At 41.6% G+C, this 144,179-nt stretch overlaps 6 protein-coding genes across 13 annotated transcripts in view; 3 read left to right on the forward strand and 3 right to left on the reverse strand.

Moving 5' to 3' along the window:
• Positions 1-9,660: 9,660 nt before the first annotated feature.
• kcne4 (potassium voltage-gated channel, Isk-related family, member 4) lies at positions 9,661-11,714 on the reverse strand. The gene is made up of 2 exons (XM_085371127.1): positions 11,656-11,714; positions 9,661-11,092 (listed from the first exon to the last, which is right to left on the reverse strand). Exons 1-2 carry the CDS (start codon positions 11,676-11,678, stop codon positions 10,540-10,542), a joined length of 576 nt encoding a protein of 191 aa, XP_085227253.1. The 5' UTR covers positions 11,679-11,714; the 3' UTR covers positions 9,661-10,539.
• A 5,272-nt stretch (positions 11,715-16,986) lies between these two features.
• Positions 16,987-48,025, reverse strand: acsl3a (acyl-CoA synthetase long chain family member 3a). 2 transcript variants are annotated; one of them, XM_085370261.1, is made up of 15 exons: positions 47,520-48,025; positions 44,606-44,783; positions 36,265-36,374; positions 35,629-35,751; positions 32,684-32,693; positions 31,749-31,899; positions 30,360-30,483; positions 28,437-28,508; positions 23,132-23,271; positions 22,853-23,025; positions 20,694-20,768; positions 20,056-20,247; positions 19,494-19,608; positions 17,236-17,393; positions 16,987-17,144 (listed from the first exon to the last, which is right to left on the reverse strand). In XM_085370261.1, the coding sequence occupies exons 1-15, from the start codon at positions 47,892-47,894 to the stop codon at positions 16,987-16,989; spliced, it is 2,154 nt and encodes a 717-aa protein (XP_085226387.1). In that variant the 5' UTR covers positions 47,895-48,025. The 2 variants fall into 2 exon arrangements, with proteins under 2 accessions (XP_085226387.1, XP_085226386.1); XM_085370260.1 differs by lacking the exon at positions 32,684-32,693 and having other exon boundaries at positions 35,613-35,751.
• A 15,729-nt stretch (positions 48,026-63,754) lies between these two features.
• farsb (phenylalanyl-tRNA synthetase subunit beta) lies at positions 63,755-95,435 on the forward strand. Its single transcript, XM_085370013.1, has 18 exons — positions 63,755-63,831; positions 75,409-75,464; positions 75,628-75,782; positions 76,274-76,346; positions 76,469-76,584; positions 81,016-81,166; positions 81,251-81,359; positions 81,556-81,626; positions 81,714-81,775; positions 82,138-82,189; positions 82,291-82,352; positions 83,663-83,870; positions 83,987-84,067; positions 84,215-84,307; positions 84,816-84,933; positions 85,199-85,351; positions 93,984-94,131; positions 94,481-95,435. Exons 1-18 carry the CDS (start codon positions 63,774-63,776, stop codon positions 95,259-95,261), a joined length of 2,547 nt encoding a protein of 848 aa, XP_085226139.1. The 5' UTR covers positions 63,755-63,773; the 3' UTR covers positions 95,262-95,435.
• A 667-nt stretch (positions 95,436-96,102) lies between these two features.
• On the reverse strand, positions 96,103-110,068 carry sgpp2 (sphingosine-1-phosphate phosphatase 2). 2 transcript variants are annotated; one of them, XM_085371316.1, is made up of 5 exons: positions 109,856-110,068; positions 108,810-108,971; positions 103,352-103,531; positions 99,239-99,328; positions 96,103-96,648 (listed from the first exon to the last, which is right to left on the reverse strand). In XM_085371316.1, the coding sequence occupies exons 1-5, from the start codon at positions 110,066-110,068 to the stop codon at positions 96,103-96,105; spliced, it is 1,191 nt and encodes a 396-aa protein (XP_085227442.1). The 2 variants fall into 2 exon arrangements, with proteins under 2 accessions (XP_085227442.1, XP_085227443.1); XM_085371317.1 differs by having other exon boundaries at positions 108,810-108,960; positions 109,851-110,044.
• A 3,516-nt stretch (positions 110,069-113,584) lies between these two features.
• Positions 113,585-114,355, forward strand: rnf228 (ring finger protein 228). Its single transcript, XM_085371325.1, has one exon. It carries the CDS (start codon positions 113,585-113,587, stop codon positions 114,353-114,355), a length of 771 nt encoding a protein of 256 aa, XP_085227451.1.
• Positions 114,356-120,817: 6,462 nt separating this feature from the next.
• pax3b (paired box 3b) overlaps positions 120,818-144,179 on the forward strand; it is a 27,532-nt gene continuing 4,170 nt past the window's right edge. Inside the window, exons 1-8 of one of the 6 annotated variants that reach the window (XM_085371253.1) lie at positions 120,818-121,298; positions 121,769-122,004; positions 122,164-122,293; positions 122,683-122,826; positions 137,760-137,959; positions 138,641-138,806; positions 139,124-139,341; positions 142,904-143,183. In XM_085371253.1, coding sequence (XP_085227379.1) covers positions 121,214-121,298; positions 121,769-122,004; positions 122,164-122,293; positions 122,683-122,826; positions 137,760-137,959; positions 138,641-138,806; positions 139,124-139,341; positions 142,904-143,183 — 1,459 coding nt within the window. In that variant the 5' untranslated portion in view covers positions 120,818-121,213. Of the gene's footprint in view, positions 121,299-121,768; positions 122,005-122,163; positions 122,294-122,682; positions 122,827-137,759; positions 137,960-138,640; positions 138,807-139,123; positions 139,342-142,903; positions 143,505-144,179 lie in introns of those variants that run through there. The other 5 variants (XM_085371254.1, XM_085371255.1, XM_085371256.1 and 2 more) reach the window with 5 other exon arrangements.

Here is a 144,179-nt window from a genome sequence, read left to right on the forward strand (position 1 = left end):
CTAACATATAAAATAGGAAAAGATCGCCGTTTAATCCATTGTTTTCAACAAAGTAACTGTATTCTAACAGTTACTCATATTTTGTATTTTAAATACGTAACGCTGGTACATGTATTCCGTTACTCCCCAACACTGCTAACAGGTACCTTCATGGAGTGCTATTCACTTCACCTGTCAGTGCTCATAATGTTAAGCCTGATTGGTGTTTATTGATGGCCCAAGTCTACAATGGCATGGACACTGATTCTCTTCCAGCTTAATATACTGAATGAATATACAAACTCTGTATTATGAAAATAATTGTCATTAACAGGCTTGATTAGCTGTGTTTTCATTTATTTTGTACTTTACAGTCTCTTCTCATTCTTGACTAGTACCGGTGTCCCTCCAGACCAGGAAGACAGATGCAAATTAGCCTTTTGGCTTAGGTTTCCATAGTAACACTTATTAGATAAAAGGTTGACTCCAGACTAATGTTTGTCAAAAGGAAAACATGACTATCCACAGTCTGAGAGAAAGAAACACATTTAACATGCAAAATCACACAACACTCACACTTATTAGCTTTCTCTTTTGAGTGAGCTGACAGGTGTGTGAGTACTTTCAGTGGATAAGAGCCCGTTTACAAGAACTAAAAGAGAAGGAAGTTAGCACACAAACAATTATTTTTACTGTGCTGCTGGAAACACTACAGAAGAACACCTCTCAGTATGACCTGAGAGCTCACTGGTTTAGTGACTGTGAGAAAGATAGTATTATTACGGTCTGCCCAGGAGAATAACTTCAAAACACAAGGCAATATGCTGAGAAGCTTTCTAAGATTAGGCACTAATGGTCTCTGAGATAAAGATCAAAAGGTCAGAATCAATACAAGAACTCCAAAGAAAGTTGTGGTTCATCAGAAGAATCTGAGTACATTTCCATCCTCGTGTTATTAGTCTGCAAGAGGCTGTGAGAACAGTTCATACAGTGTGGATTAGAGTGGCATACTGAAATGCCACGTAAGGAGACAGAGCTCCGACGCCTGACATCCTCGTGAGGTGAAAAAAGGAAGGTCAGCAGCTTTAGATTATGCACCTGTAGACTATAAGTACACAAAAATATCAGTCCATCATTAAGCTGTGAGTACTCTGTTAGACATCTAAAGCAAAGTTAACTCTCAGAGTGATTTTCTGACTAACTCTCAGCATGGCTCAAGTAATTGCTTTGGATTTGTGTTATAATTTTCTCCATCTTATTGACCTAGAAAAGATTGGGCATGCACACAGCAAAAGATCCATGAAGATTGTTCTGGTTAATCCCTCAAAAGCGGCAGATAATAGAAAAAATTACAAAAATTACATAAGTATGAAACAGTTTAGATTTTAGGATGTGAGAATTTCTTTATCGCCAGAAAAACATTAGTGGGCAGAACAATAAGTTTTAAATTCAGCACTAATCTATATAACTTTACAAAGTTGCTTTATATGAATATGTTGCAAATTAGCTTCCTATTCATATTCATAAGAGAGCATCAGTAACATAAAGAGTATTGTAATTGGGACTCTGATGGATGCCAGCTCAATATTTTACTCCAGCATCCACATGATCAAATATTCCAAAGGGAATATTTGATCATGTGGTACACTCTGTTCTCACTTTAAACATTTAAGAAAGGTGTTTGTTCTCTGTGGGTTCAAGGTTGTGGGCACTTTTCACACTATATACAATAATTTGATCCTTTGTTAATATACTACCATTGACTATAGCAGCTTTAAACCTTCAGTATTTTTACAAGATTTGCTTTCCACTAGATAAAAAAGACCACTAGCATGATAAAGAGTTTCATATTTCTGATGACCTGACAAATCCATCCATCCATCCATTTTCTTCCGCTTTATCTGGGGAGGGTCGCGGGGGCAGCAGCCTGAGCAGAGAAGCCCAGACCTCCCTCTCCCCAGCCACCTCCTCTAGCTTATCCGGGAGAACACCAAGGTGTTCCCAGGCCAGCCGAAAGATATAATCTCTCCAGGGTGTCCTGGGTCTGCCCTGGGGCCTCCTCCCGGTGGGACATGCCCAGAACACCTCACCCAGGAGGCGCCAAGGAGGAATCCCTGTCAGATGCCCGAACCACCTCAGCTGGCTCCTTTCGATGCGGAGGAGCAGCGGCTCTACTCTGACCCCTCCCGGATGGCTGAACTTCTCACCCTATCTCTAAGGGAGAGGCCAGCCACCCTTCGGAGGAAGTTCATTTCCGCCATTTGTATCCGCGATCTCGTTCTTTCGGTCACTACCCACAGCTCATGGCCATAGGTGAGGGTAGGGATGTAGATCGACTGGTGGCGCCAAGGAGGAATCCCTGTCAGATGCCCGAACCACCTCAGCTGGCTCCTTTCGATGCGGAGGAGCAGCGGCTCTACTCTGACCCCTCCCGGATGGCTGAACTTCTCACCCTATCTCTAAGGGAGAGGCCAGCCACCCTTCGGAGGAAGTTCATTTCCGCCATTTGTATCCGCGATCTCGTTCTTTCGGTCACTACCCACAGCTCGTGGCCATAGGTGAGGGTAGGGATGTAGATCGACCGGTAAATTGAGAGCTTCGCTTTCAATTTACCAATTTACCTTCACCTAGACGAACCTGTGCAGCGTCCGCATCACTGCGGCCGCAGCACCAATCCGTCTGTCGATCTCCGGCTCCCTTCTCCCATCACTCATGAACAAGACCCCGAGATACTTGAACTTCTCCACTTGGGGCAGGAACTCATCCCCGACCCGGAGTGGGCACTCCACCGTTTTCCGGCTGAGAACCATGGCCTCAGATTTGGAGGTGCTGATCCTCATTCCCGCTGCTTCAAACTTGGTTGCAAACCATTCCAGTGCGAGCTGGAGGCCATCACCTGATGAAGCCAACAGAACCACATCATCCGCGAAAAGCAGAGATGAGATTCTGAGGCCACCGAAGTGAAAGCCCTCCGCCACTTGGCTGCGCCTAGAAATCCTGTCCATAAAAATTATGAACAGAATTGGTGACAAAGGGCAGCCCTGGCGGAGCCCATCACCCACCGGTAACGAGTCCGACTTATTGCCGGCAATGAGAACCAAGCTCTTGCAACGGTTGTATAGGGATCGAATGGCCCGTAGCAATGGGCCAGATACCCCATACTCCTGTAGCACCTCCCACAGGACACCCCGAGGAACACGGTCGAATGCCTTCTCCAAGTCCACAAAACACATATAGACTGGTTGGGCAAACTCCCATGCGCCCTCAAGTATCCTTGAGAGGATAAAAAGCTGGTCCAGTGTTCCGCGACCAGGATGAAAACCGTATTGTTCCTCCTGTATCTGAGGTTCGACCAACGGACAAACTCTCCTTTCCAGCACCCTGGCATAGACTTTCCCAGGGAGGCTGAGGAGTGTGATCCCCCTGTAGTTGGAACACACCCTCCGGTCCCTCTTCTTAAAGATGTGGACCACCACCCCGGTCTGCCAGTCCAGGGAAACTGCCCCTGATCTCCACGCAACATTGTAGAGGCGTGTCAACAAGGACAGCCCTACAACATCCAGAGCCTTCAGGAACTCGGGGTGGACCTCATCCACACCAGGGGCTCTGCCACAGCTGTTTAACTGCCTCAGTGACCTCGCCCCCGGAAATTGGCGGGTCATCCCCCTCATCCCCAGACTCTGTTTCCTCCTCGGAAGACGTGTCAGTGGGATTAAGGAAGTCCTCGAAGTATTCCTTCCACCGCCCAACAATTTTCTTAGTCGAAGTCAGCAGCGTTCCGCGAGCACTATACACAGTGCGGGTAGAGCACCGCTTTCCCCTCCTGAGACGCCTGATGGTTTGCCAGAATCTCTTTGAGGCAGTCCAAAAGTCTTTTTCCATGGCCTCTCCAAACTCCTCCCACATCCGAGTTTTTTCTTTAGCCACTGCCCGAACCGCATTCCGCTTGGCCTGTCGGTACCTGTCAGCTGCCTCCGAAGTCCCACAGGCTAACCAAGCCCGATAGGACTCCTTCTTCAGCCTGATGGCTCCCTTCACCTCTGGTGTCCACCATTTGGTTCGGGGATAACCACCACGACAGGCACCAACCACCTTGCGGCTACAGCTCAGTGCAGCAGCTTCAGCAATGGAGATGCTGAACATGGTCCATTCGGACTCAATGTCCCCAGTCTCCCTCGGAATGCTGTTGAAGCTCTGCCGGAGGTGTGCGTTGAAGATCTCACTGACTGGGGCCTCTAGGCCTTCCCAGCACACCCGCACTACATGTTTAGGTGCACCAGGTCTGTCCAGCGTCCTCCCCTGCCACCTGATCCAACTCCCAGTAGGACGACAGACTCTCCAGGTGGAGCACCTTCCAGCACCCCACCCAGGTACTCTAAGAAGGCTGGGTACTCTGAACTGCCACTCGGCCCATAAGCGCAGATGACAGTCAGGACCCGTTTTCCTGACCCTAAGGCGCAGGGAGCAAACCCTCTCATCCACCGGGAAGAACCCCAACGTACAGGCAGCAAGCCGAGGGGATATTAGAATACCCACCCCAGTTCGCCGCCTCTCACCAGGGGCAACTCCAGACTGAGACAGAGTCCAGCCCCTCTCCAGGAGACTGGTTCCAGAGCCCAAGCCATGCGTAGAGGTGAGCCCGACTATATCTAGCCGGTACCTCTCAACCTCACGCACTAACTCAGGCTCCTTCCCCACCAGAGAGGTGACATTGCATGTCCCAATTGCCAGTCTTGGTAGCCGGTGATCAGTCTGCCAGGGCCTCCGCTTCTGGCTGCCCTCAATGCACCCGAACCCTACGGTGCCTCCTGCGGGTGGTGGACCTGCGGGAGGATGGGCCCATGTCCCCTTTTAGGGCTGTGCCCGGCCGGGCCCCATGTACTAAGGCCCAGCCACCAGACGCTCGCCCTCGGGCACCCTCCCCAGGCTTGGCTCCAGAGCGTGGCCCCGGTAACCCTATCCCGGGCTGGGTAAACTGTTCCCTCGATGTTTTCCTCATAAGGGTCTTCTGAATCGCTCTTTGTCTGGTCCCTCACTCAGGGCCAATTTGCCATGGGAGACCCTACCAGGGGGCAAAAAGCCCCCGGACAACATAGCCCCTGGGATCCCTGGAACACACAAACCCCTCCACCACGATAAGGTAGCAATTCACGGAGAGGGACCTGACAAATGCAAGTTCTAAATAATTCCATTGACTAGTTTTTACCTTGCTGTTGTCTAACTTTGAGCTGTTTCCGTGACTATTTTTAGAGGTGTTTTGCTAAAAAAAAACAGCTCCTGGTGGAAATTGGGTTGATAAAGGTGCATTTACACAGGACTCACTGCTGGGTTAGACGTGTTATTTGAGGGAGCTGCAGAGCAAAGTGCGAAACTGAGTGTCTTTAAAATTTCCACCAGGATGTGTTGTGTCTCTGCCTCGTTTCTACATTATCTCAAGACCTTCAGCAGATGGATAACAGATCTAACCTGCACTTGCACTCACTGCAGACCCACAGCAGGTTACAAACATGCAACTGATGTCTGTACTTTGATGAAATCTGTTTACAAGAAAGGTTTTTCATCATGTGGTCTTGATACAAAATGTAACAAGTTTTTTTCAATTCAGACACATGCTATCAGCCATTCCTCCACTGTGCTGTTCCTGTCTGCTGCTGCTGACTGGATGGCATTTCTCTGGGCAGTCGACACATTGCACACTGATCAGCGCACTGCATGAAATCACCTTAATGGTGCTACGAGTAACCCCAGCCCACTCTCTCTGTGGACCTAAGAAGAGTTGCGGGGGGGGGGGGGGGGGGGGGGGGGCTTATGCAGCTAATAACTACCTATGGCTTAGTTAGTATACATTGTCTCTTGATGCACGAAAAATTAGCTGCTACCTGTAAGGCGATGTAAAACATTTATTCAGACATACAGCACAATTCAAATACTTCTGCTAATCCAGCCACTTACAACACTAATGCCAATTATATTTATAGGAAATCTGAAAGAGAGAACAAAAGGAAGAGGACAAGGATGGAAAAGGGGAGAGACTATGTTGGTGGTTGGTAGTGATGGTGGTGTGCGTTTGTGTGTGTCTGTTTGTATGTGTATATGTGTGTGTGTAAAAGAGGCCTAAGGCAGGACGCAAGCTTCACCATCGACTCCCACAGGGGGACACTAATGACACACATCCTGCTTCACAGTGCAGGAGAAGCTCCATGCATCACATCTGCTTCTTATTCTTGCCCTTGTTACACTCCCTTGTTCTCTTGCTTTCCTGCCCCACTATGTCTCTCACACACTCACACAGACGGTCTTAGATTGTGAAATAGGACAAAGGCAATTTGCAGATATTTTTCCCAGAGACACAGCAGTGCACCCTCTTTGACTTCCTGGTTGATAATAAATGAACGGTCGAATGTGTGGCTGTGGGTTGGCTGTACATCAATAATTCATGTGGGTGTTTATGTCGGAAATGCGATTTTGAACGCTTCAACAAGTCTGCATCCGTGTCAGAGTGTCTGGAGGTAAGGAAGACACACAGAAACAGAGATGTGCACAAAGGCTCCTCAATCATACTTTTGCTCTTCTTCTCATAGCATTATTTAAATGTGTTGCGTTCTGAAAAGATGACCTTCGTACGCTTACAATGATAGTAACGCGTATTAGCAACTCCTCCACTAGGAATGTCTATAGTAATATAATAATACAGTTTCTTTTCTTTTTTTGGTAATTGATCACCAGAAAAGAGCCCTTTAATGTTAATGCATGGAATGGGCACTGGGGCCTGACTACAACAGCCTAAAGAGTCATATCTCAGAGACTCTGAGATATGACTCTGAGGATCTGAGCCATCCACTATTTGACCTGGATGGCTTCATTTGGATACTGAGAAGGCTTAAATTTAGATTTTACAGTGTGTGGACACAGCTGTAACCATTTGTTTACTGCCAGGCCTCAATGGCGCAAATTGGACTAACCCAAACTGGACCTGTTGGTGTTGGTAGTTTTTAATAGAATTCTTTTTTTCATAGTTGTCTGCAAGCCCTTGCTATAACTACAAGCTCAGAGGTAGCACAATTTAAGAAAGTATGATGCAGACTGGAAATGGAGAATTCTTGGCTGCTAATTCAAAGGTTGAAGGTAGGCTACATGCCTCAATTTTATGGTGGCCCTGAGAGACCAAACGCAACTTAACAAAACACCAGCAAATGCTGCACAAATACACACAAAAATGGAAGAAGTGAGACAATAACATGATGGAACAGCTGTGGAAGTGGCAGAAAACAAAACATGCAAAGGATTGAGCCACACTTTTACAGAGGAAGATTAGTCAGTGTTGTGAGGGGAAAAAAAGATGGAAGGTAATGTGTGCTGTATTCACATTATTCATATAATACTGTAGATACGTTTGCTGTTAGTCGTTTACTGCAGCTCTCAATCACTTCCTTTGTATTTTGTTAGCTTTCATGGTGCTTTTTCTACTTCTGCTGTGTTTTGTGTGCTTTTGTAGTGTTTTTCTATTTGCTGGTGTTTTCTTAAGTTGCAATGCATTTGGGCTCCCAAGGCCACTCTTCCATTTCAATTCTGTGTGGCACTTTTTAGTTTCAGTATGATTCAGAGAGTAACTAGGTCCGTGTCACTGAGGCTTTATTCCCTTGAAATTACATCATTATTATGATTGTCACTTCAAAATAGTGGACAACTTAATGTCAACTGTTTAGTGGTCACATGTCACGTCTGCAAAACCTCAATGTTCTGTGCTAATTACCCCCGACACCAGACTTTCCCATACCTATGTCTTCATGTCACCATTCCAATGCACCAAAGGTTCCACTTTCCAGGTGAGTTACCCTAAAGTCAAGTCATTTAAATAATAAGCCTGCCTAGACTTTTGAAGCCATATGACAGCACAAGTGAATTTAGGTGTGCTATGGGTCAGAGTCTTACTTTAAGTACAGTTAAATTGTGAATAAAAGATAGAAAGAGTACACTGTACACAGCCAAGCTAGCTGCTGAGGTAAGCCACAGTGGTGCTTTGAGATAAATGCTAAAATATCATGCTAATATGAGACTAACAACTGAGCTGAGCCAAGTTAGCATACTGAGCTAAGTCAGCATGCTAACTTGGACATAGTGAAAATGCAAAAAAACTAAAAACCCCAAAAACAAAAAAACCCTGATGTTTGTTATTGTATGTTTAGCATAAAGTAAATAATACAGGTAGCTATAAGCATATCTACATCCTCAAGCAAGCATAAATTTCTCATGAGAATCAAGCTGTTCAATGTTGAGGAGACATTGAAAGTGTTAATCATCCATATGGGCTTTATTTGTGCTGATGCTATGGCTAAATACCAATTACTGTGCTAGACAAAAATAATTTAAAACAAAGAAAACAAAAGAAAGCCACACTACCAAAGCATAAATCTGAAACAATTCCTGACCTCTGAGGCTGAGACTGGATACTCTGTGAGTGCTTCACTGGTTGGGATTTTATAAAAGAAGGTCAAAGCAAAAGCTCAAGGCTCTGTGCCAGTAGTCTAAATATCATGTTTAGGTCCCAAGCATAAGCATTCACTAAACAGTGTTGGTGGTGCTGAATACTTATGAAGTCAAGTGTTTCAGTTTTTATGTTGGTAATAAACTTGGATCACACTGACATTTGCATTGGGTCTGCTTTGATTCACATGAGAACTTTCAGGGGAGTGGGTACTTCTCTTGATAAGAACTAAATGTCTAATCTCCCGGGATGAGGCTGAAGACCATAAAAACTCATAAATCCATAAAACCAAATATTTAGTGTAGCTGACTTCCTGCCTTTCAGTTCACTGAAATGTATTTACAATGGTGTTAAATTGAGCATGCCAGATAAACAAAGAAGACAAACCCAGACCCTTGCCAGACACCTTGTGGGCCTATCAGGGCTGATACAGTGTCAATACATATACGTCATAAAGTCTTTACTTGTATTCCCCGTGGCCTTTGTTGGTGCTAATGTTGGTGTGATGAGTTGTCATTGCAGCTGTGAGCCTGCAGCGCTGCTGATAGCCCATGTTTGTGTGCGTGTGTTATGCTGGTGGACAGGGTTGATGATGCGGTGGAGGAAAAAAAGACACACACACACTCACATAAGAGCAAACTAAAAACTTGACATCTTTTCCCCTTCAGAGGAAAACCTTGGTGAATCATTGCTGCTGTCTGCTAGTGCTCCGTGTCAAATCACCACACGATAATGGAGGCTGATGGGTCTACAGATGCTGTCTGCGATCCCTCAGGTGGTCTGCTATGACCTTAAACCCCCACAACAATAAAAAAATATTAACAATAAATAAGGAAACAAATGGATTAAGGCTTGTTAGTTAGCTGACGGTAAAGGTTTGGGCATGGTCTGTGTTTAAACTAAGAAGCAGAATTGTGTTTACTGTGATAACCCCTGCTGTGTTTTTTTCAGAACTGTGGAGGTTTAACTAAGGATATGTGCAAAGGAGATGAGCTTCAGAGGCAACAATACACTTATTATCAGCCCTATTTTGCATTATTCTAATATTAATCAAGGCTTTCTAAAAATAGTGAGTATTTCTCCTCATTTCATCTCCATCATCCTTATTTGTTAGGAGCAACAACTACAACACTGCCCTCCATTGGTGAATCATTACAGTGCAAGAAAAAAAGACCTGAAGCTTGTGTTGGGTTCAAAAGCATTTATTCTTTCTGTACCACTACAAAGATTCAATTTTAAATTAAGCCTTACAGTGTGACAAATGCAAACCATATGTACAGTGCAGTGGTGTCATCAAGTAAACCTAACTCAAAGATTGTGTACAAAGCTACAATTACATCAGAGCTTTCACTATTTTTCAAGTGGGTTCCAGGTATACTTAAAAAACAAAACAACCCCCCCCCCCCCCCCAAACTTAGGGTTGGGTGGGCCAGAAAGAAGCCAGGTTCAGTTTCAGACAAAATATTTTCCCCACAAGAAAAGTCATCTGTCTTCCACTCATCCCCCTGCAGCAGGGTGAGTCATCAGCCCAAACCAGTGCAGTGGAGCTCAGTGTGGCGTCAGAAGAGAGGGTGGGGAGCTCCAGCAGGGAGGCGTCACCACAAAGTGAAGAAAAAAAAATCATGAATATACAGTAAAATCATAGAATATATGAGCAAATACTCTGATTTACTTGTATTGAGGATATCTGAGTTTGACATGAACAGAATTCACCACTTGGAAGTTCTTCCAACATATAACATGTAAAATGACATCTGAATCTCAGCTTGTAGTTTTAAATAAAAGCAGATATACATTTAAATATGTGGCCTAATGTGGTGTCTGTGTGTGGGTTCATGCTGCCGCTGGGCACTCACTCATAGCCGTGACACCCTCTAAGTGGTCTGAGAGCAAAATCTAAAACATTTCACACTCAGACTTCTTTGACAGTTCCCAGTCCCTTACTCATATCATGAATAATGGTGGCTTGGGTAGTTGATGTTGGGCTGTTTAAGGCTCCTCTGATAGTAAGACGTCAGAGGACATCCTGATCTTCTCTCATGGTGATGTTTCTTCTCTTTTGGAATGGGGGAGGTTCAGCCTGAATCATCCCCGCTGTTCTCGGTTCCTGGCTTCGCGCTCTCCTCCGGTCCCTCCGCCGTGCCGCTGTCGGACTCCTCTTCTATGGTGAGGCGCGTGTCCGCGGAGGAGCACAGGGAACTGATGCTGCTCTGCTCCGTGCACAGCACGCACGCCAGCGCGCTTTCATAATGAAGATTCCCAAAGTGGCCGCCGTGGTTGTTGTAGAAAGGCAGGGACACCTGCATCGAGCGCAGTCCCGAGGCCGCAGCGGGGCAGCTCAGGCTGTGCTTCTTTGGCAGTGCACCCCACTCCCGCTGTTCCTCCTCGTGCACCAGGCGCGTGAATATGTTCACCCTTCTTTTCTCCCTCCTCTTGGAGCGGAAGTAGCCTAGCATTATAGCACAGAGGAAGACTCCGTAGAAAGACATGACTATCAGTATGTAGAGGTACGCGTTCCCGTCGCTTTTGTCTTCTCCGGTGCTCTGCGCGTGCAGGACGAGGCGTTTTGGTGAAGCTGTGGAGTTTTCCGAGTGCTCCATTTTTAAGTGCAACTTTTGTATAGGGGACCTAAAAAAAAAAAAGATTTCCATCCATAAATATAAGACTTTCTGTACACTTGACGCACGCCATACGCGCGTGTTTTACGCACAAGACAAAGTTTCTAAAGAGTGCCCCCCCCCCCCCCCCCCCATAAATAGTTTTTAAAATTTTACAATTAAAATATCTTTCACGAGTTTATCTCCATCTTTAACATATGTAACTGTTAAAAAAAATTCTATCCTTTTCTCTCTTTTATTTTTTTTAACTCCAGTGTCCTGGGGCAAGAGGCGAGGTACCGATACAGGTCGCCAGTCTGAACCGGGGCCAACACTGAGAGACTGATAATCAATCACAGCTATAGGCGATTTAGAAAACGCTAATTGCTACCCTCTTCTATTCATGCACTGATTGCTTAAAAATATAGTTTTAAGGGTTTTTTGTTTGTTTGCTTTCAACATTTTGCTCATTTACTATATTTTAATTAAGGTTTTTGTGCATTTCCCTAAAGTTGAGCAAAAGTTACCAGCAGTCAAAAACAGATTTAGTCTCAAACTAAACATTAAGAAAAGTGTCAGGATTTGTAAACTCACCAAACTGAAGAGCGGTGTCTCATGTGGACCTTTTTACCACTTGTGTCTTCTTGCAGCTCTTCTGGAGTTTGGCAGAACTACTAAAAGTTAGAAGTTATTTATACCCTTTCCCTGGAGCGTCATCGTGAGTCACATGACGGGGACTGATTGTAAGATGAGCCCTCTGTATATGGAACCCTTGAGGGAGAATCTTGTGTTTAAAAAAAATGAAGTAAAGTACATCTCTGAATATTCTTCACACCTCTGGAGGATTCTTATGAAACTACCACATGCTCATGAGTACTTTAGATCTTATGAAGAATTACATCACATCTCCAGAGTCCAGGAGAAAGTGGCCCCTGGGAGGGCGTAATGGAAAAATACTTATAGACTGCAACTGTTTAGAAGCAGCTGATGAAAAGTGAATTAATCCTGGAGTCACTGCTCACACTCTCTGCTGTCAAAGTCTATTAGAGTCTATATCTTATCGGACCACTCTATTTTTCCATCAATCTTCTGGACCATTCCGAGGCAAAAACTGTTTTCCATTTCCTTGCAAATGAGCCTGAGGTCTATGGATAAAATTTTAAAGATGTGTTTGAATAATGTAGGGACTTCATTTCCAACACATCTGTGCTGACAAATATTCTGAGAACTCTAGTCTGACGGTGGTCTTTTGAATCTCCAGCAGAAGTATCAGTGTAACAATAAAATAATCAAAAAATCCATCCCAAATAAAAGTGTATCAGTGCTGTTAGCATGACAGTCTTACAATCAGAAGTATTTTAGTGTCCTAGCTGTTAAAGGAGCCACTAACTGATTTCAATCTAGTGGTTCACCTCATGGAACTCATGGAAGTTCTGCTGCAGACTTTGTTCTGTTCTTCTGTTGTTGTTCTAGCATAATTTCCACCTGTTGGACCTGGTTTAAAATGAGATAATCAGAGAGGCTGAGAAGGAAAACCATTTTAGCCGATGATAGAGGGTTGAAATGTAAATGCACTTCAGAAGACCAACACATTTTCTGTCTGTTGTTTTAGATATCAAATGTTCTCTTCAAAATCCAGGAGTAACCTTAAACATATATGTAAATAAATAAAAAGTTAATACTCAAGTGCAGTAACAGTTTTTATGTAGCAGAAGAAGACTATAAGTATAAAATATCAGTGTATTAGCAAAGCACTATTTTTACACCTTCAGCAGTTATTGCAGTATGCAGCAATAGAACTGTTAGTTTGGAGTTTTGTATCTGATCATTTTGATAGTGTAACTCTAATACTGACTGGCTCTTTGGTCTCTTCTTTGGTCTCCACCAGCCACTTAAAGGAAATAGCTCTACTTTATGTATCATGTATGAAAGAGAGCCAAGAGCATTAGGTTATTATGAGTTGTTATAAGGCAGAGAAGCGCTGCAGATTCATGTGAGATTCCCAAGATATTTAAAAGCTGGGGTTGAAAATTAAAGGTTTTGATAAAATGCCAAAAATTGCAGTTTTTCAAGTGGCCACTTGAGGCCAGCTCTAAAAGCACGTTAATCTGCACAGAACGTGATGTTCAAATGGGCAACTTTATACGAGAAATAACCATGATTATGGCATGGAGCAAAGACTAGTTTTGAGTTCTACAGATATTTTAGCCATTTCATAACAACTGCTGGTAAAACACAGAACAATGGTACAGTTGAAAAACACCTTAGTCCTTCAACACAGCCTGAACTAACTTCAGCTTTCTGTAATTTATTTGAGTAATCAGCAGGAATAGTGTCAAGGCTTCTTGACAGACATCTTGATCCCAAGAGGATCCCACACTGGTTCAGTGATGCTGAGGTCCGGGCTCTGAGGAGGGCTGTACCGGCTGATAGTGTTCCACTCTGGGCTTTGGTATGCTTTTATTGCATTGGCAGTTTGGGATCATTCCCATGCTGAAGCCGTTGCCAGTCACTGAGTCACTCTTCCACTGACATCATTTCTAAAAAGATTTCAGCGCAGATTTATCACACTAAAGAGGCAGGTGCTCTCAGGCCCATTGTCAGATACTTGATGGATTTTTTCTATTGATAACATAACTTTCAGATACTTTTAACATCTTTTTTTAGACCTGTCACTTCATTTGTCCTCACTTTAACGGTTTTCTCAAACTTTTTCAGGACACACTGCACACCATGTAGCAATGTGTCAGATTTTTTTTTAGCTAACAGCTCTGGAAATTACCTTATTGGTGCAAGGTACAAGGACTGAACTGAAAATGATTGAAAAGCAGCCAATGTCCAACGAAAAAAGTTGAAAGGCCCTCAGAAAGCTGGAGAACTTTTGCTCAAGACCTTTTTTTTTTTTTTTAATAAATTCTAAGCACATCTGGCAAAACATGAAGAAATGGAGGGAGACTCTTTCGCACAGTAGAGTTCATTCTGCTTAACTCCCTTTCTGTAAAATTCTATTAAAATTACTATGTTCAAAGTAACAAAAATAAATAGGGCTCAGATAAAAGGCCTGACCCTCCAGAAAGCAAAGCTAACATAGATGTTAAAGATCATGAAGGTCCCCTTGCAGTTTTATCTTCCATGTGATGTGACTGACCTGCTGACTGTTTGTGTCATTTAATTTCAAGGGCGCCTTCATTTGTTTTAAAAACGTGGCATCCAAAGGAGATTTCACCAGACACAGCCAAGGATCAGTTTGCAAACACTCCAAAGTGACTCCTCAAAAATCCAATGACTGCTGAGCATTAATGGTTGAATTGAATTTAGTTCCAATTAACCATTAGCATTATTGAATCAGTGGAGGCTGATTTCACTCTGTAGCTGACGTTCAGGCAAAAATAAATGTCATCATTTCTCTGTTGTCTGGTGACACAGGCATCACCCCCACACCCAGTAAGGCTAATGTGCTCATTACAAAAGAATGATAGTGCTTAATACTTTCAATTTAATTAGTCAGACTTGGTGACCATAGCGGAAATAAAACGCACTTACAAGGAGACCAAAATAAATCTTTATTTACTTCATTGGAGAAGGCAAATTATGAATAAATAATTTTCATCACTAGGCTGGGCGATGTGTTACAGTGTTCAAACAGGCAAGCCAGTGAATCACAAATATTCATGTAGGTGGGCGTACAGCACATGTGCCCTTTTCACCAAATGCAATCATGGAAGACTTTGTTATATAATAATAAAAGAAGGAATAATAAAAATGACATATTCTTACACTTGCAACCTCGGTATAGAAAGACAACAACAGACAACAAAGCCCTACATAAAAGGTTTGGTCTAGTTCTCTAACGTGATTTTGGAATAAAGGTGGGAAGACACATGATGCCTCAACTAGTTCCCGTTCTAGCACACACTTTAAATTGCACCTGACAGGTTGATTATTTGGCAGGCTACTCAAGGTCCAGTGGCCCTGAGCTGCAAAATACACACAAAAACAAACACTTCACTTTAGGGAAAAGGTAGGCACAGTCTTTTAAGATTTTGAATGCTGGGTCCAAAGTCTCTCGCTAAATGTTGGTACTGTTCTTGTGTAAAATATAAACTGAGGGAATGAAAGAGGAGCCCTGAGGAGCCTAAGGGAATACTTTAACAAAGATATTCAAATGATGTACACGATATAGGCAAAGTAGAGGACCACATACACACCATGAAGCTCACAGTTTTTGTTCTGATGTTAATGCCACAGAAGGCTTAGGTTCCTGTCCTGCCTAAATGCTTCCACTCTGTAGTAATACCACTTACAGCTGATTCTGGAATATCTCGGCTGAACTCTTCAGAATGGCCCATTTTCCCACAGATGCTTGTAAAAGCAGACTGCGTGGCTAGGTGCTTGATTTTATCCAACTGTGCCAATGGGACAGAAAACATGTGAATTAAAACATGTAGAGGTGTTGCCCAAAATTATACAAGGCAACTATTCTAAGAGTAGAATAGAAAATAACCTAAAACAGCCCTACACTATCACTTCTGTTTCCATAAAGGGAAATATTGTGTTTGCACAACAGAGCCATCGCATCATCAGATTAGCTCACGTGTATCTGGCGCATTCATCCAGTTGTGTCATTCACCAAGGCAGGTTCTCACTGCAGCAAAGGAGTGCAGCGAGTTACAAACCTGGTTTTTGATCATATAACTTCAGTTTAAACACAGCCGACACATTTGCTTCAGTGATGGAAATGTGTGAATAAGGAGGAACATCCGATCAGCCAAGATTGACAAAAAAGGCAAAAGGCTGTGAGGGTTGTGTACGTGAAGCTACACACTTGGCCATTCAAAAGACAACACGTATGACACAACTTTAAAGAGAATGACTGCAAGGTAGACAAAGTCAGACTTCCATAAATGTGCTTGTTCTCCAGCCCACACACACACACACACACACACACTGATAAAGTTTTATTTAGATCCTCTCTGTAATCAACTGCCTTACTGGAGCAGATGCAATCTATTTTCATATTGCATTATGATTTATCAATACTACAATGATTACACAGTCATTTCATCTGTAATACAAGGAGTACCCACTGAAAAGTGTACTGTATCACTGTAGTGAATGTCTAAACATGCACTTTTGTTTCTTTTTCTTCAGTGTTTTAAAAGACCTATTAGTCACAATTTGGTAATTTTCTGAAACTAAAATCATTGTCGAAACATAAAAATCATCAGATCACATAACAGGATTTATCTTTGATTACCAACCTGTTTCATTGCACTCAAATGACTTTGTGCTTTTAGTTTCATAGTGTGCTGATGGGAGAGACGCCCCACGAGCGTGGGAGTCACAGTCTGACTGTGGGAGGGAGGCAAAATAAACCACTGACAGAACACTAAACAAGTTAAAGACAAGAAAAGAAAATTAACCATCTCCTGACCTGCAGGAAATTAGAAATTTGAAGTTAAAGTTTTAGAAGAAGATCAAAATGAACTGATTTTGACACATAATTCGAGAGAGGTGAGTAAAAGGCACCGAGGCTACAAGCGACCTGAGCTTCTGCTGTGGCAACTCAGACAAGAGTTCAACAGACAACACCAGCTTACGCATGCTCTGTTTCATAACTCACATCTGGAACAATAAAGTCCTCTGGAATAGGGTCACACACCTGGATGGAAAAAAAGGGCACAAGGGATGTTTTCTTACAAAGACCTTCTCAGCCCGTCTTTTGCAACAAATTCAAGTAAAATCTGCTTCCTCTGTAAAACTGGTTTATCTGTGTTTCTGTGAGGTCCTTGAAACCACAAGATTTAGCACAGATTTATGTTGCTGTGGCTCTTTCACTGCAGACTAAAGGATGGGAGTTGGGGGTGTGGGAGTGTTTCAGAGTTAAGTATTGTTCTGGTCTCAGGTCTGTGCTGGTCCTGGCTGTCATTTTCCACCGTACATTCTCTCTATGTCATCCTGGTAATGTGTTTTCAGCTCCTTGCGTTTGAGCTTGAACGCATCAGTCACTAATCCTGTCTCAGGTGTCCACGGTTCTGGGCTCAGCCGGATCTTGCGGGGGATCTCAAAGCGTTCTAGCTGGGCTACAAAGGAAGAAGAAACATGAACTTGGTAAAACCTAGCTTGTGTCTGTAGCTCTGAGATGAAGCTTAACCCCTTCTCTGACTTTCTCACCTGCCAGTGCGGCCTCAGTAATGACCCTGAGGACGAGCTCCTCCACGGCTTTGCTGTTGCACAGCTCCTCCCATGACCCTCGGATACCGTACTGGTCAACCAGAGCCAACAGGTGCTTCTGATTGGGCACCACAAAGCCAATCACGTACGTCTCGTCACTGCAGAGCAGGAAGACGAGTCAAAGAGAAAGAAAAACAGAACAATTATTAGCTTAAACTGGTCTTCAGGATGTGGACGCTGGGCCGAATAAGGTAATGGAGCACCAGAGTGAGCAATCTTTGCAATCTTTTCGTCAGTGAGTGGCATATTTAGCCTTGTAAGGAGATGGAAAAACTACATGCTTGAGAGAGTGTGAACAGATTGCATGCTTCAAATCGCTTGACAAACAGCTGCACTGTGACCCAGAACTGAATAAATATTTCAGGCTGCAGAAACAGATCCAGGTTCTGAATCAGAAAAACAAAATGTTTTCGTGAATCTGTGGAAACACACAGAGCAGGAGGGCCTGCCACTTTTAGGGTACAAAATGAAGGTTTTTATTCCTACCGAATAATGAAAAACAGATTTGTTGTTATCTGAGCTTAATTCACTCTGCCTGTTTGTTATCTCGTGCAGGGCAGATACATGGAGCTTAATCAGAAAAATATTGCACCGCAGATCACCAGACAACCAAAACTTTAATAAATGGTCCATTCATCTTCTTCTGCTTGTCATTTGCTAGTTATTCGTCCATCACATAGCTAACACAGATATTCATGCTCACCCTTATACCTTACAACCAATTTAGAGCCTTTAGGCCACAGATGTGGGCCTGTGGGTGTCCTGTGGACTGCAGCTTCAGCAGAATGGATTTTTTTTTTGGTACATCTGCTGTTAATGAATAAGACTGAGACATGGTAACAACTTTGGCTATTTTTTGTGTTCCCTCAAGCCATTCCTGAGCAAATTGCATCCTGCTGGGTGGGACTGCTGTCATTGGGGAGTGCCTTTGGCATGAAGGGTTTGCTTTGACAGCCTCAGTTTGTTAAGGTGGGTCGATATGTCAAAGTAACATTCATACAGATGAGGACACAATTATTACCCACCAATTAAATTTAAAGTTTTTGTCAGAATTTAGTGTTGTTGTTGTTTTTTAAACAGAGCAAAACATTTTTAATGTAACATTTCTTAGCATACCAGTTTTCTTTATAACATGTCAATTATTTCTGTTTGCACACAATAACAGACTCATTTAAGAAAAAACAAAAATGACCAATTATTATTAAATTAGTATCAATAAAGTTGTTATTATTATTATTAGTGCCCTGAACCCTTTTTTGAACCACAGAACAAACTAGTGCTGTGCAATGATGTGCTTAAACTTTTAATGCTAAAAGAAAAAACTTCTGCAGAAAGACAGACTGAAATATGCTAAGGAAACCTGCATACTAGAAGCACGTCCTTTGGTCAGATGAAGTGAAAGTAAAGCTCTTTGGCCACAGAGATGCTGCTTATATTTAGAGAAAGAAGGGAGAGGCGTACGAATCTGGAGGGGCTTGAGAGATTCTCCAAAGAAGAATGGGCTGGGATTGTTCAGGACACGAGTTTGACTTACTGAAAACTACAACAAAAGACTGCAGGCTATTATATAGCATAAAGAACACATAATTAACTATTAGCATCAATAATTTTGACCTTGGTAGTTTTTGTAAAATAATTTTGCTTGTAAGCACACAAAATAAAACCAGGATGTTTGGAAAGGCTGCGTAAGAAATTCCTTGTTCTTCTAACTGGAACTTGGGAAATACTCTTTTAAAAAAAGAAACTTTCATAGAGGAACTAATAATTCTGTCCTCATCTGTATCTGTGCCAGAGGGTCCTGAGAGTGGTTGTTCTTGATGATGTGAGTCGGGCTGTGAGCTGGAAAGCTGCGGCTGACTGAGGGTGTTTATAGCAGCAACTGGAGTTAATGAAAAGATGCTGTTGTTGTTAGTGTGTGTAGCTGGGAGTTGCAAAGCTTCAGCCAAGCAGTGTGTAAACAGCAACCGTGCGAGTTAATAAAAAGTTAATGCTGAAAAGCATGAAAATGTCATTAGGTCTGCCGTGGTATGTTCACAATTATAGATTATGGAAAGAAGCTAATGCGAGAGGTCTATTTTATAATTAAAAGTCAAACCAATACGACGATCTAAAAGAACAGGATCCACAGAGATAATAAAGGTTTCAGTGGATCTGTAAACTACTCTTATGAATATTTCACTGCCCCACTCCTCACACACCTGTTGGCATAGGCACAGATGTTATCGATCAGAGGGCAGTTCTTCAGCATGGCCTCCACCTTTCCCAGGGAAACGTACTCTCCTGCCTGCAGCTTCACCAAGTCTTTCTTACGATCTGGAAACACAGCAAAGGGAGCAGCCTGTAAAAAGTGTGTATGTCCATGCATATATGTGGATATATCTTAAAAAGAAAGGAGGAAGTGAGATAGAAGGATGCATTTTCTACTCAGCTGTGTGCATCTGAACAAAATGAACATCTTGCATCTGAACATCTTGATAAAAGAGGAAAGTAGGGGGCTGGGGCTGGCTCACTGAAGTAAACAGAAACGTGAAATCATACTAGGATGCGAAGTAAAATGTGATTTGTTAAAAGCTTTTCTGACACACTAAAAAATGGCAAGTGGAGATGAAAGGTTGTCTGGAACAAGACCAAGCATGAGAGTCACAACATGGGCAACAGCATGAGAATGTGAGCTTCAGACTTAGTGACGATAAAAACCAGGATAAGACCTTCTCGTTCTACACACTCCACCCACACACACACCTCCTCATGCCTCCTCACCAATGATCTTGAGACAGCCGTCTTCCTGAAACTCTCCAATGTCGCCTGTACTGAACCAACGCTGGCCGTTCTCGTCTACAAAGAAGTCCTCTTGGTTTTTCGCATCCTTCTTGTAGTATCCCATCGTTACGTTGGGCCCACCAATGAGAATCTCTCCCCTGGGATAAGGCTTGTCAGTGCTACGGTACCCACCTAAAAGCATCAGCAGATTAGAAATGAAAAAACATTTATTGGACTGAATCTGCTACATCATAACACTGCTGAGAAACAAAAACCCCCCAAAAATCAGATGGTATGTTTACTTAAAATTCTATTTTTACTCTGCAAGGAATAAACTCAACTCGATAAGTATCAAAACTTCAACAGAGTGCAATGAAAGTGAGTTATGATTCCTTACGTAAAAAGTGGAGAGACCAGTGCTGTCCTTACAAGGTTACAGAGCAATGCTCAAAGTCCCACCAGGCAGGGAAATGTGAAAGAAAGTGTTGGATCAAGTGCGTATGTGTGTAAAAGATGACCCATAAAGAAACAAAACATGCAGACTGATGTTTTTTTGAATATGAATGCAAATGACTGTGTTTATACCATCATAAAATGTGTGTGTATATGTGCGTAGTGCCTCTCCCAGTCTCACTCACCCTCCACCCAGTCTTTAAGCTTGATCTCACAGCACACCAGTGGTCCTCCCACTCTCCCAGTGCTGTAATCCCACACTAGAACAGACAACACACATAGACACACGCACATATCAGGGAGCACACTAGCATCTAGGCACAACATTTATTGCCATAGCAACACGACCTGACTTGCTCCCTCGCCATGGAAACCCCATCCCTAAGGAGTGTTCGCAACTCAGTGTTTTCCTGACTCAGATGACCACAGTGGATTTGATGGGTCTGTTGGTCTGGTCTGCCTGGGAAAGGCTGATAGGGTTTCTTACATTTCGCAAATGCTTTGGCAGTGGAACAGATAGATTAATTCATATCTGATTATTGGGACAGACATTGGCACCGTAGTTATGTGAAACATTCTTGGTCTTCATGTTTATGAGGGAATGGAGACTATCACTCTTTCTTCTGTTTTCTTTTACAAAACTCATAAAATTTCATATTCATTTCTTTTTCTCTTTCCTTTTTTTTTAAAAAACTTGATAGGGTCTCAGTGTAGCGTGACTTATTGCTAATGTTGATTTTTCCACACCACTCTGCTGAAAACAGATAATATACTCCCTTTTTTTGTTTACTGCAACCCACGCACTGTATATCTACTAATTATTTTCCTCTTATCCATTTTCCCATCCTGGCTATAAGGCCTCTGTCCCTCTTTGTGTTCTCCCCCTGTTTTTATCTCTGCTTTCATGCTGTCGAAGTTGACGGGAATTTCATGGGGAAAAACCACAAAATAGGAGGGTGCCAGGATTTGATTGGAAAAATATGGGAAAATTGAGAAAAAACTGGTAGTAAGTATATTTTTATGTTACGTGCCTGGGCTCTATAGATGTAAATTAGCAGCTTTACTAAAGCCCAGCATGTTTACATCTTATATATTCACATTGATATCCAGTAATATGGAATGTCCCTGTTAAATAAACAAATAAACACAACAAGCTAGCAATTTTGCCTGAAAAAATGTGATTTGTGAAATTCTAAGGATGCCTAAAATATTGGCAATATCCCATTTTTATTCTTACATATCATGATAAAATCAGCGATAAAGTGTAATACTGTACATAAACAGTGTCTGTCCCTCTGTTTGTCTGTCTTCCACTGCACACAGACTAAGCATAACGTAACAGTGGTTTGGAGTGTCGCTTCCAGCTGTTTATGAAGCGGGGGTCCTGTCTGTGACTTTATTAAATGCCCTGCAGATTTACAGGGTAACCTGCAGTAGCGCTGCCCATTTCGGTATCCATAAAGCACAATAGTAAAATGTGACCTTAAAATTATTTCTCCCTCTATGTTCACTAAAGGAGGTCTGTAGCTTTAGCTATGCTGAGATTTTTAGGTACACCTAGCAGTAGCTACTACAGTCTACTACCATTGTAGTGAGGCATTTCCCTTGTTTAGTCTAGCCTCGTTTATAAAAATAGGGTCAGCAGAATAATAGGCACAACTGTGAGTGTGTCACAATGATACCAATACACTTGGTGATCATACAGCTGAATCAAAGCATGTGTAAAACAGTTAAAAAAAACAGGACTGTACTGGACTGAATTAGTTAAACTGGTTGAAGCTAATAAACTCACAAGTGAGTGTATTTTTTTCATTTGCACAAGACAGATGGGAACTGTGATCTGACTGATTGTTGCCAAATAGGATACAGGAATTTTACACTGAATGTGTTCAGCTCACATTAAAAATACTGATGACCGGCAGTGCTAACACTCAGACTCTGAGTAGCTACACCTGTGGTATGAATATTAAAGTCCTTGGTTATTTTCAGAAAACTTGACCTCTGACCTTGACATGGGTTGAGGTCACAGAGATTTGAACTCATCTGAGATTTTTAACAGATGCACCTTTGGTATAAGCTAGAAAAATTACATCCGCTCACTCTCGATTGATCAATTTTCATATTCATCAACTTGGGTGTCCATCCCATCCGCTCACTAGGTGGGGTGATGACAATACATCATCAGCCTTTTAGGGCTGAGGGGTAAAAATTAATGACATAAAATGTTTTCGTTTTTCTAATTTGTGAGTGGTTTGAAATTTTACACATTTCAAACTAAAATAATTTCACACATTACAAATCTTACAGTAGGCATGCCTACTGTAAGATTTCCATTCATGCTCACACTCGCTAATGGTTCCAGCTCCACAGGTCTCCGTCAGGCCGTATCCTTGACCCACTGGGCAGCAGAAACACACATTCATGAAACGCTGCGTGGCTGCTGAGAGTGGCGCTCCACCTGAAAGCAACACCCGTGTCCGTCCTCCTAGCAGAGAGCGGACTTTCCTGAACACCAGTCTGGATGAACAAAGGAGGAAATACATGAAGAAATTATGACTTTTAAATATTCCTTGAGAGTCCAAGCTGCAAATGCAACAGTAATTGGTGATATAAGTCTCCATACCTGTCACACAGTGGTGTGCTGTATCCTTTGGCGAGCTGCTCCAGTTTGTAGTTGTATGCCAGAATGAAGAGTGTTCGCTGAACACAGTTCATCTCCTCGACCTTTGTCATCACGTTCTTATAGATACGGTCCATGATCTCCTGAAGTCAGGAGGCGGGACAGGGTGAAAAGAAAAAGAGCATTATTATGTAAAAGGTAACAATAAGAGCAACAGTTAAGACTGATACAGATACAGAGAAAAGACTAAAATGATGGTTAAGAAATGTAATTTTTATAGTTAATCTATAAGTGAACTTACAGCTGTGGTGATTATTAAAGGTGATTATACTGGAGTCAGAGCAATGAAGAGTAGTATGTATCTGAACTCTGGCACGAAGCAGAACTTGAGCAATGCTGGATTTTAGAGACCAGTGCAAGTTTATATGGTGCAAAAAGATCGCAATATAAATATCTAAGCCAATATTTTTTTTTTCTTAGAAACATTTGGTAAATAAATCAATGAGAGTTTATTAAAGTTTTTTTGAAAGCACGGAAAAGAATCCAGCCATTGTAAGTTGGAGCACACTCTGCTGGACAGACTATGCGATGACACCGGTTCTAATGTTACCCTAAGCATGTTTTTTCAGCATCAATGTGCAGAAATGTTTGACATCTAAACCAACATATACACTGATAGCAATATCCCTGTCACAGGACGACAATAGGAGTTAACCTTCATGTTGGGTGGGCTTAGACATATGGTCCCTGCTTTGGAGGTTTTTAAAAAAGACTAAACACTAATGTGTTCAAAACCCCCAAATCTCATATTTAAGAAACTTTATAAAACAAAAGAAAAGATCAACACAAGCACACATGCACGTGTGCTCTTCAATTCTGGTTTCATAACTATAAGGCTCCCCAATGGATATCTAATGTGTTTCTAATTTCTATGTGACCTACAAAACTAAAAAAACAAACAAAACAAAAGCAAACCAGAAGAAGGAATCTCTCTTTGGAATAAACAAAACCATGTGGTAAACCCACTACTAACTGTGGCCCTAAACATTAGATTGTTTTTTTTATATTTATTTTTTGACATTTAGCCTTTGTTGGATAGGAAGGTAGGGGGACGACACACAGGATTGGAGCAGACTCAAACCCAGGCCCCTGCAGTGGCAGCAGCTCAACCAGGTGAGCTAAAGCAGCTCCTTCTGAGCTCCTTTGTTTAAAGTATAACAATATGCCAGATAAGCGACAAAGCAAAACATTTAGGACTTCCTTGGAACAGCTTTCACTGATACATTACAGGAGAATTATCACCAGAATGAGCATCTGTATTCATCTCTATTCTGATTAACACTAAGTTTCAGCTGAAGTACTTTCTGAGCACCAAACAACAGACAGACTTAGAAATGAGCTGGTGAACATTAAGCAGCAGAGGATGCAGATATTTTTCCACAGGAGTCCAAGAACAGACTAAAAAAAAGGAAGTATCACATTTCAATCTGCCTGGTGGCCAGAAACTTGGAGGTCCTAGTGAATGCACATGTTTCTCTGTTAATACTGGGTAACTAAGCCACTGTCAGTCATATCAGCTCAAACTATCTTCTTTCCAATGCCCAAAATGCCTTAGCCCAACATTCACAACAAATATCTTCTTTGCTAAAAATGGGCTGAAGTGGTACTAGGAACATGACGGTACAAGGAAGAGCAATGTCAATCATGGGAAGTGGTATCAATTTGTATTACCAAAGGGACTGTGGTGCAGAGAACAGAAACCCACAGATCAAGAGCACTTCATCATCTACATCAGTGTCGACAAAAGGCTGGACATGGTGAAATGGGGAAAGGGCACAAACAAACCCCCCTCCCACCAAAAAACAATAAAAACCAGCTGGTCCTGTTGGGTTTGTGCATGTGTGTGTACGTGTGTGCATGAAGCAGTGAGAGAGGAAGTCGACACAGGATCCATGCAGCCGCCTGCTGTCATATCACAGCAAACAATTTGTATGTGTGTGCGTGTCGTGGGGATAACCACATGGGGCTTTCTCACGTTCTGTTTACAGCTGTGAATGGTTCCAGAAACTGGGGCCCTCTGGCCTTTACACTACGACCACTGGGAGATGGGGGTGGGGGGGGGGGGTGTCTCCATGTGAGTGAGAGGGAGAGAAGAGTGCATCCTGTATTGAATACAACTAGCTTGTTAGATGACATTCATTTTCAGGCGTCTTCAGTTTTGGCAATGGTCACAGTCAAACAACAAGATATGGGAAAACAAAATCCTGAATGGAGGAAAAGTACCGAGACTATCACTTTATCAATGTGTCTGCAGTCTGTTGACTTTTGAACAACTGGTAGGTTAGCAAATGTAACTTTTCATCCTAATAATACAGTTAAAACAATTTACATGTAAATACAGTGTGAACTTGGGCATCAAACTGGTAAAGTTTTTAAAAAAAGGATAAGAACTTTGAGGCCACAATGTACACAGATTTGCTCATTATGGAATGTCATATTAATTTGGAGCTTTTAATGCTTTCTTTTTTCTCTGTTCTTTTTCCAGACATCTTTAATGAGGCAAAGAAAAGAAAAAAGGAATTGGCTGCATAAGTTTGAATTTCTCTTGGTTTTTCTCAAATTCTCTACACGGAATCAAAAGATTGCATAGATTGCTGTCCATGTATGATTGTAACAGGCAGTTTCTCTTTGCCAGCATAAAATTAATTTATTTCACAACACTCTTTCACTCACGCATTTCCGTCTGGGATTAATAAAGTTCTGATTCTGATTAGATGCCTTCTGGAGAGACGTTTTATGGTGAGACAAGATAAAGACTTGGCTATGTGGCCACAATGATAAGAGATATGTGGAGGGGTAAAGGGTTTTCAGTGAGAAGCTCAACTTCTGAAAAACAACCCCACACCATAATCGCCCTTCCACCAAACTTGTACACTTTACCGTTCTCCTGGCAACCACCAAAACCAGACTCGTTCATTGGATTGAGAGACCGAGAGGCGTAATTCGTCACTCCAGACAACAGTGGTGGCGTGCTTTACACCACTGCATCCAACGCTTTGCATTGTAATTGGTGATATAAGACTTGCAGGCAGCAGCTCAGACATTAAAACCCATTCCATGAAGCTCTCTACACACCGTTCTTGAGGTAATTAGGAAACCACATGAAGTTTGAAGGTTTGTTGCTAACATCGCTCTGTGATTTTACTTGGCCTACCACTTCATGGCTGAGTGATTCTTGATACCAGTTGCTTCCACTTTGTTATTAACCCACTGCACAAAGTGATGTTGGAGTGACATCTTTTATAAGTCATTTTTGGACCTCCAATTTTGGCCCACTGAAGGGGCTGTTTTGTAACACCAGGCATTCACAATGAAACAGGATACTTGATACTTAATGCAAATGCTCTTTTAAACTTATAAAACACACTGTTTCATAAGTTTAAGAGCAAAAGGAATTTAAACATTTTCTAAATACTCTAACCATTACTATTTTACATAGATTTCAACATATTTAATATTTCAACACATTTCAATAAATGACAGTTTTAACCTGGTTACAAACAAATGAGTTGATTAACTAAAATACTATCTATATTGGGACCGACAGACCCAATATAGACATGATCACACATCCACCAATCAGTGTTTAGCGGGAACACCTACAGCTGACTGTGGAACATTTAGTAGCAAGAAAATGTCACAACTGGACTTGTTACACAGGTGGTATCCTATCACTGTACCACGCTGGACTTGACTGAGCTCCTGAGAGCGAGCTGTTCTTTCACAAATGTTTGTAGAAGCAGTCTGCATGTAGAAGTGCTTGATTTTATTTACCTGTGACTAGAATATCTGAATTCAATGATTTGGATGTGTGAGTGAAGACATTTGGCAACATGTTGTACAAGTTTCCATCCTAGAAAAAGAGCAATGAAGAAATAATTAAAAGCCCCCAAATTACCACGACCTTTATGCCCATGTTGAGTGGATGTAAACCTCTGACCACAACTGTATGTGTCCACTTCTATTGACTACTTGAAGAAATAACATTTATCATACTATGGCTGTAGATATAGCTGTTATAGCTTTCTGAATTGAAGCATGGATTGGACTTTAAAGTATTCCAAAAATACTACAGCCTCCAAAACACAATTTCAGTATATGAATTTTGTAGAATGTCCCGGGAAGAGACACGTATCCTTTTGGAGTTGTGTCAGGATGAGCATCAAGCATAAAACTCTTCCAAATCAAGCATGTGGCGCTACCCGCTGTGACAACTTGTGAATAAGGACGTGGTTGTAGAATGGGGGAAAATTAAGATACTGCAAGCTGGAAAATGCAAACTAAAAGACACTTTAACAGTAAAATATAATATAATTAAGACTTCTTTTGGACCTGTAGACACCCTGTTTCTCCAACACGACTGAACAGAGTGCTAAATTTTGTTGAGTATTTGTATGAATATCTCTCTGCAGCAAAGCACAATAAAACTACAACCAGAAGAACCTTCAAAAGCGTGAACACTTGGATTCGTTTGAAGTCATGTTTCAGGCCACAGTCTGAATTTTAGTCCATCATATACTATCATTTTTTCCCCCTTTTAATAATAATCACTTCATACACATCATACATCTACCAAGTAGCTACTAAATGTGGTTTTTGGTTTAGAGCAAATGGGGGTGGGGGGTAGGTTTTTGGACTCTTTCACTTAAAACAGCCATCTGCAGCATTTCTACCAAACCAAAAGTTGAGTGTTGTAAAAGAAAAGTGAAAAGACTGAAACAAACAACTTGTAGCTACAAATGACCTAATTTCACATTAAAGTTTTTTGCATTAACTGTGTAAAATGTTAAAAATGTCCACGTGATTAGAGCAGCTTAAATTCTGACATATTCTGACTACCTTGGGGTGTTCTTTAATAAACAAACTGTAAAAAAAATTTAAGCAAAGCCCATCTCGGAGTCCTTACTGCTGAAATGGATTAATTAGTAAAATTTACTTCAAAGACAAGCTGCACTAGGTAACCACAAATATTCAACTTAGACCCCTGGGAATCAAACATTGTCTGGTGATTAAATGCAGCATTGACCATTGGTAGGATGTATTTACGTCAGACCAAGATCCAGCAGATCCAAGACTGCTGGACTCTATCACTGCTATTCCATGAGTAAACCTTGTGCACAGGCCTCAAACGCAAGCCAGCAGCATTGTTTGACATACAGACTCAAGTCGAGTGAGTCAGTGAGTGATACTGTTATTGTTAATGGTAATGGTTCTCTAACACTATGCTGGACAGTGCATTAAGCCATACCGGGACCGCTGCCATCAGAGTGGGCTGGAGCATACTGGTGTCTCCTTTGCTTCCTTTCTTGATCTTTGTTGACTTAGGGTGGGAGAAAGAAACATCAATTGATAATTTAAATTATTACATTTGTAATTAGCTGTTACCTCATTTTTGGGGTTTGTTTTGCACATATTCGGACTGAAATGATGTCTAAAAATCTACTAGATCCAGCTATATACTGTCATGAAAAAGTAAAAGTATCCCCTCTGTCCACTTTAAGGTTGTTTTTGTATCAGTACATAACAGAAAAATAATCTGATGCTTAGCGGGATCTAAAATTATTTAAATACAACCTCAGATGAATATGTTATATTGGTTCATTATTTATTTAACAAAAAGTATGCCCCTGCTGTTTCCACAGGAATTCAGAGGGTAAATAGCAAGCATGTCCTGCAAATCAAACACATGCTTAGAACTGATCATCTGCAAGTGTGAGCACCTCTATAAAACCAGAAGTTTTGGTAGTTTGCTGGTCTCGAGTATCCACATGAGTGTTGACAGATGCAGTGGAGGAAAGACATCAGAAATGATCTTAGAAGAGTAATTGTTGGTGCTCATCAGTCTGAGAAGGGTTATCAGGTCATCTCCAAACTATTTGAAGTCCATCATTCTGCAGCGAGAAAGATTATTCACAAGTGGAAAACATTCAAGACAGCTGTCCATCTTCCCAGGAGTGGACGTCCCAGCAAATTCACCCCAAGGTCAGACAGAGCAATCCTCAGAGAAACTGCAAAAAACCCAAGAGCTAAATCTCAGACTCTACAGGCCTTTAACCCTTAAACTTCAGGTCAGTATAATTAGAAAGAGAAGTATTTTTTATTTGGAAGGGTTGTCAGGAGAAAGCCTCGCAACTAAACTTCCGCAACAATGTCCTTTGGACAGATGAGACCAAAGTGGAGATGTCTGGCCATACACAGCACAATCACCTTATATTAACTTTATACCAACTGTATAAGGCTTCATGATTTGGGCTTGTTTTTAAGCCACATGACCTGGGCACTCCTTGGATACCAAAGTATTCTACAGCCCTGTGTGAGGCCATCTGTTCTACAATTAAAGCGTGGCTGAAATTGGATCATGCAAAAGGATAATGATCCTAATTTCAGCAGCAAATCTACAAAAAATGGCTGAAAAGAGAAAGAAATCAAGGTGCTGCATTGGTCCAGTCAAAGTCCAGACCTCAGCCTGACTGAAATGCTATGGCTAAGAGACCGGCGCATAAAGGTATCACAAACCTCAATGAACTGAAGCACGACTGTAAAGAAGAGTGGGCCGAAATTCCTCCACAATGATGTGAGAGACTGATAAAGTCATACAGGATGTTACTGTTTCTAAACGAGGTTCTACAAGCTGCTGAATCATGATGTATCCTTAGTTTTTCACACAGTGCTTCTACATGTTGGCTTAGTTTTTTTTGTTGAATGAATAATGAGACAGTGTAATATGTCGTGTGTTCTTATTCATCTGATGTGGTGTTTAAATAGTTTCAGAACATGGTAAAGAGGCAGGGATAGCTCAGTAGGTAAAGTGGTCGCCCCATGATCGGAAGGTCGGCGGTTCGAATCCACTTAACGGCTACCCTGAGGTACCCCTGAGCAAGGTACCGTCCCTACACACTGTTCCCCGGGCGCCTGCTTAGTGGGCTGCCCACTGCTTCACTGAGTGAATGGGTCAAATGCAGAGAAAAACAAGTAATTTCCCCATGGGGATCAATAAAGTATCCATTATTATTATCATTATTATTATTATTAAAGATGTCCTGATATATAAAATCATAGAACAAACAAAGGGTGTACTTTCTTTTTCACCACAATATATTGAATATAAGATACATGAAAGTCAACCCTAAAACCAGAATGCACTTCAGATGATACAGATGAGAGGTTTTACCTGGTCAGCAAGAGTCTGAGGCGATGAATAGCCAATCCTACAGCCATGAGACACACATACGAGCTCTGCACTGAGCTCCAGTACATGGGCAAGAGGCAGGTAGCCGATGTAGGTGTCTTCTTCACTAAAAACACACGCAGACTTCAAAACCCCCGATTTGATGTGGGCTATTAAATGTTTGAGACTACCGCGGACATGAAGGTCTTAGGGTCATCCCATCTCCAGTCAGACAATTTCTAGAAGGCTTCCTGCTTCACCTTTCCCAATTTGCGTAAAAACTTTACCTTTATATATAAAACACTTTTTAAGATATATATGCATATATTTTTTATTTTTTGTATTGTTCAAACATTGCCACAGATTTCAATGTGCAAGGCAAACTGCATGAAAGTGGGTCAATGGTGTTTGGAAAAAATAATTATTTGAAAAGGTATTTGCTAAAAAAAACTGAAATTAACAGCAATCATTACAGTCTGTATATTCAATTCGAATTTGGTTGGTTGATTTGAGACAGAATGACCCTTTAGTGAAATTAATCAGTCGTTTATTTCATCAAGCTGAATCAGTACTAAGACAAACTATTGCAAGTTATACATTAGTCATATTTTCAAGATATATACTGTTTATGAGCTACATTTCCTTTGAGTTCACCTACTGAAAACATATTCATCTCAACTCAAGTAACAACCAAATTTTGGGGAAATTTCCATTTTAGTGAACATGTTGTACATTCAAGCCATGAATGAGGGGGAGATTTACATAGCCGTGTTACTTAATCCACAAAGGAAAGCCAACATTTTCATAAGATCGACTGAGACTGTCACAACTAAACCCCTTTAACCTCCATCCATCTCACCCTGACTCCTTTTCTCCCACATTGTTCCTCTACTCATACTAAACTCCCTCCCTTTTCTGTTTCCTCTCACTCCCATCTTAATCCCCGGAGACGGGTCAGTTTCTCTTTTAATATAAGCAATTGAGCTGCATGATGATACCAGCTGAACAAGCATATTTCCCATAATGTTAGTTAAAATATTCCTTTGAAACATGCAGAAGAGAGAAATTTGAACATTGACCTCAGCTTAGTTTTGATTACAGTGTTTTGATTACAGTTTTGATTATATTTCTTCTGCTTCCAGTAATCCAGTGCATCACACTCTTCTGTTAATGAACAAACCTAAATGGCATGTTCTAATCTGTATGTTTGCTGGCTGGTGATTCTGCTTGGACGTGTAGCAGAGGAGATAAGCTGCTTTGGAAAGTGAATTTCCCTGCAAAACTGCCTCCATATTTTACAAACAGATGAGTCAAAAATCATTACATTTAAAACCCAAAACTATTAGACCATATCCCGGGGTGTGGTATAATAAGCACGTTTGAGGTCTTTACCACAGGTTGGGAATCCTCTCGGCCATTCCTGTAATCCCAGCGATGATGTTGCTGTGGGAGATCATAACGCCCTTTGGAATGCCTGTGGATCCGCTGGTGTACATGATGACTGCAATGTCCGAGGGCAGCGGGGTCTTGCGCTCACGTGTTGCTGGAATGTCAACAGAGAAAGGTGGTGGCAGAACTGGATTAATGGTTTATAGCACAAAAATGAACCAATTTTTAAACAATCCCCAGAAACACGGTTCATTTGTTGTGTGTGTGCTGGCTAAAAAAAAGTCTTTTTGTATGTAGGAAAAACCCCATGACTTAAGGGTCAAACACACAGAAATGTTAAATGGTTATCTCAGAAATTAAATAACCTAATTTCAACTAATCAGGTAACACATCTGGCACAATGCAGAGTTTAAATAAGTGCGTTCGCCAAAAACACCATTTGCACGTGTTGATCTTTTCTCTTTCTCATGTCGTTTGCTGCTGTCTGTCCTTTCTTATCTATTCTCTTCTCCCTCCTTACACTCTTCCTTATGCTCGGTTGTTCCTCTTTAATCATGGTTGCCCCTTTTTTTTTAAACTATTTGAGCTGTGCCCATTTGATGACAAGTATGTTAACAGTATGGTGTGTGCAGACTTTAAAAACTGTGTGTAGGTCCAAATCTTCTTTCAGGCCAACATATTTGCGTGAGAATGATTCTCTAGCTGTCACGTGGCGTGCACAAGGCTGAGGGTGAATGTAGGCATAAATTTTAGATTTTCGAGTATCGGTCCTCAAAAAAACGTCGCTGAGTAACAGATGTTACACATCAGCTAGTCAAGTATTTATGATCATCTTGATGATTTGACACCAGATGCGATTAGCACTGGCTAAGACAAACACTGTACGGTTATATATTATAGTGACCTGTCAATCACAGTGCTGACCTGCCCAAAGAAACCAGGCTTCTTCTTTTTTTTTAATCATTTTTTGAATACAGAAACATCATTCTGTATTCAATATGATTTAAAACTAGTGATTGAATCTGTGAAATGATTAGGAAATGATTTGATGAGGACATAAAGGAATTAAGAAGTAGGATAATTTTCCATAAACTATAGAACTTCCTGGTTTCCAACTTTTACCAAGAACTGTACAACTGCATGTGTTTTACTGGCTACTGCAAAGAGTTGGTATATTCCTTGACATTGCACTGTAGCAAAAGTTGTGCATGACTTTTTTTATGCATTCAGCACAGTCAGGCTGAATGCGGCCTAACACAGCTTCCCTTTCCACCCATGATTTCAGTTGCAGTCTGTTTTCATCACTGCCTCCCAGCAGGTAAGGTTAACAATCAAAACATGTGATCAAGTACAAGAAAAGCTGCTGTGAATGTTTCTTTACATCAAAGAACACAGCAGATAAAGGCAGTGAAAAGGACATTCGCATGTCTAGACAGCAGAGCACAATATGATGAATCTCTTGCCTTCTGATCCCTCTCTTGGACTCCTACGGTCTGAATAAATAAGTAAAGAGCAAGTCAGTTTCCAGCGGGAACAGAACCAGTTGGGAAACAAGAGATTGGTTTTTGTTTTTCGCTTTCTGCCAAGAACAAAAACAGATCTAAGAGGCTCAAGCTCAGCAGGCACTGACAAACCAAAGGATGAAGTAAAGTGCATCATAGTCACAAGGGCAGACATCGCTTCTCTCCCTCCAGAGACGTGGATATGAGGCGTGTGCACTCCGAAAGCTGATGTCATGTGAAGTTAATAGCGCCATGTGTAAACATGACCCTCGCCTATATCCCAGCGCTCTATCCTCCCTTCCTACTTCCTTCTCCCTTTATCTGCACATGACTCTACCAGCTAGACATGTTTTGGGTCAGTCAGTTCAAGGGGCCTCAATAAAAAGTGAAGATGGGTGATGGCCTCTTCCTTATCTGTGCGCTAACTGAGCATGCACGGTATCAACCTTAATCTGACACAGATGTTAGCACTTCCTTCTTCACATGACCTAATGGGCCAGATACCAATCTGCCCCCACTCCATGCCCCCAAGAAACAAGCCCTGACTATTTCATTTACTTGAGAGGAAGAGATGGCTACGTCAAAAAGCCTGGCAGATTAAAACACATGTGCTGTGAACGGTAGTGTTTTAGGACCTCTTAGTTGGAAAGGTGCTTCTCTTCAAGGCGCTCTGCTGTTTGTTTGTTTTTTTGTCTTTTATAAGTTATAACAGCACTGCCTGATAATAGATTTGTTTAATTTGCTTTTATTCACTTTAAGCTTGTAACAAGTGTGTTGTAGGTTTCTTCTGCTGCCCCCAAGTGGCCAACTGTCATTTTATTAGTTGATGATGTTGATGAATACACTTTTAAAAGAAAAATAATTCAATGTGTATATATAACTGAATAAACGAAATAGACATTCGGTTTTGAAAATCTGTATCCATGGGAAAACAGAAGCACTGCAAACTGCTGTCTGTGTCCCAAGTGGCACAGGGAGGAATGTAAAGTTTGGTTTCCACCAGAAATGCTGCCAGATCCATTAACAGAGCGCTGCTTAGTCACAGAAACCACACTAGCAAAGTTAGGACAGCTGTGTGGTGTAGGTGTAGCTCTCTTTTGACTTGAGCTTGACTGTAACCTCAGAGGAAAACAAAAATGAAGCGGCAGTTCTGCAGTTCTTCTAGTCAGGCTGCATCCAAAAGAGAGTCAGTCCCTGTATGCCCGCGTGTTAAAAAACTAACTGTAATAAAAAGTATGTTTAGAGCCTGATACTGAAGTGTAAGGATAGTTTCCTCTTCAAAACAGCCACATGAGTGGTGGATGCTTGGACTGTCAGGTGTGGACAGTGGCAGCTACACCTGACTGATCTCTGCTAGGCCTCATGAACACTGATTGAAGTCACTGAACTGGACCCTTCAGCTGTGTTTGTGCTGCTGGAGCCTTTTGGAGCTTTTACAGTGGAATTATCTGACAAATAATATGGTGTGTTGTGTGCTGCTGACCATTCAGCTTAACAGTGAGATCAGGGCAGTGGCTAAATCAAGCTTTTTCCAATTGAGGCAGCTGGCCAAAACAAAGCCGACTGTTTCCAGGCTGATTCTGAAACCATTGTAGCCTCACTCCACTGTCTGCCCTAACATTTTAGGATTCATTTTAAATGTCTTTTCTTCCCTTTTAAAGGCCTCATTGGTCTTGCCCTTCCGCAACTCTCTGAGCTCCTGCATTCTTTTGCACCCACCCGTTTTCATCTGATGAACTGCTCTTGAGTGTGCTTAAAACTGTTGTGGCTCCCAGAATGTGGAATGATCTGCCTTTGCACATTAGGCCGGCCTCTGTCTGATTTTTAAAGCTCTTCTTTCAATCTCTTCTTCTCTTCAGTGACACCTTATGAAACTTTATGACTTGTATTTTATTTGATTTAGTGTATGACTGTTGTTCTTCTCATATTTTGCGTCTTTTATTTATTTCAGTTAAAAAATATTCACACCGTACTTCTAAAGGCTTTTAAGAGGGTTTTTTTGTCAAACTATAGTTAAGGCCACAATTTCAGATCAAAATGCCTCCTTAGAGCTCCAAAATCCTTCACTGGAAAATGGCATTTTGCCATAGTGAAGTAACGTGGAAAATATTAAACACTACATAGATCTGTTTACACTGTTAATGTCCTGCAAGAAAGTGCTTTATCTCAAGTGGAGTGTGGTGACTAATTGTCACTGTGACTCACCATGATACACAAAACTGTAGAGAAAACCTTTTTCTTAATGGGCAAGCAGCTAAATACTTTTTTAATGTTTTAAAACGGAGCAATCCTAATTCTGTGAGTCATGAACTCTTGAAAGCAAACTTCACATAAATCAATGAACAGACACACAGACAAAACCTACCATTCTCGTGCCTGGCTCCCAGCTTCTGAACCGCAGCCATGTTGTGGATGCTGATGCCACGTGGATAGCCGGGCCACGCAGTCGGTGCATTGTCCACTACAATGATGTGTTGCAGCCTTGGAACGTCTGTTAGGATGGCCTGACACACACACACAGACACACACACGCATGCACACACGCACACACACACAACAAACATGCCATCTTGATATATGTTGTTTCTATATTGACAAAAGATAAAGAGTCGGTTTTTCTGTGAACAAGTGAACAAAGGAACATTCTGTTTATGCCGCCTCAATAAAAATGGAAAGATGAAATGCAGGAGCACTGCTTGTCTTGGCACTGAACCTGGCCAAAACATGCCAAAGTATTCGGCACGTGTCTTCTAACATTTACAACTCTGTTATGGGACGCTGCAACTTCTCTGTTCTGTCAGCGCTGAACATTGTGTTCTTTGGCTCGTTGGCTCTTTGGCTCCGACGTTTCCTCAGAAGATCAGATATATGAGATATTTGTCCACACAATGATGTTTGTCACTGTAATGTTCGCTGCTTTATACGGCTTTGTCTAGTAGTTTCTTATACTTTGTGATGAAAAATAAATTTCCTGTGAAAAAAGATTTGCAGAGAGAATTTACTCTGTGTATTCTAACCTTGAGTCTGGTCTCCAGAAGCTCCCTGCTGGTGATGATGTGGGTCACCTGAGTCTCATTCAGCCCGTGGGCAATGGCGGGACCTCCCAATGTGGAGTAAATGGTGACCACTGCAACCCACAGGGACACAGAAAAAGCGCATTAGAGTATAATAGACTAAAACATTAATGGCCCCACAGGCAAATTTGCTTTCCACATCGTAGTCCAGCAAAATATATACATGCATACACAGGACCCACATCCAAATGTACTCATCTGCCACTATGAAGCGTGAGGCAAAGGTGGACTTAATGTGATGTGCAAGAGGCAGGATGGGCTGTTTATCTAAACTGCGTTAATTCAAGACAAGCCTGTCTGTGTGTGAACACAGTGACCGCGCAGACATGTGAAGATGGACCATGTACGTGCTGACTGTCTACAATCCTCAGTGTCCCTGATTTAGGCCCCTCTCACTCAGATGAGCTCTTCAGGCACCTCCAGAGGCTGCTGCTAAAGCTTCCGAGCCAAACGGCTCTCGTTGCATGATAAGTACTCTTTGGGGGATATAAACAAGTACTGATGTTAGAGAGGGTTTACTGTTTTGACTAAGTGCATATGTCTAATGAAGCACTGTGTGGTTGCATGAATGCATGCACTCAGCAAACCAGGGTTAGCGTTTCAAGCCGTCCTTTAAAACCAGATATTGACTCTTGCCTCATGGCTCATATGTTATGGATATGATCTACTTTGGTTACACAACATTGTGCCTCTTTGGGAAGACTTGATCTGAAGACTGGTCAAACTCTGAACACCCAAATGATGCACCTATATGTGCTTGTTTAACATCTTTATAAAACTGCATTTTGGAACCAGAGGTGTTTGTATGGGGTCGACTATGTTGACTCTGTACAGACGTTCTTCACGTTCTTTGTGCTATCTGCATGTGCATGAAGGGTCATGTCATTTTTAAACAGGAAACGGCCCGATTTAGTGCCACAAATTTAGAAGCTTTTGATTTTCTAAAATATCACTGGATGTTTCAGCATTATGATTTGCCTTGAAGGGAATAAAAAGGATCAAAGGGACTCAAAACATGACAAAAATATCCCCAGATCATAAGCACAACTGAGTATGTAGTTTAAATTCCCAAACGCAGATCATAAAGTTTTTAAGTGAATTATGTTTATGTGCTTTTACAAAACTTCTCAGCAGAAGAAAGTTAAAATAAAGGTTTTCTCTTCTCTACTTGGGGCAAAAAAACATGGTTTCCCTAGAGAAGTATAATCAAAAGGGGTTAAAAATCACAACATTAAAAAACACTTATTTAAATTTGGACAATTTCCCTTCAATCTTCTTATGCATGTTTGATTGGCTGTGTGTGTTATATGTTCACACCATACCAAATGTTCACCATATGTATGGTCTCTTTCTTCCTTTGCATTTTTTCCACTCTGTCAATTTTTAGAGCAAATTTAAGACCATAAACATTTACCTGTACCCAACGAGGAATACTGTGCATTTTTAGAAAACAGGACCACAGGCCCATTAAAAGATATTTTAATCCTCCACAACTAAAATACAGACAATAAAACCTCACTTCACTATCCATATGATTCCTACAATTGTTTTTCTTTTACTTAGCTAAATATATAAACCGCTGCATGCATAAGCAGATGTTCCAAATTCATTGGTATCCTATGCTTTCATTATTAGTCACTTCAATTATATCACTTCAATTTCCCCTTCTCTTTCCCCTCACCCCCATCTCGTGACAGCAGATGGCTGCCTCTCCCTGAGCTTGGACCTCTTAGAGGTTTCTTGCTATCACCTAGTGCTTGCTCATGACTATTGGCAAGTTCTTTAATGTTATAGTCTTTTCCTTATGTTATTAAGGTGAATTCTGTTGTGATTTAATTCTAAATAAATTTAATTGCTTGACTCAAAGTTATTGTGGGACTTGCTCGCATTGTGTCACTAATGGTTATTTCACCTGTTGACACCACATGTTGCAGAATTTGTTCTCTGTTTGCTTCTAGTCTCTTCCTGCACGGACCCCCCCCCCCCTCCCCCCCCTCCCCCCTTCAAGTTGTTAAATAAAAACAATAACAGTACTGATTTTGCTTCATGTCCAGCTTGCGATTATTATTCAGCCTGGTGTCTCACTGAGGTACTTAACGGGTACTAACATAACTGTGATTGACTTAATCGTTTGCCTCGAATTTTCTTCATTCTTATGATTTAAAAAAAGCTTTTGCTGCATGTCCTTGTTGTGAATGATTCCCTGAAACTTAATACATTTTATAAAAACTGCAATTATTTCTTCTTCACATTAGACAGGATGCACATTTACACAGAAAAACTGAAAAAAACATAATATAATTAGCGCTCAGCTGAAGAATGTGTTTGTTTTAAAAGATGAGAGCAGGAGACAAAAAAAACAGAGGAAGGAAAGAAGGAGAAAAAAGTAACAAGAGGAAACAACAGTAGATACACTGACAGCAACAGAAGCAGGCTAGCACAGAATAACATAGTCTGCAACCCTGCGTCCCGGCTCTGACACAGACACAGGGGTTTATGGGACAGGGATTTGTGACATCAAAATCTTGCGTCATGGAGCTCCAACACTTCCTGCGCTGCTGCTGTGTGCGGGTGACCGTGTGTGTGAGAGGGAGAGCCATGACACCTCCAGCCGTGAGATCTAAACATTCAATGTGGCCCAAGCTTAACACATACACACACTGTCACACACTAGATGTTAGTACAGGAAGCTTAGCAAACATCCAGATTCCACTAAGTAGCAACAAAGTGGAGTCTGGACTCGTTTTTTTTTAGTTTGATACAACAAATGACATCTTGAAAGAGAAGCCTATCCTTGACTCTGCGAGGGGGAGCTCTGCTGTGCAGCTGATGCTTGTGATACACCTTTTATGTAACTTATATACGGTAGAGTAGACAGCTCACAAAAGTTGGCCTTCTGAGCCAATGTACAGTGAATATGAAGTACAATGAAAACATACACACACACTAAGTATGTGAGTTCACTGGGGGCCTTTGGCTGACTCCTTGATGCCTCTGTCAACATCAGATGCTCACGTAGACTCTCTCACCCCTCTTCTGACGCCATTGGCCCTCACTTGTCTTCTTCTCCTTCCTCCCCTCTGTTTCTTCCTCTGCTGCTCTTTCCAACCTTTAAGGCCTCTGTGTGCTGTCCACTGCCCCTGGCTTTTCCACTCTCCCACTGTTTGTGTTTGCATCAGAGGAAGATGAAATATAAAGATGCTTTCTTGGCTTGGATGGCTGTGTCTTTTATGAGAATGACAGTTTAATGGAGCTTAAATTAAAGTGAATAGCCCGAACAAAAGGGTCCTTTATGGGTAATCAAAAAGATTTAACGAACTGCCGTTGAAGCTTGTGATGAATAAAAGGTGCTGCAGTCTTTGCTATGGAACATATTAAAGAGTAAATCATGCTGAAGCCCACAGCTGCTTTGCTCTCTCTGATTATTAACGTTTTTATTCAGAGCGAGAGAAGATCTTTGCTTTGCTTTTCTTTCTTCCAAGTAATCCTCGCTGGCTTTTATTGTCGTGATTCTTGACGTCCCCAGAAACACACATTAAGAAGATAAATCAGCTTTGCCTAACACTGAATGATTCATTCAGTGGAAGAAATGAAAAACTACACCGAACGAACCACTTTCCATTACACAAGACACGTTTTTGCTAAGTGTATGAGTGCCGTACAAGTACAAACACCATTAGTGTATAATTATTTTTTTCAAAAATGTACTCTTGTCAGCGTTTGAGCATCTTTTCCTAACAAGAACTCGGGAAAAACGGATGGGGAAAAGAGAAAGCACCAAAGGAGGAGAAATGGGACACTTATATAACGCCGAAGCAGAAGGGACAAATTGACCTTCTTCTGTCTCAGCTGGGCCCTCCATGTTACAAGTTGTCCACTAACATGAAACCACTAACATGCAAACACACACAAACACATTTTCAAACACACACACACATGCACACACACAAAAATGGCTATAAATCTGCCACATCCAGACTTATTTAGAGCTACTCAGAGGGAAAGACCAAAAGGAAGAGAATACAGAGAATACAAACCATATAGCCAAAACTGAAAGCACATGATAATGTACAAATTATCTGTATGTCCGTGAAAAAAGCAGATCCATTTGTCAGCCTGTTTTACTGTAGGCACTCTTACTTTTCAAAAGATACTCTTCATTAGGACTTTTTACTGTAACACCTGTGAATACATCAAACACCTTTTACTTGGGGAATGACAAAGTTACACGGCAGGTACCTGTGGCTTACAAGTGTAGAGTGGGTCAGATACTAAATGAAAGGTTTAAGGGTTCGATTCCTGGCTCATCCAGTCTATGGGCCAAAATTTGATAATGATAATGATGATAACAAAGCATCTAAAGGCATAAAATAAAAGTGCTGCATGTGTGAATGAAGCTTGTAGTAGAAAAGCAATATAACTACAAGTCAATTTATAAGTATAGTTGGAATTGTTGTGGGAACAAGGTTGGTATATTATCTAAAATAAAACATTTTAGTTCCCTAATAAAATTATCCAGGATGTGTTACAATTTGTGTCTGAGTGCCTCTGGTGCATGTTTATTGATGCTGGGATGTCTATTATGAGCCAATCAGTCCCTCATGTGAATGTGGTCCAGCAGTTTCCCACGTCACGAGTCTGTTTATTGCTTTCATACCATTCTATTGAGCCTACTTTATTTATTGCTTCTTTCTTTTGTTCCTGGATTTAAAAAAAAAAAACAGTAGGAGTAATGGAAAAAAATCCATACAGCAGAGCACTGCTATATTTTGTTTGGCAATATTGTATCCATACAGGGACACCGAATATCAATATTTAAAAAAAAAAAAAAAGTTCAACTACTCTAAAAAAAATACTACGATTGAGAGAGCTCATCCCCTTCACCACACTCCTGAGATAACATTATCTAAGAAAACTTGAAACATCAACACTGGAAACACTGGAAACAAATCTTCCCCCTAAGAGCTCAGTCACACAAGTAAAATAGGACAGCAACCGCCTTTCATCTCCAAAAAAACAAACTGGTGGCTGCTTTTTTTCCCCACATTCTGTGACTAATTATGGCTTGTGATGGTTAAATGGTTGCCCAGAGTTGAGGCTGTTGCACACTCATGGCCGCTTATGATCACAATGTGATTGCACCCGAGCACAACTCAAGTGCTGGTTGTTATGTTTCTGTAGAATACAAATGTTTCAGAGTGCAAATGTAAATATTAAATGCAAATTTCTGTCTATGTAGAGAGCAACGGGTATGTGATTTTTGATCCTTTATTGCAGTTAATTGTTGTATTATCAGAAATAAATAGGATATATAGTGGGGCAAAAAAGTATTTAGTCAGCCACCGATTGTGCAAGTTCCCCCACCTAAAATGATGACAGAGGTCAGTAATTTGCACCAGAGGTACACTTCAACTGTGAGACACAGAATGTGAAAAAAAAAAAATCCATGAATCCACATGGTAGGATTTGTAAAGAATTTATTCGTAAATCAGGGTGGAAAATAAGTATTTGGTCAATAACAAAAATACAACTCAATACTTTGTAACATAACCTTTGTTGGCAATAACAGAGGTCAAACGTTTACTATAGGTCTTTACCAGGTTTGCACACACAGTAGCTGGTATTTTGGCCCATTCCTCCATGCAGATCTTCTCGAGAGCAGTGATGTTTTGGGGATGTCGCCGAGCAACACGGACTTTCAACTCCCGCCACAGATTTTCTATGGGGTTGAGGTCTGGAGACTGGCTAGGCCACTCCAGGACTTTCAAATGCTTCTTACGGAGCCACTCCTTTGTTGCCCGGGCGGTGTGTTTTGGATCATTGTCATGTTGGAAGACCCAGCCTCGTTTCATCTTCAAAGTTCTCACTGATGGAAGGAGGTTTTGGCTCAAAATCTCACGATACATGGCCCCATTCATTCTGTCCTTAACACGGATCAGTCGTCCTGTCCCCTTGGCAGAAAAACAGCCCCATAGCATGATGTTTCCACCCCCATGCTTCACAGTAGGTATGGTGTTCTTGGGATGCAACTCAGTATTCGTCTTCCTCCAAACACGACGAGTTGAGTTTATACCAAAAAGTTCTACTTTGGTTTCATCTGACCACATGACATTCTCCCAATCCTCTGCTGTATCATCCATGTGCTCTCTGGCAAACTTCAGACGGGCCTGGACATGCACTGGCTTCAGCAGCGGAACACGTCTGGCACTGCGGGATTTGATTCCCTGCCGTTGTAGTGTGTTACTGATGGTGACCTTTGTTACTTTGGTCCCAGCTCTCTGCAGGTCATTCACCAGGTCCCCCCGTGTGGTTCTGGGATCTTTGCTCACCGTTCTCATGATCATTTTGACCCCACGGGATGAGATCTTGCGTGGAGCCCCAGATCGAGGGAGATTATCAGTGGTCTTGTATGTCTTCCATTTTCTGATGATTGCTCCCACAGTTGATTTTTTCACACCAAGCTGCTTGCCTATTGTAGATTCACTCTTCCCAGTCTGGTGCAGGTCTACAATACTTTTCCTGGTGTCCTTCGAAAGCTCTTTGGTCTTGACCATGGCGGAGTTTGGAGTCTGACTGTTTGAGGCTGTGGACAGGTGTCTTTTATACAGATGATGAGTTCAAGCAGGTGCCATTCATACAGGTAACGAGTGGGGGACAGAAAAGCTTCTTACAGAAGACGTTACAGGTCTGTGGGAGCCAGAGATTTTCCTTGTTTGAGGTGACCAAATACTTATTTTCCACCCTAATTCACGAATAAATTCTTTACAAATCCTACCATGTGAATTCATGGATTTTTTTTCACATTCTGTCTCTCACAGTTGAAGTATACTTCTGGTGCAAATTACTGACCTCTGTCATCATTTTAAGTGGGGGAACTTGCACAATCGGTAGCTGACTAAATACTTTTTTGCCCCACTGTAATTGTCATAAATTGACCCCATACAATTGCAGACAGATATGTGAGTAATATCAGACCGTTATCAGATGGGTTCCATTTTATGGGAACATGTATTGCAGTTTTAGTGACAGTGTTGGTATGCTTGAATATCTTATTTTTCAGCAAAAAAACAACTGAAGTGAGAAAACATGATTAATCACAATATATATTACTGAAATACTCAGCATATCGAGAGTTAAGTATTGTGATAATATTGTATCATTCGGTGTCTGGTGATTCTCACCTATAACCTCTTCCCTGTGTTTTTATGTACCTGACTGGGTTTGTAATTTTAAGCTGATGCCTCCTGTGTCCCACATCTGGGCTCGCCTACTTCTGAAGTAACACTGAACTGAGGAGGCCTTAACTTCAGCTCTGGACATACTGCTATAAGGGTGGATTGTAGGCTGAATGTCAGTTAGCATTTGTCACAAGTAACACCAAGAAAAACTAACAGTACCTGACAGCAGCTCGGGCTGCACTGGCAACAGGACCCAAAATAACACACACAGACACACACTCCTCTCCATTACACATCTGTATACAGTGGTCCCTCGCTACATCGTGGTTCACTTTTCGCAGCCTCGCTGTTTTGCTGATTTTTTTTTGTGCAATTTTGCATGTTTTTTTTGTTTTTGTTTTTTTACAGCGCATTGTGTTCTGCGTCCTGATCGACTGTAGACCATTTTCATTCAGTCTCGTGCCGTGTCTCCTGTACAGTACAGAATGCATCCAGCTTGTCAAATTTAAATCTTCGCTAGCAGAAGAAAACAAAAACAACAGTGTTGACATCAAAGGATTATAAGGCGCATTAAGTGAAACCAAACAGTCGGATAAGTCAAACTTTACTCAACTCATTCTTCTTGCTTCCTCTACTTCCGTACCATTGATTCATTAATGTTGTATTCTCTCGCAGCTGCTCTATTCCCAGGGTCTGGGCCTGAAAACAGAGTGTGATCTTTGGTTTCATTCTATAATACTGGATATATTTTTCTTTGAGAGAACTTTGAGAGTGTTTAAACAAGAGAGAAACGTGTGGAAAATGTCGATGCCTGTCTGAGAAAAGTATATAAAGTGTGTAGTGAGGGATTTTACAGCCTTACAACATCTATAATAATTGTAAAAAATAAAGTTCGCTACTTCGTGGATTTCACCTATTGCGGGTTATTTTTTAGAACGTAACACCCGTGATAAAGGAGGGACCACTGTAGTGTAAAGGAGGGCAAATGGAAAGTCCATATGAAACAAAAAGATGCATAGTAGTATAGAGAGATCGATGTTTCTGTCCTTGTGTTAGCATTATGTATGCAATGTTCGCTGCATGTCCTCAGAGAAACCTGGACTTACATGGGAAGTTGTATGTGAAACAAGCCTGGGCAGCTATTATCCACTCTGCTCGTGTCTCACAGAAGATAGCGATGTTGGTTTTAGGCCGCTGCCCCAACGCCGCCAGACCGCTGCCCAGATGGGAGGCTGCCGTGAGGGTGTCCTTGTAGGAGAGCCAGCGGTACTCGCCCAGAATTACCTGCAGGGGTGTTGGAAAGAGGGGAGGCCGGAGAAAGACGCATAAATATCTTGCTGTCAAGTAAGAGAAAACTGTTTCCAGTCTCAATGAAGACAAAGTATAAGTGTTAATGGGTTTTATTCATTCATTTTGTCAAATATACAGGGTTTTATTAAAGGAACAGAGCAAGGAAAAAGATGAATGGTAAGAAACTGAAAGATGGAATGATGCAAATCTATTATCTCCTTAAAAAAGCCACTGAACTGTTGCAAAGCCCTGCTCCTGTGTCCCATCCCACAGTCACATGCTTGGCCTGTTCCTTATTAAGAAGTCACAGGAAAGGGAGCAACTGTCCACTGTTGCCAAACAGAAGTACTTCCTCTTGCTGTCATTCTCATGCTGCTGCATGTCACGGTCATCAGCTGCACGAGAGAAAGATAAGCATAGGCTTCTGGATATTCTCTTCACCACTCATTATGTTCAGAGAGCTGCCTGCACATGTATTAGTGAGCTTATACCGGCTCCTAATGGTTAAGAAATGTCAGTGCACATAAACACGCAGAAGGACACAGAGCCACAGTGACTACACGGTGCTGTTTTCCACTGGTTGGGAACAATAGCTAGCTAAACAGCCTAATTATGCACTATTGCAGCAATAAGTGTTTCAACAGTGGAGATTCAATGGATTACAGGGATCAGGCCACTGGGTTTAATGAGGTAATTCACAAGTAACATAAACACCTAACTGTGCAGGCACACTGAAGAAGAAAACATAGCCAAAAATCTTGAAAGCAGAAGTCTTCTTCCTTTCTTTCTGCTCCAATTTACACTAATTCTGGATTAATAACAAATACTTTTTTTTACTGTTTTGATTTTGCTACTTCGTATTCATACTCTACCCTCTGTCCTAACATTTGCAAGGTTGAAGGAAATAAGTGCAGCACGGTGGCACGGTCGTTAGCACCGTTGCCGCACAGCAAGAAGGCCCTGAGTTCAATTCCACCATCAGGCCGGGGTCTTTCTGTGTGGACTTTGCATGTTCTCCCCGTGTTTGCGTGGGTTCCCTCCGGGTACTCCGGCTTCCTCCCACCGTCCAAAGACATGCAGCTTGTGGGGATAGGTTAATTGGATAATCCAAATTGCCACTAGGTGTGAATGAATGTGAGTGCGAATGGTTGTCTGTCCCTGTGTGTTAGCCCTGTGACAGACTGGCGACCTGTCCAGGGCGTACCCTGCCTCTCGCCCTATGACAGCTGGGATAGGCTCCAGCGCCCCCCGCGACCCTGAAAAGGATAAGCGGAAGCGAATGGATGGATGGAAGGAAATAAGTGGTCTACTAGACAAGCTGTCAGCTGAAAGAGTAGCAGCATCTGGAAGTGGATTTTGAACATTTTAAACATTAACAAGAGGTTTGTCTAGACAGCAGGCCAAGAGAAGTCACAGAGGAACATTTTGAAGACATTTGGAATTTTACAAACTTTATTTTTTAGAATATGAAAAATGTCTAGCCTCCTTTTTTCTTCATTAGTTTCTGAAAGCTGTAAGCTTGACAGCTTGCCTATTGATTGACATCTCAGAATCCTTCTGCTCTTTGCCCACTGGCTTCCTTACACTGACTGACACCCTGTCCAACATGGCTATGCAATCTCTTGCTTATTATCCAATGGATATGATGTTTTCATATCACACCATAGAAATCCACACATTGAGTAATAACTCTCTAAAACTATTGTCTTACAAATACACGACTGAGCCACAGTGTTGCACAGCATTGCACTTGAATAACAGGATCCTTCAATAATAAACAGTAATCTGCAGATGAAAATAGTTCACAGCAAAAGCTCTTTTTAGTCTAGAGTGAGTAACTTTTATTAAAAGCTACACTGCGTAGCTGGTTTTCAGGTATTCATCCTAAATACATAAAAGATGTTTTTTTTTAATGTGAGGTTGGGGGCTGAGAGCTGGGCCTGTTAGATTTAAAGAAAAGGTGCCATGTATTTCAATGCTATGCTTTAACAGGCACGTTGCTAACATAACTCACACTAGATAAAGAAATGAGGCAAAGCTTGTTTAAACAAGCTTTAAATGAGGTTTGCACGCTGGGTGTTAATGCAGTTCACAGATCCATACCACAGTCATTATGAAAATATGAATTATAACTGAACCACTGTCGATGCAATTTTCCTACATGGAGCTACACACAAGGGTGTTTATGGGTTGCAATTTAGTATCTTCTATGTTATCCCACATGGGAAAGAAATTAATAAAAATGGTAAATATTCATCCGTTGGATATATATAAAACTTGTGTTTTATATATACGGTACCTTTCATAAGATATTTCCTGACAAATCCTGAAATTGTACCCATTTTACTTATTTCAAAATCAATATTTTTATTCTTGAACTCTAGAGCAGCTTTGTATGATTCAACGAATGCAATCCTTCCTTTTTCCACCATTCTCCCGGCTCTAGATGCAACTTCCAACCCCACAACTTGCAACTGCATAGTGAGTCTTTCAGTTTCCGTGCCACTTCTAATATCACTCTCTGTGCACCTTCTTATGCTATTTCTATTACCCCATTTGTAAGCAGACATACTTCTTAAATTTAAATGCTGTTTGCAGCTGCATACTTAAGGGACAGATAAAAGTGTGTAGTCCTTTAAGTACCTGTAATAGAATGTTGGATAGCCCCTTTTTAGCTACACTGCTACTACAACACAACATTTACTTCCTCACTTCCATATCATTTTTTACCTTCTTGAACACCTTCCCGTTGCTTTGTCGCTCATCTTCCTCGCTAATCACCTCTCTTGTCCCAAGGCAGTCTCTGTGGGGAAACCTCATGGCTGCGTACTCGAACATCTTATCCAGTGTGTCCACTCCCGGATGTAGAGATGTGACCAGCTTCTTCATGGAGCTCACTGCTCGGTATGGTCCCTCTGGTTGTCCCAGGACCGAACGAGCTTTGGCTCTCTTGGCTCTCTCCTCCTCTGAGCCGTAGAAATTCCCGTCAGGTCTGGACACCCAGCTAAGGAGGTAGGAAGGCAGAAAGGTGATGACGGTGTAGATCCACACCATGAGGTGGAAGAGGAGCAGCAGCATGGGGTTCAGGTCCTCTTTCAGCTTCATCTTGGCAAAGCTGTGACAAGCAGAGAGAAGAGAGCGGGGAAGAAGTGCCTGCTCGTGCTGGTTCAGTTGCTCCCTTGTTTCTTCTGTTGCCTTCTCAATTCTCCCTTTCTGCTAATGCAATGCCCACAGCTCTGCAATACTCCTAAAAAATATCCACAACATGGCATTAGAGGAAATTTTTAAACTAGTTTCAAAATTATGCTTGTGTCTACAACACTCCTGTGGTTTTCCAAGAGATTCATTCTGAAACTGAAACAAAGCACTGTCTCACATGTTCTCGCTGATAGTAAAGCAGAAGCTTGTTATTATGTTATTGGCAAGAGATGGTGTTACACACCGACTCTCTTACTCAAATGTTCCTTCCCCACCCTGCAACTCCTGTGTCCGGTGCACTCACGCCAAAGAAGAGAGCACATCAGTCAATGTCAGTCACTGTTAGTGTCGAAAACAGCAAAACAACACAGACAGATGAAGGGGTGAGGAAGGAGACCAGAGAGGAAATATAAGGAGAAACAAATCAAAAAGGATGGGGACACGTAGGAAGAAGTGAAAAAAGTAAAAAGGTCAGCTATAACAGACATAAACTACACTAACTGTGAGGTTTCTGAAAGTCTACATGTGGGCTGTGTGACAGGATTCAAGCAACTCGACAGAAGGAGATAGCCAAGTCAGGAGCAGATAAGAACAGGGAACAAGCTATAGCTCAAGAATCCACCCGTTAAACTCCATGATGTAAAATTTAGAGAGAATGTGATGAGGTTTGCGTAGAGGGACTACCTCACATCTACTTCACTGGGTAAAAGGTGGCTGTATTGTGTGTGCGTATCTTTGAAATTTCACCTCATCCCTAGTTTCTTCAGACACACACACAGAACAGGTATGCACTTGGTGACGGAGACTGTAACCTACAGAAGATGAGTTTGGGAGCTATCCAGAGTCCTGAACAGAGATTAGCGTTAAGGTTATCTTACAGACTTCCTGGTAAGTGTAGTTCCCTATAACCCATGAAGGCAATTAGGCAACATTATCATGTCAATATAAAAGCGCCTTACCAATAGGTACCAGTTAGTGTAAAGTGCCAATATCTAATTTTCAAGATAGATACAGAACCTGGTCAATGAACTAAAAAATAATAGGCTCAGCATGAATGTTTATTTCACACCATGAAGGAAAAAGCAAAACATTAAGTGAATTTTGAGTTGAGATTATTTTGCAATTTAAAAAGCCTACGTTGACTGAAATCTTACACTATCCCATCAATGGGATTTTTTAAATTATCTGAAAGCATGTAGTTGTAGAAGAAATGAGGACGTGTTTTCATTCATCTGAGTTTAAGACCAGATTTTTTTTTCATGTCCTGATACACAAAACCTCAGAATTTAAAGAGAGCTTACTTTAATGTTTACCATGACTCTATATACAGAAAACTAAATGTAAATTTGCCATCCAAGAGGCACAGCATTAGGACTGCACTGACTGATTTTAGTACAGAATGTTGAGGATGAGTCACGTTAAACAGTTTCTTTTGTCAAGAGAAACAATGATTTCAAATTTGGGGTGAGAAAACAGGACTGGTAAATAAAACTAGTTCCCAGTATAACCAAACATTTAAAATGTCTTCACCTCTATTAACTCATTCACTGCCATTGACGTCTATAGACGTCAATTACGTTTTTCAATGGGAGGGGCTAGAATACAACCTCGGGCAGCTTGTCAGTGAATATCAGACTGCTTGAAATGTATTTTTCACAAAAAGCTCGTTTTCTCCCTTTTTTTGGTCAAAACAGGCATTTTTGGTGGAACCCACCTCTCTTCTACAGCTGATTACTAAAGAATGGAAAATGGTAGAAACAAGCTTTTTTTTTGGATGAAAGAAGAGAGTCTGTTCTTCATATTGGTAGGTTCAGCGTTTATATGATCATAACACACAGTTTTCTGTGGCTCTTCAAAAATGAGTAAAAATGCTCAAAAACCCTGGCAGTGAATGAGTTAATAATTACAGTGATTCAAGTAAATTAAATGTCATGCCAAGCTGTAGAAGAATGTCTCATTGACTCTGAGACACCACAGACACCAGATCACGATTACTGTGGATTACTAGGATACCCACACCCAACAGCCGAATAATATGACGATCTGGCTGTTAGGTGTGGTGACTGAGCTGGAAAAATGCTTATCTTAAAACTGTCATCACTACTGGCAACCACTTAACCACTTGTTGATACAATATGAGCATGATGTTATATTTACCAAGGCATTAAACTAGTGATGGAGACTATAAACCTATCAGTAAAGTACAACAGTTTAAGTGAGCTATTTTCATAGACTGCAACCATAGACTATGCGATCAGAGAATCAGCCCCCTCTTTGGTTTTAGGCTAGTTAACTCTTTTTGATAAGCTGTTTTCGCTACTCAGCTCTGTGCTATATTATGTATTATTTGTTATTCTCTTAGTTTCTGGGTTAATAAGGTTCTTAAGGTGTTATTTATGGGCACTACTATGACAAATAACCATAATGTATATTGATGTTTCTATTCAGGCCATCGGCCGTCTTTGCAGCTGTGCAGCTAAAATAACACCGTCTGTCAAAACAGCTTGTGTGTGTATGTGCGCACATTCACACTCTACAACAGTCCGTTTTAGCAGCAGTAATTTATTATTCATAGGAGGAAGAGGCTCATCTTGCCGCTTCACATTGTTCCCCCACCTCTCAAACAAAATTGCCCGCTGAAAAACACACACACTGTGCCCACCTTCCTCCTGTACACACTCATCCCACGAGTGTCCCTTTGAGACTCATAAATAAATCAAAGATTTTACCAGCACTGCTCTCCCAGACCACCATCTGTTCCCTGTGGGACATGGACTCCTTTCTCTGCAGCTCTGTGGTTCTTCCTGGTGTCTCGTTACCCAGCAAGGACGCCCTGCTTCATCACAGGATGCTAAAGCTTACCAAAACTGTTCCCTGGTGGAACACAAGTTTTACCCCATCACTCTTCAGTGTTCGTTTGTTGGCCCCACTGTCCCATTTGTCATTTTTCTTTTGCTCAAAGTGGAGCTCAAGGAAATAAAGACAATGGATGAGCGGCACTGTGCTAAACAATCTATTAAACAAGAGGAAAAAGATTCAGGAAGGCATGGTGCTGGCAGACTACAACTTCTTCCACTGCTGCTCAGTGTCAATGAGGAACAGATGGCTTAGATCTCCTGTAAAATATCAAATAATTTCCACTATCTTCTGCTAGTTGTTAACTCATTCACTGCCATCCATTTTCAAATCAGGTAACTCCCCACTGCCAGGGTTTTTGAGCATTTTTACTCATTTTTGAAGAGCCACAGAAAACTGTGTGTTATGATCATATAAACGCTGAACCTACCAAAATGAAGAACAGACTCTCTTCTTTCATCCAAAAAAAAGCTTGTTTCTACCATTTTCCATTCTTTAGTAATCAGCTGTAGAAGAGAGGTGGGTTCCACCAAAAATGCCTGTTTTGACCAAAAAAAGGGAGAAAACGAGCTTTTTGTGAAAAATACATTTCAAGCAGAAAAGTGCCTTTGACACTAATATTTCTTGCTTTGTGACACCTCTAACATATAAAATAGTTTTTCACTTCTATAAAACAGAAATAACACTGAGAAAGGTTATGTTTTATCAAAACAATTTATTTACAAATATATGAAAAAATAAAATTCACTGACAAGCTGCCCGAGGTTGTATTCTAGCCCCTCCCATTGAAAAACGTAATTGACGTCTATAGACGTCAATGGCAGTCAACGTAAGTTTTTCAATTGACGTCTATAGACGTCAATGGCAGTGAATGAGTTAAAAATGACTCCTGACTTCCATTAAGCAATAAAGTTAAAATCTGTTTTTCTTCTGAACTCAGTGACTCTGTCCTTCACTTTGACACATTTCATACCATGGCATAGGTTAAAGGCCCAGTGATTTGTGTTTTAATTTAGTTTAGTTCTAATGATACAGTGCTTTTATTGTAGTGGATTTTTTAAAAATTGAGAACATTTAACAGAGAGATTTAAAAAAAAATTGAGAAAGTTTAGCAGGATAGACCCAGACATACTGAATTTTACTCCAGAAAACACAATGTCCCCCCGTCATGTCTTTAGAGATCCCTTACTGCTAAACAAACAGTGACATCTTTTAAACTTCATAGCTCTAGTTAGTATCAGAGTTCAGCTGCTTTGGCTTTGGTCAGGACTTTGAGGTCAGTTGGCATCTTTCCGTCACTAAAATAGGAGCAATAAATATTTGTTGGGAAGCTTTTCTTGTTGGCTTATCTCTTCCCTTCTGACAGAAACTCCATTCCGGGTTTCTCTGAGGCGTGGGCTTTTATCATCAGAGTTCATCCTTTAACCTATAACAAAATTAAAATATTCTCAAGCATGATCAACGGTTAATTACGGTACCGGCCGGAGTACCGGGAGCAGTTTGGAAGAACAAAAAGACGCGGAGACTGTTCTAAATTGTCATTCCAAACTAACTCAAAGTTTATTCTTTGTGCAGCAGTTTTTTATAGGCAGACAACAAGTTTCAGTTCAGACCCTGCCCACTGGGTGGGGTGGTGTCCTGACAGTTGGAATCCTTTGTTCAGCAAGGGCAATAAAAATGCACTCACAAGACCTATAAATTTTACACAGAAGTCTTCTACATCCTGAGTTCTGACACAAAAACCAGATGGTCTTCACATAAACATCTTCTGCAAGGGAGTGATAGGTAAAAGAGTGATTTGTTGGTGTTTTCCCTCCAACCTTAGTATCTAGTTTCACGGCAAAAGGAGATGAGGTTGAAACAAAGGGCATTGCAAACAATACTCAGCAAATGCTACCATGGTATCAAAATATCACAACACCTTCTCTCTCTCTCACACACAGTGTCAGTAGAGGAAAGAAATTGTGAGAGTGTGACCATGAAAGTTTGCATACTATGCCCTAGAAAGCATGTTTCATAGCTGTTGTTTGTTCTCACATTTCTGCTTTTTTTTCTACTGTCTGAAACACGTATGTGTGAAAATTATAAAAAAAATAAAAAAATTAATCGTGAAAGGGTAATACTATTTTACAGCACTGTCCTTCCTGGTTTTTTTTTTTGTTGTTTTTTTTTTTTGGGGGGGGGGGGGGGTGATGGGGGGAGGGGTTAAAAAAGTCTCTGTTTGTTTATACAGATTTTCCTTGCTTCTTTGTGGACATCTGCGTAGCGCTCATAAGATTCCCCTGTGCCTGATCATTTTCACCTCTGTTTAAACAGTATTGCTTCTCTCCTTATCAGTTCTCCATTTGCTCTTTACTTGTTCCTCTTTTGCTCTCTGTTTTTTAGAATCCTGCTGTGGTTTTGAAGCCCTTTGGACTTTGTCTATCTCAGCTATTAAAGGTTCATCTTTTGCGATTTAACGTCCCTCTGCATCCTGCATTTGCAGACCCTCACGAACCTTTACAGAGGAGTAATACTCCCATTTTGAATTCTAAAAAACACACAATGTCCAGCATTGTTGCATCTTGAACAATATTTAAAACTTAACAGTGGTTGTGTGTGTTACCAGGTACCATTAGTTAGTTTGCGCAAGGGCAGAGAAGGGACCTGATAACTTCACTACCTTTCCAAAAAAACCAGTGAGTTCCACTTGACGCCTTCAGAATCAGTTAATTTTTTATACGATAGCTTTAGCGTATTAAATGAAGCCATTAAAAACATTAGACGATACAAATTTTATTTTGACACAGAAGGATGAGGATGAGCCTTGTATCAAAATGTAGCTAAGAAATTGACCTTTGAAATGCTGAAACTTGTTTAGGTCCAGCCACTTGCCCACCTGCATGTTTCGCACTGCCCAAATGTGTCGAGGCAACTGTTGCTGTGATTTGGCGGTACATAAATAAAATGTAATTCAATTTTTCAGCCCTCAAAATTGAACGTAAGATATCTTCATGGACACATACAGGCTAAAAAATGTTGGAAAAAATAAGGCAGTTTAAAAAGTACCAAGTTGCACCCCAAACCTATGTGCTTATAGGCTTCATAACTCATATTATGAAGGTCAGATTTCACTTGGCTACATTAAATATACTCAAGTTAGCATAAATAAAAGATTGATGGTCCTGGTTCTACATCACTAACTGCCCTAAATAGCCATTTGCTGACCATAAGACAGCATCCTGACCTACTGATGGTTTAGAAGAGGCTTTTCACAACCACATGCAGCCTGATTTACACACCAGCTGCACTATGTCTTTGCAAAGAAAAAGAAGGATCAAGAGTCTAAACTGCAAAACTGCAACCAATAACAAGGCTGGCTCTAATCGCCTGCATTCAAGAATGGGTATACATAACATGTAGACTAATGGTTACTGAATAGTTAGCTTTATGCAACAGCAAGAGATTTGCAGGCAGTCTCCACTCACTGAGTTAATCACTGGATTAATTGAGTAATATAGTGGTACGGTCTACGTAGTGGTGGGGTGAGCCGGCATGTGTGTGCGCCTGTGTGTGCGCCTGTGTGTGTGAGGGAATCTTTGCTTCCTCAGGAGATGGCGTGAATGGGGTCTTTTGTGTGCACACGTCACAGTGCTTACACCCACTCAGCTAAGCAGGCGGTCTCGAAACCTTGCAGAAACTTTAACAAGGACATTGTGGCGAAACAATGCACCGAACGGAAACAATCGGGGTCAGGGTTAGCAAATATAATCCTTGAGCCGTTTGCTGTGTGGGTCAATCGACTCTGAAATGGGGCACCTCAAGGCTAGAGGGTCACACTCTGTGTGTGTGTGTTCCTGTCTAGCTATCTTTGTGAGGACCGAAATCTGCATTCTACTATACTTGTGAGAACCAACAGTCACTTGTGAGGACACACTCACAAGTTTGAAGGCCTTTTTGAGGCTCAAAATGTGGTTTTAGTGTCAGGGTTACAATTAGGTTATGGTTAGGTTTAGGGTAAGGGTTAGGGTTAGGCATTCATTTTTAATGGTAAAGGGGCTAGGGAAACCATCATGTCAATGAAGGTCCACACTAAGCTAGCTGAACGGGGTTGTGTGTGTGTGTGTGTGTGTGTGTGTGTGTGTGTGTGTGTGTGTGTGTGTGTGTGTGTGTGTAAAAAGAAATAGGATATGAGGTTCGTTCGTATGTTTGTGTTTGGTTTGAGGGCCCAGATTTAAAATAATGACACAATCAAAACCAATGAAGTGTGATTTCAACAAGAGTGAAAGCACAAAACACAATTGCTTGGATTATGCGGATCAGACTGCAGCTTTACTCTGCTTCTGTGGTGACACAAACTACTGGCATGCATGCCAATCAACAACTTATTTCTTTCTCCGATATGAGCTTAGAGGGTGTTCACAGTTAAGCAGAAAAATCACAGTAAATTTAAATAAAAATCCTTGTTTCCCCTCCATACCCAGCTTCAGATGTGTTTTATAACAGCACAGTGAAGTAGACTAGTGTCTTGGCTTGCAGGAAGGAGTGCGTGTGTGTGTGTGTGTGTGTGTGTGTGTGTGTGTGTGTGTGTGTGTGTGTGTGTGTGGGTTTGCTGATCACATCGGACCATCCTCTGCAAGACAACAGCGTCTCTGTCTCTAGGTACAGGAGCACTCTAAAGGACCTGCATCATTTGATAACTGCCACCACAGGCAAGTTCCCGTCAGCTGTGTAAATAGAAACTAAAAGCAGCCAGCAGGTTAGGATTGTACGTGTTAGAGCAAGGATTGCGGTGAGGTTGACACACTTTCCGCTCTGGGCCTTTGAGTACAACAAATGTTCTTTTAAAATGTGCTCCACTTGTCTGCTTTTCGTAATTGGGTAAATGTGAATACCAAAGGAGAGATGGAAAAGGGACATTTATAAAAGTTTCCACATCAAAAAAAATTAAGACTGTAATAAGCTGACCTATATTAGCTCATGAAGAAATGTTACAAAATTATTTTAAGGGGCATAAATCATTCCTTGTTAAGGCTTAAGAGTGAGGCCAAAGACATGTAACATGTTGTGTAATTTCAATGACTTTATCAGTTCAGTGGGCTCAGCAGTGAGCCACAGATGTTCCAGCTGCAACATTCAACACAAACCAGTTACCGTCAGTTACACTTCCGGTTTCAAATTCTAAAGTAAAACACTTTACAACATGGGAGGTAATGCCCACATTTCATTTAAGAAGAAAAATAAAATAAAAAACAATAAAAACAATAATTATGGGCATTATTTATCTTTACCTGCAACGAAACAAGTCAGAAAGCTAATAGCAAAACTGCTATTTAAAATACTTAGTACATAAAATCCCCCCAGTCACTGGCTCTTTTATTTGGCAGGCCTCTAAGTTAGCTCCCAAATATTTAGAACATGTGACATTCAACATCATTTAATAAACCTCTTAGACCTGTTTTTGTTTTTAGACGCATAAAGTTTCTTACTTTCAGAGTAGATCTTCATTTTTTAGTGTAGCTTGACGGTGCCACAGCATCCTGTGTGCTCGTCACAAAACGACGAGGAAACTTACCGGTAAATGTTTCTGTTAGTTTATCGCTGGCACGTCTTCAGCGTGTCTGTGCTCAGGCTCTGTCTGTGACGGCTCCGTTCATATGTTCATCCATCGGCTCTCACTCTGCCTGCTGATGCTGTGCGCTGCCCGGTCCGGAAGTGACACGCGCGCTGTGTTGTTGTACGAGGACGACTTGGATGGCGGGTTGGGAGGGAGAGGGTGGGCATTCTTTGAGTTATGATTGGACTCGCGGAGGTGGCGCGTGCTAGGGGCCGGCCGACATGGAAGGAAGGCTCGACATGACCGCATGGGTTACTGACGGTCACAAAAGAGCAAGACGTCACGAGCACGACACCCGCACACAAACCAGTGCGCGAAGCCCGAATTCACCTTTATAGACAAATTTAAGATGGGATGCTTGTCGCCATGACAACGCGCGGTGTCGAGCTCCTCGGTGGTGGGAGATTCCTGCCTGGGTGTTTGTTTAATGTATATAATCATTAGCTCATGCAAAATAGTGTTCGTATAAACGTAGTTATTTTTATGTGTAAAACCACACAGACAGCGGTTTAAAATCAACCTCTGGGTAACACTTCAGACCTTACTGTTTCTTCACACTCATCCCTTTACTGTAACCTTACTGTTTAACAGTACACACTGTTAAACAGTAAGGTTTTAACCTGGCATCATCAGAACAATTTGAAGTTTTTTAATGTTTCAGTTAAAGTGTGCTTTAAATCTCTGCATCTTCTTTTTTATCACAACAATGAAAGTCTTATTGAGCCTATTAATGACAAACCTCCCTCTGTGTGAGCGCACTGTAACATCATGGCATCAACAACAACACTGGACTTAAAACCTGTTTTCATTCTATCCTGTACTGTCGTCAATAGATAAGTTAGAAAAAGATAGACTATTCCAGAAAATAATATATTTTTTAAAGCTTTTACTATTATTAAAGGGTCTAAACTTGCCTGTGATATGACACACAATGCTAATCTGACATTTCATTGTACTGTATACTACGATATTTCATATAATGAGTTGTGAAGTTCAAGTGTTTTTAACAACCTGTTTTTTATTTTTGTAGAATTCATCAACATCTGTGGAGGGATGTATTTGAATATCTCCAGTGACACTTTTGCTAACCTGGAAGCTAAGAGAGGGCTTAATCCTGACCAAGCGACAGATCTCAGTGCTTTGCATAGATGTTACATCCTCCGTGCAACAATTCCACTAAGAGAGCAACGATCATTCTCTACGATCAGACAAAAACCTGTCTCTTTCTGCTGCTGTGGTTGAAGCATAGCAAGATAACAGGGAACAGATAAAACAATAAATACTTTAACTTCAGGTATGAATCCGAAAACTGAAAATCAACTCTATTACCTATTTGCTTTTTGTCCAGGTGTATGGCAGTGCGATTGTTATGTCTGTACTGAATAATGCGATTTTAATCACATAAAGTAAAATTGACTGACTTTATGTGATTAGGACACTGAAAAAGAGACTGAAACAACATTGTACATGTTTCTCATCATATCTACTTTGCAACAAGTTATTCTTTACTTACTTTGAACAATGTTCGTCCCAAAATCGAATCAGGTTTGATGACTAAAGAGTCGACGCTTAAACGCTTTAGAGTGGACATTTCTATATGGAGAACTGTAATCTTTCATTCTGAATCATTCTTAGACTTGAAAATAGGTCATCCAACTTAGATTGCTTTTGAAAGTATCATTGGAATGTGTACTCTGTTGATTTGATTAGAAACAGACTGAATATGTTTGCAAGCAGCAAATATATGATCATGTGTTTGCTTCAGTTCTCTCCGGGTACTCCACAGCTTCCTCCCAGGTCCAAAGACATGCAATTATTGAGGTTAGGTTCATTGGTCCTGGACCTGTCCAGGGTATACCCTGCCTGCTCCCTGTGGTAGCTGGGATAGACTCCAGAATCCCACCCCCACCCCACCCTGTGTGATGGGAGTGCATCACTACTAGTCAAATGTTTCTTCACACTCATCCCTTTACGGTGGTGTTTTCAGTCAGCCCTAAAAGGGTTCTCTGTCCTTTTTGACATTTCAATTCATTATTTTGAGCTAGTTCACATACTGCTACTCTTTTTCAATACATTTTTCTTCCCTGAAATTATTTAATCTGACTTTCGCCTTGGGCTCCAACAAACAGTTTTCTCCTCAGTATTACAAATAGTAGTGCATTTTGTTTTCTATGAGAGAACTTGACTCTTATTTGCTATCTGTCCTGTCAGTGGTGCTTTTTTAAATGTTTCATATATGTTAAGACAGAAAATGAAGAAAAATACTATTTACTATGAAAATAGCATTCATTTTTAATTACATTATCTTCTTTAAAGTATAATATTACTTTCCCTCCTTAAGACAACTCATAATATTTATGACAAATGTGAAAGAAAATATGAACAACAGACATCAAATTAATATAGCGCAAGTAAGTTATATTTATAATTCAGGCTAAAAATGAATGAAATTGATCTCTGTTAAAATGCCAGATATTTGTGATTTTACTTTTAAAAGTTTTCCCATCTTTAATGTGACCAATTGAATTGGATTTTTCAATTCAATTCTATTCATGTGGAACCGAATCACAACAGCAGCCACCTGAGGGTGCTATATATCAAAAGTTTAAGTGCAGGATAAAACCTCCAGGAGAACCAGGTTCAGGGAGATGCAGCCATCTGCCATTGTAGAATAAACCTGCATAAACTGCATAAGTTTATGAACTTATGCAGTTAAGTTCATAAACGTTCATATAAGTTCATATAAGTTGCATAATCACTTTACATCACCAGAAGAGCACCATACCCTTGGTGAAGTATGGTGGAGGCAATATCATGGAACTAGGTCTTTAGTCAAGGTGAAATGAATAATGAACAGTTCCAAATACCAGTCAACTTTGGACGAAAACCCAGAACATGTTTTTTTTTATTTTTTTTATTTTCTAGTCTTACCATTTTCAGAAGTGGTTTGGCTTCTTTTTCCTCAAAATCCTCCAAGTCCCAAAGCCTTCAAAAGAAAAAATAGAGGTTTTCTCTTGGCATTTACACTTCATCACAAACAGAGTTTCAGGTGTGAGGTGGATGATCTGTAGGTGTCACAGTAACTTACTGCTCTTTGAGTGTCTGTTTGCTCTTCTCCACCAAAAAATCCCCCAGATCTTCAGCAGTGATGTGTGATAGGATTTTGTTTTCCTTTTAAAGTCTAAGGAACTCCATCATCATTGCAATCTAAAAATAAAAGGAGACATTTAAACCACCACCACTCTCAGGTCCTCAGAAATGATCTCATATCAGTCACTCATGTCAGTTTTGGTTTAGATGGGTGTGGGTCTCACATAAGCCCTGTAGCTCGGAAGATGCCAGCAGATCTTCAAAGCTGTCTTGTAAATGAGTTACTGGAAGCTTTTCAACACAGTGTAATCTGGTGACATCTGGTGGCCAAAAATATGAAGAGCAGCTTAAATCTACAAAATAAAATGAACCTCTTCATTACGACTGCCCACTCTACAGTGGGGTTCACAAATTTGTCTGAAATTGGGCCACAATAGATGAAAAATACACACACACACACACACACACACACACACACACACGCACACACACACACGCACACATATATATTTCTCTCTGTGTGTGTGTGTGGGTGTATGCAAGGAACAAAAATAAAGGAGATAAGGGGGATCATGAAAATCATTAAAAGTGAGGTTTTATTAACAAGACATCTAACTCAAGGGGCTAAGACAGATCAAGCTCTTCTAAAAAATTGTGCAATTTAATTGCCTGGGGCTTATTTATTATCTTCAGAGATTTACACAACAGGGAGAGTTCATTTAAGAGCAGACCATGAATCTTATCTTGCGGTAATGAACCGTTTTTTAACACAAGCTTCAAAATGCTTCAGAGAGCTTCATTTTGCCCTCATTAAATTTAGTGTTTATTTGCTGGTTTGTTGACGGTAGGGCTGGGTATCGTCTCTGATTTCAATAATTGATTTGATTCCGATTCACAAGGTCCCGAAATTTTTCCTGAGAAAGTCAGAAATATAATAATTCTAAACTGTTTATTGTAAAGTGGGCGATAAACAAACAAGAGAGACTTGCGACAGAAAAGCCGATCAGCTGAACACTGATCAGTTTCATGATTGAAGTAGCAATTGGGGGAGAGAATAGGGGAAGAAGAAGAAGAGGCAGCTGCGCAGACACAGAATAACTCCAGCTTTGCGTTTTTTATTTTCATTCTAGCTGAAGTACAGGACTAATCGCGTTCCTTTTAACCTCAATACGGATACCTCAATACCATTTTCTTCTGTTTATCTGTGACAAGATTGCTTTCAGAGCCGGGGTCCGTTCTTCGTACCCCGCTAAGTAAGTTAGCTGGATTTGATTGTTGACGATTTCGCATGATCTTGGATCGTTCGGTTCTCCGAAGCTCATCCGGGACTTGCTGCCATAGCAACAGATCCGTAAGCGTAAACCTGCTCGGGAGCAGGTTTACTTCATGTAAACAGGATTAGATCGCGGCCACTCAGGTATGTCCGCTTCATTTATACGAAAGCAACAGCGATATTCCACCACTGTTTTACCATAAATAAATATTATCAATGTAACTAAAGTTAATGCAGTACTTGATCCTTTTATTGATTTCATACAGATACATACAGGTCATTTCCTAAAAAAATGGAAATGTACTATTAACATTCTATTTCATGTATTTGATTATTTCAGATGTAATTCATATTTCAGAGTAGTAATTGTAAATTACTTCGTGTAATCTTGATGAGAGACCACGGCTATAAAAGCGAAGGTGGATTTGGGAAGCCTGTCGCAGCCATGTCCTGTCCGTATAAGCGAGCCACCCATTGCGGAAGGTGCAAGATTGATAAGGAGAGTTCTCAGAATTCAGCGTATATTGCGGGATAGACAGGATCCTTTAGCTCAGCGCGACAGTGTGCTCATAGAGAGATATCGATATTCCCGTGAGGGTATTATTTACTTAACCAACTTGTTGACGAGGGGGTGCAGGACCACCACCTGTCTTTTTTTGCTCTGCCCTTTTCTTGGTTGCTGTTATAAACAAACAAACAGATTATTTCAGGGTCTCTTTGCAAGAGACTAAAAGCAATATAAGTGATAAATCTTACCATTCTGTAGAATATTCTTATATTTCACTTTTACTTGTTCCCATGTTCTAGTGGGCCCTGTCGTGGCTCTAATGTGAAAGAGGATATAATGTAATATAATATAATAAATCTACCCTACTGCCTACTGGTGTTGGCCAGAGGGGCCGATGGCGCGATATGGCAGCCTGGCTTCTGTCAGTCTGCCGCAGGGCAGCTGTGGCTACAACCGTAGCTGCCTCCACCAGTGTGTGAATGTGAGAGTGAATGAATAGTGGTATTGTAAAGCGCTTTGGGTGCCTTGAAAAGCGCTATATAAATCCAATCCATTATTATTATTATTATTATTATTATTATTATTATATAATATTATATAATAATAATAATAATAATAATAATAATAATAATAATAATAATAATTATTATTATTATTATTATTATTATTATTATTATTAAATTACTTACGAGTTTAATTTGTCAGCAACTTTCTGCCAGCCCTCTCGCCTTGCTTTTGCAGCCTTTGCAGTGTTCCCTTGCGTTTTAATTAAACTCTGAAACTCCTGAAATCCCTCAATCAAGAGTTCTTGCTCTGCTGCCGAAGAATACCGAGCGCGCTCCTTCGACATTTTCGCCGACCAATCAAAGGGTTGCCGATCAATGTTTCTACTATCGATGCGTAGCCCCTGTTAAGCCACCCAGTGATCTCACATTACTTCATCCAGCTATACTAATCGTCAACAACAGGTGTGTTCGGAGAACCGGAATAGCGAGCTCAAAGTTAGCGCGATGATTTGATCTTGGATGTGTCATTTGATCTTGGATGTAGTAAGCGAGGTACGAAGAACGGACCCCGTAGCACAAGGAAGGGGGAGGGTGCAGCCAACCTCCTCGGCTTTAATTGGTCCAGGCCAGAGTCGACCATGACCAATTGGCCAATCCACTACCTTTCATTGTTTATACCGCTACAAAAAACAAACAAACAAACAAAACAACAACAACAACCACAACAAAGCAAACATCTGCCCATCTGCCAACGGAAAATCACCATCGGCCCACACATCTGTTTGACCGTCCCCAGTTAATTCACAACGCCAGATAATCCAGAACACTGGCGCCACAGAACACCTGTCGCACCTCCATCAGCGGGCACTCCCGCATCAGGTGTACCAGCAGCCCACATTTCTAGCGGTACTCCTGCCCCAGTTTCTCGGGTACAGTACCGGTCACTTCCAAGTCCTGGGGAGGCAGAATGGAGGGAAACGGGTTAGTCGACTGCAACGGCGGTGTCCGCTCCACCAGAGCGGTGCCAGGGGGCTTCCTTCTTGAGTCCCCTTTAAAGTAATGATAGCCTACTTGAAAATAGGTTAGGTGCTGCATTGCTTCAGCCCAAGCCTGTTCGGTCAGCACACGCAGTCTGTGTAATATTTAAATAAAGGTTTTGACCTTCAGCTTAAAGGAGCTTCGGGTTTTGTTTGTTTGTTTGTTTGTTTTAATATCTTGCACACTGTAGTACACTGTACAGTGTAATTACTGTACTTTTATTTTCTGAAAAGCTACTCTAAAGCTTCAAAACCTTTTTGGACAGAACTGAAGTATAAAAGTACGCGTTCCAAGGTTTATGTCGGGGCCCATGGGGTCAGGGGTCAGGCGTAAATTCAATTTCCTCAGTGTCTTTGGCAAATAAATTTAACTTACTAATATGTATTTTGAAGATGTTCAGCTACTTTCCAACCTTGAACCTTCTTTTCGGTGTGAACTTCAGCTTTCAGGTGAATGATTCGGTGTATTTCAGTTAAATTTAACAAGTTTCCCAAATATTTTAGCAATTACAGTATTTCAGCTAAAAAATATTCGCGTATCAGCTTTCGCACTGCATTTTCTTCAGGGAACGCATTCTCTAGTTATGATGATGATGATGATGATTTCTCCAGCACGCAACAATGTGTTACCGATTGTTTGAAGTAAAATTAAATAGCTAAAAAGCTGTAAATAAATAGCTTAACCTTTTTGTAGGTCTGTGTCCCGGAGCTCACATGCTGCATTGCAAAAATTGAACAAATATATATCTAAACGTTTTCCTTATATTAAGAATGAACATAACGGCTTATGTTAAGTTCTAAATAAAGTTTTGTGAGAGTAAAAAAGAAAAGAATAATCACTCAGGCACCTCTGCAGACAACTACAACCGGCTAGTGAGGGTCCTTTTCCTCCACATAGCTGGTGACGATTAGCAGCGAACATGCCGACTGTCGGAGTTAAACAGGATCTTCTATTCAAAGCTTTGGGTAGAAGTTACAGTAAGTCATATTTACTGTATTTTCCGGTAACCTTTAATCTGCTCGTCTGTTTTCTCTTTTTTTTTTATTTTTGCTTCTAAACGACAGAGTTAGGTCAGTACGTTGTGAACTCGCTGTCTGATTGTTAGCAATGTAGCAGCTGCTCATGAACTGTAGAGCTAATTTTAACTGCCTTCATTTCTAATTATTAAAGAAAGTACCACTTATTTGATGGCGAGTTTATTTTGGTTTATTTGTTAACTTATGTATTTTTTGCGATAAGGAAATAGTACTAGTTCATTTCTATCTGCCTGTTGACTGACAGCGTGATTGCATCATTTCCTCCGCTTCCTCCTGTCATTTAAGCCTCTGGGTTTGTTCAGAATCACTATCCTGTCAGCTTGTTCGTTGCCAAAAGTGTCCACCAACAGATTAAGTCTGCAGTTTTTATTATTTTTATGTTTTGTTGCTATTTTTACTGCATAAAGTCTTTAACATCAGTTTTTATCATCTTTTTTTATAAATATAAAATGGTCATCACGTTCGTTTGTACAATGCACTTGTTGGAGGACAACATCAAAAATGACCATTTCATATATTTGCAGTGCTGCTTGATTTTCTTGTATTGTTAATGGAGTCTGGGACATGTAATCGATTAGATAAACATTGTCATGAATTCCCTCTTACTTTCGCTGTTTTGCTTCCACCACGATAAAATCACACTTCCTGCACAGCTCTCTCACCTCGGTAAAGTGAGCCGTCATTTGTGAGCCGCGGTCAAGCCAGCCGCCTACTATCCGCCGCATAAATTTCCTTGCGCTTTTACACCAGTCTTTACGGTAGCGCCTTTTCGCTTTATATCCTGATTGAAAGCCTAGACTCGCACACACGTGCGCGCGCGCGAACAGTCACACGCGCGCGCGCACACACAAATTACAATGTAACAGCCCAATACAGCCATCGTGACAGTCTGGTTGCATATTCAAAAATTCATTAAAAATCATTCTTAAAAGTTGATGCCAAGCTTTCAATACAATCCTCTTCTCGGACACCTACTTTACCTCTGGGCCAGGTTTTACCCAGATTTACTGTAATATTACTCAGAAATCACAGTAAACTCATATTCAGTGCAATACAGTCAATACACTACAATTATGTTTATTTCAAAAATTCATTAAAAGTCCTCCTGAGTAGTTGATGTCCAACTTTCAACACATCGCTCCTCTGGGACACCTACTGTACCCGTGTGCCAAGTTTCAGCCAGATTTACTGTAGAATTTCTCAGAAATTAAAGTGTACTTGTATCTAATGCAGTCAGCCAATACAATATAATTATGTCAATTTTCAGAAATTCATGAAAGATCATCCTGAGTAGTTGAGGTCCAACTTTCAACACATCCCTCCTCTGGGACACCTACTGTACCTGTGTGCCAAGTTTCATCCAGATTTACTGTAGAATTCCTCAGAAATTAAAGGAAACTTATATTCAATTCAATACAGTCAATACAATATAATTATGTCAATTTTCAAAAATTCATTAAAAATCATCCTGAGTAGTTGATGTCCAACTTTCAACAGATTACTTCTCTGGGACACCTACTGTACCTGTGTGCCAAGTTTCATCCAGATTTACTGTAGAATTCCTCAGTAATTAGAGGAAACTTATAATCAATTCAATACAGTCAATACAATAGAATTATGTCAATTTTCAAAAATTCATTAAAAATCATCCTCAGTAGTTGATGTCCAACTTTCAACACATCCCTCCTCTGGGACACCTACTGTACCTGTGTGCCAAGTTTCCTCCAGATTTACTGTAGAATTCCTCAGAAATTAAAGGAAACTTATATTCAATTCAATACAGTCAATACAATATAATTATGTCAATTTTCAAAAATTCATTAAAAATCATCCTGAGTAGTTGATGTCCAACTTTCAACAGATTACTTCTCTGGGACACCTACTGTACCTGTGTGCCAAGTTTCATCCAGATTTACTGTAGAATTCCTCAGAAATTAAAGGAAACTTATATTCAATTCAATACAGTCAATACAATATAATTATGTCAATTTTCAAAAATTCATTAAAAATCATCCTGAGTAGTTGATGTCCAACTTTCAACACATCCCTCCTCTGGGACACCTACTGTACCTGTGTGCCAAGTTTCATCCAGATTTACTGTAGAATTCCTCAGTAATTAGAGGAAACTTATAATCAATTCAATACAGTCAATACAATAGAATTATGTCAATTTTCAAAAATTCATTAAAAATCATCCTGAGTAGTTGATGTCCAACTTTCAACACATCCCTCCTCTGGGACACCTACTGTACCTGTGTGCCAAGTTTCATCCAGATTTACTGTAGAATTCCTCAGAAATTAAAGGAAACTTATAATCAATTCAATACAGTCAATACAATAGAATTATGTCAATTTTCAAAAATTCATTAAAAATCATCCTGAGTAGTTGATGTCCAACTTTCAACACATCCCCCCTCTGGGACACCTACTGTACCTGTGTGCCAGGTTTCATCCAGATTTACTGTAGAATTCCTCAGTAATTAAAGGGTACTTGTATTCAATGCAATACAGCCAATACACTACAATTATGTCAATTTTCAAAAATTCATTAAAAATCATCCTGAGTAGTTGATGTCCAACTTTCAACACATCCCCCCTCTGGGACACCTACTGTACCTGTGTGCCAAGTTTCATCCAGATTTACTGTAGAATTCCTCAGAAATTAGAGGAAACTTATAATCAATTCAATACAGTCAATACAATAGAATTATGTCAATTTTCAAAAATTCATTAAAAATCATCCATAATAGTTGAGGTCCAACTTTCAACACTTTCTTACTCTGGGCGTCCTACCGTACCTCTGGGCCAAGTTACATCTCAATTCACTGTAATCTTTATCAAAAATTGAAAGAACAATTATATGTCAATGCTGGATGTGTGTCCTTTCAAAGTGACACTAAATAACAGAACTCAGGCACATCAGGGAATAATCCAAAAGGCGGATTTATTAAACAAAAACAACATACAAAATATCTCTAACCCATACTACATAACCTAAAAAGAAACAAAGGGACACTTAGAAGCACAAGAATACAATACTGAAAGGGCAAGAGACACAGCCCAAACATAATCCACAGCTAAAATGCCCAAAGAACAAGTCATCCCACATAGCAGACGGGTCTTGCCTGGGTCTGGTGTCAAGCCGGCACTGCTGGCTGACTTCTGGCATGGTAAGATGGCACTGTTTATGTGATGGCATGCCACATTTGGCCTGATTGGGTGAATGTGACATGTTGTATAGAGCACTTTGAGTAATATGGGTGAGTAAAAAAGTGCTGTATAAGAATCAGTCCATTCACTGTCTGAACAGAGTTTCGTCATGTTACTTTTGCACTATTATGTTCCAGCACATGTTGTTATTACATGGCTTACATGGCTAAGGTACACATTAGGCTGACATCTGGGGCCAGAGCTGAAACTGTTCTGGGCCAGCACAGGGCCAGCAGTGTGTCTGCAACTGGCCTTGTGCTGGCTCATGTGTGGGCCACCTCTGGTAAACCAGATCTGGGCCACCATGGGGCTGTCATTCTTTGCGGTACGCAGGCCATGTGTAAGCACATTGTGTGGGACAGATCCAGGCCATACCAATTTTGCTATGTGGGAGGAATTGTGTAAAAATAGAAACATCATAAAAATGAAAATACCATACCATACCACCTTTATTTATAAAGCACTTTAACATAAAACCAGAGTTCACAAAGTGCTGTACATGCTAAAAGCATAAGTAAAGAAAATTAAAATGAGATAAGATAAAATAAATAACTAAAAAGTAAAATAAATTGAAACATGTCAAAACAAATTGAGTCAACCCCTCTAATCAATGCCAAAGGCTTCAGCGAATAAATATGTTTTAAGAAGACTTTTAAATTCAGAGAGAGAAGAGGCCTGCCTAACATTCAAGGGTAGATCATTCCACAACTTTGGAGCAACTACAGCAAAAGCACGATCACCTTTAGATTTATACTTAGTTTTTGGTACCTTAAGGAGCTGCTGATTGGCGGACCTAAGGGAACGGGGAGGTGTATATGGTTGTAGTAGCTCCGAGAGGTAGGGGGGGGGGGCAGGCCATTAAGAGATTTAAAAGCAAATAAGAGAATTTTAAAAACAATCCTAAAATATACAGGTAGCCAGTGGAGTGAAATTAAAATTGGGGTAATGTGCTCAAACTTTTTTGTTCCAGTTAAGAGACGTGCTGCAGCATTTTGCACAACCTGCAGGCGCCTAATGGACGCATCACTAACCCCAAAATAAAGTGCGTTACAATAATCCAGCCTAGAAGTAACAAAGGCATGGATTACTGTCTCAAAATGCTGTTTCGATAAGATAGGCTTTATTTTGGCTAATTCCCTCAAATGAAAAAAGCTAGATCTTACAACAGCTCTGACCTGGCTTTCAAGTTTAAGATTTGCCTCTATTTTAACTCCCAGATTAGTGATGACTGGTTTAACATACTGTGCCAGTGAACCAAGATCTATAATAGTGGCCTCAGAAGCGCCACCAAAAACCATCACTTCTGTTTTCTGTTCATTAAAATGTAAAAAGTTCAAAGCCATCCAGGCCCTTATATCATCAAGGCATCTGAGCAGCGGGTCTACTGAGAAGCCATTTATCTTTTTAAGTGGGAAATAAATCTGGGAGTCATCGGCGTAGCAGTGGAAAGAAATCCCATGTTTCCTGAAAATAGACCCAAGGGGTAGGAGATATAGAGAGAAAAGAAGCGGGCCTAAAACTGAACCCTGTGGGACCCCACATTGAAGAGAAGCAACAGAGGATACAAACTCCCCGAGTTTCACAGAGAAAGTTCGCTCTGCCAAATAGGATCTGAGCCACTGCAGTGCGGTACTCCGCATACCCACCAACTGCTCTAAACGGGAAATTAAAATATTATGATCCACTGTATCAAAAGCAGCAGTTAAATCTAACAGCACAATAATAACACAGTCACCTGAGTCATTTGCCAAAAACACATCATTAAAAACTCTTAAAAGGGCAGATTCGGTACTATGTAAAGCTTTAAAACCAGATTGGAAAACTTCTCAAATACCGTGTTCTTCTAGGAAGGACATTAATTGCTTGTAAACTACCTTTTCAAGAATCTTTGAGATAAAAGGCAGTTTGGAAATAGGTCTGTAATTCGCAATAATATCAGGATCAAGAGCAGGTTTCTTGAGTAGAGGCTGAATCACCGCATGTTTGAGATTGACAGGTACAACACCAGAGGACAAACTACTATTTACAATGGATTGTACAGCTGATGCTATAGTGAGAAAAACCTCTTTGAAAAATCGAGGAGGGAGAGCATCATAAGGGGAGCCTGAGGGCTTCATGTGAGCAATGAACTCCTGCAGGCAGAGCAAGGAAACTGGCTCGAACCTGTCAAAGACAGCAGAACTAGGGACAGGGGTAGAAGGGTCGAGAACGGACTGGGAAGTCTGCGCTTTGACAGATAGCACTTTATCAATAAAAAAGTGTAGGAAGTTTTCACAAATTTCCTGAGAAGACTCGACACCAGCAGTCTGTGGAGCGTGAAGGACCATGTCAATAGTCTTGAATAAGACATGAGGCTTACGACAATTTGCCTGAATAATAGCAGCAAAATGTTTCCTCTTAGCATCTTTTACAGTTTTCTGGTAAGAATTCCAGTAGTCTTGTAACATTTGATATGACACCTGAAGTTGATCCTTCTTCCATTTACGTTCAGCTCTCCTACACTTTCTTCTGGCAGCCCGGGTGTCTTCATTCAGCCAGGGTTCAGATTTGGCTTTTACTTGCCAAAGCTTAAAGGGGGCCACTGAATCTAAAGCAGTTTGGCAGACAGAGTAAAACCACGTACTCAGCTCTTCTGTATCATTGCATATGAAATCAGGAAGGCCGCCGTTCTGATTAAAAGCAATAGAGAACTGTCCAGCAGAGGAAGGGTTAAAAATACGACAGCTCCTAGCAGCAACAGGAGGAAGATTAACTTTGGTACAAGGAAGGAAAACCTCAAACAAGACAGACCTATGGTCTGACCATACAACATCACAAACCTCTAAGTTAGAGACAGGTAAATTGTGAGTTAAAACAAGATCCAACCTGTGCCCATATTTTTGTGTAGGCACAAACACAGGTTGCACAAGATCAAAAGAGTCAATAAGATTTAAAAAGTCCTTTGCCATTGGCTTGTCAGGGCAGCACACATGAATATTGAAGTCCCCAATAATAAGGACATGATCATATTTTGGCATAATTTCAGCCAACAGATCAGAAAAGTCATTTAAGAAGTTCTTATTGTATTTTGGGGGTCTGTAAACCACAGCACAGAGCACTGTGTGAGAGCGACCTAGCTCAAACATGCTCAGTTCAAAGCTACTAGGTGAGGTTGATAATGGCAGTGGTTTACATTTATACTGCTTCTTAAAAACAACCGCTAGTCCTCCTCCTCTGCCTGATATTCGAGGAGAGTTTAAAAAGCAGCAGCCATCAGGTAAGAGATCTGTGAAAGCGCTGGACTCACCGGCCCTCAACCATGTCTCAGTTATACAGAGGAAATCCAGTCCTTGGGTCATAAATAAATCCCTTAAAATAAAAGTTTTATTACTCAGCGATCTAGTGTTCACCAATCCAAACCTGGTGGAGGTCAGCGTGTTCGTGGCTGACAGCGAGACCCGACGCAGCGGCCGTAGGTTCTGTAGGTTCGCACCGCGCCGACGAAGATGAGGGGAAATCTTTCGTGGCTGGGACATCTGATCCGAGCCAACAACGGGCACCAGCCAGGCATCGATGGGCTCCAGAGAGCACGGAGAAAAGGCATGACAAGGTACAGATCCACGTTCGTTCCACGGAGCCGGGGAAGAGCGTGCCAAGTACGCCTTAAGTTTCACGAGTAGACCGCTACGTTTGCCCCGGCGTCTGAAACGCTTTCGCCGTGAGGCTGGGGCCAGGGTCCGACAAAGGTTAGCTGGTATCCCAGACAGGAATGGAGGTAACGCCTTATGTCCATTATAAGTTGCATTGGTAAGATCACTGGCAACTCGGAGGTCCAACAGTTTTTGGCGATTGTACATTAAAAGAGAGTTGACTCTAGCAATAAAAAACAACATAAGCAAACACAACAGAGGAAGAGCCAGACGGCGAGCCACACACACTGGCGCCATCTTGACAGGCCTGAACAATACCTTCAGCAGAGAAAATGAACATAAAGTAAAATGTACTGAAAAGAACATCAGTATGGCCATCATTATTTGCTTGGAAAGTCTAAAGTTCCATGGCTTTGAACAGCCAGAGAACGCAATGCCCAGCTTAGAATGACTAAAAGTAACTTCTTTTAACATTCTGTCATTCTGCTTCTATATCAAAAATCCACTAAAAATAGTCATTTGAAAAAAAATATTCGCCACTTTTCATCAGTTTGGGTTCCTCTGTTTATAGCAATTTTTAGAAAAGAACCCAATACCTTTGTCACTATACAGTTGTACAGTGAGATACAGAGCATCTCCTACTCATTGCAAACATGCTGGGAGGGTGGCTCTATCCGCCTTAGTGCAGCTGCTGTACCATACTGTGATGCAGTAAGTTAGTAGGCTCTCAATGGGCGAGTGGTGGAAGGGTGAGCTGTAGTACACAAAGAGCATTCTGGCGTAGCTCTGCCGCTGTTCTAGGTGACTCAGCACCAAGTGGAGGGTGATGGCATCTTCTGTGAATCTGTTTGCATGGTATGCAAACTGGTGGGGGTCGAATTCTGGGGGGAGGTAATCCTTGGTGTGCTGAAGGACTAGTCTCTCAAAGCATTTCATGATTACCGGTGTGAGGGCCACAGGGCAATAATAGTTCAGGCTGGTGATGGGAGACTTCTTTGGTACTGGGATGATTGTGGCTGATTTTAGACAGGATGGGATGGCTGCTTCATCCAGTGAGAGGTTGAAGATTCTGGTGGAGATGAGGGTGAGCTGGTGGGCACATGGTCTTAGCACTTTACCACGTATTCCGTCTGGACCGGCCGCCTTCCTGGGGTTCACTGCTAGGAACACACATCTGACATCGTGCTCCGTTACAGTGAATGGAGCGGTGCAGGAACCAGGTGAGGATGAGGATGGGAGCAGGGCTGAGGCAGATGAATGCTGCTGTTGTGGTGTTTCAAAGCAGGCGAAGAAGCTGTTTATTTCCTCTGCTAGCTGCACACTCAGGTTTTCTGTTTTCACAGTTCTGCCTCTGTGGTTTATGATGTCTATTATTCCATGCCATGTGTTGTTGCTGGACAGGTGGGACCCCTTTTCAGGTCAGCTCGAGCAGACCTGTACAGAGCTCTGTCAACAGACCTACAGGGAGTGCAGAATTATTAGGCAAGTTGTATTTTTGAGGAATAATTTTATTATTGAACAACAACCATGTTCTCAATGAACCCAAAAAACTCATTAATATCAAAGCTGAATGTTTTTGGAAGTAGTTTTTAGTTTGTTTTTAGTTTTAGCTATTTTAGGGGGATATCTGTGTGTGCAGGTGACTATTACTGTGCATAATTATTAGGCAACTTAACAAAAAACAAATATATACCCATTTCAATTATTTATTTTTACCAGTGAAACCAATATAACATCTCCACATTCACAAATATACATTTCTGACATTCAAAAACAAAACAAAAACAAATCAGCGACCAATATAGCCACCTTTCTTTGCAAGGACACTCAAAAGCCTGCCATCCATGGATTCTGTCGGTGTTTTGATCTGTTCACCATCAACATTGCGTGCAGCAGCAACCACAGCCTCCCAGACACTGTTCAGAGGTGTGTACTGTTTTCCCTCCTTGTAAATCTCACATTGGATGATGGACCACAGGTTCTCAATGGGGTTCAGATCAGGTGAACAAGGAGGCCATGTCATTAGTTTTTCTTCTTTTATACCCTTTCTTGCCAGCCACGCTGTGGAGTACTTGGACGCGTGTGATGGAGCATTGTCCTGCATGAAAATCATGTTTTTCTTGAAGGATGCAGACCTCTTCCTGTACCACTGCTTGAAGAAGGTGTCTTCCAGAAACTGGCAGTAGGACTGGGAGTTGAGCTTGACTCCATCCTCAACCCAAAAAGGCCCCACAAGCTCATCTTTGATGATACCAGCCCAAACCAGTACTCCACCTCCACCTTGCTGGCATCTGAGTCAGACTGGAGCTCTCTGCCCTTTACCAATCCAGCCACGGGCCCATCCATCTGGCCCATCAAGACTCACTCTCATTTCATCAGTCCATAAAACCTTAGAAAAAACAGTCTTGAGATATTTCTTGGCCCAGTCTTGACGTTTCAGCTTGTGTGTCTTGTTCAGTGGTGGTCGTCTTTCAGCCTTTCTTGCACTGAACATAAGTTCCCTGCAATTTCTGAAGAATATTACAGTAAATCTGGCTGAAACTTGGCACACGGGTACAGTAGGTGTCCCAGAGGGGGGATGTGTTGAAAATTGGACATCAACTACTCAGGATGATTTTTAATGAATTTTTGAAAATTGACATAATTCTACTGTATTGGCCGACTGCATTGGATACAAGTACCCTTTAATTTCTGAGGAATTCTACAGTAAATCTGGATGAAACTTGGCACACAGGTACAGTAGGTGTCCCAGAGGGGGGATGTGTTGAAAGTTGGACATCAACTACTCAGGATGATTTTTAATGAATTTTTGAAAATTGACATAATTCTATTGTACTGACTGTATTAGATTGAATAAATGTTTCCATTAATTTCAGAGGAATTCTACAGTAAATCTGGCTGAAACTTGGCACACAGGTACAGTAGGTGTCCCAGAGGGGGGATGTGTTGAAAGTTGGACATCAACTACTCAGGATGATTTTTAATGAATTTTTGAAAATTGACATAATTGTAGTGTATTGGCTGTATTGCATTGAATACAAGTACACTTTAATTTCTGAGGAATTCTACAGTAAATCTGGCTGAAACCTGGCACACAGGTACAGTAAGGTGTCCCAGAGGGGGGATGTGTTGAAAGTTGGACCTCAACTACTCATGATGATTTTTAATGAATTTCTGACATTTCCATAATTGTATTGACTGTATCGGGCTGTTTCATTGTAATTTGTGCTCGCGCATGCGCATGCGACTGTTCGCGCGCGCGCACGTGTGCGCGGGTATAGGCTTTCAATCGGCACATAAAGCGAAAAGGCGCTACCGTAAAGACTGGTGTAAAAGCGCAAGGAAATTTATGCGGCGGATAGGAGGCGGCTGGCTTGACCGCGGCTCACAAATGACGGCTCACTTTACCGCGGTGCTCTACCCTCAGTGTACTTCATGACCAGTATCTCAAATCTGTTTTCTGCATTATTCGCTTTATTTGTTTATTATTCGCTTATTACGCACAAGTCATGTACAGTGCTGTCGGCCGCTGTTTTTTGTTTCCAAAAATGACCTCCGACAAGAAAGCATAATTTCTGCTGTTTAATACCGAAGAAATTAAAACTTTTTAAAATTATGCCAAATTGAAAAATGCTTGGCTGTGTCTCAAATAAAACCTCTAACTTTGCTGTGCTTCACTTCAGCAGCATCGGGTAATGTTCATATGTTGATTCATGGTTTTCTTCAGTTTTTGATCTACTGCAGAATATTTTTAAGGCAGTTATCTGCTATAAAAAGCCAGGCCAGGAAAATCTTCGCTGTGTTTAATCAGTGACAATACCCACCTCTAGTGAGTAGCCTAGGCCTGACAGAAGTGGACGTAGCTGTGGATAATGAGAAAAGATATAAAGAACGTTTGATTACTTTTTCGTTAAGGCCTGAGCCATCTGAAATTCATAGCTAGTGCTCTGACACGGAGCCATCAACCTCTCAGGTTATGTCTAACATTGGTCCGGAGACAGAATCAGATAATGAGCCTCATACGATCGACTCCGAGCCAGAGCCCACTGAAAGTAAAAGGGGGAAAGTGTATACAAAGTATTTCAAAGAGAGTGGCTTGACCAGTTTCCGTGGCTAAGATACTGTAAAGCTGACAACATGATGCACTGCATTTACTGTCGTGAGTGTGGAAAGACCATGGCCGGCAATACTGCATTTGTGACTGGTGCTAATACATTTCAAATTGAAATGCTGAAAAAGCACAGTGTATCCAGAAAAAACATTATATGCCGCGATAAATGCACTGCTCAAGTATCCCCTCTCCCCGCTGCCTTTCAGCGGCAGGCAGCAGCAAACAGGTCATCAGAGGAGGCTGAGAGGATGATTAAGTTTTAACATTATCTACGTTATTGGAATTTTACCTAAATTACTTGATTTAGTCAGTAACAAGGAATTAAAAAATGGGTTTCAGTTGGCCAAAAGTGGCCACCATAGAGCCAACAGGAATAACTGCATGTGTAGTGTATATTATTGATATAATTAAGGAGCTGAAGTTGGAAAATTAAAAAAATAGTGAAAAATTGAAGAAATTGAAGTGTACACAAATGGCCAGCATAGAGCCCAGAGGGTTAAATGTGAGCAGGCTGCTGTGACATGTGCCAGTAAATATCTTCTAATGTCTGTCTGCCTTTTGTTTTAGCTGATGAGGAGTTTGACGAGCTTTGCTTTGAGTTTGGGCTGGAGCTGGATGAAATTGTAAGTACATGACATCAAATACGAACAGCTCGCTATTTGTGGTTAATAAAGTAATGCAGTAATGCTCTGTTATTGCAGAGATGTAAGTACAGTTCTTTGATTTGTCTACATTTGTGTCTGAATTCTGGCATGCTGAAGTTCCTCTTCCCCATCTGCTTTACAGACCTCTGAGAAAGAGATAATCAGCAGAGAGCAGGGTGACACTAAGGCCTCAGGAGCATCTGATGTGATCCTGTATAAGATCGATGTACCAGCTAACCGCTATGATCTGCTATGTCTGGAAGGACTGGTTCGTGGACTGCAGGTCTTCAAGAATAAGTGCGTTTCTGCAATTTTTAACAGGCTTAACCTGAAATAAATGACAAGAGATTTATTTATATATCAAGTTTTGTTGCCGTGATTGACCAGCACTTTGTTTTTTTGTTTTGTGTACCGTATTTTCTGCACCAAAAGGCGCACTTATAATCCTTTAATTTTCTCAAAAATCAACAGTGCGCCTTATAATCCAGTGCGCCTTATGTATGAATTCTGGTTGTGCTTTCTAACCTTGAACCAATTTTATGTGGTACATGGCGCTCATAAATCTGTAAAAAAATGTTTTAGTACGACTTGTGTAAGCTACGAAGTGCTTGATGGATTGTCAGATGGATTGTTGGAGCATTACAGCTACCGTAGTCAGGAGCCTCGCAGAGTAATCTAGGTCCAAAACTCTGTCCGCTTCAGGTCCCAAAGTCAAACGAACACTGCGGCATCACTGAGAGTTAAAACTGTTCTTCCCTCTAACCGCAGAGATTGTGTTTTTGTTTTAGGTTGGAGGTGCCCCGATACAAACGTGTTAGCCCACTCAGTGGGGAGCCTCAGAAGCTGATCATCACTAAGGAGGTGTGTGGAGATGTTCACAATTATAAAATGTTTAACAAGAAAAAAAATAGTTTGTAACCTAGAACAGGTATCAGTGCGATTTGCCTGTTGACCCTATGTTTGCGGCGCTTCACTCCCCTCAGACGGAAGCAGTGCGACCCCACGCTGTGGCAGCAGTCTTGAGGAACATCACTTTCACACAGGAGCGCTATGACAGTTTCATTGAGCTGCAGGAGAAACTACATCAGAACATTTGCAGGTGAGAGCACACCAACCACCTACTATATATAACATGAATGTGTTTCCTTTAAAAATTTGAGTCTAAATGGCTAGCTGCAGCTACTTACAATGAAAAGACCAACACGATGCTGCCATTACCTCTGACACTTGTTACTGTCCTAAGTCACCTAGTTAGGTAACTAAAGACATAATATACTTATTTAAAAGTACTAAGAATGTTTTTGATTAGACCCAGTAATAAATCTTGCAGAACAACACTTATGTTTTGTGATGATAGTTTTACTCTCATGAAACTCACTGCAGAGCCAAAAATCATCAGGGCCTACGTTGCCTAAGATTGATTTTGCACATGCCTAAGGATGAATTTCGTAAGAACTTAATTGTTTACTTTTTATTGATACTAGATGCTGGATGCTATTTTTTTTTTTACTTTGATGCTTTATTTACAAAACAGTGCTGTGGCGTTCTGTAGCCTTCATGGCAAGTGGTCCACATACATTTGCCAGTGAAACGGCACCTTGAGCAAAAACATCTAGGAGCAAGCTTGTCAATAAAAAGTGTGACAACATTAAGCCCAGGGAGCCCCCACTTTTCAAGAAAAAGACCGATAACACAACAACAACAGTGACAAATTTGCTGTCATAATTTAACGTGGAGCTTTTCTGTACACATACAGGAAAGAGCGAAAAGGCGGTGCTGTTAATGAGATGGTGAGCTCAAATAGATTTATTACAGTAACCACTATTAAACCCCTTTACTGTGAAAAAGTTGGCAGGAATCATTCATCAAACCACCTGATTACCAATCTCCAACATGAAGTAAAGCTAATTTTGTAGCTGCTCCCATTTCGTTGCAATTTGTTTTGGCAGAAAGCTACAGAAGTTCAAATAAAATATGCAGAGCTGTTAACCTTGTCTGATACCATGTTTTAATCAAGCAGCTCACTGAGGGCTGTCACAGTGACACCTGCAGCAAGCAGGAGTGAGCCTACAGGGTACAAGACTACATTTATTTAAAGGCTTTTGTGACATTTTATTTTGCAGATGTAGATTAATCTAAAATATGAATACCATATTGTAATAATAAAATTGTATTAACCTTTAAAAATAAACTAGGGTTTGGGTTTTTTTGCATTTCAGGAAAAACAGTAAAACTGAGCCACTGACCTGTGGCTGAGTTAATTATTCACATTATTAACATCTATACCATCATAACAGAAAACATTTCGTAGAATACTGATATGCTCTGTTTTCTTCATTGCAGCCACCACATGCTCCTATGAAGGCTTAGAGACACACACAGTTATTTGCAAGCATGCTTAAATACGCAGACACACACACAAACAGAATCTGAGTGTTTACCGAGTCACGGCACATATATCACATTAGAAAAATCACACGGCACACAACGAAACAGAAATGTCACAAAAAGCATATTGATAACTTTTCTCCGCGCACCAGGTATACTGGAATTGGCTCAGTTTGTCCCCAATATATCATTTTTGCTTTCTTCTGAATCAGAATACTTTATTGATGCCTAGGGGAAATTATTTTTCATTACAGTGCTTTATTATAAACAAACATTAACAAGGACAGACAATACACTAACTAAGAATAGCACAATATATATATATATATATATATATATACACACACATAAAAGTCACTTATTAATAAATAGCTGAAAAAGGAAGAACATGTGCAAGAAGGGTGTAGCTGTTGCAGTAAACTGTGTGTTAAGTGGGTGAGTTGTACAGGGAGATGGCCACAGGCAGGAATGATTTCCTGTGTTGTTCAGTGGTGCTTCTCGGTAATCTCAGTCTTTCACTGAACGTGCTCCTGTGACTGACCAGCATGTCATGGAGTGGGTGGGAGGTGTTCTCGAACATTGTCTTTATCTTGGACAACATCCGCCTCTCCGACACCACCTTGAGGGAGTCCAGATCCATCCTCACAACATTACTGGCCTTACGAATCAGTTTATCGAGTCTGTTGGCATCTACGACCCTCAGCCTGCTCCCCCAGCATGCAACAGCACAGAGGATCGCACTGGCCACAACAGACTCATAGAAAATCCTGAGCATTTTCTGGCAGATGTTGAAGGACCTCGGTGTCCTCAAAAAATAGAGACGACTCTGGCCCTTTCTGTAAAGTGCTGTGGTGTTTGTAGCCCAGTCCAGTTTATTGTCAATGTGAACTCCAAGGTATTTATAGTCCTCCACAATGTCAACACTGACCCCCTGGATTGAAACAGGGGTCAAGTGTTTCCTGGTCTTCCTGAAGTCCAGGAAACACTTGACCCCTTCTAACCACTACTTCATGCTAGGGCCTTCATCTGGGTCGGGATTTTCTCCAGGACCCAGGTTAGATTGACTACTTTTTCTTTTCAAATATTTATCTATTGCTATTACGTGCTGCGTTGTCTCACTCACAGCATGACTATTATGTACTTTCTTCAACCCATTTAATTAGAGCACAGTAGTTATACTGCCCTCTAGTGGAAGAGAATGTAATTGTTCTGCCTGTTACTCACTGATCGCTTGGAATACTAATCAGGTTGAACCAGATAATCTTCCACGGCACACCTGATCATTTCTCAAGGCACACCTATGTGCCGTGGAAGATTATCACAGTGGCACAGTGGTAGGGAAACACTGATCTAACTCATCCAGGCCTGGTTGTCTCGAACACGCCACATGGGCATCCACCCAACTGATTTTCAGCCTTTTTGTTGGAGATGAAAATAGAGGCTCCTTTGATGCCTAGGGTTTTTTTTTCTTCTTTTTTTCTTTTTAACATTTATTCCTAACCATGTGTTACACTTCACATCACATCAGCTTTTGATTGCAAATGAGAGCAAAGTCCTTTCACAATCAGAACATTTGAAAACATTGGTAGTATTAATAAATGTTACATAAATACCAATTCAGCTCAGGTATCAATTTAATACTAGTTTTTTAATATCCTATCTTGTCCTGGGCTGTGGAACTCTACTGTCTAGTAGTTATTGAAACAAAGGAAATTGTTGTCTCGGGGCCATTTGTTGTTGTTTAATACTAGAGATGGCACAATATCACTTTTTTATATCTGATACCAATATCATAAATTTGGATATCTGCCGATACCGATATGAATCCGATTGTGTATTTTATCATCAATAAAACTGTTTTTTTAAAAATATTTTGCTGCATTTTGTAGAAGTTCATACTCAAGTATTAAAAGCAAAACATTAAAGCTATTCTGTTATACCTGTATGCAAAAAATACACTGCACACAAAATATTTCATAGTTCAGCAACACTGATCAATCTAATAAACTTAAACCTACTCCATCCTCACTATTCCTCCCTATTTTAGAGAGTACTTAGGTTGTTTAATATTTCCCCTAACTAATAGGGTTGCCAACTCCCAGCAAAAAAACATAGGGAACCACCGCCCACCCTCTGACTCATGATGCTTAATCGACGTAATCGACTTTAATTTAATGCACATGTAAAAAAATAAAATAAAAAATGCACAGAAATCAATTCTTTTTCTACAATAATTAAATAGATTCAACATCTTTCTTCAACAGAATTGCAGACTGCATAGATGGTACCTTCCTAAAGGAAAAGTACTATAACCTACTAACTATTAGACTTAATAGTTACTATATACAATAATGGACTTGCAGTTTACATCAGATGAAAACTTTGGTTGTAAGATTCAGATAATGATTTATTAAAAACTAGACATTTTAAATGAGAATAAGAAAGAAAAGTATTTCTTTGTGCCCCCCTGTCTCTGTTAATGCCTTACCTGGCCCCCCTAACAAATTTTTTGCTAGACCCGCCCCTGCACAGTTACCTGCACTCAGCTATGTAAAAAAGGATCCTGATGCAGAAAGTAATATTAAATAAATTCTAACAACAGCTTATCAAGCTTAAATGTGCTGCTGTTGTTTATCCGCTCGTTTCCACTTTCTGGCCCAAAGTGGGCGATAAACCAACAAGAGAGACAGAAGGGCCAGTCAGCCGATCATTGATCAGTTTCGTGATTTCAAGTAGCAACAGGAGAGGGAAGAAGAGGCAGTCGCTCTATATATCGGTTGTTAAGCTTAACGTGAGAATGCTTTACAAACATTCAGAGATGAACTTACACACTTGCTTTACTTCTCTGGGATAGCTTTCTCAGAGATGAAATGCCGGTTTGGAAGCACATAGCGAGGCTCCAAATGCTCCACCAGACAGCCGACGGCTCTCGCACAACACAGCCACTCGATCATATGACGCATACTTCTCCGACATGCTAAGGTCATGAGCTGGGTTACACCATGTCGCAAGTTTTGTGAGATGCTTTTATGATATTTAATAGATTAATGGATTACATTTTTAATTTCTCTCCAATATCCGATCCAGTAATTTAGGTTTGTATCGGACCGATACGTAATATCGGATTGGTATGTTTGTGCAGAAAGAGGAGCCTGGTGGCGATTGGGACCCATGACCTGGACACCATCTCTGGTCCTTTCACGTACACAGCCAAACGTCCAGGAGACATCTCCTTCAAGCCCCTCAATCAGACCAAAGAGTACACGGCCACCCAGCTCATGAGCCTCTATAAGGTGAGCAGGTGAATGACTCATTGTGGGTCACACAGGCAGTTTGTAGTTTTGGCTAACTCACTGATGTTCTGCTGATTCCTACAGACCGATAGCCACTTGAGGCATTATCTTCACATTATTGAAGACAAACCTTTGTACCCCGTCATCTACGACAGCAACGGCGTTGTTCTGTCTATGCCTCCTATTATCAACGGTGAGCGCTGTGACCTCGCTCTGCTTTCATTTTCTTTTTTTTTATTGGAAAATTTGTGTTAGATTAGATTACACAGTATACAATTAATATATTTAGTTCAGAAATGCTCAGGGTCTATAGTTAGAGAAGATTAAAATCGGAAAGTAGTAACGCTTCTTAAAATGTTTCCAGTAAAATGAAGTGCCGTTTGTTTCAGGGGACCATTCAAAAATCTCCCTGAAGACTAAAAATGTCTTCATTGAGTGCACAGCGACAGACCAGACCAAGGTACAGTTGAGAGAAGAAAACAATAAATCTGTCACTTATCACCACTGTCATGAGAAACTGACTTTAACTTGATCACGTTTCCTACAGGCGAAGACTGTGTTGGACATGATGGTGACCATGTTCAGCGAGTATTGTGCTCAGCCTTTCACGTATGTCACGTCTTCCTGAAATGCTGGCTTTGCTGTTTGCAGGCAGACAGTAAATGGGATGTCAGGTCACTTATGCTGGTTCAGGATGGAAGTGGACATGTTGTTGACTGTGTAGTATAGTGTTGTAGAGGTTTACATTAGCAGTGAGTCATATTTTCACTTTTTACCATGCTCTGCTGTGTGATGTGACAGCAGCTGTTTGCCAACAGCTGTCACAGTTTACTGGATATCATTTTAAAAGCCCGTCTACAAGCTGTACTTTATTTCACCGACTTCTTGTCTGTCTGTGTTGTTAAATTCAGCCCGGCTTTGACTTCATTGAATATTACAATTAGTGTGATGTTTTCTTCTTTCTCCCTCAGGGTAGAGGAGGCTGAAGTGGTGTACCCAGATGGCAAGACCTGCATATACCCAGTACTGTATCACCCACAGTTATCCGAAATGTGACACATGTGACACTAATTTCTTGGAATGGCTCTTAATTCTTGTCTCTTGATTTTTGGTTTACACTTTAGGAGCTGGCTTACAGGAAGGAGAAGCTGTCTGGTAAATTCATTAACCAGAAAGTTGGCATCAAGTAAGTCATTTATGTATAAGTGTAATTATCAGAGTTTGAGATGCATATGAAACGCATGGATAAAATGCTTTTTAAAAAAAGGGGAAAAAAGCCTTTTTTAAAACTAATAATAAAGCTTCAAAATAAATATCACGTTTACATGTTTCAGATTAACAAAAATTTACGTAAAACAATGATAATCTGAATTTACATTCAGTTCTCGACCTTTACGGCCAATATAGGCCGGTACAGATAAACAGAAAGAAACCCCTCTTTAAAATTCTTTCTGATTTCTTTTCACACTTGCATGTTTCATATTGTCAGATAAATCTTGATATTAAACAACGATAATCTGAGAAAATGTGAAACAGTTTTTAAAGTGATGATTTCCTTAAGTAAGAGAAAAAAGCTTCCCAAACCTACCTTGTTGAATCACAAAAGTTTAGTTCAATTTCAGTAGTCACACCGAGGCCTGATTACTGCCAGATGTGTTGATGCAAACACTTTTTCACAGCACTGTATATTTTTAACTGATATATGGAGAGCAGTTACCTAAAACTGAACAATAGCTGCTGATTGGTCAGTTTTAGGTAACTCATCTTTGAGCAACTTTCCCAAGTTTAAATACTGTAATTTTTAGGTTTAATAGATTTAATAAAAATTAAAAATAGTCAGACATGTCACTCTGATCGCTAAAATGTTTAATACAGTGAGGCGGTGTTCCTGTAGCCCCTGTCCATTTAGTAAATATGTCTGGTGTACATTTATTACAATGGTTTAACTTGGCAGATTTACATATGTTCACATTAACCAAGTACAGTGTGTTAGTCTGAGCTGTATGTTCAGTGTGTTTTGTTTTTTTTTACTCAGGATAAGTTTGATTTGAATTTTAAAGTAGTTTAATGCCTCAGAAGATGCTAAGATCAGTGTTTGAAGGAGACCGATTTGGAAAATTTTCATGACCGAAGCTCAAATGTAGCATCTCCCTTTCCTGGTATGATAAGTTGGTTAACCCTTGTGGGGCTGAGTTCAAAGATCTTATCAGTGATTTATCACATCGTACCAAATTTCAAACATATGTTTAACTATTGATGAACAGATTTGTTCCACTCTGTCAGACTATAAATCCATGTTGGGACCAGTGGGAACTGTCTGTAGCCACGTTTTTACTTTCCATTGAAAAGTTTCAGATCAGTTTATTAGTATATGTTCTTAAAATGATACTCACACTCTGCATTTGAGTCTTGGTACTAAAGCATTTCATGCTTTGTGTCAGCGGACGTTCAGTAACATGAAAAGGCTCACTTTTTTTTTCCCCCCTCTCCTGACAGTGAATCGACAGAGAAAATTGCTCACCTGCTGACCAGGATGTGCCTGCTCTCCCAGGCTACCGGCGCCGGTGATGAGATTGAGGTCGAGATCCCACCCACTCGCTCGGACATCATCCACGCCTGCGATATCATGGAGGACGCCGCCATTGCCTACGGTTTCAACAACATTACCCGCACCACCCCACGCACCTACACTGTAGCCAACCAGGTAGCTGCCTTTGCTTGTTTTCTATACATGGTGCATTACTGTAAGCAAATGCTGAGTTAATTAAACAATCAAGTGTGTCTAATCAAGCATGTGCATTCTTATGTATTTGTTCACAGTTCCCACTTAATAAACTGACAGAGCTGCTGAGGCAAGACCTGGCAGCCGCTGGATTTACAGAGGCCCTCAACTTTGCCCTGGTAAAAAAAAAAATCATATAACTTTTGTCTTGGTTTGGGTTTTTTTTTTTGTTTGTTCAGGGTGTTTTTTTTTTGTTTTTTTGTTTTGTTTTTTTTGTCTCTCTTTAAAAAAAAATCCTCAAATTTTTTCATCTTCTCTTTCTTTAGTGTTCTCAAGAAGATATTGCAGAAAAGCTTGGGAAGAAGATCTCGGAGATGAGGGCAGTTCATATCTCCAACCCCAAGACTGCTGAGTTCCAGGTAATATACAGTCAAACAAAGAGACAGAAATGAAATGAAGTGTTTTGGGCCTTTAAAAAAGACAAGAGAGAGTCACATTTTTATCCTCAAAGTAACTTAAAGAGTAGATTTTTTATTTATTTTATTTTTTTTAGCATTAATTGGTCTTTTTAGATTATTATGTGATTGGATATTTACACTGTACAGTAAACGGCAAACAACAGGCTGCAGTGAAATTCGTAAATGTTCAGCATGTCATCTGCAGGTGTTCATTTCACTGTCTGTGTAATGATCTGTAAAAATGTTTCAACTCCAAATAATGTTTATAGGTGCATTTTAAAATGTATCTCCTTAAGTTTAAAATGAAGAAGGTAAAGACTTTTAATGCTGGGATGATTTTGAGAAGTTGAGAACTAATCAGAAGCACAATGTTGTACTGTGATTGTTCCATAAGAGGGCGCCCTCTTCCTCCATAAGGAACTGCAGGCCTGTTTCCAGCTTGACCCGTTTTTTTTTTTTTCCCCACCAGGTGGCGCGCACCACCTTGCTGCCAGGTCTGTTGAAAACCATAGCAGCCAACAGGAAGATGCCACTTCCCCTTAAACTGTTTGAGATATCAGACGTGGTGCTAAAGGATGAGACCAAAGGTAGGCGTCAACAAATCTGAAGTGATGGAGACAAATTTATTACATGTAGAGTTGTACAGTTTTGGAAAGATGAAAACTTTCTTAAACATTACAAATTAGATCAAGTCGAATCGTAGTTGAAGTTGATAGATTTAATTAAAGAAGGGTCAATGAATGTTTTAATAAATATACAGGATTAAAAAAAAACTAAAATGTGGCATACTGAATTGTGTGTATTAGCTTTATTGTAGAAACTGTTACTTATGTCTCTCATCCTTCCACCCAGATGTTGGGGCGAGAAACAGCCGACGTTTCTGTGCTGTTTACTACAACAAGAGTCCGGGTTTTGAGGTCATCCACGGCCTACTGGACCGAACCATGCAGCTGTTGGAGGTGAAGCCAGCCCGAGGAGAAGGCTACCACATCCAGACTGCAGATGGTAAGAAGCGTGGAGATGAAGGGGGGTGTGGGCCTATAGGAACGTATGTACTGCCTAGCTTTGTTGGTAAATAACTAAAGACTGGATTTGTAGAAGGCAGAGAAATCCCAGCCACAGATTTCAAACCACGTGATCTTTTGTTTCTGTACAAGCTGTTGAATGAATTAATCTACCTCGTGATGATAAAAGGCAGGTTTTGTTGACATTATGTAAATCCAGTCTTTGACTAGCAGCAACTGCATTGTTGTGTTTGCTATGAGAGCAGCATGTACATGCTTTATTGTGAGGGAACATTTATCATCGCAGTGAGCTACACAGTTCTGGTTCAACTCCACACTGGCTTGCATCATCAGTGGTGAGGGTAACTCCACAGGAAGGATATACAGGAGCTTGTGTATGTATACACAAGGTATAGGGGTGATGTAGTGATTGGCATGGATATGAAAATGGATTGATGGCTTTTTTTTTTTTGAAGTTAGAGTTATGGATTGTGAATAATCGGTAGTTGCTTGGGCTGTTTAAATCAAAAAACACGTCAGGAGTTGCAATCATAGACGGATAACCACGGAGTAATAAATCAGAAGTTATGCTGTAACTTCAGCACATTGTAGGGTCTCTCTGTTTTTATCTTATGTTGTATGATGTTGCATTTTTGAGCACACCATCTGATTACTTGGAAGTCGTGGCCCAAAACTAACATTTAGATCTTTGAGTTATCATTGACAACATGGTTGCCACACATGTCGTCAGACAGGGTTAGGATCCTTTATTTTCCCCATTCTTCATGCTGTAGTGCCTGAGCAGGAAGAACAGGTCTTTGTGTGTGTAAAACTGACCACACACTTTTTTTTTCTCTTTTGCTAGCACACAGAATTGTCAAGTAGCCACCTTCGCTCAATAAAAAGTTAATGGAGAGCATGACCGGGTTTCCCCTCTGGTCTGGGTAGGACTGAACGTGGACAGTTGCTACAGTAGCTTATATTTTCAGTCTCTTCTGGAATAGACTGACCGGCTTCTATTTTCTTTTTCTTTTTTTAAAATGTATTTATTTTGGGACATAAAGAACTGGAGTGAAGGTCAACCCCCGCTTCCTTCCTCACCTCCAGATTGCTCACCAATTCCTGTAAGAAGAGGTTATGACTTATGTTTTATTGTTTGTTTTAGAAAGCTGCAGAGTGAGTTGCATCCAAAAATCTGAAAGATGTGTGGGAAGGATTTTAGAGCTTCCTCACTTAAACATTCTGCTACAGCTGAAAATATGAACAGTGACCGATAATCATCAGATATTTTTATGTTTAGAAATCCTATGTTATTTCAGCTCTGTTATTGATAGTAGACTATTTAGTGAGAAGGACTTGGCTAACATTGTGAAGAGCAGCACTACAGCACATTTAGCCAATGATAACAGTAAAATTTTAACAATGTGGTAATATTAAGGGTCAATTGCTGAATTAAGTCACCCTCACAATTAGTTTTCTCCAGATCCAAAGTCTTACAAGCCCAGTGGCCTGCTGTTTTTGTGCGAAACTACAACTGTTAAGTTGGCTAATGCATCTCATTAGCCTACTTTTACCTTGTGTGTTTAACTCTACATGTGTAATATGTGTTTAAGATATGTAAACGTAACCATCCACAATGATGAGGTAGTTGTTACAGGACAACAATGTAACGGCAAAATGACATCATGATCGACAGCCTTGCTTTTATACAGGAGTGGAACCAGTTGAGTCGAGTCCCCTATTGTCTGTATTATAGAAACACTGCAGATGGGTGGTGCTCCTCTGTAAACCTTTGCCAAACTGTCTGAGAGTAACTGTTTGCAATTGTTTGCAGACAGGTGGCCTTCCACCTGGCCTCCTGTGCAGTCACCCAGAGGTGGAGGTGTGTTGCATCAAATGTGAAAAAATCTAATGAAATCATCAGGCAAGGATTCAGTATCTCTCTCCTTGTGTGTGCAGAGATGGATCTAACACACCACAGCTTCACTTTTTAATCTGTGCCTCATAATTAATGGTATAGTGACTAAAACATTAAAACAACAACGATTCTTTGTTAAGGATATCACTTTTGAAGTTGACTGCATGTAAATCATTCTAATGCACACCATCCAGACCTGGCTCAAATCCACCAGGATGTTTAAGCTGCAGTGCTGCCATTGCATCTACACTTGATGCCAACATTTGACATGTTGGTGTCATCCAGTGTCTCTAACACCTGGAAAATACCAGATACCATTTTAGTGGGAACTCATAACGTGTCATCACTTAAATGACAGTTTTTGTGACACCCTTATTTTTAACACGTGTTATATTACATTCCTTGGTCTACCTGCAAGTCCAGCAATCACATCCCATCACCCTAATAAATCAGTCTAACCCTCTTTCTCTTACATTCATATACATATGGCATTGAACTGTTCCTGTCATCTCTTTGCTCAATAAAAATAAAAGGTGTCACATCAGCGTTGGTTTTTCGGGGTCATGGACCCAGAACACCACTTCACTTCACTCTAATGATGAAATGCATCTGAGCACATTTTCATAGGGATTCTTTCTTAAGTCACTGTGAATGAAATTAGTCATATTGCATCAGCACTTGAAGCCTGTTGAGAATTCTGCTGACCTTTTATTCTGAAAGGTTCTTTTAATCACAGAGAGCTTGAAAGCAGTAAACTGTACAGTGTGAATGCATTTTCTTCTTCACAGTCCGCTGATATTAACATGTGGTGACACGTGACCAGCTTTGTCAAATTTACTGTAAAGCTAAGTTTGAATGGCAGGTGTGACTCAGTTTCTGATGCAGTTGCTCTGTTCCTATGAGATTGTTAATCAGAAATGTTCGACTGCAGGCCAATCTGTATGCATCTGAGCTGCCCCAAGTTTCCCAGAGGGATTCTCATCCATTCATTTCAGTTTTAGATTCCTCGCCTCTTTCCATTTCCCCCACCCCCAGACCCATATTTTCCTACCTATTTACCTCTCCACCCACCACTTCCGCCCCACCTCTCCTTTGGGCTTTGCAAGGTCACGCTGTAGGATATCTGCCTGTACTGGCCCATTCAGACTGCAAATCAATGGGCTCAAGTATCGGTGGATGAGAGATGAGTGCAGAGAGAGGAGTGGGGAGGATTGAAGGCAGACATGGGAGAGGAACAATGGGGGGGAAACTACAGGGTACAGATAAAAACTTGGGGGTGGGGGGCAGACGAAAGAAGCTAGGTATGAGAGCGTGCATAGGCTGCAGTGTGGAGAGGAGCACAGGAGTCACGTCACCCACTGCAGTGCCGAGCAACGAGACAGACTGGCACATACAGCACCCACCCACGGGTGCTTAGACTGGCCATCTGACAGGCATAAAGTAACACACATACTTCAAACAGGAGCTGAAATTGACATCCTCACAGTTTGCTCTCATGCACAACATACTGGAACACACACTCCCACTCACTCTACCTTCTCCATTTGTTTTTTCCTCTAGTCTCTATGCACCATTAGCCCCACACATGTCAGCATGTCCTTAAACCCATTACAAGGTCGTGACCCAGTCTCATAGCCCACCTGATGCAGACACATGTCCTCAGGATGTGTCCATCAGCAGCTCTGCTGCTCCCTCAGCATCGCTCCCCAGGAATACATGTCAGTCGTGTTTCCACCACTCAGTGCAGAAAGGCGATGAAATGACGAGTCAGGGGAACAGAGGCAGAGCAGAAAACACTTAAATGACAGATGCCCACGTTTCACTTAACAACTGTGTCCAATGCGAGGTCTCGGCCCATTTGTTAGTATCATGTCTTCTATGTTTGTTCGCTTTTTCACCTAGAGCGATCAGTCTGTGTGTGTGTGCTTCACAGGATGAAGGCTCAGTTTAATGACACTAAAGGACTTATTTTCAATCTGTCCTTTGGTTATTGTTCCTGTTTATATGTGGTAATGACACCTCTTACAAAGGTCCTGAGATTTAGGTGACGTAACTCGGTGTTCCAACACAGAAACAAGTGATCAGGTCTGCTTTATATGAAGCAATACATTATACAAAATTACTTGGGCGAAAACGGTGAGCAGTACTAAAAATAACCAAGTAAGCTGTTGTAAATGTGCAACATTTTACAAACCAGGCTCTTCTGTCTATACATACACAGCCTAATATTTTTCCCTCTGTGCTGTAGAGATTTGTCATTGGCATGAGCAAAACACATTATGCATCTGCTATTGACATTAGTTTTAATGGTGATAACAAAACTGTAGACCATCCCCAGCTGTAACTAGGCAATCTCTTACCTAGATTGAATTCATTTTAAGGGTAGAACTATATCATATCTCAGGAATACACACTGTTTATCATAATTAGCAGAAATGACGGCTGAAGCTATAAAAGCAAGACCTGGAATAAGATTCGGTGGATTTTTAACTCATTCACAAGTTCTCCTAAAATGTGGAATTAAAAGCAGGGAAAAGCCTCAAAGAACATAAAAGTGATTACTGAAATTCATTTGATGAAAGTTATATTGGTACTAATTTCAGATGTGCACCTGCTCACACAGTGAGGCATTCATTGCAGTTTGCTGCTCATTAAATTGATTAAGAACTTCTCTCTAAATAAAATAATGGTGATAAATTGTCCAGTTGGACTTGTTGATGATGCGCCGATCTAACCGCAGCTTCCGCTGAAAGCTCCACTGCAAGTTGGAGGAGAGGGGGCGGAAAGTGGCGGGGCTCAAGTGTGGGGTTTTCATTGACTGATTGGTTATTTAAGATGTACCCGAGCTATTTATGTAGTTGCCATGGCATCCTGTTCACGGTGCAAGAAGATAAGATAAGATAAGATAAGATAACCTTTATTAGTCCCACACGTGGGAAATTTGTTTTGTCACAGCAGGAAGTGGACAGTGCAAAAGTTATGACGCAAAAATTAGAATACAATAAGAATAAATACAGTACACAGCTGTACAGAATAGAATAAAATAATATACTATATACAGTAGAATAAAATAGAATAAAAATATACAATAAGATAAAAATAGAATACGAATGCTATATACAACTGAGTAAAAATACAACGATGCCAGAAAAGATTATTGCACTTAGTGTTATTGCACATGTGTGGATGTGTGTGTTTGTTCAGTTAAAGTCTTTGTTGTGGAGTCTGACAGCAGTGGGGAGGAAAGACCTGCGAAATCTCTCCGTCCCACACCGTGGGTGCCGCAGTCTCCCACTGAAGGAGCTGCTCAGTGCTGTCACAGTCTGCTGCATGGGGTGGGAGACGTTGTCCAACAGGGATGACAGCTTAGCCGCCATTCTCCTGTCACTCACCACCTCCACTGGGTCCAGAGGGCATCCTAGAACAGAGCTGGCCCTTCGGATCACCCTGTTCAGTCTCTTCCTGTCCCCAGCAGAGATGCTGCCGCCCCAGCAGACCACACCATAAAAGATAGCAGAAGCCACCACAGAGTCATAGAAGGTCTTCAGGAGTGGGCCCTCCACCCCAAACGACCTGAGTCTCCGCAGCAGGTACAGCCTGCTCTGCCCTTTCCTGTAGAGGGCGTCTGAGTTATGAGTCCAGTCCAGTCTGTTGTTCAGATGAACACCAAGGTACCTGTAGCTGTCCACAGCCTCAATGTCCATACCCTGGATGTTCAGTGGTTGCAGTGGAGAATGCTTGTGCCTGCGGAAGTCTACCACCAGCTCCTTGGTTTTACTGGCGTTGATCTGGAGGTAGTTCAGCTGGCACCAGTCCACAAAGTCTTGAGTCAGTCCTCTGTACTCCTTGTCGTCCCCATCAGTGATGAGGCCGACTATTGCAGAGTCATCAGAGAACTTCTGCAGGAAGCACTGGGTGGAATTGTGGGAGAAGTCTGCAGTGTAGATGGTGAAGAGGAACGGAGCCAGAACCGTTCCCTGTGGGGCCCCCGTACTGCAGACGACCCTGTCCGACACACAGCCCTGAGTCCTCACATACTGTGGTCGGTCGGTGAGGTAGTCCAAAATCCAGGTAGTGAGGTGATGGTCCACTCCAGAGTTCTCCAGCTTGTCCTTCAGAACCGAGGGAAGAATAGTGTTGAAGGCACTGGAGAAATCAAAGAACATGATTCTCACAGTGCTTCCAGCGGTCTCCAGGTGAGCGAGGGAACGATGTAGGAGGTGAATGACGGCATCATCCGCGCCAATGCCAGGCTGGTAGGCAAACTGAAGTGGGTCCAGTGATGAGCTTGTTAGGCGCCGAAGCTGAGCCAGGACCAACCGCTCCAGGGTCTTCATCAGGTGGGATGTCAGAGCCACCGGCCTGTAGCTGTTGAGGTCCTTGGGGCGTGAAGTCTTTGGCACTGGTACAACACAGGAGGTTTTCCAGAGCTGTGGGACTCTTCCCAACCTCAGGCTCAGGTTGAAGAGGTGCTCCATCACCCCACACAGTTGGTCCGCGCAGGACCTGACGACCCTCGAGCTGATGCCATCTGGGCCCGCTGCCTTCTTGCCATTAATCCTCCTCAGTTCCCTCCTAACCTGGGTGGTTGAGAGAGACAGGCTGGAGCCTTGTGTTGAGTGTGTATTGGATGCTGTTGTTGGGGGTGGGGGGGAGTGAGCAGGGTGAATAGAGGAGGTGTGAAGTGTCTGAGGTGTCGTGTCGATGACGTGTGAACTGACGCAAGCACATTCCACTAATTTAACAGGCACTGAAATAACTGCTCGACGTTTTCTGCTCTAGCAGCCCAACACGTGTTTGAAAGCTCATGCATTTCTGTCGTAAGCCTTCGTCCACAGCAGTGATGGAAGATCTAAGCGGTGGGCTCTGGAACCCATTAGCAAGGCAGCGTGGGAAGAAGCGGTGCACGATGGGAGAATGCCGTGTCTGTGTGAGAGTGTGTGGGGCTGTAGTCATAGCAACCCCTGTATCTTGTTATCTCCTGACAAGTCCGTCTTTCAGTCAGTGTTTTTTTTTTTTTTTTTTTTTTTTTAACAAAGTGAGCAAACGCCTCTCACACAAACAAAAGTGTTTTCATATTTGTGTCGATGGCGAATTTTTCTTCCCATCTGGAGCAAAGTGACCTTTTTTTTTTTGGTGAGTCCAGATGCTGACACACTTTCCGCATCATGTCTGAGGGAGACTAAGCCAATTATGGTCAAATGGCCTCCAGTGGTGGTTGTTTCAGAGTAATGACCCATGACATTTTCACATAAATGGTGTTCCTTTCTGTGCTTTATCATTGATCAGTAATAAACGGTAAGAGTCAAGCTCATACTCAGTCCAGAGGGCTGTTTTCAGTTTTTGAAGTGTTTTTTTTTTTTTTTTTTTTTCTTCTTCTCAAGGGAAAAAAAAAGATGCACAGGAAGTAAAGCCTTTCGAGGTTTTGGCTTTATTCTTATCAGCTAACCAGTGATAATGAACGTGGGTGAACAAATTATGATCAAGGAACAAGAAAAGCTGCACAGTGTTGCCCACATGCTGCACTTGACTCATGATCATTGTAATGTAAAGCAGGAGAGACACAAAGCATGTCCAAGGAGCTGGCAAAACGCCTCATTTGGAGATGTTGCAACTATGGCACAAACAGGATCCAAGAAACACCTAAATCATCACAGTTGGGTGTTTAGATAGTAATACAGGTGGGGGGGACAAACAAAAAAACAACTGCTTCACAGTAAGGTACGAAAAGCTTGTGGAGGTGATAATTGTCCAACAAAAGAGGTTGCTCTCGCGGGAGCTCAAGAGTCTGGACTGTGGCAAGAGTATAAGTTGGTGCCAGGTGTAGGTGTTAGTAGCCAAGACCTGGGAGTCTAATTTAAGCTGTTTTATTTGTGAGCAGAATCCAATCAGGGCAGTGGACCTTCAAATCAGTTTTATTTATCTAACCCCACTTCAATCATTTTATATATTGTAATGTAACAAATGTTTCAAAAATACAAAGACGAGACAGAAGAAAGGAAAAAGTTTGACCATCTTTAAAAAATTTACCCAAGGGTAAAACCAGTGAGAGACTGGGACTAGGTGGAGGGCCACACTGATGAGCTTTCTTTAGAAGCTGCTTGGTACCGCCCTTCACAACAGTCCCAGTTGTGGCCCCTTGGGTAGATTAGTTGGCCACCCCTGCCCTTTAGGATGTTTCAGTAATTGTAGCTGGTTCGTTGTCTTGGGCTAAAAGATCAGATGCTCCATATGCTTCATTTTTCCAAGTTTTTTTTTTTTTTTGTCATTGGACACAATCCTGCTTCATTGCTGCCCCCGGCCTCACATTTTTAACCATTGTCACATCTTAAGAAACGAGGTAGCCATTCTGGCCTAAACTCTGACCATTATTCTTAAAGCTTCCTTATGTGGAAATTCTCCTGCTTTTTACTTTGGCAGCTATAATTCAGAATTACTGTGTCATGAATGTCATGAACATTCACACTGTATTATGAACAAAATTGGCCATTACTAAAGAACACGTGTATATTCATGATGGCAAAGAGGGCCATTGTCTGTATTGAACACGTGGTCTGACTGTTAGAATCAGTCCGTTGGTTTTTATTAGGAGAAAGCTAAGCTGCCTTTTTCTAAAAGAAAAAGATAACTGTTGCAATGTTTTCTTCTAAAATAGCTTTAACAAGAAGGAAGTGGGGCCAAACTGTTAACTTTATTTATTTTTTCCCCCTTTCAGATTCCACCTTTTTCCCCGGTCGCTGTGCTGATATCTTTGTCTGTGGAAAGAACGTCGGGCGTCTCGGAGTGCTTCATCCAGATGTCATCAATCGCTTCGAGCTGACAATGCCCTGCTCCGCCCTGGAGATGGACATCGAACCCTTCCTGTGATTTTACCTTCCTAAACCTAAAACCATATATAGCTGTTTGTTTGGTGTATGTTACGGGGGTGTGCTGCCGATGATTGTTTTAGTTGGTTAATCAGGAGACAATACTGTGCGGAACTGTGTGGAAACATTGTTTTATATAAGAGTAACAGGGCTGTTTTTACTGAAGTCAGAATAATTAAAAATTAACAACACTCCACTGTGTTTGTAGCATGTGTTTGTGCGTCTGTGTGTGGGCTTGCCCATGCATGCCTGATCTTAATTTAGCCTATTTGTGCCTTGGGGTTAGTGCATGGTAATTAAACTGAGTGACTCATTACCTGTTGCTCTGTTGCCTTGGTTCTTCCAGTGGCCACACCGCTGAAACTCCCCTCACACGCGACGTTCCCATGAAAGAAGTCATCAAGCACAGGTTCCCCACACGAGATGAATCACAGCAGAGCGCCCACTCCCGCCTGACTTCCACAAAAACTGTGTTTGGTGACGTGAGCACACAAGTGGGCCTCGAAGCTCTCAGTGATTTTCTGGCTGACAAAAGCTACATCGAGGGCTTTGTGGCATCCCAAGCTGACATGATCGTGTTTGACGCCATCCCCTCTCCTCCCTCACCGACGCTCTGCCACCTCTGGCGCTGGTACAACCACATAAACTCTTTCCAGACAGACAGAGCTCGTCTTCCATCAGCCAAGAGTCGGTATGTCCTCCCAGCTACTCCCCTGGCCACGCCAAATGATGCCAGCGACGAGGAAGACATCGACCTTTTTGGGTCGGACGATGAGGCAGAGAGCGCAGAAGTGGCCAGAATCAAGGAGCAGCGTCTTGCCGAGTACGCCGCCAAGAAATCCAAGAAGCCAGCTCTCATTGCCAAGTCCTCCATCCTGCTTGACGTCAAGCCCTGGGACGACGAGACGGACATGTCCAAGCTGGAGGAGTGCGTCCGCAGCATCAGTATGGACGGGCTGCTGTGGGGGCAGTCCAAACTGGTGCCAGTGGGTTACGGCATCAAGAAGCTCCAGATAGGATGTGTGGTGGAGGACGATAAAGTGGGCACTGATATGTTGGAGGAAGCCATCACCGCCTTCGAGGAATATGTTCAGTCTGTGGATGTGGCTGCTTTCAATAAGATCTGAATCACTGAGACAGAACAGTGCCATCTGAGATTTTGTGGACTTGGTGTAAGCTGGGCGATAAATGCAATGTTCAGTTAATATTCCAGCATCACTGTATTAAAGAGGCTAATGCTCAGGTGCTTCATTTCTTTATCCTTTGATACAAGTCCAAAAGGGTTTTGCCTTCAGACACAATTAAAGCCATTCAAACTTGTGACTTGAGTGCTCTGAATCTTTGTTTTTTCCACATGTCATCTGCACCTGTTTATACATTACTAACAAATAAAAGAAATTTGTGAAGCCAGTGGACTCCTGTAAGAAAACAAGTCATGCAGACATCAATCTGCACTGTACATGAAGTCTGACAGGTGCTCTCACATTCTTTTAAACTCTACTGTAGCAAAGGGAGCTTAACTGCTTCATTCCTGCACTAGACAAAGTAACCAGGCCAGCATGGTGTAACAGATTGCATGCTCTAACCTGCTGAGAGGACAAAGGTGGGTTCGGCTGAAATTAACTTGTCAGGATTCAGTTATACTGGATTTGGTATGAGCAAATCAGGTTTAAGGTGTGGTTCTCCCAATTGCAAAAGTAACAAGAAACTTGGACCTGTGTGCTCTGAAATGGAAACGACGTGTTCAGCATGTGAAACAAAGCTTTTAAACACGAAATTTTATTTAAGCAAAATGTTTTATTTTCTTTCAACTCAGTTACAGGTCAGTCACAAGTACACAGTTGTGAATCATTCCCTCTGAGAACTTTTTCTGAAAATCTTGCAACGTATTACAAAAAAATGATCATTTTAAGAACACTGAGATAAATATGAGGTTCGGTTTTGTTCAGATCATATTGATCAGTCAGGTCATAACAGTCCCAAAAAAAGGAAAATTCTGTTGGCCAGTATAGAATTAACCAGCCCAACAGATGTATATGTGGCAAACTTAGAAGGCACTTCAATCTCTTTCCTCCTCCTGGCATTGTTGTCACTTTTCGGTACTTTGTACCATGAATACAACATGTGCAGGCTCACCGTTTTCACTATCTGCCGAGTTGCCAGCAGTATTACAGCCCCCACCAAGAAGCGGCCAGTGCCTAACGCTAGTGCGCTCGCTGTCAGTGTGGGCAAAGGTACAGGCAACATGCCCTCAGGCTCAAACGTCTGCCCCAGCTGCTGATTCACCCAGTACCCCGCTGAGGCCCCGGCACACGTTCCCAGAATGGTGGTCGTATCCCCCCGTGTGGTGCTGTAATGGTCCAGCTCTGGGTATATGTAGCAGAGGAAGTAGAACAGTACCAGCACTACAATGGGGGAGATGGGGTTGTTGAGCTGGAAGTGGTCCATTGTTTCCCAGTAGGGATAGGTGCCCCCTAACAGCACGGCAGAGATCAAGATCCCACAGATAACATCCTGGAGGCAGAAAAAGAAGAATCACTTATAAACCAAATTCCTAAAAAAAAAGAAAAGGGATGCTGCAATGCATCTGCATATCTCATCTACCCGCATTTTATTCACAAAAGACCATAGGAAACATATCAAATGTTTGAACTGTGACATTTCACTATTTCAAGAAAATACTAGCTCATGTTGAATTGGGGATAAAATGAAACAGCTTGCAACTAATTAGGTTACTTGGAAACTGCTCAGTAACGTGATTGGTTATAAGAAGAGCGGCTTAGAGAGACAGAGTTTCACCAATCTACAGAAAACTACAAATTTCAGAATACTGTTCATCAGACTTTAAATATCTCATCATTTACAGTCATAAAATCATCAAAAAATTCTGGAGAAATCTCTGTGCAAGGGACAAGGTGGAAAATCAATATTGGCTGCCTGTTTTCATCAGGCATGCATCATCCTCACACAGCACTGCACTAAAAACAGTCAAGATTCTGTCATAGAAATCAATGCATGCGCTCTGGAATACAACAAGTCTTCTCTGGATGAAAACATTATTTAAAATAGATTGAGGCAAAGAGGAAAACTGCTCTGTGGTCAGAGAAATTGAAATGTGATATTCTTTTTTGGAAAACACAGGATCATCTGGCTCGTTATCAGCACTCAGTTAAAAAGCTCTGATCGGATGGATGTGCATTACTGCCTACAGAAGTGGCAGCTTGCACGTCTGGAAAGGCACCATCAGTCTTCAAAGGTAAATGTAGGTTTTAGAGCAGCGCATCCTCCCATCCAGACAATGTTTTTTTCAGAAAGGGTCTTGCATATTTCAGCAAGACAATGATAAATCATATGCTGCATCTATTATAACAGCATGGCTTTGTTTTAGAGTGTGTGTGCATAATTGACTTGCCTGTAACATTTGGCATCAATCCATATGAAATGAGAAATGCAACCCAGGACTGTTGCACTATGCGAACACAGTCCCTGCCCTAACTTGAGATGTCTTGGTGCCATTAAATTCAAAGTGAACCACTATTTTTCACATTTTCCTCAGTTTAAACATTTGAAATGCTTTTTGTGTTCTCTTGTGAAGGAAATATGAGTTCATGAGGTCTGTAAATCATTGCATGTTTGTATTTACATTTTACACAGTGTTCCACCAATTTTTTTTTAAAGTTTTGGCGTTGTACAACGAATGCATCAGGAATAAAACAGAAAGGTACAGGTATTTTTTATCTTGACAAAACTCAGATAAGAAGACTTATCACCTTTGTGTCTACTCTGAAAATTTGACCCATTGTTAGCGCTCAGTTAGCTCTCCTGATGTGTTTCAAACAGGAACACAACAGGACTTAACAATGTACCACTACAGGCCGGTTTTGGTCATTTTGGATAAAAATCTGTTTATGTTGATTTACTGTAGCCATTCACGTGCACTACAGGGATACAATATAACAATATTTACTTTGAATTTATGCAGAAAAATGACAGGAAAATCCAAACTTTAGTGAACACAGACTTTTACCAACACTAAAATCAACATGTCTGACAGCTTTAAAGGAGTCCAGGTCTCAGTCTGAGGAAAGCTCCTGTATAACAACTCGTCTGTCTGAGGTGGAGAAAAATACACACTGTAATACACCAGTTCCTCCTGATCTGACCTGGTAATTAATAATAGACTTTAATATCAAATGAAGGCACCTTTTGTCCTCTCGTGTGTGTTAATATTTGTTGAATCCTGTGATTTGTTCTGCTATGGGCTATGAGTCTCATTCATAACCTCTCATTCAAGACTTTATGTACACTTCTTACAACCTAAGCAAGTAAACCTCTGTTTGTGTCCTCTGTGATGTTTCAGAGGACAGAATTGTGGAGACAGGTCTGATTCAGAGTAAATCTGACTGTGTGCACACCGATGCTTTTTCATTCAGGAATGTCTGGAATGAGATGTGTTTGGGCAGAAAGTGTGTGCTATACCCTGCAAAGAGTTGCAAAGGAATTATTAAAGATTTATGGATTGCAGGCATAAGTTAGATCATATAAAAACTGACCAGGCGTATATATTATTTATGATTTACAAGGTGCATTTATGAGGAGGTATGGTGTTGTAACAGTGGACGATGGGTAGTTTAACCTTCTTGTACTCCACTGTAAATAAAGATCAAATTTTACTATGGTGCTGTGCACAAATCTGAATAGTGTGGCCTCTGTGTGGCTGACCAGCGTGACATACGCCACTCGAAACCATAAAAGACGTCAACTACCATTCAGTCTCAGCGTGACTGGATATTAGGGTCAGATGTTTTGGGAATTTTCTCGCAAGCAAGAAAGCAGATGAGCATATTTCCCGTAATCCCACATTTTAAATGGCTATGGTCTTAATAAACGTGATAAAAAAATAACTGCATGAGTCATAAGTGCTGATGCTTCCCATTTAAACGAAGGCAGCATGAAGTGCCTGCTGAATTTTGAGTCTTGGATCAAAGCCTCAGATAGACAACTTAACCAGACACAATGAATAATGAATCCCATGTTGAGCTTTAATGTTTTATACTGTACTATGTGTGCATGTGTGTGTGTGCGAGTTGAGAGAATAGCTCACCAAAACCGAGTGCATGCCAGTGTAGAGGCGGCTCAGAGACACCAAGGTCGCCAGTGTCACTGCGATGGTCAGGCCCACCCCGAACTGGAACTGAGGCACAAAAATACCCACGTTATCAGCAGACATCACGGCGACCGTGGAGCAAAAAGCACACGCACATGATTACATGATAAAAGATTAAATCCATCAGCAGGCTCAGGCATGTCTGCAATTCTTCCTTGTGCAGTCATCTTTCAAGATAAAAACCCAAGAATTGTTTTTATTTGGTGCTTTTTTTTTCTTTCCACTTTGCCTTCAAATCATCCATTCATCAATGCTCCTCATTTGGGCGTTTAGCTCGTCTCTGCCAGTTATATAGCCTGCCTAGTTGATGTACTGCCTGTCGCTGCTCCTTTATTCCTCTACAGCAGGGATGTCAAACTCATTTTACATTCTGGGCCACATACAGCTCACTTTAATCTTCAGTGGGCTGGATGGGCAAAGCTTCCCTGTCTGTCAATGAAAAGAAGTTTTTACTGCACAATTAATTCTTGAGATATTTTAATACAAGAAAAAGAAGTGCAATTCCAACAGCACTTCTCACTTTTTACACACGATAACGAAATCCTGGTGTAGAAAATGAAGGCCTCTCAGAACGACTGTTTGAGCTTAAAATTACTTTGGTGTAGTGTAAATGGGCATAGAGGAGGTCTTTATCAGTAGAAAAAGCTGTGGCACTTATGAGAGTACAGTTTAAAGTCCAAAATCTCCATCCTTCTTCAAAGCCATCCAGTGGGCCGAATTGGAGTCTTTGCCAGGCCGATTCTGACCCCCAGGCCTTATGTTTGACAACCCTGCTCTACTGTCTCTCCATCTTTTACCTATAGTGGCAGGTTTTGTTTCCTTCGTCCATTTCAATAACAGTGAGAAGAGAGGCCTCCCTCCACTCCTGAGCCCCCTCTTATCCTGCCCTCTGCCTTTTTTCCTGTGTCTGTTCCTGTCCTCTGCAGCTGGAAGCCTATTCACTGCTAGTTCATGAAGAGAGTTTTTTTTATGAATGGCCACAAAGGATGTCAGAGAAAGGAGGGGGGAAAGAGTCACTCTGTGATTGACTGTCGTGACCTCTGACCTGCTTGGGGAGAAGTTGCCCCAAGGCCTTGTGGCTATTCAGTGGCCTCTGCAACAGCCTGCTACTCATCTATAGTGATACATGCTCTTTTCTTTCAGGGGATTCCTTGAGGAATTTCGGGACACGTTTAAGGGCTCTACTGTACATGCACGTCCCTGGGGTGCTGATCTGATTTCTCTGACCCTGAGAACAGCCACTGCAACAAAGTGTGACACAGAGCTAGCCTAAACGATCCAACCACAAATCAGTCTGACAGCTCCGGAGACTGTAAACTACTAAACTGAAGGGTTTAGCATTCATTCAGCTCCTCAGTCAAACACACTGCTTGACTAAGATAGTCTATGATTGAGCCCCTGATTGCTTTATTGACTCGACAGAGGAGTGGGAAAGATAAAGAGAGGAAGAGTCAGGAGGAGGAGGGAGGTGGAGACGTGGACTGACAGTCATTGACTCAGCGGAGTCCATCAGAAGACCAAACAGCAGCTCGACGGGTGTGGCTGATGGTGACTGATGGTGACTGCTGGCCCCGCCCTTCCCCACCCATTGTCCAACAGCTCAGGCACGACTCTGTGATGGACAGCTGGGCCACTCCCTTCATCCCAAACCGCCATCCTCAGGATCCCAGTGACGACACTTGGATCTGAGAGAAAATGATCATTTAGCTGGGATAACTCAACACCCAATCTTACTGCGGTCCATAAAATCCAATGGCAGTTTAATAGCACATCTAATTAGAAACCTAGTGTCTGAATTACAGTTCAACATCCACTTAGCCAACACTTCCCAGCTCTGATAGCAGCTGAATTACATCATCTCTGGTAGGCAATGGTAATGAACCATGGCTATTCAGTTTCAGTAATATTATTTCAGTAGCAAATCAAGAAACAGTTTGTAGAACCACATGGAAAATGTCTGATTGATGTTATATCCTGATCATCTTATTGTGTTAGCCCTGGGATGCCCTGTCAGGGGCGTAGCCTGTGACCCCAAGCTTGATAAACATTTAAGAAAAGAGATAAATGTTAGAGCCTGAAGTTATTTAAGTTGATATTTGTCAGGCTTTTCAGCATTGCAGAGTAAGTGTAGAATATCATAGTAAAATGCTGTTTCATTTTCCTCTTTCTCATAAGTCCACATGTACAAGGCCTTGAATAATCAGGCCACACAGACCTCATAGTCCTGTATCACTCCATTAGAACACTTCGCGCTTAGACTGCAGGTTTATTTGTGGTGCCCAGGATATTTAAAAGTAGAACGGGAGGCAAAGCCTTCAGCTTTTCGGCTCCACTTCTGTGGAACCAGCTCCCAGTTTGCATTCTAGAGACAGACAAGCTCTTTACTTTTAAGATTCAGCTTAAAGATGTCCTTTTTAATAAAGCATATATTTAGAGCTGGATCAGGTGACCCTGAATCCTCCCTTAATTATACTGCAATACGCCTAGGTTGCTGGGGGCTTACCACGATCCACTGAGTGTTTCTTCTTCACTCACCTTTTTCCCTTTCTACGTGTTTACACATCACTCGGTATCAATTGCCACATCATTCTTAATCTTTAGTTATTATTAATCTCTGGCTCTCTACCACATCATATGTTTTATCCTGCCTCCCTCCCCTCAATCCCACCTGTCACAGATGGCCGCCTCTCCCATTGTTCGGCTGGAAGTTTCTTCCCATTAAAAGAGAGGTTTTTTTTCTTTCCACTGTCGCCAAATGCTTGCTTAATCCTCTGATTGTTTGGGTCTTATCTGTATCTTATAATATAAAGCACCTGAGGCAACTGTTGTTATAATTTGTTTGGTATATAAATAAAATTGAATTGAACTGAACTAGAAGAAATATTTAGAAAAAGTCCACATCATGTCAGCCATGAAGCTGATTATGATTTGTTTATATTCCTAATGTTAAGCAACACTGAACTTAATGCTGACATTATTATGCTAACAGTTTGAATATTCGGAGTTTATAAATATGTCCACTAGTCACCTGACATTCTTACAGTGGAATTTCTTTTTTTAAAAATGGCAATTTAATGTCAATTTTTACTGATCCTAAGTGACCTATCTACAGCTCTCACTGAAGCCAAATTATAAAAACAGGCAAGTGGTTAAATAAAACCAGTGATGGAAATATCGAAGTTTAAGTTACAGTTTATCACAGACATACACTGTAGTGGCTAAAGTCTTATCTCTGAATTCAGGTGTTTAGTCTCACTGACACATTTGTGAAAAAAATTCACGCATGAATTCAATTCAAGCATGAACTGTAATAGGATACCAGCATTAAAACAAGTCAGTTTGTGAAATTTCTGCTCTCCTAGATATTCCTCAATCAACTGCTAGCAGGATAACTGCAACTTCAGAGCTCCAAACCTCCTCTACTGTTAATACCAGCACAAAAACTGTGTGCTGGGAGCTTCATGGCATGGATATCTATGACCGAGCAGCTCCTGTAGGTGTAATGTGTAGTAGTTCAATCCTTTTGTCTAAATAGTGTAATTTTAGGTAGCAAATTTTATGGCAATCCATCCAGCAGATTTTGATATATTCCCCTTAAAGCTGCAGTGTCATGAAAACCCAACAAATTGTATGTGACGTACTTCAGTTTTATACAGACAGACACTGTAATGAAGTTCCAGATGGACATGGCTGAAGTGTAATGTGCAAGGAGGGTACAACTGGTGTGGTTGCAAAATGAAGACCTGTTGTATACAAGTCTATGTAAAAACACGGCGTAATTGCAGGTTTGAACACTTATTGAACAGAACATGATATTATTTTGTAATTATGGTCCCCATAGTGCTCATAGTGTGATAACGAGGGTGAAATTTTCTGGTTGATAGCTTTTTCCTTACTGTTGCTGTGACTCATTTTGGATGTAAGCCAGCTTCATTTACTGGTGGAAATTCTGGGATGATGTTGAAAACTCCGGAAAGTGAATCTGAGCCAGTTTGGAACAGATATCATTAAGCTTGCTTGCTGTGTTTCATGTTTCTCCTAAATGCTCACCTGTATTCTGGAGGTGGCGCTTAGTAAAAGTGTGAAGGAGATGGCAGTTGCTGCCATAGCGTGGGTGGAGGGCAGTCCGTATTCTGCGTCTACACGTGTCTCCAGCTTGACAACAGGGGGAGAGAAAGGGCGAGGCAGCTTCAGGACGTCCTTCATCACCTGGCCGACGTACATCACTAACTGCAAACGATAGAAAAGCACAGCTTTAGTAGTGCATTATGGTACCGTGTTGTTAGCTTCAAATGGTATATATCTGCCATCCCTTCCACTATGGCGTATTATTACAATAAAGCAATAAGAAATGCTGCAGGAGTGTAGTAAAGTATGCTGGCCACAAAAGCAAAAATTAGATGATAAAATAATGCAAAGAGGAAGCAAGGATCCCACTTTAAAGCTAATCACACAATCTCATAAATAAGTAATCATCGTCCCCACTCAAAAAAGAAAAACTGCCCAAGAGCAGAGACTCACACTTGTATAAAGTGCAGATGCTGCAGTAGTATGGTAACAAAATCTACTACAAGGAACAGACGACTGAAGAAAGTGGAGTTTGCTGATGCAGCGTCTCCAGCTGGTATAGTGAGACAGAGGGGTTCTGACACAATGACACAGTCGGCGCAAGGTGTGCACGCTAGCTGTACCGATGTGTGTATCCTGCCAAATGTGCTGCCTATTCTTTTTCATGAGATCCCCAGTGGCCCTCGATGGGGCAGCCTGCTCCAGCTCCGGGTTTATTTAAAGCTCTGCCTTGTATATTTAATGAATGGCTGTCTTGGCAAGAAGCAGGGAGGCTAGTTCATGGAGAGAGAGATAGGATACTAATGTGTGTGTTTAAGGGAGAGAATAGAGAGGTTGTTATTACCGTCTCCACTGACACTGTAATCAGGAAACGCTTGTTACCATGGCAAATGATATAAGAGGACATCTTTTGACCCGCTGTTAGTGCAGCAACTATTTAGAGAAACGGATGCAGATAGACATTGAGAAAAATGATAGGACCAATTGTGTGAGGACACTGAACATCCGTCTCAAACAATATAAATTAATATGCTGGATGAGGCTGAAGTCAGAGCTCGGACTGATAAAACCTCTTCTTGAGGGTTGCTGTGTTCATAGGTGGGATAGAAAGAGTCTTTCCTACAGAGATAGCCCATCATTGTCTGGTTCATCATTGCTACACAGACTAGAATTAACACATGCACACTTTAACCGAGAGTTAGATGAGACGATTGATACTGTCATTTCTGTCTTTTAGGCACAAATCTGAACCAGTAGATTTAATTGAGGTTTAAGACTGGAAGAAATAATTACTCAGACTTTAAAAAAATACCTAAAAGCACAAATGAGCTTGTGAATATGTTTAAAAATCGCCAATTCATTTAATGCAATGTTATGAAACAAACATTGCTAATTTGTGTGAGGATAACTATACATGTAAAGCTAGTGTGGTTTGAGTAACATGTTCAGCTAAGTAAAAGATCCCCAGGTTGATCTTTGGAGGAGACACAAATCCCTCTGGGTTGAATCATGGAGGACATTTGGTGCCCAAATCCAATAAAATCAAATATGTGAGCTGCCCGCTGTTGTGACCCTTTGTGCCATTCCTAGACTGTATATATATATATATATATATATATATATATATATATATATATATATATATATATATATATATATATAACATAGTGTTAAGTTTGACTTAGCGAAAAGTAGTGAATAAAGAACAAACCTATTAGGCCTAGAGGCCAGTTTGGGACCCGTCTGGGAACATCCAGTCTTATTCTGCAACCAGTGGTTGCTGGGGGCTGTTGCTAGGTAAAATTGGTTGCAAAGATAGTGCTGGTCACTAAAACATTCTAGCAGTCACCCATAGTCAATGTGTCTGCAAACACTCACTAACTAATTTTGAGTGGCAGTGAAACTTGGGAAAGGCAAATGGAAACCAGAAACGAAGAAATTCCGCCTTTAAGGTACACATTGTACTTAACTGCCAAACCAACCAGTTCCTAGAAATTGGCACTGGGGAATTAGGTAAGTGTGTACTGACATCACAAATCAAGTGATTAATAGAGACCTTTTTTCCTAGACTTTTATATAAACCCCTTAAAGGCCAGAAGAAAGATTTAAGGCACTTCTGCAATGGAGAATTGCATTGGATATGGACAGTATCTCTCACTGTGAGCTCTGGTGGTAAACCAGAGCTCCCAAACCTCTTTGTTTTCCTCATCCAAAACTACACTGTCCCTTCTCTCCCTATCCCTACCCTCTGGTCATGACTGAATATGAAGTGTGTTATTGCAATATTTGCGTCTACACTGACTGTACCCACACAAACTGAGACAGACAGAATAATTGGCTCCAGGAGGTGAACAATAAACTGAGGTCAGACAATGGCAAACCCGACCCCTTTCGTACGTCACAACTGTGTATTCAAGCAATAATCCATACTAGTGTGCACCCCCACCGTCTGCCTTCACACAATGGATCTGCATACCAGTTCAAGTGCTTGCATGATATGATACCCCTCCACCACGCTCTGAACTCACCATCCACACAAACATCACATTCAGCTGCCTCCAGTGAAGCTGTCACCCCAGTGTCTCATCGTAACGGTCACATCAAACGGGTTGACCCAGGGACAGTCTGGCCACATTAGGGGAAGAGTTAAAGATAGCTCACACATGCTCTGAGTGATCCTGTGAATAAGTATATTGATCGAGGCCAGAGCAGCTTTGGACTTTGATCTGTCAACATGTAGATGAGACTCTGTGCAAGCGTGCGTGCATATGTATGTGTCGGTGTGAGTACTTGTTTAGACATCTTTGTGAGGACAGAAAATTGACATGTCACTAGACTTGTGGGGACCAACAGTCACCTATGGGGACAAAATGCCCATCCCCACAAGTTTAAAGGTATTTTTGAGGCTCAAAATGTGGTTTAGTGTTATTGTTACAATTAGGCTATGGTTAGATTTAGCCTAAGGGTTTGGGTTAGGCATTCATTTTTGATTGTTAGGGTTAGTGTAAGCGGCTAGGAGAAGCATTATGTCAATTAGATGTCCTCACTAAGATATGAAAATGAGTGTGTGTGTGTGTGTGTGTGTGTGTGTGTGTGTGTGTGTGTGTGTGGAGGAGGTCCCACAGGCTACTGTTTATAAGTCAAAAACACAAGAATGTTAGTTCATGGTGACATGCTAAGCGGGCTTAGCTTAGCTTAGCTCAAAACTGGGTGGCTAGTTCATATATTTTTCTAATATATGACCTCCAAGGTGCTGTAAAATACATGTGTCATCAGAATTATTGTGATAAATCATGGTAGGACCCTAACCCTGTTAATGAATACACACAACAAAGTGAAGTATCAGTGAATATAACCACCGATATCACAGCTTCAAGAGGTTCTATCATGGATTTCCTTAAAACTGAGCTTATACACCAACATAATGTTCAGATAACATGCAGAATCATTAAAACACTGTGCGGTGCCTTTTTCCTATAATAATAACTTTTTGGATAATTTTATGTTTGAATTTACGTTATTATTTTGTCTTTTTAAAGTGTACCTATCATTCTTTATTTTATTTTCTCTCATAGTGGCTGCCACTATTAAACATGACCAAAGTTTCAAAGGTCAGTGTATGTACAAATAATCTCTCCGATCCAGCTCTGACTGCTCGGAGTCTGACAGTTTTTATATAGTGTTGGCTCTACATGATGTCATATAAAATGGTCATCACAAACAAAGTCCCCACCCACCTATTACTTAGATCACTTTGCTCCTCTAGTAGAGTCCAGGATAAAAAAAACCTTTGTGTTCAGATTGAACATCACATGATTCCTTTTACAATAAAGCCTTGAAACGTTTTTTTTTTCCTGACTTCATGACTCCTTAACTACAAATAATAGGGGCTGGGTTTGTACAATGGGCATTCTGGGAGTCACGTTCCTCCATAATATGGCTGTGGAGCCAATATGCCAGGTCCCCACAGCATGGTTTCTGCAATTTACTGCAATAGCTTTAATAAGGAAGTGGAAACTGTTATTCTTCTGGGCACAGTTTTAAGCAGTTCTTTTAACTTTTATGATTTAGAGTACGATCCTCTGGCGCTCCTTTGTAAGTTTCTATAGAATTGTCTTTGCTGAGCGGGCCTTTACTTTTCCATTTGAGAATAATCTTATTTGTATCAAATGGTTTGTTCTAACATTTCGTTAGAAGTGGCTTTTTCTGGGAATAAAATTACTTTTTATCACTATGTAGGAACATCATATTAGAACACCTCATGTGGTTAAAAAAACAAAAACCATGCAATTGTGCGGATGTAAACCTGAAATTTTTGATATTCTAAACAGCACATGTGATTTGCATAACGCTATGTTACAATGACACCTGTGTAATTCATGACCATATGGTGAGGCACAGTAACTGTTTTCTAAGTCAACCAAAGTCATTGTTTAAGTAAAGCCAAGAGCGAGCAGTGAAGGACACAAGGGTGCATGTGGCATCCGTGCTGCCAGCGCGAAGATTTGCTGTTTATGTGCGCGACAGAAGAGAGGACGGGGGGTGCAAAGCCCTGCATTAACCTCAGATAACTCCACCAACACAATGGCGGGGCGCTTTGAGAAGTTAGAGGTGCGGGTTGACACGCCCCGAGGGCTGACAGACCAAATGGTAGGTCCAGAGAGAGAGAACACTCAAATGCACCGACGAGGCCAATAAAACACTCTGCTGGTAGAGCAGGGGGAGGAGAGCACACAGCAACGCTGGTAATGTCTAACTAGAGGGAGGGCAATGAGTGTGTTTAGCAAGTGAGATGGGGACTGCGAGTGTGTGTGTAGCTGTTTATGCGTGTGTTTGAAAGTTCACACAGGGGCATGGTGCAGCCAGGATTCCAGAAGAATGATATCTATTCCACCCCGCCCCCAAAAAACACGGAGTTCAGATACAGGGCATCCACCCAGCATTCGGGGCAGGGACACAAAGGGCATGAAAACACACTGCCCATCACACACACTGCAAAGAGTGAGGCCGTCTGTGTGTGTCTACATCTAGACTCCTTCTGGGGTTTGACATGTTTTCAGGGTCATCATGCGCTCGATTCTGCCAGAATACACATCTGAAGGGGAGCTCCTAACAGTACTTTCCCACTGATGTGTCCTCATGTGTGGCCTTTCACCATGTCAGGGGTCCTGGTCAGGCTGGCCCCTGTGCCCCCCACCCCAAGGCCTGGGGATATATGTACATGATGGTGTCAGAGACAGGTCACTGGAGAGGGGGGGGGGCAAGGATGAAAGGAGGTTGAAAGGTGAAGAGAGAAGAAGGCAGAGAAGCAGAGAGAAGAGATGTGGCATTGTGAAGGAAAAAGACATCAGACTGGAGGCTTGTGCACGCTAATGCAGTCTGACTGACATATACACACACACTCACACACAAAGACACACTCTCTCCAGCTGCGACTTACGGCCCACATGTTGAGAAGGCGGCGGCACAGGAAAGGGTCCACGCTCCAATGTATGTTGGGCAGACAGGTGATGTAGAAGATTTCATGCCCGAGGCTGGCCGACAGCAAGAAGAGGAAGTGCAACGGCCAGTTCCTCACCTCGTAACGAGGCCTACCACAGTCCTGCACATGAAATGCAAACATCATGGAACAAGCTGCCTACAGATAATGCCTGGCTGTCTGTCAGATCAGATCAGACCAGACACACCTTTTGTTTGCGGCATATCACTTTTCTTTTAAAGCTTCCTCATTTAAAAAGCAGGCAGTTTGAAGCCTATAGGATTCCTTTAATCAAGCATGACTATCATGAAACCAGTGGATTCACAGAGACACCTAAATTGCAGTTTTAATCTCATGGGTCCAACATCTCCCATAATGCAACTGCTTAGACTCTCCTATTAAACCTCACATTGCCTAGTAAATCCCCACTGCTTTCAAACCCGGCACTTCCACTTTATGTTATAAACATTTCCAAGACACACTTACAACATCACTGTGGCATAATGGGGGGAAATTAACCTGGCAAAGGTCCTCTAGAGTCACAGAGGACATCACAGCCTTTTCTGTCGGTATATAAGTCTCATAGAAGGAGATATACTGCAGTTACTGAGGTTTAGCCTTTAAAAACATCCATATCGCTTTGTGCTGATCCGTTTATCAAGAAATCTTTCATTCTTAAGTCAGAATGTAACCTGACTACATCTTCACTCAGTGACGTTACTTAGAAAAACAACAAGGCCACTGTTACATGTGAGTGTGTGACCCAACTTGTTATAGTGCACATGGCTATCTGCTGGCTGCCAGAAGCAGCCAGTCAAACGGGAAAAGCCAGACAGCTTGTTTTGCATAATCTCAAATAAATCTAATGAACCCGAAAGTGAATTCTCAGAGATTCGACACCAACTGTGCTTTATCCTACAGAATTTAATGCCACACAGCAGGACTGAAATAAATAAATAAATAAAAATGAACACTTTGCTTTGATTGAACTAAAGGAGAAACCTTACACGTGAAGCGTATCCATTCTCCTTGTATTTATAGTTGGAATTGCGGTCCTGGTGGTCCAATCTGTCCCTCACCAGCTGCCCACGTGGTCTCTCGGGCTTGAGATGCGCTCTTTCGACGAGGAAGAGTCCGCATCGCCGCTGGAACCGGGCCACGAGCTCTGAATCGTGGAGGTAAGTCAGGAGCTCCATGCAGCGCGACAGGTGAACCGACATACACACTCACACAAAGACGCACACACACACAGACACACACACACACACAAACTACGGAAAGGAAGTAGATGATGAGGATGTTCCGGACAAGAGGAGTAGTGGAAAGTGATATGAGCCCAAGCAGGGGCGCATCCCAGGGGGCAGGTTGTAGAAGGGCGGACAGGTGCGGCTCGCCGTGCGTCACAGGTGTGCGAAGCGAGGCGGGGCTAACTACAAAAGGGGGCTGACCCGGTAGTCTTTAGTTGCTCACCAGTAGCTAAAAGTTAGTGCGACCTTTATACCGGGCTGGTTCAGGTGTTATCATCAAGTATTTATAGCAAGCACGAGGAAGATTTATGGCATGTCCATGATAGCAGGGCTTTTGATGGGGCTGTATCTTCATGTTGCTGACAACCGCACAACAGAAGTTCAGTGGTCGAAGGCTGCGCTCATAGAAGGTTTTAAGTTAAATCAGCATGTCACGGGGATTCTTACTGAGCTATTACTAAGGAGTGTCTGAAGAGTCAAACTGTGTGGCTTTTTGCAGTAAACTGCCATAACTGTGAGCATTTGTCTCAAAACACAAGTTTCCCTTTTCCACTAATTGGTTTATCAGATTCAGTGATGTGCTTCTCCCACAGGCTCAGACCACACGCCTGCTCTAAGAGGTTTAACAGGCTTTTCTGAAACTTTATGTTTTCTTGTAATGACTTGTCTTTTCTCCCGAGCTTAAAATACAGGCAGGATTTACCCCATCAGACTTCAGTCTATAGTATTCAATTTATTTCTAATTTTTCTGGTTTTTTAAGCTTAAGATTTATTTTATGATTTCAATGCTTTGTTTATTTGTGTCATGTGTCAGGTCCCTAAGTGGAAACCTTTGCCAGGGTCACATTTCTACATCATATTCTGCAGGCTATAGGTATTTTCTTAATAATAACTATTTGTTTTTCTATCAATAATTAATTGATCATTGATTTAAAATAATAATAAACATTATTCCACGAAGCCCAAGTGCACATGTTCAATTCACCCTCAAAAAATGTTTATTACGTAAATCAACATTTTATGGTCATGAGGTGGTTATCCACAAAATTAATCTGCCTGTGATTTTTCACCACAGCAGAGACTTAACTGTACAGTACAGCAGTGAGCTTTGATTGGGAACAGCTCTGATGTGGATACAGGTCAGTTGTGACCATTCTGTAGACATTATCATGTTCACTTTTATGTGTGCAAAACCTAAACTCATTGTTGGTGCTCATTTTCTCATATCATTGAATAACCAAACAGTAAACTAACTTACCCGTGGTTACTTGGAACCTAATACAAAAATCGGTTATATCATCCTGTTAGAGTGCAAAGTAAATTGTGATTACAAACAGAATGCAGTGATTCAGACATAATTTAACCTCTTCAGATGGAAAGGGTACAATGAAAACTGACATGTTCAAATATTTGCCCATTTTAAATATGATAACACAGTGCTTATTACTGTGTTGCATCACCTCTTCTTTGTGCTTATGCTGACATCACTAATATTGCAGGTTTTTGGGAACTCAGGAGGTCAGTTGCTGTAGTTTTGGAATAAAACTTTTTCCATCTTGCTCAATCATATAATAGGAGGTTGGCTTCTTAACAGTCCGAGGGTGTTCTTTGCTGTGTTTTTCACTGCTTATTGTTCTGACTCTTTTCAGTTGATCTGGGCAGCAGTTAATCCACACTATTCGTCTATGGAACCATCCTGCTATAATGGAAGGTACCGGCTTTCTGAAATACGCAACACCTTCTTTGAAAAAGACGACTCTGCGTGGCAAAACCTGTGTATGACATTCAGCATTCATGGTGCCCTCACACATTCTGCAAATGCACCATGGATGCTTCTGGGCAGTTGGTCCCTTGCACAAATAAACCAGAGTTTGGGCCACTGTGGACCAGGTTTACTAAACAGGGTGAAATAGCGTGTGAGTGCTTATAAGTGTGGTTAGTTCTACAGGTGTTTACAAAAGTTCCACAGTTTTCTAAACACAGGTGCAGTCAGTTCATTTCAATATTAAATGCAAAAATAAGACACACTTAGGCCAATTAGCAGTAAATTGCGTGCTGCAAAATGTTAATGAGTCAGTTTGGCCTTCCTGTATTTTGCGGTGTGAGAGAGGAACTACTAGAAATATATATGTATCAGGGTAGGTCATAAAAAATCTCTGAGTTTTCACCTTTTATGCCTGATTTAGACTTTTGTGGGAAATCTGCACTGTAACGACATAACTGGAAACTCTAACTCTACAAAGTGACTTTCTACTTAACCTGAAGTGCAGCTCCCTAGAAATGTCAGGCTGACACAGCCCGCAGCGACTTGATGGAATGGAAGGTTCCGACATCAGGTGAAAAGGGGTGTAGGATGCATTTGATTGCATTAGTATTTGCCTGCCCTACAGCAACTAAAACTCTGTATGAATTAATGCGTTCTTTCCTTTCACGTTTGAGGGACTGCATAAGATTCTAGAGAGGAGGCGTCACTGGCCTGCGAGCTGCATGTTGAGAATCCTGGCCTTAGGTCAAACCAAATGTGTGTCTCAGATGATTCCAATTCTGCTCATTCTTTAAAATACCTCTCCAAAGGGTTCTCATTTGAGAGCTCATGTTCATACTTTAGAGTTTAATTTGATAACCCAACGGCTAATTGGATTTGCCCTAAATGTTCAGATGTTATGCTTCAGCTTTAGTCCCTCACTTCCTCTGGGGCAGGTATGAAGTTCGAAACGACTATGACCATGATTGTTGTCTGTCCTCCATCTACAGCCTACACCAGCTATGTATTTTTCAGACTACAGGTGTAAATGATTCTGAAGAGCCTCCTTGGTTCACGTGAAACTTGTTGATGCTCACTGTCGCTCTGCACTGTCACACACCGCGTTCTGTCTGCCAGAACACCGTGTGAGTTTTGATGTTTCGTGTTACAGGAAACAGAGAATTGACGCCCCCAGTTGACCAAATAAGCGCATCCTATTGTGAGCCAGGGTCTACGTAATTCCCAGCCAGCATGGCTGTCATCATAGGCAGCCTGCTGCACTACCACAGCGGGAACAGCAACAGCAGCTCTCTAACAGGACTCTAAGACGCAGAGTCCCCCCTCTCTCTCTCTCGCTCTCTCTCTCTCTGTTTTGTGGGATTCTCGGACTCTCTGGATGGATGAGCCCCCCACCTTCCCACCGGAGTCACCACCATTACATCATCTATTCCCACACAGGCGAACAGGAAACGAAGGCTTCTTTTGAAATATTTTACCTGGATCCCGAACTGCGTCCGTGCGGCTCCACATGAAAAGGACGCAGAGGGAGGATTATTATTATTATTATTTTTTTAAAGAACCAAAAACAACAATAAAAAAAAGAAAACACATGAGCGGTGATGTCTGCACACGGATGATGGCGTTTCAATGAAAGGGGAGAGGAGAGGAGGGGGCAGAGAAGGAGAGACGTGCACCGTCATCAGCATCTGTCCGCCAGCTCCCTTTGTGTTCACCGGAGAATGTGAATGGCGAAAGATGACATGGCAGAGGTAGATCTGGCATCGAGTGGAGCGGAACCCCCCGGCGAGGCCTCCTCGGCGTTTCCCTACGAGGAGTACGAGTGCAAAATCTGCTACAATTATTTCGACCTTGACCGCCGGGCTCCCAAGATCCTAGAGTGCCTGCACACGTTTTGCGAGGAGTGCCTGAACACGCTTCACCTTCGGGAGGAGCGGCCATGGCGCATCAGCTGCCCCGTCTGTCGCCACCGGACCCCGGTTCCGGATTATCGGATACAGAACCTCCCCAACAACACGAAGGTGACGGAGGATTTCCCGCTCTACATCGACTCGGACCCCCTGCCTCAGGACGCTTTGCCGCCGTACCCTCCCCCGCTGCACCCGGCTCTCGTCGCCCTCCGCCGGGAGGAGGCGTCGGGGGCGTCCAGCGCCAGTCAGGCGACCCCGTCCACCACCGTGTCCGCGGCCACAACCCTCTCCCAGGACTCGGTGCGCTACGACAGCTGTCAGAGCTGCAAGAGGGTGGCGCTGACCACCGGCTGCGTGTGCGTGATCTTCTCCTTCCTCTCCATGCTGGTGCTGCTGTTCATGGGCCTGATCTTTGTGCACAGCCACAGCATTCCTCCCTCGCCGGCGGGACCCATTTGCCTGTCGGTAGCCAGCATCTTGGCCATGTTCTCGGTCGTCGTCACATGGCTCATCTGCTGGCTCAAATACAGACCGGACCATGAGACAGGCCGCTCATCCGCCACCAGTAACTCCCGGAGAAACGCCTGATAGGCTGCCGCCTCTGACTTTCGATTGAGATGTTGCAGGCTGCTGTGGGTGTGTGGGTGGTGATGTACATAGTACTGGCAACTCCTGCTCCCTTTACTTTTCTAGGAATAAATCTTGCCCAAAATGGCCTTTTATGAGTATAGCAAACACCCGAAGGCCTTCATGTTGTTGGAGCAATAGGCCGACATGATCCTTGATATGTTGTTTTTTCTTCCCTTAAGTTATGCACTTGAATTTGCAGTCTGGGCATCTCCATGAGTGAACTCCAAGTCTTAGACCCTCTGCCTGGGCCTAAGTCTGTATTTGGTTTGTATATGGCTGAATGTTGAAGTGCTTATTTCCAAGGTTTGACACCCTCACCACCTTACCCTGCTGAATAATATGCATATCCCACTATGCCAATCACTGTATGATAACTGTCCACGATCGTTCACTCATATCTCAACAAAGCACTATTGTAATGTACTGATATTTGCTGATATCTCATCTCAGTTATGAGATTAACTGAGTTTCCAGGGTTCTTATGAAGGGTTGCTTGTATATGTTTGCATGGAGAGCCTCTAAGATGCAGATGCAGGTACAGTAGAAGATGCATCCACAATCTAACCTTGTAAATAGTTGACAGGTGCAGAGGTGTGGGAGTGATCAGCCTTTCTTAAGGACACTTCATGAACCTTGTGCTTTAACCTCGCCCTGCAGGGTACCACTGCAGGAAAACTGCAAAGCTTGTGATTTTGAACCTGTGTTTTGCCTCATTTGTGCATGTTTGGCTACTGAAAGGTCAAGGCTTTTTTAATAGGTTTATTTTATTTTTTTTCTTTTTAATTGGAAGAGACGGTGCGTCTCCTGACTCGTGTGCCTCACCTTGTTGCTGAATGAAGCAAAACGTCACTGTTATAATAATGGAAATCTTGCACGGGCCTCCTGCTGCAGACAGCACCCAGCTGTGGGTGCTGGAAGGGATTTCCCTCTCCCATCACATCAATGAGAAACAGGGTTTCCAATGTTTAGCACACTTGCTCATGAAAAATGTGTGGTTTTGAAGAAGGAAGCAACCTGCCCTTGTTTGCTAAATGATCCAGGCTCCACTCCCAGCTGCTTCCAAACCCGCCCGTTTTCTTCCTTTAAAGCCATGTGTGAAAAGCCAGTGATACATCTTTAAAGCTATGAAGGAAAACTCCTAAAAGGATACATTTGGTGTCATTCTGGCTCCTGAGACATCCTGTGAGTCATAATTACCTCTGGATACATAAAGAGCCCCGTGAGCTGTGTGTGGCTGGGATTAGGAAGAGGCATTCAAGAGAGAAAAACAGTACAATATGGTCTGAGAGGGTTTGTGCTATTCCGGTGCCTGGAGTAAACTAAAGCATAATATAATTTAGATGATGTAATTTATAGCTCTGAAAGGCATTGCGGGTCTGCATGTAATGCACTAGGATGAAAGAGGCTGAAGCTCACAGGCTTTATCATGAGTCAGTGGTAAAGTCTGTGAATGTTGCTGTTGCTATAACCTATACGGTTATTTATTAGGGGTGCAGTGTGAGACCTTTACACTGCCAAATGTGCTCCATGACAAATGTGAATTTGAATACTGTGATATCTTCTAACTCCGTGACAGCATTTAATATAGAATTTGAATTCAATCTGGACACCAAAGTGTTTTTTTCTTTCTTTTTAAAAATTTTATAAGCACTAGTATCCCTACCTCACTGCAGGGGGAAAGAGCAAAGCAATTTAACCTGATTATTAAACACCCCCCCCCCCCCCCCCCCTCCCCTTCTAAATCTGATGTCGCTTTCAATCATCCTGCTTGACCTTTTCCCAACTTGTATTTGATGCACTTTCACCCTCTTATTTGACACAAGTAAAGGGGTTTACCTTTGACAGATGTACGCATATTGTATTTACTTCAGAGGACCTAGAAAAACGTTTTTCTTTTTTTTTTCTGAGATTCTGTGGTTGTTGTTGAAGTACCAAATGTATTTGCACAGAGAAATGTTCTTTATGTGCTGTTTTACATACATAAACACATTTCAGTAATAAAGGAAACATGAGCATCTGCTCCATTTTTCATTTTCCTCACTAGGCTGAAGACAATGGTCTCTTCTTCTCGCTTACATAATGAGTGGTCATACACTGAATGCTGTATGATCCAACTTGACACATTTAGCTCCCTGCTGTGCGTCAAACATGCCCCCTGCTGGACAAAGAATGCTACACGCAATAAAGAAAAAAAAGAGTACAAATTTCATCCCTTAGTGTCAACATGGTTGCACTTCTCATGTAGGTCTAGTTATGCAAACGTTCAGCGGCTAAACGCTGATTAAAAGTAAATACATTTTTGAAGTATGAGTTGGATGCTGATGTGCGCGTTAATATCACAGCCTGAGATTTGTCATGCGTGTTTACCTACTCATACAAGGCTTCCTTTTAGTTCACATAAATTAAGCCATTGAGCATCAAGATTTTTCCCTTATAACATAAACCCAGCAGAACAGATTAAAAATAAAAACAACAGTGTTGACTGTTCACCGTCTAATTGCTGGTTAGATTCAGCCCGTGCATTCTTCCGATCACGTGTTGACCAGAAGTTCCACACCCCATAAATTGATGTTCTTACACAGCGGATTTCTTCGAGGAATACGCACCTCTTTTGCTATCATTAGAGCAGCATGCAAACGAGCGGGGGTTCACAGGTTTGAGTGTGCACCGGCCCCCTAAGTGCAGTTACAAAGATTTCTGGTAAATAGTTTGAGGCACATTTACAAACATTTACAAACGACATGTTCTTTTAGCAATGCTAACCTTACGAAATTTAATGCTTGCATGTATGTCGCTTTACATAGTTTCTTTTTATTTATCTTTAGTTTCCACCCATTGCCTATACATATATAATGCAGCGCATGCCCAGCTTACTAGTTTTATTAGCTTAAAATACAGACCAGCTTACATGTTCTTTGTTTCCATTAGTCATTGTAGACTAAACATCATTTTGGCAGAGCACAGTGACATCCTATGTTTCTTCATTTAGTTCTCATTGAACAATACAATATAGAATAGGATGCTTTCAAACACTCATCGAAAATGAAAGTGTCTGGCAACAGCAAGGTAAATGCATATATATATATATGGGTCTTATATATATATAAAACCCATGCAGTCGAGTAGAAGTAAAGATAAATACAGATACACAATTAAACAATTAAACCATAGCTACATCGTAAATGGTATTGTTCCATAAAGCACTGAAGGCTTTATTGTATAAAGCCTTATTGTATAATCATACACTTCCTTGTGTGTGTGTGTGTGTTGCTCTTAAAAGTGATGGATACAGAGATGGACGAAAAAATTTAAAAATAAAACTACAGTAAACAGAAAAACTAAAACAAAACGTCAGCTGAATCAAAGACGGTAGGCAACTTTAGTGAAACATAAGTAAGAAATGTTAGTGTAAGAAGTAAAAGAGTGGTCTATAAAGTTATTAGGCAATATCTCAACAACGGAGAAAATGTTGCTTTATATGCCATTAAAATATACAGGCTATAGTGGTAAAAATATATCCGCAAAAGAAACAATTACACAGTTTAACTTAAAAAGTGGTCCACAACTTTAGCCTACTAAAAATAGCCGGCCTAATAAACTTGAAGAAATAAAAGGACCCTACAGTCAACATGTAACAAGGCCAAATATAAATTATTACTATTTATGGTGTGTGTTAATGTATTGTCATGTTTTAATTTATTTTGAACAACTTTCATACAGTTGTGTGTGGTTTGTGTAAAGCACCGAGCTTTGTGAAGTTGAACTTTCTTTCACCTGAAAAACTCAATCCTATCTCAAATCAAATAATTAGCCCGCTCCTCTAATACACTGATGGAAAAGTGTCCTGATTGATGTGACAAATATACGTGTTTGTGAATGCCGTCCACGCATGATGCAACTAATTTATTTCTCATCGGGAAAGATTTCTGACTTTGAATCTCATCCCCCGGTAATGGATTGGACACGGAGATTCGATGTCGCTTTAAAAGAAAAGGGTCGAGGTATGCATCATGCCTCACTTTCTGTTTTCCATTTGCCCCTCTGTGGCTTTTTAAAAAATTCGATAATATCCAATTTCAACGGGATCTATCCCAAATCGTCACATCCGTCATCGAAAAGAGTGATGGTTCAAACTTTAGAAGAAACGAAAACACAACGCAGTTTAACTCCCAGCTTCTTCTACACTTTATTGTACTACTCAGATGGGGTAAAACATTCATTTGCATAGTAACACTGTTCCCTACAACCTGAAAAATCCCTGACCTTACTACTCATGATTAATTTGGCTTTAATGGCTGAAATAACGCTCTGCCACAGCATAGAAATGAAATCACTCTTTACGCGTTTTCGGTGGAAAATAAACAGTTTTCTCCTCTCTTTGAAGCCGCCTTATGAAAACCCGCAGGATTCATTGGCTGATGATAATAAGCTTCAGCCCGCAGATAATGACACCCTCATTAGCAGGTGAAAGACCCCCGTTAGTCCTGCTTATTTTAAAGCCAGCTTCTATCTTTTGTCTTGGCGCGTTTTTGACAGTAAGGACAACATTTGAAGCGACCCCCCCCCCCCCCCTTTTTTTTTTTTTAAAGACGAGTGCTAATTGAAACCTACTAAGCCTGTGGGGTATCTCTTCCCTGCGTACATGAAGGTGAATGACAGTGACCCCCTCTGTCGAAGTCCCTATTGCTCAGTGGAAAGCCCATAGGTGAGTGGACTGAGACGTTAAAGGGATGATCAGGTGCTGCAGGGCTTTTCAGTTTTAGTTTTGCGCGAGTCACACGAAGATTTCAGGACTTTCGGTCCAGGCTTTAGACAGTGTACATCTCCAGCTGGCGTATTCATCCATGTAGGCCCACCACTCATATTTGTCGCTTTGATTTGGTCCAAACTCAAGGATGTAATAATATTAATGAGAAATGCATCAGTGCCACTAAAAAGTCAGTGAATTGTAACCGCAATTTATGATATTTTCCAAAGTCAAATATTGATAAGTTCATCTGATGCACCAGTCCGAATATCCACTTCGATTGTCACTTAGGTGATGATGGCGTCGCCTTTCTTCATCTAGACAGTGAAGGAAAGCGAACCTTCGCTCACAATTGAGTCTCTGCCTTCAGTGACTGATCACAGGCTAAAGGATGCTATGGCCCACGACACCCTGAAAAAGGAGAATGGATGCTGAATATTTACAGAGTCAACTCGTCTCCCCCCATCGTCTTTACTGAGTGGTGGACAATATTGGACAATAACCTCTGTGGTGGTGGTGGTGGTGTGTGTGTGTGTGTGTGTGTGTGTGTGTGTGTGTGTGTGGGGGGGGGGGGGGGGGGGTATACAGCTCTAAAGTGCCTCAGAGCTAGACTAGCTTTACGGCCGCCCTGGCGTCGTATCCTGCTGTGGCGCACGTCCCCTTTCAGACTGTTCTCTGCTGGTCGGTGCTGCAGTCTGAAAACCACAGTAAATTCCTAGAGGTGCACACTTTTTTAGCACCATTTGAGTCATATGTGAGGGCATGGGGTGGGAACAAATTGGAGGTCATGAGCCATGACGTGCGTAAAACACACTGGAGACGATATTACGCACAGTTGTCTTGTAGCTTTGCTTTAATAACTGGTACTCAAAGTTCTGAAAACGCTGAACTCATATGTTTTGCGTCAGACTGAAGCTTTTTCTGAAGCAAAATTCACCATAAAATGTAGTCGAAAACAGAGATGACAGAAAAATGTATGTCTGGACAGACCCAGTATACAGACCCTGTTATTTATCATTAAAACTGGGTCGAGAAAAAAATTATTATGTTTTTGGTGCCAAACCAGTTAAATCAGAAGAATCTTTCTACAATGCAACACATCAGGCTGTCAGGAATTTGTGGAGTAATCGTTAGGACGCAAATGTTTCACAAGAAAAGCTTACACATATCTGAGATTCAGCGGGCTAAGCTGCAGTGGGGGGCCTTATGATTTTAGTGCAGTCCTAAATATTAAAGTTTGTAGCACATCAAGTCTTTATTATTAATTTTTGGCATTAAAATAATGTTTGGATATTTTTTACTTGACAAGGCAAAAAAAATTAATAGACGCACTTTTTTCAGGACCGAGTGTGTAGTTCTGTGAAAAATAGTTCTGTGACCTGCTAATTTTAACAAAAATAATTATTCCTCGTCAATCATCTTTTGTTGCCTCACTTTTCACTCAGCAGTTCACTCAACACAAGAGTGAATCTGGAGATGTTTCTGTCGTAGCTTTGGATTTGGTGAATTGAAGCCCTGTCCTGTCCAGTCCGAGTGGAATTGTGACAGTCTGTGATAGGACGAAAGTTTTCAGTCTCAGCCAATCCGCGCGCCTCGCTGCCTACTGAGTGCAGACGCTCTACCAATCAAAGCCGGGAGCGCTGACCAGGGGAGACAGAAGAGCTCCGCTACTTTTGACGGGCTGCTCTCACTTTGAACCGGTGTCAACAAACAACAACAACATATTTCTCCCGGGCTACACCGCCTTAGCACCCGCGTTTCTCAGAAAACCTCAATACCGGCGATTAAAACCAACAGAATGAGAAACATACTCTTTTAACGACCCCCAAATCACGCTCTGCCTTTTTTCCTCGTCAAATTTGCCTCATCAGAGGCTCGTGGTTGTCCCGGGACGGTGCTTGGCTTTAGCACGAGCACGGCTAACTTTTCTCCGAAGCTACACAGGATAAATTTCGGGGAAAATTCTCACAGTCGACGGGGAAACCTTTGTAACAACGTCCACCTGCCGCTCGGTCGGTGCTAGAGCAGCTGGAGGAGGAGGTTCCTGCAGTCGTTGGGGTGTCGGTGGTATGACTGCGTTGGCGGGGTCAATACCCAGGATGATGCGACCCTCGCTGACCCAGAACTATCCCCGCAGCGGCTTCCCTCTGGAAGGTAAAAGGACGCATTAGTGGCTGAAGATTTTCTGCGTTTGAGAGCTAGTTAGCAAAAAGGCACTATTGTTTTTATACAGTCATGTCCCAAAGCTCAGCTCCAAGACAGGAATTAGAGGTTATATACCTATAAAATAGCCCCACATCTCAATTGACAGATATTTAACATTTGTATTAGGTTTTATTAATTATTTTTAACAATGTTTTCACATTTTTGTACTTTTTTGTTCAAATTTATCCTTTAAAAAACTTTAGGCCATTTTAATTTTCATAAATATTTGCCCCACTCCGATAACATAATCAGCTCTATTCTTTGTCAAGTGGAGCATTTGTCGCCTCCCTTTTTTTTTGCTGTTTATAGCCTATATAATTAATGCTATATTATATATTATTTATATATTATTTTTGCGTCTTTGCTAAACTTGCCCTCTCTGTGGTGACCAGTTCTCGTAATATTTTGATTCAATCCAGTGTCTACACCGCTGGGTCAAGGCCGAGTCAACCAGCTCGGAGGAGTTTTCATAAATGGCAGACCTTTGCCCAACCACATCCGCCATAAGATCGTAGAGATGGCCCACCATGGAATCAGGCCGTGTGTCATCTCCCGACAGCTCCGTGTCTCCCACGGCTGCGTGTCCAAAATCCTCTGCCGGTACCAGGAGACCGGCTCCATCAGACCCGGGGCCATCGGAGGCAGCAAACCCAAGGTAGGGACCGGAGTCTCTTTGATCCAAATTCGTGTAAGGGTGTTTGACGTAGATTCATTTTAGTAACCTGTTGATTTTTAGTGATAATAGAGTCATGTGCCTTGTGCCCCAAGGGCCACAACAAGTGAATAAACACAGCGACTTTTCTGACCTTTGAAGCAGGGGACATCGCCGGACGTAGAGAGGAGAATAGAAGAATACAAGCGGGAAAACCCGGGTATGTTTAGCTGGGAGATTCGGGATAAATTACTGAAGGATGGGATTTGTGACCGCAACAACGTTCCGTCAGGTAAAAAATAAAAATAAAAAGTCAGAAAAGAACAGAGTGTGCCTACTAGCTACACTTTTTCAAAAATTTTACTTTATTATTATCAGTTGTTTTTATTTGTATTTTCCCCCAACATTTAATTACTAAATCTACATCCTGATAAAAATATTTTGAATTTGGAAAATAAAACAATAAATAAACGGCAACTTTTCAACTTTTTAAGATTTCTGACAAACCAATTTATTCCAGATTGTTGTTTTTGATACTTTAACTATTAGTTATTCATTTATTCCACTTCTTAAAACAATTCATATCATACATTAATTTTACTTCCAGACTTAAAAATATTTACTGTAATTATTTAATTATTTTTACTAACTGCTTTCCTTTATCTTAACGTACTTTCACAGTGAGCGCCATCAGTCGCATAATGCGGAGTAAGTTTGGGGGAAAAGGCGACGAAGAAGAGGATGAAGATGAAATTGAGAAGAAAGAGTTGGAGGACAACGAGCGGAGGGCCAAACACAGCATTGAAGGCATCTTAGGAGACAGATGTGAGTGAACTCTCCCAGCTGTTATTGTTTTTGTTCTTGCGAAAGAAAATAAGTGAAACGACTTATCTTTTTTCATATCAGTGAGCTTGATTAGAAACATTAGAGCTCAGCAGAATCCCGTTTGATCAGATACGGTCTCAGTTTGCTGCAGTCATTTCAAGATGGGAAGTTGCCTATCAGTGCAGTGAAAGTGGAAACACCCGCCTATATTCTGTGTTGTTGTAATTAAAGGGGGCATACGCTATCATGAGCTCCACAACAGCCTCCACACCTCCAACCTGTTGAGCTGTGTGTAAAATAACATTGCTTCATTTGGTGGTGAACTGGCCTTGTCTGTGAAGCTGCTGCTTGCTGTAAAGTTGCTGTGTGTGGGTGGAGAAAGTGTGTGCGTGGAGCTTTGTCAGGAATTCTTTATCGACCATATCTCTTCGCTAATGCTTTTCCTATGAGGCCGTACCGTAAATCAAACAGCAGGTGATGGCTCTGTGCGGGAAAAAAGTAAGAATGTGTGTGTGTGTGTGTGTGTGTGGTTTAAAAGCAATGTGGGGCTCAATAGCCGCGTTACAGTAACTGCATATTATTATGCACATATTTCAAAAACTCCTGTGTACTTATGGAGCGTCATAAATCCACGCAGCACTTGTAAGAGCAGTGTCTTCATGCAATATAGAAACATAATTGGAGTTATGCAGTAATTTGATCTTTTTTTTAATAATGTAACCAATCGATCTTTATTGGTGCTGCAAAATGCTGTCGACTATAAACATTAAATAAATAAAGAAGAAAAGTAAGCACCTGTTGGAAAAGTCTCACAATCTGCGGAGAAATTCGAGTGTTATGAAAATAATTAATAAATAGATAGTTTTTTTTCTTTTTGAATTTTTTTTTTAAAATTGGAAGTTAATTACTTTTATTACTTTTTTTTTAAGTAGTTGTTAAGTGAATGAAACATGGCATATTCCCCTGCCTGCAGTCGCACTCAGACAGAAGCCTAATTGGAGATTAGTGACGTTTGAAGTTTGGGGTATCATTACTTCATAGCTGCATAAGGTCCAGTTAACTACCTCATTTGCAATGTCATCACTTTACCTTTAAGCTGCGTCATTAGAGTGGAAATTCGTTTTATTTGGTACCTTCCCAACTATTACTGCGCATATGCAGCTTCACTCCTAAAAAGGCCTGTAATGTGGTAATGTGCGTGTCAGCCTTTACTCGGTGAAATCACTTTAAACATTTTCTTCCTGGAAAAATTCATTATAATTTTAACTATCGCTCAGAGGGTCGGTTAAATTGAAACGAGGCATATAATTCAGGAGAGAAACACTACGAATGATGGATGTCCGCTCCATTTATCCCCATCTTTCTATGGAACTGGCGGCATTATAACGAAACCTTTATTTACCGGCTGCTTTCATAATCAAGCTATTACTATCTATCAGCCGTTTGGCACCAAATGCTAGAATGCGTTGCTTATTACAAAAGTACGACAGTTTCCATTGCCTTTCCTACCACTTATTAAATCAGTTTAAGCCGCCAAATGTCAACATTTAACCCACTGTTTCCCTCTAAGCACTCGCTCGCTGTCTGCGTCGGGGGAGGACAGATAAAGGTCTCTGGTTTGAGGAGACAAAATGTCCCCCAGATGAGTTGATCAAACATTTGTTCAACGGTTTCCATCTCCTCACAAAGGCACGCCTCGCGCGCACAACGGGACGCTCAGGGATGAACTTGGGAGACAAAGGCGTGAGAGTCTATTTGGGGCTCACGCTTGGGCTGCACGAGGACAAAAGGCCAGCTTGGAAACAGCTTTGGCCGGCGCAAAAGAAGTAGAAGGCAACCTGCTTATAATTCAGCCCGAGAAAGAAAAAAAATGTGGGGGGAGAGAGGAGAGCTTCTGCACAGAAAAGCCCAACGACGCACATTATGAGGCCGCAATGAAGGATGAATTATTCAGGGAGCGCTCCGGCGCGATTTAGAGGGCCCGTTCACCGAGAGAAAATGGCCGTTTTCACCTACAAAATGTTTCCTTTTGGGGTCGGCTAAAAGGAGCCGGCTGCCATTCAGAATGACAATTAAGGCCTCTGAAATCCGCTCACGTATCGCCCGAAGTTGCGCGCTCGCTCCCAGAACCCGCGCGCGCACGCTGCCGCTCGCGTGTGCGCTGAAAGTGTACATTAAACATTTACAGTCGGTTAGCCACTTTGAAAGTAAGCTAACAAGTGGCACGCAGCAAGATGGAGCTAGTAAACCCGTAAACCAAAATAAAAGCGCATTAAAAATGAAGACGTAAAGATGCTTAGTTACAATTTTTGTGTTTAAATTATTTCTTTAAACTTTTGTTTCTTTTGGTCTGACTACAGTAAACTTTGAAGAAGTTTCTTGCTGTGTGCAACCCCACGCGCTTAAAGCAACATTGTCCCATTAAGCAGTATTTGATGAAGCGTAATCACCGCGTTTGTCATAATGTTCAGAATGTAATTGGTCAACAGTACAAAGTGGCCTTCTCCTCCTCGACGCATGAATTGCGTGTCCAGCCTGTAATACGCCATCCATTATCGATTCTTTGAGGAGTGCCGGCCTTGCCCCCTCGAACATCAATAATGTCTTCTAAATGATGTCGATATTGTGCTATGTCACATTTAATGATGGAGGGAGTGTATTAAAGAGTGTTTGCGGTGAATGGGGACCAATGTTCTCCCCGGAGAACCCCGATCTGGCCCGGAGCGCAGCTTCACAATGGTGCACCCCCCGGCCACCCGTCCTGCGCTGCGCACAGCTCCGAAAACCCTCCGCACCCCACTCCCCACCGCCCCCACCTCCTCTTCTACCCCCACTTGCTCCCCAAATCTCTTCAAGCAGATTAAATCGACCCTTTTATTTCATCTCACTTTCATCTGGAGAGCAACACCGCCCCTCTCCCTCTGTTTCCTACTCCTCTCTGTCTCTGTCTCTGTCCCTCAGCCCGCGGCGCTGAGCTCGTTTCATATCTGAGCCGCATCCTCCGGAGCGCACAAAGGAAAGTCAGTCCACTCTCTAAAGTTTTCTAATCAAGCTCTGTATTAACCGTTTGTGGGGTGATTGTGTATGGATTTATTGCAATTTCAAGCCTGATTTTAAAAGTTCCCATTTGTAAATGTCGCGGCTGCCCAGCTGTTTAAACTGGAGCAGCACATAGTGTCTTCGATCTCAGTGAACTGACATAAAGCGGTGGCAATAACACCATCACTGCCAACCGCGTTTTGTCCTTAAAAAAACCCCCATGTTTCAACAAAAAGTCACATTTGTTGAAAAAGGTAGCTTTATTGCGTTAATCCCCTATTGGTAGTCATAGTCACAATGAAGGATTTAGACCTAATTTTAAAAGGTGAAATATATAAGCAGCCTGGTTCTAAACTAATTATATAAGGGCTTAAACACTAAGGTAAACATTTTCTTCCAAATTCCCATGCAACAAGGAAATTGAAACTAAAAGAAAGGTTCCCCGAAATCATAATGCCTCTTCTCTTTCAGAATAAATACATCCTTGATAGTAAAGTTGGCCATGCAGACCTGTCACTGGGCTGCACCAACCTCTCAGCCTCATAGTAATTAACCCTGGAGACAAAGTTAATGATTAAAACAGTCACAGTGCCCCCACCTCCTCCCTCCCCTGCTGCACATTTTCACAGTATATCTTTTGGAGTCCATACTTAGTTAGGTGAAATTAGCCAGATAATACAGTGGAGCCTTGTTGAGGGCCAATACATTTCCATTTAGGCTGGCCGTGTGTGCGCGTACACAACATGCATGCATACACACACACATTCCACTCTGCAATGCAAACAGTCAAAGGGATAACTTTATTTGGTGAAAGGGGATCCTGGAAAGGGCTAATTGAATAAGCCCGGGATCTTTGAAAAACCCCTACCATGGTGAGCGCAGTCATCATGTCATAATTAGGTTTATTGAGGCGCATTCCTTCAATCTGCCTCCATTCTGCCGGCCTCATTGTATCCGTGGCCTGGGCCAATGGCCGAGGGACAAAAGAGAACCGTGAGCAGACAATACATGAAAGAGCCATAAAGATTTAGCTGGTTTTGTCACAGAAACGGAGCAGGACTTTGTTTGTGTAAATAATGCGGGTGAAGGAGGGACTCGGGGTTTCTCTGCCACTTGGGGTGAAGATGGCGTGCTGCAAATGTGATACATGGGCAGACCCTGGACCAATGCCATGACTGGAGAAAACAACAGATCGAGGGGGAAGGAGTGAAGGAAAAAAGTGAAGGAGCTGAAGGGGAGGCAGAGGATGGGTCGAGAGGACATAAGCCTAAGGCTTTAGCTCAGGCAGACTTTTAACTTGAACTTTTGTATATAAACTATAGTTATTATCTAAAGATTATTTAAACTATCTATTTCAGTTCATGCCTATGCACGTCAGAACACTTAAGGCAGTGGGTGTGTGCTACCTTACGTAATAGACTAATTTCTTTCTTATTTCTGGCTGTTACAAAAAGGGTCAAATAAAATCTCAAAGTTGAAAACTTATTGTACTTTTCACTAAGCTGCTAAGCTGAAACAACAAGCCAGTCAGTCTGTAAACATACCTCAGATTCTCTCTTTTTAGCTTCACCGATGTGAGCGTCTGATGCTTTCCTCTATTTTGTTTAACTGTATATTAAACATATTTGTGTGTCTGGGTATAGATACAAATAAGACAGATGTGACCTTGGATTTTTCTAAAATTTGTAACGCACATGTTCTGATATTTCACAGACCAAAGTCATTAATCATAACTGCGAAATAATCAGTAAATGAAATTGTAGTTGTGAAATGTTAAAAACAAATAAAGACTTCAATTATAAAAAAAAAGTAAATGAAATTGTAATTAAAGTAACTGCCCTACCAGTTGCTGTTTTGTCATCAGATCTGACAAACACAGAACCAATAAGATCTCGATAGATCCTGTAGCTATTAGCTGTTAGTGGCCTGAGCCAAGTGTCTGGTGAAGAGGGCTCTGTCTGTCCACTGAAAGAATGAATGTGTCACTCAGTGAGTCCCTGGGCACGAGGGCAAAGGGGGGCACGAGGGCCAAGTGGTCGAGCACCAAATCACTCTCTTCTGCCCCGGGGCTCTCTCTGTCTCTCTTCTCCTCTCTTCTCCTTGCCCCGTACTCCTCCCTCTCTCGTGAGTTTTTTCTAATAAGCCCATGCATGATGACTATCCAAGCATGAAAACATAGTTATCTGCAAATGAATGGCCGCTCTATGCTTCATTAAAGCCTCTTTTTCCTTTCACACTCTTATTGTGACACTCTGATATCAATTCAAAGGGCAATTAATGAATGCACACCAACTTTGAAGTCAGGGTGATTTCTTAAAAGGGCGGGGCTTTTGAGTGTGTGCGCATGTATGTGTATAAGGGGGAAGGGGGAGTGGTGTGTGATGGGGTTTATTTGGGGTATTCCCCCTTCAAGACCCGCGGTAGCGCCCCAGCCTTCACCCGTGATGGACTAGCCACATTGAGCTGAGAGTGAGCAAGCCCCAAAGACGATTTGAAGGGAGTGAAAGAGTGAAAAGGCCCAGCGAAGGTCAAGTAGAATGGCTCGCCTTAGAATAAGGCCCCTCTTTATCTGCTGCAAGTATGCACTATAGGCACAACAGCTGGGGGGGTGAAAGGGGTAGAGAGGTTGTTTTTTAATGTGCATGAGTGTGTTAGTGTGCATCTCTGAGAAAATAAGGAGGAATGTGAGTGCATGTCTGTCCCTCTCATATATATATCTGTCTGTTTGGGAGATTGGATGTTTTTTAATGTGTGTGAGTCTGTGCATGTGCGCGTTATGGGGTTAAGGGTTGAGTGTCAAAGATGGCAGAGGCCAGTATATGCTGCTGATGGAGGGACAGGCAGCTGTCAATCACCTGACTGATGAAGCTTGACTTCTTCTTCACAGCTTTGTTAACTAATTAGCCCATGAGCTTTTGTGTTTGTGTTGGAAAAGAGGCTTTAAAATTGTGTTAAGGCTGCGGTCGTGCCCTGTGGGAATATGTTTTAGGAAAACTCTTAAACTTGAACAACTCGACACAGAATCGTTGAACAGATTTATCAGTATTGTCCCGTATACGCCCTGTGGCCTGCTTCGGGCCTGTCAGGGATTTAGTTTCATCACTTTGTATCTTTGAATCTTTGCCTGTTCAAAGAGTATGAGGAAGGCTTTAAAAACTTCAGTTATTTATGTAGAATCAAGATTTTGTTATTTTCCTGATTCAAATGGGTTAAAAATTAACTGCGTTTTCATTTTAAACATTAATATCAGTGTAGAATTTCATAATCAGTATTTTCCTAAAAAGCTATTTTGACTATAGAATTCTGTGTTTATGATAACTTCTAAATTCTTGGGATATAGCCAAAGAAAAAACACATTTTTGCTCTGCATCAAATGCCAATATTATTTCAGAAAATCAACTTAATTGAGAAAAAACTTTTAAACTCTTTTTTCTTTTTGTTTAGCTCTTCATGACACTATTCAGGGTTTCTGGAAGCAAAGTTGTTAGACTCGGCAGTGGTAACCAGCATGAGAGACATAATTTATTTAACACTCTATCTTATTCATCTTATTTACCCTCTATCACACACATTGCTAACTGTGTGGTGGCTCAGATAGGGCAGCGGGGCTGTGTCAGGCTTAGAGGGAGACAGAGAGATAAAAGAGGTTTTATTTGTCCTTTCCAGCACGAAGAGAAGATGTGTAAATACATTTACTTAACCCTTGTTCACGTACAGCCGTGAATGAATTAGCCTACCTTAATTAGTGGACAGTGATGTCAGCTAAACAGGTCAAACAGAAGTCATAACATCTACCTGGGTCTTTATTCCTGTTGTTGTTTATGTGAGAGACAATAGTTTAATAAGGTACACTAGCTAACTGAACGGCTGTAACTTTTTCTTAATTATAAAATTGTAAAACACTGGCAGACACTCTTTGAGCACAAATTCGGCACTATCGAATCTACCGATAGACCAGACGGTAAGACATCATCTAACAAGGCCGATACTGGCCAGTACTGGTTTTAAATATGCAAATATCAGTGCATTTCTACAGACCGTGGTAGAACGTGTTGATTTCCAGCACAAGTTGCATTTGAGCAACATTTATGATGAAAAGAAATTAACCATATATAAGCTGTCTGAGTGAATGTACCACTGTGTAGAACCTGATTACAGGTATGTCCTTGTTCATACAGGGATTCACTGCCAAACCCAGAGTTCCTCTGTAATATTTACTATCTGAGGTAAAAAGTTGGAAACTCATGTCCACGTTCTCCCATAAAAAATGAATCAGTGCACAATTATGCAGCCTGTTGCTTCTAATCCATAATGTCACTAGATTTTATTATTCATGTTTTTTATACTTGAATTAAAATACAAAAACAACAGTAACACATGTCCATGGATTGTTTCTTTGCCTAATTTCTGTAGAAGAAAAATAGTTCTTGTGGTCTGCTTGTGCAGCGATGAAGATACTTCCTTGTCAGCAAAACAAAATTAATAAAAAAAAATTGCATATGGCTGTGAGGCCAGCTTACGTCCCCATTGACTGGAGCTGAGAGACATTTTCAAAAGTTAAAAGACAGAGAAGGAACTGCAGGGTCAGCGGGCTGTGGAGGGTCGCTCCCCCCTAACGTTACACAGGAAACGGGGTTAGAAACACATTTAGCCATAAATGACAGGTAGCCACTTCCTGATCCCCCCCTTGACATCCACAACAGCTCCCGTAAGTGTTGACTGACAGCATCTCCCTTTATTCCATTTTTCTGCACATAACAAGGCAGTGATTGATGACTGTTTGTCCTCGTGTGCCATTTATCTGTATATTCACATTTTAGCCAACACACACACACACACACACACACACACACACACACACACACACACACACACACACACACACACACACACACACACACACACACACACACAGAGCTCTGGCTCATTTACAGGGCATCTGTGAAGGTTGAAACCTCCTCTTAGCAAGTCAAGTGAGATCATTCTCCTGCCACCCCTCCCTCTTGACTACCCGCATACAAAAAATACACACATGCACACATGCACAGTTTTTCTCAACCCATCAGAAAGAGTCGCAGATGGGTCCATAAGCTGTCAGTAAAGCCATTATCCATCCCAGCATCTGCCTGCCTTGACTTCTATATACTGTTTAATGCAGTCGGCCAGTCACTTAGTCCCCCTGCCGCTGAATAGGAGCAGCATGGTCGGCCCGCCCAAATAAATGCTGCGTTTGTCTCCTCTGCCTTTTGTTTTGTGGGTTTTTTTTTTTTTTGGTGAGGGTGATGGGTGGGGGGTGCAATGTGTCAGAAGCTCAATTTACCCTCACTGTTAACCAAAGCCCCAGAAGAGCTATTGGGATGTCCAAAGAGGGGTGTAAATAGCCCACATATGGTCAGTCAAATCCCCCAAGTCCCAAAATCCACATTGGACACATCCCCATCAGCTCCTTCTCTCTCCGTCTCTCACGCACACAGGCGTGTATGCTCAGTGTGTACTGTGTGATGTCTCTGTGGACATATTTAAGCCTTTGTGTCCCCATCTGACTATCCCCCCTCCCTCCTAGAAATCCAGCAATGCTGAAGTCTTTCCAGTAGTGTGTTTCAGCTAAATCCCTCTCTTCTCCTCCTTTTTCTCCTCTTCTCTGGGATGGCGTTGCACGATGGGAGCCATTTTGGGGGGTTTTTTCCTTCTTTTTTTGGCTCTGAAAAAGTTGTTTTGGCCCGGAGTGCTGTGCCCCGTGTGCCTCTCAGGGCTTCAGTTTGGTTAAATTAAACAGTTTTCTTTTCTCCTCTAACCCCTTCCCACCCACACTCCCTCCCACTCCAACTGCTCCTCTCTTATTTTGCGGCTTAATGCTCCCCAGCTCCCAGACAAGCTCGCAGAGGCTACTTTTCCAGGCCTTCTACTGCTCAGATAATTTTACCCTTTTAAGGCTCGTATTTTCTCAGATTTTGATGAACTGACAAGAGCTGGGACCGCATGCCTGTAGCCTTTAAGCCGAGGTGGAGCAAAAGTATACAGAGAGAAGTCAAGTGTTTACAGGGGCTATAAATACTGCATTTCAAGATATAGCATATGCATATGTACAGGGAGTGATATGAGAGTTAGAGTGGATAATTTGATTGGCTAAGGCTATTTGACGGTGCCAAAGCGATATGATCAGATCTTAGGGATAGCGAGGCGATGACGGCAAATGGGGCACTCCAAAACCACAGGTTTACAAGGTTGGAAAAGATCCGGGAAGCAGGGGAAAGGTTTCTCACCATCTAACCTTTCCTTGCTTCCTCCGTGAGTAGGAAAGGTAGGGTACACTATGTACTGATGTTGCTCCGGTATTTTATTTTGTAATTACAAAGATCATGGTGGACTTGATCGGCTCTTTTAAGCCATGTGAGAAGGGCGAGTAATACTGGACACTGAATTAGGGACGCCTCAGGGCTGACAAGCTTGATTAACGTAGCTTTAAAAGCTTAGAATGAGGAGCGTACATGTGTGTGTGTGTGTGTATGTGTGTGTTTAAGAGCTCTTTAACCGAGCTGCAGGGTGTAGAGAGCTTTAGTGGTGGTTGGGTGACTGGCATCGTTCTTGGCACAGCTCTGCCTACAACAACACATGAACTGCCATCACCTGCCACTTTAATGTGCATGACATTACATTTTTAGCATTTAAGGGATGTGTTTGATTTCAGATCGTAAAAAGTGCCAAGAAATACATTTTAAATTTGAGATTTTTTCTTTCTTTTATGACGAACACGTCTCTCACAGTCAGCCTTTATCACCTAGGTGTTGTGGGTTTTATGACAATTATAGAATTGGTATATTTAACATGAAGTATACCTTAAGTAAAAAACAAAAAATGCAGGAATTCAAATCTGCTTTTGGAAACCGTTTTAATTATTTGAAAGGCAAACTAAAAGATAATGTAATACTGACTTCTGATTCTTTAAATTATTGTTGTAAATATATATTTACATGCAAAACATTTGTAATAATTGATTGCCACAAAGACTTTATTTCTAGACACAAAAGTCGATTTGCACTAACCATCCCAAATAACAGTATAAAAGGCACTGACTGTCGTTCATTAAATTTATAACGTTAATGCAAATTTTATTGCTAACAAAACGTAGCAAAGTTTACAAACTGTAGTAATTATGTCATTGTCAGATGTCATTAGTGTGTGAAAAAAATTTGCTTTATGAATTTTATCACAGATGATACGCATCAAGAACAATTACATTCTGATGACATCGGCAAACATAACATTTTAGATACACTATGCCTATAACCAAATGTTGTAGTTTTGTTATAAAGGATTTATTACTGGTCAGTGAGCCCGTCCTCTTTCCCTGTGCATCTAATACTACCTGATGGTGTTTTAATGGGACCAGTCTTAGGCTTAAATCCTCATATGTAAGTGCAGCAGGAAACCTTGGTGTCATATTTTAATATGATGAGTGTCCTGGTAATTTTTTAGCCTGCAGAGTTAATGTTTGGAATGGGCTTTTTAACACCCCAACCTGACCAAAATGATTAAATACATAAATAAATAACAGTTACAATGACAGCAGAGCGGCCATAACTGACATTTTACTGTAAATAGATATCTAATGTTTAATGTTTGTTTACAAAAAAAATCTGTTTTAACTTGACAATAACCATCCAGACAATGCAAACCATTTATTTACCAGTCAGAAAACATTTATACATATAATGTTATTGTGAAAGAAACAGCAATCAAGTAAAGTTTAAGTTCACAATGACAATATGCCACGAGTGTCTTCTCCCAAATGTGTTCACATTGTTGTTTTTCACCACTAACATTCACAGTAAACTCAGTTTAAAGTCTTTTCCAAAGACATGTCATAAACAAACCTCACACAGTTGATTTCCATCTTAAGAGAGAGGCTCCATTTTGATTTCAAATGACATCTGACAACCAGCTGCACTGTTGCTTAAAACAAAGGAGACCTGTGGGAAGAGACAGAAGAGGTTTGGATCTTTTAGAACACATAAAAATAAAATCTGGGGAAATTGTTCGAAAGGGCACACCGTATTAAAAGACAAAACTGTGGATGTACTTTGCGTCTACCAACAACAACCAAGCAAACACAGATGCCCAGACAGACTATCCCCATGGGTACATTTACAAGCACAGCAACAGCCCCTGTTGCCTCCACTTCCCTTCTCACCCCCTCAGGTGCTCTTACAGTTCCCTCTGGAAGAAGGGGTGTTCTTTGGGGGGTGGGGGGGTTAGAATGCCCCCGGCTATACCCCCATCTATCCCACCCCAACCCCTCCAGCCCTCTGAGAAGCCTTTTCATGCCCCTCCCCAGCCCTTTCCAAGCTCCCCCGTGGGGCAGGTGACAGCCCTCCACTGTGAAGGGCTGAGGGAGCCATGACGGATTCCACAGATGGAGCGTGGAAATTGCCGGCAAAGACCTCAACTCTGTGGAGCAACAAAGAGCCCGAGAGTCAGAGGGAGAAATATGGGTGGAAAAGACAGAGAGAGAGAGAGAGATGGGAGACAAAGAGAGGGTGCGAGAGAGGGTGAGAAGGAGGGAGAGCGACTGAGAGAGAAGAGGGAGGAGAAGGTGGTGCTTGTTTAAGGAGGTCCGAAAAAGTGTGTGTTACGCTGCTGTGAAAAATGCTCAAGTCTGATGTTTTCTCAGCACTTTTTTTCACCTGTCACTACATGGTGCTGCTATTGTTTTGTTGCACTGACCAACACAGTTATCTCGTTGGATCTTAAGATCAACTGATACTACAATCCAACGAATCGAAATGAAACGAGCCAGCTTTGGTCCTCTCTGCAGGATTGTATCTCGACTAGATTCCCGAGACTTAAGAGGTGCCACACTGTCGCTTCTTTTGAAAAGTTCTTGAAACCCCGGTAGCGCTCATAACCGATAGGTAATTCCAAAGTGATTAAGGATTTTCCCGGGCTGCCTCAGCTTTCCCAAAACCCAAATCCCTGTGAAATGCCGAGGAACGTGCATGCTGGGGTGGAGTGGGGGAGGTGGTGGTGTTGGGGGCATTCCTTGTGGCCCTCCTCCACGCAAGAACTGGAGGGGGGAGGCTAAAAGAAGGCCTCGTCTCTTGTTTTTCAGCCGTCCTGTCCAAAAAAACTCCAAAGTGCCACATACCCCACACCCCGAATTCCTTCCTCGCCATCTGAAGCACAAAGTCCTCTAGTCATATAAAAAAGTTGGCCCTCAAATCCAGAGAGGTTTCGCCTCCAAAACTGTGACGAGCAAATGTAAGAAGTTCCAAAAACGGCTGTTATCTGAAACCACAGTTGCCGCAGTTTCGAACGATCGTGTCTTTGAGAAGTGCTGCAGTCTTTTTACGATGGCGAATTTCTAAACTCACAGGCAGACTGAAGAAGAGCTGGAAATCATAGAGAACAAAATTGCAGAAATATTCAGCAGCAGCTTAAGGCAATGTCTCCATTTCTCTTGCTGCCTCTTTGAAAATATTTTACTTATTGCCTCCCTCATGCTTGAATGTTTCTTTACCAATTTGCTCCTAATGCATGTTAAGTTGACTCCCACTGCTATTGGTGTTGTGAAGAGAAAATCGCCAAAGGGGGGCAGAGAGGATCAGTTTCACATGAGGGGCCCTGAGCTATTTGGATTCTCTTGTATTTTATTGTTGCTTCTGAGGGGGGAACTAATACAGTGTTGCACACAAAACTTCCCCTGTGCTGAGGGGGAATTAATTAAGTGTAACACAAAAAGTGGGCGCTTTGGCCTTGGTGAACTTAGAAGGGAGCCAATGAAGTGTTTGAAGTAAGTGTGTTAAAAAAACCCCAAACTGCTGGCTTATAGAGCGCAGCTCACAATGGAATTAATACTAATCTGAGACAGTGAGGAAAAGTAAAAACACACAAAAGCTGTCAAGACACATGATATCACCAGGCTCAGTCAGCCTGAAGATCACAGTGGGTGAAAAAGCAAAAATTTGTGTACATTTTTAGAAATAAAATTGTGTAACATATTAAGCAGGAATGGCAAACAGTTCAGTGATCAGAGCTGGGAGGATTTGCAGTTCATAAGGTTTAATGTTTGTTTTCGATCAACAGTGCTGGGCAGGATTACTTAAAAAAAACCAAACAACTAAAAACACCTGTTGAATTCAATGATTTTGTTAAAAAGTATTGAGGAAAGTAACCCTTTGCATTCAGTTTTGTCCAAAAGAACGTGTACCCTGTAGTCGATTTACCTCTGAGTTTATTGATTTGATCTAATTCCATAGTGAGTTAATTTTGGTAGCGTCTCCTCGATCCCAGAATGAGAGCTTTAGCTAAAAGCTACCTGTTGTATTTCCAGGACTCTGCTTCTCTGCTAAAGAATATGAAGTAGAGCTAATTAGCAACTAACAATATTATTATCACAAAGTAATCTGAATACTTTGACAGTGTGACGCCCATCTTCTCTGCTCTCTTACTGGCTGACCTGACTGACACAACTGTATGATTGGATACATTTAACTAGTTTCCAGCTGCGGACCAAGCAGTCAGATGAAGACAGAAATACTTCCACACAGTCTATAGTCTTTTTGCCACAACAAAAATAACAAGGAAACGTGATAGTATATTTAAAGTAAATGATTAATTTTGAAAAAGTTCTCCAACATGTTTAGTCAAGGAGTAACTTTATTTATAAAAGAATTATCTGGTCCCATTTTTCACAGGTTGGCATGTTGACTTAATAAGACACCTGCTACTACAGTGAGTAAAACTGATGTTAGATTTATCGTGCTTCATTTCCAACTGCATTAACTTCGATAGATTGTGACTCACACGGTCATTGTTATATATGCTCACTCTTCTCTTTTCATTCATAAAATTGTTACTTTTGACCGATGAAAACTGGATTCTCTAAATGTTTCTCATCCATTTTGACTTTGTAGTCATGAAGCTTTTACTGAAAAAAATCTGGGGATGCTTTTGCAATAATACATTTCAAACAGGCAGATTATTCATTGAATGAGTCAGTGAGTAATCTATCTGTTGTTCAGTGAATTACGTCACACAACCAGGCATGATACACATTCACATTTTCCTCCCAATATCAGTGTTATAAGTGCTATATCCAGCCCTGTTCTAATTATAAGTCTTTTTATGGGTTAGTTTTAATCAAATCAACACATGTCATCCAATGTTTTGTCACCATTATAAAATCACACAGCCTAGTTTACAGCAGGCACTTCACTGACTTGTATCTGAGGGACTTGTGGAATTGTAGTTTTGTGCATGTCGACTGACAGGAAAAAGGAGACATTGTTAACAGCAGTTGCTGCATAGCGTCCCTTTGGATCATAAAGCGGCAATCACCTGACTGAAAAGACAGTTTGCCTTTCATCGAGTCAGCTTGCTTCTGGCCATTCAGGCTACTGTCCATACACTCACACCCTCACACACTCGAAGAATGGCCCCTGGATCCAAATTAGCCTTTTGTGTGGCTTTTAGTACACCGGTCCCCCTGTGGTGCTCTGGGAATCATGTCCGATGGGATTATTCCTTAGGCTTGGAATATTCCTTCTGAATGGAGGTCTGTTTGGCTGTTTGTGTGTGTGATTGTGTGGGTGTGTAAAGAAGTTGAACCCCCCAACACACACACACACACATTTTCTATAAGCAACATAAACAAAGGACAACAGATGGCAAATAAGTGAGCATTTCCCAATCCTGCTGAAGGTGATATCTCTTCCTTATCATAAATAAAGGTTTTTAGACTTTAATCTCAGTTGGTTTGTGCAGCAACAGGAATTCAGGTGTTCACTTTATGTTTTCTAGAGAGACCATAATTCGGCTTTCAATGTGTCATAAGGTAAGACTAATGGACCTGTTCTTAAGGCTGTCTTCTTTTATTTTCTCCTATGTCTGAGCAGCCAGTCACTCAGATGAGGGTTCAGATGTAGAGTCAGAGCCTGATCTGCCGCTGAAAAGGAAGCAGCGGCGCAGTCGGACCACCTTCACTGCAGAGCAACTGGAAGAGCTGGAGCGGGCCTTTGAAAGAACACACTACCCTGACATCTACACCAGAGAGGAGCTCGCTCAGAGGGCCAAGCTCACGGAGGCCAGGGTGCAGGTATGAGCAGGCACATGCGTGCACGGTCAGGATCTACAAAAAAAAAATTTTCTCTCTTTTTCAGCTTTTCAACCCTACAGAACCATGAAAGCCACGACCTAACATTGCCATACATTAAACATCCCTCTGAAACAGACGTAAACTTTGTGGCTTTATACACACTCTAACCATTTAAAGGCAACCTGCTGATCTCTCTTTGCTCCATACAATAGCACAAACTTACCCTTTGCTCCCAGGGGCCCAATCTGTACTTTCCTATTTCTAATGTGAAGTCCAGTAAATTCTCCTCCATGGGCTCCATATGTGAAGTGTAAACACTCCCAGCATGAGCTCCGTCCATATGGGCACAGTATGTCAGCTCAACCAGCCGTGTTATACACGCACACACAGACTTTTTCTCTCACATTGCTTCCCACCTTCGTTTTCAACTTCACACCCTGAAAATGTTTCTCCGTGTATTTGTGAATATGTTTGTGTTTGTACCATTCAAAATATTTGTAATCATCACAACAGCTTGTAAAGGTGTTACATTATTACCTTTATAAGGTAGATTCTACTGTAGTAGATGGGTTGTGTAAGATTGCAGGGCTAAATACCAAACTGCAATCATTAGGGAAGCACACACACACACACACACACACACACACACTGACTGAACATCATCATTGTGATGTCTTCTAGGTGTGGTTCAGCAACAGGCGAGCAAGATGGAGGAAGCAAGCTGGAGCCAATCAACTGATGGCATTTAATCACCTCATTCCAGGGGGTTTCCCACCATCAGCCATGTCCAGCATCCAGCCCTACCAGCTCTCTGACAGCAGCTACCCCCCCTCATCCATAGCCCAAGGTATTGTTAAATTTTGAATGCAGTGCTCTTGGTGTTGGGTTGTTCTTTTTCAAATTAATATATAAAAAATGTTGTTTTCCAAAATTCCTATATATTATGTTGGTATTAAAAACATACTTTACATATCTTTTATTCTGGCATTTTTCACGTGGAAGGTTATATTGACAGCATCAGTTTTGCTTTTACTTAAGTGAAAATTCAGTATAGATCTCTGAAGTCTGCCTGGAGGATATGTTATAGTTTTAATTTCACTTTCAGGCATCCAAATCACTTCTCCCAAACAATGTTTACTCTAACTCCATCTTTCCTGCTTCCAGTAGTGTCAGAGCCACCCAGCACGGTGCACCGCCCCCAGCCTCTGCCTCCCTCCTCGGGCCACCAGGCCTCCGGTGGCGGCGGACAAGGAGAAGGAGGCTCTGCTTACTGCCTCGCCTCCGGACGCCACTCCTTCTCAGGCTACTCAGACAGCTTTGTGAGCCCTGGAGCACCAACCAATCCCATGAATGCTTCCATAGGGAATGGGCTCTCTCCACAGGTGAGACACAAGGTAGAAATATTTGGAGGTATGTGTGGTGATTAATTACTGACATTAAACAAGAACTTATATCAAGCAGTGTAAAAAGCACCGACGTTCTTGGATTCCTGATTTTGTTTTTAGAGAATAAGGAACAAACTAATCAGTGAGGTAAGACTGCTTCACTCGTGCTCATTATACTTTATCATATTTAGGGAAAATAAAAACCTTGACTCTTATATTAAATTACACATAGTGACATTTAGTTTGGGATTAAATTAACCCATAAGAACCCACGGTGTCACCGCCCCTTTACACATTGAAAAAAGTTCCTGTTAAAGTTTGAACTTTGACCCTCCATAGTTTTCCTGACAGTAAAAATGGGTCTGCGCTGTCATGGGTTAGTTCAAGGGAAACAGCATAATTAAGAAGGTGCTTCTTTTGACTTGATGTTTTTAGGTTGGGAGATGGAGATCGTGTTACATACTGTATCTGGGGAGAATTAAATCTGAACATGACTTCAAAGAGTTGAACTCAAGTTGAGAAGCATGTGACGTGAGCTTTAAAAGTCTCAACCAAGTTGCAAAAACATAAAAAAGCACTTCTTTCTGATTCCAGTTTGCACCATAGCTTCAAGGCTCTCCGCTCAGTGGCTGATGGGTCACTTGCTGCTGAGGGAGATAAGTGCGAAGACTCAAGAAGCACAGAGGACAAGTGAACGTGTGACAAATGAGAAGTGAAAAGACAATTACAGTCAATTATCGGGCATGAAGTCCCAAGGTCTCTGCATCTAGACAGAGGGCGCAGCAGAGGAGACAGAGGAGTCAGAGAGCCTAACAGGCATAAAATGAGATTTTAGCCTGGTGGAGGCTCAGAGAACAGGCCACAGCAGTGTGAAGATGGAGACACTCGCAAAGATATACACGCAGATTCACATAATTACACACACACACACACACACACACACACACACACACACACACACACACACACACACACACACACACACACACACACGGTGTAGATAATTGATCAACTCCATAACATTCAGAGGATCACTTAAGGATTTTGCAACATCTTTTACACAAATATTACATGTCATGGTCAAGTGGCATGTCTAAGTTAACTCTTCAATCTTGTGTTTAGATTGGAGGATTTATTACTGCATTTTTTAGGATTTTCAAATACATCATGCAAGGAACTAAAGCCAATTTATTCGCAAATGACTCACAGTAATTTTGCTAGGAATGCACAAATTATGTAATTCTGGGCTGACACGGACACCAATGTTCAAAATAATCATTTGGCCGTTATTTTATCTTTTAGTTTAGATTATATTTATTATTATTATAATTTCCAGCTCCGTGCCAAGGAAACAAAGACACGTCAACCGTTAAAGAATACTGAACTTTTTAAAACTTTTTAGCTCTTGATTCTAATATATTTTAACATTTAGCCAGAACAAGAAGGATGCGATACAGCAAAGAAATATCAGCCACTGACATCAGTAAATAGATCAGTGCTAATATTTGGCTGATCTCAGTATTGATAGTAAAATGATCTGAATATACGCAGGTAAACTGAGGGAGCATGTGGAAGAGCTTTTAGTTTTGCATACATCACACATACTTTTAGATGTTTAGCCGTTCTCCTGCGTAGATAAGACGTGCACAAAATAAAATACTGTGCACACGTAGACAGCGTGGTCATGTGTGCATGTGCACGCACCGAACCTTAAACTACAGCTGCAAGGAAGCCTTCTCATGATTGCATTCTTAAAATGTTTGCTTCAACATTCTTCCGCGCGAAAGCAAAGGTTCTAATTTTATTTGTATATATTTCGTACGGACGGGAAGGAATGCCCCATCTTAGACATTTCCCCCATCCTGACATTCTTCCCTACTAAACCCTGATTTAGGCCGCTGGCAACGGCAGCGCTCCAAAATAAAACACCCTGGATGGGGCAGCCCCCTAGTGAGGTAGGGAGAAAGGGGAAGGATGGTAGCTAGAAGTTTGGTTAAAACAGCAAAAGCATGAAAGTCATCAGAGTAGAATTCATTCACTCACCGGGCAGGTATTCCTGCTCGTTGTGGTTTGATTTGGCCGTGTTGTCTCCCCGATCTCTGTGTGCTTAAATCGAACTTTTCAAATGCAGGTTAATTCTTTAGGAAAATGTTACCAGGCACAGGAGGAAACACAACTCCCCTCTCAAAATCAACTTGGACTCCTCCACTCACCTCCCCTACTTGGGAAATGATTTAAGCAGGACCATGTGTGTATGTGAATGTAGAATAATATGTCACTTAGAGGACCAGGAGGACGCAGAGTGGTGTACCTGCTTCTGATTAGGACAACTGGAAGAGCCTTGAGGCCTTTGCGTGGTTGAGAAGGAGGTAATGATACATTTAGAGGTAGCAGGTTCAGTTAGAGTTAATTTCATAAGTGATAAGGTCAGTCTATTCCTTATTTATGGTTTACCATGGATTTTGTTAACAAACAGGTAAATTCAAAGAGTGAGCGAAGAGAGTCGTGATATCAGGTCTGTTTTGAAGCCAGTTGAAACACTTCGCCCCGCAGCTCTTTTCCATTCTTTGCTGGCCAAGGACTATTCCCCCCAAATTTGATTATCTGGTCGCTAATAAAGACCAGGTCAAGAGCTAACGGAGATCTGAACCTGGAAATCTATTCGGAGGGTTTGAACGGAGCTGAGCTCACACAGACCTTTCTTTTGTGTTGTCTTTGTCAGCATATCTCTCTTGGAGATAAGTTGTTATCTTATGCCATGGGTTTTGGAGCAGTGTCAAAAAGGAATTTTAGAATAAGTAGAGCCAAGGATCAGAAACAAATTGCTTAATTCTTCCTTTCTGGTGCTATCTCAGTATGAGACAGGCTCGCTGGCAGCCTTTTGATGTATGCGACAGGGGGATTTCCTTACTTTGGGTTGGTGTTGGTCTTAGTGTCTGTGGTGTTTTGTACTCGAGAAACTACAGATATTTAAGCTGTTATAGTGGTTTATCAGAAACAATAAAAGAAAAAGAAAACATGTCTTCCACCCCTTTGGTATTAGAAAATAGGGGTTAAGGTGCTAATCACTGAAAGTTTGAAAATCACTTTGACATTTTAAAGTTTGCCATGCTGATAACGCATTATGTTCCAATGATTACACCTATCTGAGCAAACCACTGGGAGGTGACACATATATGGTCTTCCGCTTATTACCAAGATGAATAATCTGCCACACTAACATTTCATTATGGCCGCCCCTCCCTGAGCCTGGTTCTGCTGGCGGTTTCTTCCTGTTAAAAGGGAGTTTTTTTCCCCCACTGTCGCCTAAATGCTTCCTCGTAGGGGGTGATATGATTGTTGGGTTTTTCTCTGTATGTATTATTGTAGGGTATACCTTCCAATATAAAGTGCCTTGAGATGACTGTTGTTGTGATTTGGCGCTATATAAATAAAATTGAATTGAATTGAATTCAGATCCTACCAACGTTAGAGGCGGTCTCAGTACTCGTATTTAAAAATGAACACATAACTAATCTGATTTTCATTCCTCTCCTCTTCTTTGCATTTTTCTAATCAGGTGATGGGTCTTCTGAACCCAGGCGGTGTGCCGCATCAGCCCCAAAGTGACTACGCCATCTCTCCACTGACAGGCGGCCTCGAGCCGCCGGCCGGCATGGCTGCCAGCTGCAGCCAGCGGATGGATCACATCAAGGGCTTGGAGGGTCTCACCAGCGTTCCCTCCATGTCAGCTCTGCCCTCACTGCCAAGCTCCCAGTCCTACTGCCCCCCATCCTACAGCTCACCGGGCTACACCGTCGACCATGTGGCATCCTACCAGTACAGCCAGTACGGACAAAGTAAGGTCAATAAACTTCACCTTTTTTATTCCTACCTTTTAGTTAATAATGCATTAAAATGCCATTATTTAGACATGGTTCCTGTTTTTGCAGTTTTTTTTAATGCAATTGCGTAAAAAAAAAAGATAACAATAACACAAAGACAGACACACTTATGTGTTATGGAAAAAGTATTCAGTCTTGACTCTATTACAAGTAAAAAGCCTGTATTTCCAAAACCCTGATTGTGAGCACCGGTGCAGCAGTCTTTTCTTCCCTGCTTAATTGTCTAATAAAGGCGTAAAAGTAAGCAGTATTTTAAGATTATAGATGCATACATTGACAGATCAGACTTTAAATACTTTGTAAAATCTTAGAAATTAGTTGTATTTTATAAAGTGATTTTGTGTTTCGTGTGTACAGCATTAAAACATGCAGAGTCAGAAAAGTATGAATAAATAAATACAGAGGAATGAAAAATACAGTATCCTGCAGTAAAATATGGTGTATTTTCATGTCTATGCTTTTCTTAGGACTTTGAGATCATGTAACTAAAGAACAACAAAAACCACAGAGTTGTGTTTACTTTGAATCTAGCGTATGGCTTTCAGTAACTCTCCAGTTTTCTTGTCCAAACTGCTGACTGATTTTATTGTGGCCTTTTACTTACATATGAAAACATTTGAGCCAAATCAGGCGTTACAGTGTATGATTATGGAGCACGCTGGTAGTTCAGTGGTCTCAGGTCTACCCTGTAACCACAGATTGGTTCCTTTCCTTCCACAAATGGAAAAAAAACGCTCTTGTACATACAGGACGCAGGTAGCTGTAGCACTGCTTGTTAACATTTTGCGGGTCCAGTTATGCAGTTTCAAGTGTTGGGGTTAATTGTGCAGATCTGATTCCATCTAAGAGGAGATTGGGCCGGTGCTGAGACTGAACTCTGCGGTGAAGTACACTGCAGAGTCAGCTTGCATCAGGGTAAAGGACAGCAGCAGCGGAGCCCTCCTCAGACTG

The sequence above is a fragment of the Diplotaxodon limnothrissa genome, linkage group LG14 (assembly GCF_057381915.1).
Source record: "Diplotaxodon limnothrissa isolate DT_005_m linkage group LG14, D_limnothrissa_male_GT1.1, whole genome shotgun sequence".
Lineage (NCBI taxonomy): Eukaryota > Metazoa > Chordata > Actinopteri > Cichliformes > Cichlidae > Diplotaxodon > Diplotaxodon limnothrissa.

Excerpts from the sequence above, each read along its gene's own strand:
- kcne4 (XM_085371127.1), bottom strand. The coding sequence starts at position 11,678 with ATGAGACACCGCTCTTCAGTTTG. Across the intron at positions 11,093-11,655 it reads AGACACCGCTCTTCAGTTTG|GTCCCCTATACAAAAGTTGC; the intron begins GTGAGTTTACAA and ends TTTTTTTTTTAG.
- farsb (XM_085370013.1), top strand. The coding sequence starts at position 63,774 with ATGCCGACTGTCGGAGTTAAACAGGATCTTCTATTCAAAGCTTTGGGT. Across the intron at positions 76,347-76,468 it reads AGCTGATCATCACTAAGGAG|ACGGAAGCAGTGCGACCCCA; the intron begins GTGTGTGGAGAT and ends CACTCCCCTCAG. Across the intron at positions 81,776-82,137 it reads TATTGTGCTCAGCCTTTCAC|GGTAGAGGAGGCTGAAGTGG; the intron begins GTATGTCACGTC and ends TTTCTCCCTCAG.
- sgpp2 (XM_085371316.1), bottom strand. The coding sequence starts at position 110,068 with ATGTCGGTTCACCTGTCGCGCTGCATGGAGCTCCTGACTTACCTCCAC. Across the intron at positions 103,532-108,809 it reads GCCTTCTCAACATGTGGGCC|TTAGTGATGTACGTCGGCCA; the intron begins GTAAGTCGCAGC and ends TATCGTTTGCAG. Across the intron at positions 99,329-103,351 it reads GCGCCACCTCCAGAATACAG|TTCCAGTTCGGGGTGGGCCT; the intron begins GTGAGCATTTAG and ends TTTGTGCCTCAG.
- acsl3a (XM_085370260.1), bottom strand. The coding sequence starts at position 47,894 with ATGAAGCTGAAAGAGGACCTGAACCCCATGCTGCTGCTCCTCTTCCAC. Across the intron at positions 30,484-31,748 it reads GAGAGGATTCCCAACCTGTG|TGAAGAAGACACCTACATCG; the intron begins GTAAAGACCTCA and ends GTGTGTTTTTAG. Across the intron at positions 23,026-23,131 it reads AGCACACCACTGTGTGACAG|ACTGGTGTTCAGGAAAGTCC; the intron begins GTATGGAGACTT and ends TTGTTCATCCAG.
- rnf228 (XM_085371325.1), top strand. The coding sequence starts at position 113,585 with ATGGCGAAAGATGACATGGCAGAGGTAGATCTGGCATCGAGTGGAGCG.